This window comes from Callospermophilus lateralis, chromosome 11 (assembly GCF_048772815.1).
Source record: "Callospermophilus lateralis isolate mCalLat2 chromosome 11, mCalLat2.hap1, whole genome shotgun sequence".
Classification (NCBI taxonomy): domain Eukaryota; kingdom Metazoa; phylum Chordata; class Mammalia; order Rodentia; family Sciuridae; genus Callospermophilus; species Callospermophilus lateralis.
The window spans coordinates 3,096,065-3,225,972 of NC_135315.1; the positions used below are offsets into that span (position 1 = coordinate 3,096,065).

The following is a 129,908-nucleotide window of genomic DNA, read 5'->3' on the forward strand; positions in this document are numbered from 1 at the left end:
GGGGGAGGGCTGGGGGAGGGAGGGTGGCAGTGTGTATGCTGCAGGGACCACCAGGTCCCAGCTGGGGAGAACCAGGTCCCAGTCGGGGCTCTGGGAGGGTGGACCTGCAGATGTCCCTGGAGTGGGCCACCCCTGGCTCTAGACCCTCTGGGTGGCAGGAGGAAGGCCCAAGTCTCCACCTTGGGGCAAGAGGAAAGGGCTCCGCCCACAGCAGCAGGGACTTGGTTTTGACACGGGGAACTGTGGCCCCACCAGCACGAGGCCAGGGCTGTGTGCAGTCTGCAGGCCGACAGCCCTGGGTGGGCCATGGTGCCGTCCCCTCTGGAGGCAGAGGACGGGCTGCCACATGGTGGGTTCCAGCCCAGGTGCTCCATCTCTAAGGCTTCTGCTTGGTCATGGGAGGGCAGCGGGACTCTGGGACGTCAAGCCACGCAAGGTGGTGGGGACATGGGAGAGCCAAGCCTTGGAGAAAGGGTGGCAAGTATGGCCAATGGCAGACCTGGACAGGGGAGGGACATAACATGGACCCTCCCCAACTCCCCCTGCCATGGGGACTGCTCCTGCTGTTGGGAAGGGGCCCTTTGTAAGTGTGGGGGCTCGGGCCTCCCAGGAGCTTCCCGTGTGCCCAGACTGACCGCCTCCCTCCAAAAGACAGCCCTGGACCTTATGGGGACTGCTTGAGGCAGGGCGTCCCTGCTGGAGGAAAGGTGGCCTGAGACAGTGCTCACGTGGCCTGGTCCTTGCCCAGGGGTCCCACCACCACCTTCCTGCCTTCTCATAATCTCCACCCTCTGCCTGTCCCTGCTCCAAGCTGGACGCCCCTGTGCACCACCTCTGTGCCAGCTCAGTCTGCCCTGTGGCGTTCAGATACAAACAGGTCAAGGAACGGAACCTGCAGCCCCCTGCCAGGGGCCTGGATCCTAGGTCAGGTGGCACTACAAGGCAGTGGCCTCTCTTCCTCCTCTGGGCATGCCCAGTGCCCCGAACCTCACTGCCTACAGCATCAGATGGGCCACCTCTGTTACTCCCTGAGGAGGTGACTCAGGGACCTTCAGGGACCTTCAAGCTCTGCCTGACACTGGGGGTGCCCGGGGTTCCATTGCAGACTCAGAAGCAGCCTGTTCTTCCCCTGGACCCCTCTGCGAGGCCCACCCTCTTCTCTGGCACTGCTGATGGAAACGCTGGGCCCGCCATGCCCACAGTCACCTGGTGCTCCTGATCAAGTGTGCCCAGCCCAGGCCCTGGTCCTGTGCGTCAGCTCCTGCCTGCCCTGCAGTTGTTGGTTCATAGCACAGTGGCCTCAGCGGGGTCTGGGGTCCCCAGGGTCCAGGCCCTGCCCCCTGGGCATCTGTGATGTGTGAGCCTAGTTCTTGGGGGTCACAGGCTGTGTGGGCAGGGCAGGTTGTCGTTGGAGAATCGTGGTTTTGACAGTTCGGGGGGATGTGACGCTGTTGGTCCTGGGGCTGCACTCTGAGGAGCAGCAGCTGAGCTCACCACGTGACAGGACCTTCCTGTGTCCCAGCCCAGTGCTGAGAAGCCTGGATACTGCTGTGGAGATACTTGTGACAGGGCGTGAAGCCTCCTCCCAGAGACACCGTCTGGACCACCAACTCCAGCAGGTCCCTGGGAGAAAAGGGACCTTCAGGGCTTCGTCCCAAACGATGAATAGCTCCACGGTCCCGGAGCCCAACTCCGGCGGTGGCTGCTGGCGTGGGATGCGTTATGTAACCTTTGCTGCCAGGAAATTTACCTTCCTAATCGCATTTTGCAATTCTCATGTGAGGGTGTCTTCCCAGAGCTCACCGTCACCAGGAGGTGGCTGCGGGAAGCCTGAGGGCACCACAGAGGGAGAGGGAACGGTCTGGGCCTTTGGGGCTGCGGGGCGCAAACCGTGGGCTACACCAGGACTGGTCCTGCCTGCCCTGGTCACCCCACCCACCCGTCATGGCCACCCGCTCGCCCACCTCACGTCCTGGGCACCGTGCTTAATATCCTGTTCCATTTGCTAAATGAAGAGCACGGGCCATTAATAATGCTAATATTGCTTAATGTGTGTGCGGGAGCAGCTGGGATGCCACCGTGGCTGGCAGAGGGCTCATCCTGGGGTGCAGAATGAAAGAGGGGCCCAGGGGCCAAGTGGGTTCTCTGAATGGGCCCCCCCCTTGACAGCTGACCCTCAGCCTTAAGCTCACCAGGCCACCCTGAAGGGAGCTGTGGCCCAGATGACATTCTCCCTGTCCCTCAGTAGACCAGGTGGCTGCTGGTCATCCACCCCAGACCCTCTGCAGGATGCCGTGTATGCACGAGCCAGCTGCCCTATGGGTCATGGTGGCACCTCGAAGGAGGAGGGAGAGGACAAAGTGGAGATCACAGCCGGGGCGAGACGGCTTGGGGCTCCAGCGTGGGAGGAGGAGGGAGGCCGGGTCACTCGGGGGACCTGCAGAGCCTGACCAGGGCATGGCACCGCAGCAGGGGTTTCACCATGGTGTGGGGCCGCAGGCGGTTCTCAACAGCGCGAGCAGACGTGGGACAGCATGTGTCACGCGGAGCTGCTGGGGTGCCAGTGGCTGGATGGTTGAGACTGGGCCTGGGGCTGGGCCCTCGTTGGGGACCCTGCCCTCTGGCTTCTCATCCCTCTCCTCAAATGTTACTACCACCTCTGGTTTCTCTCACAGCCCCACCACTGGTGGCCCACGGTGACAGGGCGTGGCCTCCAGTTGCTGATGGAGGAGGGCCCCGGGGGTGGGAGGCCTTTGGTTACCCATGCACTGGGGTCTGTGGACCCCCGAGCCTGGGCTGCCCACCCTCCCAGCATGGCTCAGGCCAGGTGTTGAGCCCGGAGCTTCCCTGGGCAGGGGGGCAGGCCCCGTCACGAGAGCCACCATGGCCGGCACCCCATGTCCGCCGTGGTGAAGAGGGCCGTGCCCAGGCACTTCCTGGTGTTGGGGGTCCTCCCTTCCATGTCCATATGCCCCCTCCTTCCCTCCTGTGTCACCCTTTTCCAAGCTTTGTGCCCCCAGAGAGAAGGACAGTGAGCAGCCATGGTGCTGGCACTGCTTGGGGAAGGGTGGACACAACCCTCACCCCCAGTTCTGCCCCCAACAGCTCTGACGTTCCTGGCCATCTCACCAGTCAGACCAGCAACGGGCACCATGCCTGCTGACCAGGCCCCACCTGTCCCCAGAGAGGAGCTGACCCGTGCCTGGAACTGACTGCATGTGGTGCCGGCACATGTGCAGAGCCTCAGATTCAGACCTGGGCCGAGCCCAAGGGACAGGCATGGAATAGGGTCACAGGTCACAGGGGCCAGGGACTGGCCCAGCTCTCTTGCCATCCTCGCTGACCCCAGATGCACCACCTGTCTGCCCCCCTCAGGGACCCAACCCGTGCTCATGCCTGTGCTGGCCCCAGTCCCTGCTGGTCCAGCCCAGCCCAGCAGCCCATGTCATGTGGGTGTGGTCAGGTGGGACCTGCCGATGGCGTCCATCAGCTTGGTTGACAGTGGGGGTGAACCCCATTCCCAGGAGTGACAGCTCCTTGCTGGCTTCCCCAGTGGAATGGAGCGTTGGGGTGGAGGTGAGGCTGGTGGAAGACGGTTTATGGAACCCCGTTATTTATGACTGGTCTGCAGAGAGCTTAGAGGGAATTACTGCTTAATCGTGTGAAAATCCGCCGGCTCGCCTGGGGCTTTCCAGCTGAGAGCTGAGCCCGGCCTGAGCAGGACGGGACTGAGTCTGGGCTAAGGGCTGGGGTGGGCTGTGGACGGGTGGCAGGCTCCATTCTGGGTGTCTCTCGGGCACTAGAAGGGGGAGGTTCCGGGAGTCTGTGGGTCCAGTTTGCACCTGGTCTTGTGCCTTGAGCCCCTGGCCGCTGGTGGAGCACAGGACCCTTTCTCTGAATAACAGTCTTAAAAGCACAAGATAAAGCACCTGGGATGTGAAGGAAACCAGTGATATCGAAACTCAGCTGTCACAGCTGTGTGACGTCACAGGCTGCAGTTCTCAACTAACTCAACTAGCGCAGGAGTCTCCAGGCCTGGGGCTGGTCTGGCGGTGTCCAGGCTTGGCGGTGGGTGACGTGAAAGTTGGTAGGAAATGCAGTGGCAGAGTGGCCGTGCGGCAAGCTGGGAAGACGCTGAGGTCTCTGCTGCGGTCAGGGTCGGGGCTTGCAGCCAGACGTGGTGCAGATGGAGCACAGTCATCCTGAGTTCTCCCCAAGAGTCCACGGAGCACAGCATATAAAGTGCACGGACACCCTGTGCTCCTTGGGGCCACCTCGTTCTGGCGTGGTGGCCGACCTGGGTCGCGGCTATCGGCCTTCACCCTGCAGGTGAGGAAACTGAACCAGGAGCCAAAAGGTTTGAAGCAGCCCCACCTCTGGGCACAGAGGCTAGAGCTGGGGGTGGTGACCCCACCCCACGCCAAGCCTGGGCTGAGGCCAGGGCAGCTGACACTGTCCAGGGAGCAGCGCCCGAGGTCTAGCCCAGTGTTGGCTTAGTGGGGACCCAGGCTTGTCCACACTCAGGCCTCACATTTGCCAGGGCCCTGTGGCCCACCCCATGGCCTCCACACTGCTGTCGGCCCTCCTGCCTCTGTGGAGAGCCCTGGGCCCCAGGCCCTCCTGGAGGCTGGGCAGCTGTGGAGCAGAGGAAGAGAGAGGAGCTGGGAGAGGCGAGGCTCTGCACTGGGGGCTGGCCGCGACCCAGGACGCAGCTCGCACCTGCTCCTCGCTGCCAGCAGCTAGTGCAGAGCGTGGGGCTCGAGGCAGGTGGACTTGCTGAGTGGCCCTGGACTTCAGGCCTGCTCACTTATGTTGGGCCCTGCCGAGGTCAGCCCTGAAGGGCCTGTGGGTCCCGGGGGTACGAGAAGACTCTCATCCCGCCCAGGCCCTCTGGGATGTCCGGACAGCCTGGGTGCCAGGCCCTCACGGGAAGAGAGGAGAGGGGCCCAAGGGCCGGTGGCTGCGGAACTCGGAGACCTAATAGTCCCTGAATGAAGTAATATGCGGTGTGACGGGCCATCCGACAGCCCTAATTAATAGGAGATATTAGAGTGGCTGTCGGGACAGGACGGATTAGAGGGGGCGGGAGGAGCCAGTCACTCAGGTGGATTCCTGCCCCAGCCGTGCAGCCCCATGAGCCCGGCTTCAGCGGGCAGCACTGCCCAGCTGCCCTCTCCTGGCCCCCACAGAGGCCCAGTCTTGCTACCGCCCCCATGTCCAGGTTCCCCGTACCCCTCTGGGGGGCTGAGGAAGGTGCGCTGGGCCCCTGAAGCAGGTCCTCCCCACCCCTGGGTGCTGGAGTCCTGGGTACCAGCCCCGATTCTGCATCTCTCCCTGGCTGCAGCTGCGGTGACTTCAGGCCAGCAGCTTGAAATTGGCGATGCTGGAAGTGTTGACACCAAGGAAATGGCCATGCTGCAGAGCGGGCTCTCCCCTGGACCTCCCGGGTGGAGGTCAGGGAGGGACTGGTCAGCCCACACAGAGGCGGGGGCCTCCTGTGCTCACTGGGAAGTGCCCCGCACAGGTGAGGACCTGACCAGGGACTTGGGGACCCAGTCAGTCAGGTGCTGGGCCTGAGGTACCACTGCTGCAGTCCCTCCCTCCGGCCTGGGGAGGAGGGCACGCCCTGTTAACCCTCGCTGCACAACAGCCCACTCCTTGGGGCAGCATCAGGAGGGCCTGTCAGGCCTGGCTCCACTCCGTGGTCGGCCGCGTCCTGGCTGTGTGTCCTTGGGCAGGTTACTTTCCCGCTCAGTTTCTTTCCTGGTGTGGAGATGACAGTTCAGCGGGTTGTTTGATGATTAACAGAAACAAAGTGTTTTTATTGCTTGAATGAGTGGGGGGCACTTGGAAGCCCTCGGCCAACGGTGTCACCACAGTCATCCCGTCACCAGCATCACTTGGCAGGTCCGGAGCACCTGCCGTGTGCTGAGCCAGGTCAGTCTGTGATGGTTGGTGGTAGAGGCTCAAGCCTTGTGCTCAGGGTCTCCTCGTCCAGAGTTCTGGAATGTTCCGCTGGGGTCCCTGCACCTGGGCAGCAGCCTTGCTGCGCTGAGCCATTTGAGCAGCACCCCCTACTTAGACAGGGCCACTGCCGAGCCTCTGTCCTCAAAGCGCTGACCTGCAGGAGCAGTGCTTCCAGATGCCCCTGAGGAAGTCTTGGAAAGGAGGCACATTGTGTCCTGCAGTGGCCATTTGTCCTGGAGTAGGGACTTTCCACAGCTCACTCTCTGGAGCTGCTGGCTTCGAGGGACACATAGGGGCCTCCAGTGCAGAGGGGGTGGCCCTGCCTTCTGAGCCTCAGCAACTTGGCTTTCTAGGGTGCCTGGGCTGGCTGGGCGCTCTGTTCACCCTCCTTGCCCCTCCTGAACCCTGAAGTTGGGGTTCAGGAGCCCATGAGCCGTGAAGATGACCCGTTCCTGGGCTCAGGAAGCAACTGAGTCAGGGCAGCAGGCTGAAGAGGGAGAGCGAGCTGTGGCCAAACAGGGCCCTACCTCCCCTCCCGCTGGCTGCTCCAGCCTGCGGTGGCCCCAGCTGGACCCTGGACCCACGGAGCGCTGGGAATCCCACGTCTAGCTCCTCAGCGGGTCCTCCACACTCTCCTGTGTTGGTTAGTTCTGTGACCATGCACCTGGGAAAACAGCCCCCCTTCTGCATGCCGGGCCTCTGTGAGTCATGGAGCTGCGCTTGAGGCTAAGGCCAGAGCACCCCTCTGCCAGTGGGCCACCCAGGAAGGCCAAATGTTACCCAGACCCCGGCATGACAGGCTCATCGGCTGGCCCTGGACACCCGTGGGATCCTGCAGTAGTTAATGCTGGTGGGGCCTCTGCCAAGGTGACCACTCTCCAAGGACAGGCACTTGGCACCAAGTGGGCACATGGCACCTATTTGGTGAGCAAGCCCATGCACACCACTGCTCGCTCTCCAGCCAGCGCAGACACAGGACACAGGCCCTGCAGCACTCCCTGGCAGAGTGACCGAGAGCCGCTCCAGCTGCCCCTTCCTCTCCACAAAGTCCACAGACGGTGCCCTAAGCCCTTCCAGCTCGCACCTGCTGGAACGGGTGGCCACAGCTCTGAGAAGGGCCACCTCCACCCTCTGGGGATACTCAGACGGCCCCCGCTCACCCTGGCGGGTGCCAGTGATCCTGGCGGGGTGTCTCCCCCAGGGGTGGCAGCCTCTTCTGATGAGGGACAACGACCGACCGCCAGTGGATATCAGGCCTCTTCCCAAATGCCGTTTCCCAGCCTGATCTCCACTCCCAGCACCTCGCTCTCCTGGGATGTGCACGTTGGGAAGAGATGGGGACATCACCTCCAGGAAAACACAACCCAGGGTGTTCCCTGAGACCGTCTGCCGCTCCCCCTGTGCCCCCACCTGCTCCCCTCCATCACCTCCTGGACATGGATTCTCCTCTCCTTGATCCTGTTCACACACTGCCCCGGGCAGCCCCTTGCTCCCTGGAATTATCTCCATCTGCTCTAAAACCGGCCACCTGGGCAGCCTGGCCCAGAGCCATGCTCTCTGCAGGTGGGCATCAGGAAGACTCAGCCCTGGGGAAGGGACTGTGCCAGAGTGCAGGCACACGCCGCCACTGTCTAGTGACAGTGGTGCCAGTTCTGAAGGCCTGCCCGGGCTCAGACCCACCGAGCCTCTTACCCGAGTCTTCCCCTGTCAGTGGGGCGGGCATGGCCTACACTTCCTGGACGGGAAGAGCCAGAACAGTGAAGCCTTGTGGAGTCAGCCTGCCGAGGACCTGCCCATGGACCATACGTAGAGTTGGGTATCTGGTGGAAGTTTCCAGAAGGCAGGTTTCATCTCCACAAGTGGCACAGCTTTCTGGCAGAGCTCTTCTGAGACCAACCAAAGGAGCCTCCCTCCTCCTTGGTAATGACGGAGGGTACCTGTCAGGGACAGCATGGCAGGCTGGGTTGTCCCCTGCCCTCACCTCTATTCTAGGACTTGGGAACTGAAGGAGGATTTGGTTTGCTCAAACTTCAGCCAGTTGTGGCTGCAGAGTCCCCAGTACTCAGAGAGACAGGCCCAGCCCCACACATGCAACCCCCAGGGCCGGGGGGGGGGGGGGCAGGGGAAGGCCCATCCTGTCTGCAGGTTGGGGAGATCAGAGCACTGAGGTCACCTTAGTCATGGGGTCCTGGGGACTGAGCCCAGACTTCTAGTTATCCCCCAGGACAGCCGGCCTTCCCCAGACACTGGCCTCTGCAGAGGGTCAGGGAGGACCACCAGATGGACTAGGGAGGCTTAGAGCAGGCACCTCCCGTTCTGCAGGGATTGCTGCCTGCTACAGGGCTCTGGCCCGGCTCTGCCTGAGGCTTCGGAAGTTGACCTGCAGCCATCCTATCCAGGTCCCCGCCACAGGCAGGTGTGACTGACAGCCTGAGGATCCAGGCCAAGCCCCTCCTCCATCCGTCATCCCTCCGCATCCGTGTACCAACCACACCCACGTGGCAAGAGGGCAGGATGGAGGCAGGAAGACTTTGGAGCCCCTTGGACTTGGGGCTGGGGCTGGGGAGCTTTCCTACCCACTGACCCAGTAGGCCCTGGCCTCGGTGTCCACCTCCAGAGGTCGGGGGGAGATAGATGGGTAGGGGTGGCTGTGGGGGTGAGGTCCACTCCTGGGCAGGCTCAGATGCGGGTGGGTGGACTGCCTCTCAGGACAGACAGGCTGGTGTACACGCCAGGTGGTCACGGGGCTCCCACCCCCTGCTCCTCTCTCACTCCTGCCTCGAAGCCAGCTCTGCCCAGAGGTGGGGAGAAATGGCCCAGTGCCCGGCTTCCCACTGCAGCCTGGCCTGCAGACCTCGGGCACGCAGCGCCCTCTCTCCAGGGGTGAGGAGTCGGAGAGCAATTAGCTTAATTGGCCTGGAGGGCCTAGGAGTGGACGGCGCCAGGAAGGGACTGTGCAGAGGGAGGGAGGCCAGGCCGTGCAGGGAGGGCGCTGGCCGCTGCCAGGCTTCCAGAGCACTGTGTCCTGTCCAGCACCGCACACAGGCTGCAGGACACAGGCCGGACAAGGAGGCACCCTGCCAGCAGCGCGAGCAGAAGCCCTTCCCTCAGGCCTAGGTCTTGGGGATGATGGGCCCTGCCACCCAGCCTCTGCCTGCAGGTGGACAGCTCCCCGTCCCCATTCCACAGACTGGGTTGCTGAGGTCCAATAGGTGAAGGCCATGCCCAGGCTCACTCAGCAGTGGTGACGGTAGGCCAGTGCTTGGGGTCCAGGGACCAAGGGCAGTTCCACTCCAAGTGCAGGAGCCAAGGCCAGGCCAACTAGGCCATCAGCTGCAGGGGCCTGCCTGTCTCAGAGCCTCACTGCCCATTTCTCAGACCAGAGGAGCCCTTTCCTCCAGCATCGGGATGTCAGGACCCAGCAGGCAGCAGGGGGCTTGTCTAGAGTAATTTGAGGCAAGTTTGCTTCAAGACTATTTACAAAAGTGTCCAGAGGGCAGGTGGCGGGATCACCAGGGACAGCACAGGAGCCTGGAGCTGGTGGCAATGAAGATGTGCCCAGAACCCGTGATGGAGGGGAGTCAGAGCAGGGCCTCATTAGAGGAGGCCAGGCCCCCCTTGGTCCAGGATGGAGCTGGCCTGAGACGGCTTCCCCAGGCAGGGAACAAGCACCCCCAGATCATGCTTCCCTCCAGCCCCCGGAAGCCAGAGAGCATGGAGTCCAGTCTCAGCCTCTCAGAACAGGGACAGGGTGAAAGGTGGACAGAAGCCTACTGGGCAGATGCCAGACGCGAGGCAGTCTCCTGGAGCACTGGGCCCAGCCTCAGGGCCGGCACAGCCGCCCTCCCTCACTGACTTCCTTGCCCCCCACCTGAGCTGGTTCCAGATCTCTGTTCATGGCCCGGGTCCCCCTGCCAGGACGAACACCACCCTCCCGGGAGCTCGCTGCCTTCCAGCCACCATGCTGCCACCCAGGAGCAGCCCCACCAGACCAGAGCCTCCTCCTGGACACAGACTGCCTCAGTCCCCTTCCTGCGCACTCAGGGCCTCCGTGAGTGCTGCTGGAACCACACTTAGTATTCAAACTGAGCTCGTTGCAGACCACCTTGGTCAGTGCCCCAACATCAGGCCTGGGTCAGCCCAGGGGACAGCTGGGGTGTGGTCTGAAGGACCAGGCAGCAGGTGCTAGCGAATGTGACCTTCTCCTGGGACTGATCCAGGCCTGAGTCCACCTTCACTGACTGCTGTGGGGTCAACACTCCCGTGATCTGCTTCAGGCTGGGAAGGTGGGGTCACTAACCTGGAGTGACAGAGAAGCTCCCAGGTGGCTCCAGGGAGCTGGAACGTGCCCTCACCGACCCAGCCCCCTGGGGACACAGGCAGAGAGTGCATGCAGTAGGTCAGTCCTGTGGGCCTCAGGGCTCTGGGCTCACCTGCTCCGTGAGCCTGGCCAGGCACTTTAGCGCCTCAGTAGAACTGGTGATTGCGGGCTGGGCGGGGGCTCAGTGGCAGAGCGCTTGCCTAGCGTGTGAGGCACTGCATTCAATCCTCAGCACCACACGAAAATCAACAAATAAAAAAGGAATTCTGTCCATCTACAGCTACAAAAAAGTGGTGATCGGGATCCCTCCCACGTGGGGAATGGGTGGACAAACATGAGACAAGGAGGCACAGGGCAGGCCAGCGCAGCGGGGTTCTGGAGAGACCTGCTCAGTCTGAATCCCCCACCTGAGGGTGTTGGCCGACCTCCCCGGCCACAGGGCAGGAGCAGGGGGATTCGGCCCTGAGCCTCCTGTTCCTGACTGCGGAGCAGAGTGACACCCAGCCTGCCTTACTGGCGTGGTACGGGGACTCAGTGAGATGGCGTGTAGAGCTCAGTCGGTGACCGTGTCCACAGGTCTGTCCCTCTTTCTTCACATGCAGTCATTCCCCCCGCCCGGGGACATGTTTGTCACGTTCCTGCTGCACAGCACACTGCCTGCTGCCTCTGTACTGGCAGGTCCCCCCTGACTGTGCTCTTCAGCTCTGGGCTCAGCCCTGCAGGAACCACCACAGTGGGCTTGATTGGCAGCTATCACACAGTCCCAGTTGCAACCCAGGGAGGGGCCCTGGGGGGGAGGGAGGGATGGGTGGGGCGCCCATCCTTCCTCTGGCCTTGGAGGAGGGGGGAGCGGGGGAGCGGGGGAGATGGTGTAAGTTAGTGAAGGCGCTAATCAAATATTCATCAGTGAATCGATCTCCCCAGTGTCTGCCAAGGCCCACTGACAGGCCCGCGCCCTCCCGCGCCCTCCACACTCCCTGCTTCCTGTCCACCCTTTGGCCTTGCCCCTCCCCCTGGGCCATCCCAGGTGCTGGGTCCTCTCCCACTGCGCTGGACACTCCCTTGCCCCCACTTCCCAGACTGGACGCTAGTGTGCCAGCCAGCAGTGGGTGGCGTGGCCTCCCAGCCGCTTGGTAGCAGTAGGCAGGACCCTCCAGGCGCAGGCGTTGAGCGAGTGCCTGTGCCACCTGGTCTCTCCCTCAGAGGCCGTGCTTCCCCAGTTCCAGTGTCTGTGGAGGGAGGGCGGGACCAGGCGGCTTTGCTATGCAGAAAGAAGGGGGCAGGATTTCTGGCTGAAGCCCTCTCTTGGTGTGTCCTAGGGTGACAGAGAGGGGACAGCCGCCACTGCAGAGCCCAGCAGAGGTGACAGTGGGCACTAAGGGGAGCAGGGCAGCGCCGACTGTCCTCCCAGCTGGTGGTCAGACAGACACGGGCGGGGCCAGCACTGGGGAGCAGGACCCAGCCTCGGGCCCTGGCCTCGTTCACCACAGCCCCAGTGGCAGCCAGGCTCCTCAGGGTGCTCAGCTAATTTGGCATCAGGGCAGCTGTGGTGTGCATTTCCCTTCCTGCTGGACAAGCTGAGCCCGGTTCAGGTCTGACACACCCCAGATGCTGGAGAATCAGTGTGGGGGGAACGAGTAGTAACCTAGCGAGAGATATGACGGAGAACAAGGCCTGGCCACTCTCTGCGGGACACCCGTCCTGAGGTGAAGACAGACGAGACATTAAAGCACGTAGGGTGGGCCTGGGGGGGCACGGGGCACATGAAGGGTCCCCCTTGGCAGGCGAAGGCACTTGGCCTGCAACCCTAAGGCTGTGGCAGAGGGAGGTGGGGTGAGAGGACAGTGAAGAGCCAGGCCAAGGGGACCCTGCAGACGTGCAGGGAAGCAAAAGACCCTTCCACGGGGAGCCCAGGCCTGCTGGCACCCAGTGGGTGCGCACTGATGTCAGCAAATGAGGGACGCCTGTGGTCGCCGGCTGCCGGGGAGCGGCGGGTGCGAGGTGCCGGAGGCGGCTGCCCCGCTGCAGCCCTCCTCCTCCAGCAAAGCCAGCACAGCAGGGACTCGCGCTCGCGCCTGGTCCCTCCAGAGCTGGGCCAAACTGCCCTCAGCCACGTGCAGCCCTTCCCGTTGGGCTGTTCCAGCAGGAGATGGCACCTGTCCTTCCAGGAGATGGACTCCCACCACGCACGCCCCGGGTCCGTGCCTCTCTGCTCAGGGCGGGTCTGCAGTGGGGAGGAAGCAAAGCAGAGGCCCCCTCTCCTGCCTCCACTGGCCCTCACTCTGAGGGCGTGAAAGCCCAAGCTCTTCTCCGGGGCAGGGCTCCGCCAGGCTTCTTATAGGCCTCATTCAGTGGTTCTCACCAGCAGGAGCCGGGGTGGGGCCAAGGATCTGCTCCTGGGGGAACTGCTGTGCCGCGGCCCGCATGCCACTCCGAGGGCCTGCCCTGCCCCTCTGCCGGTGCTGGCCTAGGGCTACTAGAAGCCCCCACGAGGGCTAGGGCTGGCATTCAGGGAGTGCACGTCCCCTCCCCTGGCAGCAGGCCTTTACAAGGGCAGGGAGGGGTCTTCGGGACCTCCTTGAGGACCTGGAGATGGAGGCAGAAGCTTCTGGTTGGTGAGGCTCCCGCGTGATGGCCATCTCTGGGACTTGGACCGGCTCTGCCTCCAGGGATCCAGGCTGGCGGGAAGCTCTGCGGCTGGGAAAGCAGGGCTCAGCCCTGCAGGGAGGCCAGGCACGAGCGCCAGCCAGAGGACAGGAAGGGTCCTCGTGCTGCGGGACATTGCACATCTTGATCAAATCAATGGTATCTTAGTGGTGTTGGTCTTTCAGGCCACTGCTACTGGGGACACTGGGTCAAAAGCACACGGCGTCACTCTTAGTCTTACAACTGCATGTGAGTCTGTAGTCATCTCAACCTAAAGTGGTCTTTTTAAATTAGGAGGGTCGTCAAGGGGGAAGAAGCACCTAAGTGCGTCCTGAGGACTTCAAGCTGCCCGTGCTCAGGGGTGTCTCGTTCTGCACCTGGACTCCCGGTGCCCCCCAGTCCAGCACCACCTCCTGCTCTCAGCTGTGCCCCTGCTAGGGGACCAGGAAAATGCATCTGAAAGTGCTATGTGGCTACCACCAGGGCTTCTGGAAAGTCTCTGCTCAGCTGAAAGGCACCATCCCCATCCCCGAGGGCTCTGGGACAGGATAAGACTAAGCAGGCCTTCTCTCTCCTCCTGCAGGGTAATCAGGACGCCACGGCTCCGCCTGAAGCGATGGCCCAGCCCTACCCCCCTGCCCAGTACCCTCCTCCGCCGCAGAATGGTATCCCCGCTGAGTACGCCCCACCCCCACCGCACCCCACGCAGGACTACTCGGGCCAGACCCCGGTGCCCCCAGAGCATGGCATGACCCTGTACACACCAGCACAGACCCACCCAGAGCAGCCGGGCACAGAGGCCAGCACACAGCCCATCGCTGGGACCCAGACAGTGCCGGTAAGTGTCCTTCGCCACCCAGGGCCCAGCCCAGGAGTAGCAGGAGGGGTGCGCCCAGAAGAGGGTGGCTCAGGAGGGCCTGAGGCAAACGAGTGGGGTGTCTAGGAGGGGACGCTTGTCCGGGCCTTGTCCAGGGGTCCTGATCCCAGCAAAGATTCTCCCAGCCTGGACTTCACGATCATCAGCTGGCACCAGGAGGGGACAGTGGCCCCCCTGCCCACCTCCAGCTGTCTCTGGCTTCCACAAGCCTCTCAGCTCACCTGGGAGGTGGGAAGCCTATCCTCCGCTACCAGAGACCTGTTAATGGAAAGCGAGGGAGATGGCGGGGGCCAGAGGCCTGGCCGTGGGGTCTCAGGGGCACGCCAGCGTGGGTGAGGGGAGGCGGCGGGGCTGTCTGGCGCGCAGGCCCCTCCTATCATTTCTAATCACTTGTAATCTACCTGCTTGGCCGCCCGCCAATCAGATAGCTTCAATTATGTGGTTGTAATGCAGCTGGAGCAAAAGCGCTGATCCCTGCACTTCTCAGATTTCCTGATGGAGCAGGAGCTGGTGAGGAGCAGTCCCACCCCGTGGGCTCCCTGTCCAGGCAGCCCCTCCCGGAGGCCAGGCCCCCCAGGCCCCGCCTGCTCCATCCTTCACTGGCCTCTGGACAGCATTCTGCTCAGGGCTGTGGGTTCACCCGATGCCCCTGCTGGCTCCCTCCCAGCAGCTGGCCCTGTGAGCTGGCGGGGCCGGCCAGAGCAGGGCGGCACCGCCCTGGCGCCTCCAATGGCCCCCAGCTGCACTCCTCCGCCCTTCCCCCTCCTGGGCTGACTCCCAAGATGCTGTGCACATCCGGTGTCACCCTCTCCTGCCGGCGATGGCCTCCAGTGTCACCCAAGCTCTCCATGGAGAGAGCCCACGCAGCTGCCCCCTGGGCTGTCAGGCCTTTCTGTGCCTCCCTGGCATGTGGGTGCCAGATCCTCCCATAGACTCCCCAGACATAGAAGGCCAGACCCCTGGGCTCCTAGAACTGGGAGCCAGACCATACCTCCTGGGCACCCCGGCACTGATCCATCCAACCCACCCACCACCTACGTGGGCTCAGAGAGGTGGCCCCCGAGCCAGAGAGATCTACCAAGAGCAAGTCGTGGCCAGGTGGCCCAGCTTTCTTCTGATGGACCCGCAGACAAGGCCTACCTGGCTGAGTCGCCACTTCTTATGAACAAATGGAGCCTCTGGTGCTGAGCCTCAGCTCTGCCTGGAAGAAAGCAGGGGCTGAGCCAGGCGGGGTTACAGGTGACACCAAGTGAGGACTGACGGCTCACAGCTGAGAACAGTCAGGAGCCCTGCAGCCTTGGGACAGCCTGTGGCCACCACAGACACCACCACCAGGACCGACGTAAAGGCCTCTGTCATTGCTCATTCACCCAGACATTTGCTGAGCACCACTGTATGCCAGTCTCTGAATTAACTCTGGGGTACAGAGAAAAAATGACCAGCCCTGTCCTCTGGCCACCACCAGTCAAGGACAAAAACATCAGAAAGGGGCCTGGCTGCATGGGAGGACCCCAGAGCCAGCAACGATGGCCTACCAGGATCCTACTACACCCAGAGTGGTAGTCCAGCCAAAAAAGGCCAGCCTCGCTGCTCAGGGGTTGGAGTGCCTCCTGAGGAACACACTGGGCCAGAGGAGCCCAGATGAGCGGGCAGCCTTGGCCTTCCTTCCCTGGGGCTGGGTCTCTTCGGGTCCTCCAAAGGGGTCAGGGTGGAGATGCACGGGTCTTTCATGCTGGGATGCAAAGGAGAGAGTTGTTCTGTGACCTGGGGCCAAATGCAGGCTGCAGGTGGGAGGGACTGGACCACCCTAGGAAGGAGTTCTTGGAGACATCAGGGATACCCACAAAGACAGCGAGCCTCTGGGGGCCTGAGCCCTTGACCTTGGAGCACTCATGCAGGAGAAGCCTGCCACCTTGGGAGGGAGCCTGAGAGGGTGGCAGATGCCGTCTCTGGTGGCCCAGGGTTCGAGGAGCCGGCTCCCTCCCAGGGTGGCTGCCTGGTGCTGGCAGCATCTGCCTGCATCCTGTCCTTGCAGATGTGGGGACACTCTTTCAGCTCATCTGAGCCTCCTCTTGGCTTCCCCAAGCCTGATTTAGGGTGCAGGGCTACAGGGCTGGCCGCAGGGGCGGGTGCCAATCCTTGGCCTGAACCTCGTTTCTCCCACCAGGTCCCGCTTCCCTTGAGCTCCTGGGATGGGGCCACCCTGTGCCCTGGTCTCTTCTTTCCCTCCACTCAGTGCTCCCCGGGGTCCCCTCTTAGGTGCCTGCTCTCAGTGCCAGGTCAGGACACTCAGCCCCTGGCCCTGCCACGAGCCCAGATGTCGCAAAGGCACCAGGGCCTCCCTGCCCTTCCCTGGAAGCATGTCCTTCTGCTGGTGAGAGCGCCTTGCCTTGGGCTGTCCAGGGCCAGGAGGGAGGCGCCTTCTGAAGGGCTTCCGGGTACCCATCAGTCAGCCACCCAGAGCCCCTGAAAAGGTGGCCTCTGGAAGTCCGGACCTGCCCAGACCCAGGGTGGCGCAGTAGACCTATTGTGGCCCGAGACTGACGGGCGTGTGGGTACCGGGGCTCTCTCAGTGTGCAGTTCCTCTCCTGCCGTTCCCAGCCAGCACCCCGAGGATACCACAGGGCTGAGGCTCAGGGAAGGCTTTCCTAGGGTTTCTGGCCCCACCAGGGCTCCTCCTCCTCTTCTCTCAGGAGGCTTCCTGCTGGGAATTGGGGGATCCATGTTCCAGCCAACTCAAGGCCCTCCGGACACCTCCACCACCCAGGAGAGAGGCACAAAGACCCCAGTCTATTCCCATGGAGGGTGCAGAAGTCAGGAACCCCTCAGATGAGCAGTTGTGATTGCCAGCAGCCTTGGCTCCAAGGGTCCCCAGGGCAGAGCTTGTGCTGATTTCCAAAGTCTCAGTGGGCCCAACAGGTCCTTCCCTGTGACAGCTCCTCTTCTCTGCCAGGGGACCTCCGCCAGGGGACCTCCGCTCTGGCAGAGCCCCTCTTCTTCCTGTGGAGAAGGCCGTCTGTCTGGAAGACCCACACCCGGAGCTCCTGCGCCTGGGTCCGCATCTCACACTGTCATCCCCAGGACACTGCGGCACTCTGTGGACAGAGGGCAGCCCCGGGGTGCAGAGGGGTGCTGCAGGGGGACCTGGGGACCTTACCTTACTACTCTGCAGCACCCTAAGGGTCTAGATGGCAGGTGCCCCCAGGATCACTCATTCATTCACTCAAGGTCATGTGAGTGTGGCAGCCAGGGGGACCTAGAGGGGTCCCCCCATCTTTGTGCTTAAGGGCACCTCAGCATGTCAGAGAAACTGATGTGCAGATAGAACATGCTGGAAGAGTGCAGCTGCTCCAGAGGGCTGGGGCTCGCCGGGTGGAGGAAGGTGGAGGAAGGTGGACGATGGGCCGCTCCTCCAGGAGCCTCAGCCTCGGGTCCCTGCCTTCTCCACTCCAGGGCAGGGGTGGACGTTGGCAGGAGGGTGGTTGACAATGGCAGGAGGGAAGAGGAGTCGGCCTCACACCACCCCACGGTCGCTCAGCCACGAAGCCACTCTCCAGGCTGGAGCGGGCGGGGCAGGCGATGCGGCCACCACCACGATGCCACAAGTGCCGAGGCCAGCAGCGGTGCTGGGAAGAGGTGGTCGTTCAAAGGCCAAGCAGGAGCACCGGGCGCTGCCAGAGGAGGGGCTGCCCAGCTCCCTGTGCTGAAGAAGGCGCTCCTGGCCGACGGCTGGAGGCCATGTGCAGAGGGCCCTCCTCCTCAGCGACGGGGACCCACCAGGGAGAGCCAGGCCGTCCCCCGGAGCCGATGGCAGGGTCGTTGACAAGGGCCCAGGAGGTCCCTGGGGGAAAAGGGTGACAGAGATGGGGCTGCAGAGAAAGCTCTCCAAGAGCCGGTTCATCCTGTGCCACATCAGCAGAGCTTGGCTCTGTCCCCATGTAGGGCCGGGGTCCTGCGGGGTCCTGCCCAGGGCCTTCTTTCTCTGACTGCCTCTCTCTGTGCTGAGCTCAGTGAGGCCCAGGCCAAGGGGGTGCAGGCTCCTCAGAGTGTGGGAGATGCGCTGCACAGCGCCCAGACCCCAGCCCAGCCCACAGGAGCTGACTCCTGGCCTTGAGTGGGTGGAGGCCGGAGGGGGAGGCTCCATGATTGCTGGGAGGGGACCCAGTGAAGAGGCGACCCTGAAGCAGAGCCACCACACTCCCGGGGGCGGGGGATACTGCTGAGTCTCTGTTCTCCCTACGTTGGAGAACTGGAAGCACAGATTGCTTTAAAAACAAGAGGGGGAGCCCCTCAGAAAGCCGCGGGGAGGAGGCGGCTGAGCCGCTGTGATAAATGGTGGGCAGGCCTCCATCCCGCACAGGGGCAGGGGCGGCGTGCAGTTACGTCCGGGCTTCTCAGCACCCCTTACGGTTTACAGTCCCTGAGCCCATCCACCTGCCTGTCCACAGCCTAGCTAAGGGCGGGGCAGGCAGGGGGGCTCTTCCTGAGCCCTGGCCCCTCACGGCTCATACCATGTGCATGTCCCGCACCCCTTTTCTCCTGACCTGTGCCCCTTTAGAGCTTTTGAGGTTGGGGTGGTCTGGTCACCCCAACTTCATCAGCACCAGTCCCAGGCCCCCTCCCCACTGGCCTTCCCCGGAGAGGGCTTCCTCCATCCTCCTGGTAGCCACATGGCTGCGCTGACCAGTGCCCTCTGGTGGTCCAAAGCCAGCACTGCATGTCCCTATCCAGGCTGGATTCCCAAATCCAGGACATGGAATGCATGGGGAGGGGCGCACTCCATGACAGGCCCCTGTACAACACCTGCCGTGGCCACAGAGTGAGACTCAGACCTATGCAAGGCCCTGGCATGCTGGGGCAGTGCTGCTTCCTGGGCAAGGCCTGCGACGGCGGGGGCAGCAGCACCGGGAAGCTGGGTGTGGGCCTTCCAGGCCTTCAGGGGGAGCCCCATGTGCCCTCAGAGCCCATGTCTGCTGCCCTGCATTGCCCCACGGAAGTGGGGCTGTCACGCAGGCCGGGCTGGCAGTCTCCAGAGGCTTGTCCGCCCCCTCCCCCACCAATTCTTCCTGCCACGAAGCCGTCCATCCCACGTGCAGCCCCCATGGATGAGCTCCTGGGTTGACCTTTGGCCCAGCTTGCCAAAGCCCAAGGCCCTGCCCACTTCAAGAACCTGGCCACTCAGCCCCTCAGGGGCAGCAGTCCAGGTGACATGAGACCAGGGTATAAGCTGATGGCACTGGGGGTGGGGGGCGCCTGGCTGCAGCCGCCCTGACCTGTGTGTGTGCCGTGTGCTCATCTGCCAGCGCAGGAAGGCATTGTGTACAGGGGACCATGTGCTCCATACCCTGCAGGCTCCCAGCTCCTGTTGGGCTCCGGGGGCCATTACCAGGGCCCTCTGCAGCTTAGGAGGTGCAGGCTCCTGGTCACCTAAGGCCTCCTGCTGCCCTGAAGCCTGGTCAGAGGCCTCCTGTTGAGCTCAGGAGTGTGAGCGAGTGGCCCAACCTTCCAGAAAGGGGACAGAGAAAGCCAGATAGCCACTCGAGTCCATTGCCCCTTAGCTTCCGTGTGGCCTGAGGGGGGGCCCCACCTCCTGGGCTCCATTTCCCTGACTGAGGTGTAAGGCCTCAGCCCCACTCACCGTCCACTCCAGGCGACAGCCCTCCTGAAATGGCCTGAGCAAACCAGACGCTTCCTGGAGACCCTGGGGACTCCCAGAGAGGGTCCCCAGGGTCTCCACAGCAGCTCTTGGTACCCGTGTCTCTGGCCAGCTTTTCTCCTGCTCTGCCAGGCTGGCTGCCTCTGCTCCTAGGGCCACCCGGGAGACCATGGCCACCAGCTCCTCCACTTGTCCCAACTGCAGCACAGGCCTCCTGGCATCCTCTGTCTGTGCCCACAGAGGCCCAGGGTGGCTGGAGCCAGACACCCCCACCCAGTGCCATCAGCTGGTACCTGCCCCAGAAGCAAGTCAGAGATCCAAGTGCAAGCCATGTGTCTGGAGGGGGTCCCTCAAAATCGCAATGACCAGTAGGGAGTTGAGGCAGGAAGGGAACTGAGCCGACAAAGGGCAAGTCCTCAGCCTGCTGACCCCATGGCTGGGTGCCCACGCCCGACGTTGGCCACCACTGTGGACACTCCGCTGCAGTGCTGCCCACCACCTGAGCAGAGCAAGGTGCAAGGCTGGCTGGCTATCTGTGGCCTGGGGTGAGCGTGACTGGCAGGTGAGGCCTCAGACCTGGTGTCCAGGACCGGAGCTCACTCTCTGCCCTGGCTTTTGTGGATGCATCTGCACTGAGCCAGCTTGGAGGCCAGCCTCGTGTGAGCTCGTGGCCTGTCCACCAGATGCAGGCAAGGCCTCTTTCATGCTGCCTCAGGATGCCTGGGCTTCTAACTGGGAACTGTGAGGGGAGGGTTGGCGCATGGGCAGCTTGTTTTCTGAAACTCAGTCCCTTCAGAGCCCCTGTGCTGGCCAGCATTTGGACCTACATTAGGACCAACGGTATGGGACAGACTTTGCTGTCCTGAGTGGCAGTAGCAGGGCTAGAATAAGAAGGAACCTCTGCAGGAGCTCGCCATGAGAGGCATTTACAGATACACGTGCCCAGAGGCCTGGTTCTGAAGTCTATCTGGCCGTGACGACAGAAGGGTCTCTACACCCCCAAAACATCCTTGAGAGCAACAGTGCTCACTGGGACTGAGTGGCCATTGAGGTTTCACCTCTGTGGTCAGGCCTGAGCAGATGAGCTCACAGCAGACGGCCAAGGAGGTCTGATGCTGGGATGGCAGGAGGGAGCTGGCCTGTGAATCTGGGCAAAGTCTCAGAGGTGGGTCCTCGGACGTGGAGATGCCGAAGTGTGGGGACTCGGCCCAGATCCTCGGTCTGGGCCCAGGCACGGGACAGCCTGCTGCAGACGGGGTGAGCAGGCCCCTCCACAGCCAGGTCCTCTCCCCGCAGCAGGCAGATGAGGCGGCACAGACGGACAGCCAGCCACTCCACCCCTCCGACCCCACAGAGAAGCAGCAGCCCAAGCGGCTACACGTCTCCAACATCCCCTTCCGGTTCAGGGACCCCGACCTACGGCAAATGTTCGGGGTGAGTGTGCCAGGGCCCATCTATCCCTGCCAGCCTTCTCTCAGCCCGGGTGCCAAAGCAGCTTCCCGGTGCTGGTGGAGAGGTTCCAAGAGTCCTTCCTGCGTAGGTCCAGCTGGCTGGACCTGTGGGGCAGGGCAGGAAGAGGGTCTTTTGTGACTGTCCCTGTCCCCCACTGTCCCCGTTCCCCACCAGAAGTCCGCCTTCCACCCATACCACCTGTCTTCAGGAACTTGTGGAGTCCCCTGGTCCTGGCAGCGGGTTTGGTCATACTCTGCCATCTAACTCCTGTCCCCTAGCACCTGGCACCTGCAGGCCAGCCCGGCCTCTGGCCTCACACAGAGCAGCAGTCCCAAGCAAGACCTCCTCTGGGTGCCTGGGGACAAGGTGCGCCCTCTCTCTGAGCCTGTCAGGCAAACAGGAGGTGCCTCCCAGCAGCCCAGAGATGGTCAAATCCCAGTCCCCAGCCCAAGGTGACCATGGAAGTCCACTCCCTGCCTCCTTGACTTGGAGCCCAGACTTGCTGAGGGCTAAAATGATTCAGAATTGGGGGGTGTGGCCTTGGGGCCTAGGGCTCTTCTCCGAGCCTGTGCCTGGGTAGGGCCTCTGACAGTTCTGAGCTCTTCCCAGCCCAGGCCCTCGGCCAGCGTCTGCTTGCTGGGTCCCTTTAGTGCAGAGACAAAGTCCTGCACTTTTCAGAACCTGAGAGATTGGGGACTTGCTGCCCTGGCTCACTGGGCCTCCAAGGCTCTTGTCCGGCCCCTGGGTCTGCTCAAGAGGAAGGGGACCCCGTCAGTTGCCGGCACAGGCTACAGGTTGAGCCCCCGAGGACCTGGTGGGGTTATTCAGGGACCTGGCTCACAGGCCCATGGCCTCACATAGCAGTGAGAGACAGGCGCCCACAGGGACTTCAGCTGGTGATGGTGCAGGAAGGGGCAGCCAGAGTGTCCTGGCCTGACTGCAGTGTGTCCTACACAGGGGCCTGGGCTCTGGTCCCTGCTGCTGTGCACCTGACATAGCCCGGCCCACCCAGCGCAGGCAGTGCAGGGTCCTGCAAGGCCCCAGCGTGAGGCCCTGGACCCCCTCCCTGGTCCCTCTGCCCTCCTCTCCCCTCATCTTCCCCTCGTCAGCCTCCTCCTCCTCCCACCACCCCTCCTCTCCTCCTCCCCATCTCAGGGAAGCCTGAGGGTCCCTTTCCCAACCAAGGGTCCTGATGCTGTCACCCCACCCCCATTCCTAGCCCCAGCTCGTGCCACCCCCCTCCCCATCGCACCTGTGGAGAGGGGCCCTGGTGACCTTCACCCTTTATTACAGTGAGGAACAGCAGTGATGCCTTGAGCGTCCCTCCCCACGTGGCCATGTCCCAGAGGACCCTGGTGATACAGCACCCCCCATCCCCAGTCCAGCCTGCAGTGGGGCCAGTATCCTGCACTGCCCCTCAAGAGGAAGACCCAGGCCTCCGGGAGAGGGTGTGGGCGTCCCTGCCAGCCCTGCTGTGGACGGGGAGGGGCCCTGGGGCGTCTCTGGAGCGGAGTGGACGGGTGGTGTCCTAACCCTCTCTCCTGTGTCCCTGCCCTCCCCTCTGCTTCTGTCTCTGCAGCAATTCGGGAAAATTCTAGACGTGGAGATCATTTTTAACGAGCGGGGCTCCAAGGTGGGTGCCACGCAGAGGCCGCCACCATTACCGCGCCAGCTGTAGGTCCTGCCAGGCTAACTGTGAAATGTGCGTTTCCTTCTGGAGAGCTTCGCGCCCGAGGACCCCGGGCGACACGGGTGCTTGTCTCCCCGCGCTCCCACCCGCCCCCAGCTGTCTGTGTTGTTGCTGCCGCTGCTTTTTCTCTCTGAGCTGCCAGGACCCTTGCCTGCACCCCAGCGCCCCACCCTGGGCCTGGGTCCCCCCACCCCCCACTCACCCCCAGGGCCGCAGGCCTGCCCTTGGAGATGGCCTGGAGGCTGGGGGAAGGGGCTGCAGGGTGGGCAGGCTGGGAGGGTGCCCGGCAAAGACAAGCCCTGTCGCCCCTCCAGAAGGCGAGACCCCCACCCCAGGCTCCTAGGGCAGGGGTGGGTGGGGCTGCTTCCCCGTGTGTCCTGAAGCCCAGCCCTGGCCCCCGCCTGAGGAGGGGTTGGGGTGCAGGCCCGGCCCCTGGCCAGGTCAGCATCTCTTGTAGCTCTGGCCTCTCCCCTTGGAGGGGCAGGCGGTCAGCTCCAGTCGGGCTCAGGCCGGGCAGCAGCTGCCCCCGCTCAGGGCCCACACGCCCCGTGCATCCCGCGGTGGCACCACGCCTGTGGGCTGCCCGAGGCTCTCCGACTCTCCTGACTCGGCCCTCTCTCCCCCCCGCCCTCTCCCGTGCCCCCTCCCCACTCCTCTCTTCCCCCTTTTCTCATCCTGTCTTCTCTCCGTGTCTGTCCTCCTCTGCTCACAGGGTTTTGGGTTTGTAACTTTTGAAACTAGCTCAGATGCTGACCGAGCCCGGGAGAAGCTGAATGGGACGATCGTAGAGGGACGAAAAATTGAGGTGCTCAGATAAGTGTGCTGCGCCAGGGAGGTCGCTCTGGGGCCCCGCCAGCCCGCCGCTGGCCGCCCAGCAGAACCCCCCCAGGGTCCTCTGCGGCAGGAGCAAGGGCCACACTGAGGCCAGAGCCCCATGGCTGGCCTCTGGCTGAGCCCACTGCCTGGGCTTCAGGCTCCCCAAGGTCCCTCCCCTCCCCCTCCTTCCACTTCCCAGGAGAGCCCTGTCCCCAGCCAGACTCCAGGAAGCCCCAGAAACTGTGTTTGAGGCTTAGCAACTTGAAGCAGAGTGGCTGCCTGTCTGTCCCATTGGCAGGCGGCAGACTCCACCCAGGAGCTGACTCCAGGCCCTTCTCAGCAGGGAGCAGAGCTGCCCCTGCCCACCACCCCCCCACAGGCCCTGTACTGTGCCCTGGGTCCCTCCGCCTTCACTCCCAGCTCCTGCTGGATACCGGCAGAGGCAGCAGCAAGTGACCCGAAGGGCAGCCAGGGCCTCCCCACCCCACCCCTTGCTGCCCACTTCCCCTGCCTCGGTGGCTCTGGTGGTCCCCAGCTGGGTTCCAGACAGGCAGGGCCTCCAGGAGAGGCTGGAGGCCGGAGGCAGCTAAGGAGGAGCCCGCGGGCAAGAGGAGGGAGGTTTCAGAAGCCAAAGGTGTTCCGTGGGCTCTGAACCAGCAGTGCCCAGTGGGCTCCAGGGGACATAGCCCAGGCCCTGTGGGCTCACACCAAGGATGTGGGAGCAGGCCGTGTGGCCCGAATCCTTCCATGGGCACCGCCTGCCCTTTTCCCTACTCCTTTCCACACTGGCTCCTGTTCACTGTGTCCTCCTGGGCAGTCTGACAGGCCCCTGGGTGCCCTCCTGTCCAGAGCTCCCACCTGCCTTGCCCACCCCTAGCAGAAAACTCTGGGTGCCCAGACCAGATGAGGACCCTGACCCGAGGGGGAGGGGTGATCCTGGGGGCAGGGAGTGGCCATTGTACCTAGGAGAGCCTCAGCAGCTTCCAGGGAGAAAAGGTCTTGCAGGCCACGGGCGGCTGCTCCGGGGGCACTTGGGGAGCTGGCGGCGAGCTTCTCCTACAGTCCTGGGCTGCCAGAGAGGCCGGGCTCCTTACTGGAACAGCCCACGAAGAGCAGGAGGTGGCAGGTCTGGACCAGGGGCCTTGGGCCAGGCCAGGTGGCAGCCTGGGCACCCTGGGGCCTCCCTCCCAGCTTCCAGCCCCCTCCCCGGAAACCATGGGGAGGCAGGAGCAGCATGGGCAGGACTGGGGTGGACAGTGGGCCTGCGAGGAGGCTAATGCTCCCTTCCCTCCTCTCTCCCTCTCTGGCAGGTCAATAATGCCACAGCCCGAGTCATGACTAACAAGAAGACCGGGAATCCCTACACCAATGGTAAGGGGCCAGGCAGAGGCCCTAGGACTCTTGGTCCTAGAGAGCCAAGACTGCTGCAGGCCAGCCCTCCTAGGTGCTGTCCTCCACTGCTGGTGACCCAGCTCTCCTGCTTCTGTCCAGCTAGAAGGGGTAATCAACTGAGGCAAGAGTTCTGGGGTGACCACCTCCACCCATGCATCAGAATGGAGCCCCTGGTACCCCAGAGGCCATGTGCATAGTCTTTGGGCACCCTGGGATCGCCATGGCCTCCTGGGTGCTGGCATAGGTTCACCCAGGGGCTCACGTTGGAAGGGTTCTTGGTCAGACCTGCTGCCCTGACACAGTATGCACACGCTCAGGAAGAACTCGAAGCATGCTGGGTGATCTTGGACAAGCTTCTAGACCTCTCTGAGCTGCAGTCTCCCCATCTGCAAAGCAGGAATAGTGATATCCATTGCCCAGGGCTGTTAAAGGGCAAATAATGCTCTAAGTGCAGCCTAGGGCCCAGAGGCAGAAGTGCTCCGGATCAAGTGCGAAGCTGTGGAAGGAGCTGTTCCCCTTGGGCTTTAGAAGTGCTGAGGACGCTGTGAGCACCAGGTTGACCCCGCGGTCCCTGAGTTAACTGCCTAGTCACATGTGTGCACCTGACTGCAGCAGGGTGCAGGGTTTCCTTTAAGCACCTTTCCTTTGAACATCGGCCGATGTTAAGAGCTGGCCATGGAAACCCTTGGAGGGATGGCTGTGGCCGCTGCACACCTTAGTTCCACAAGGCCAGGGGGCTGCTTCAAACACTGCAGCCACACTCCAAGGCCTTTTCTAGATCCTGCTGCCTGTAGTCAGGACAGGTCTCTCTGCAAGCCACCTACCCCTGCATAGGGACAGGGTGCACCACATCACATCCAGCCACTCGTGTCCCCGAGTGATCTGCCCCACATGGAGTCAGGTGACCAACCAGCACAGAAGCCTGCCCGGGGCTTGGGCCAATCTGATGCCTGTGTCAGGTCCTAGAGGAGGAGAGGGGCTCTGGCCAGGCCCAATTAGAGTTGAATATCGTGTCCTTCCTCCCAGCTTTTTTGAAGACTCAAATTTCAAGTTCTTTCTAAAAACTGGCAGTACCCCAGCTTTGCAAGTGTCCCCAGTACATTATGGCTGAGACTTCTGTGATCTGGTGCTAGGCAGGAGAAGTAAAAGTGGTGACACTTTATCGGATGGACAGGAAGTAGGATTTACCCGTGGGCATGAGTGGGCAGCAGGGCCCATGACTGGGATAAGTTGCTTCTCAGCCACTACATTTCCAAATTCATCCACTTTAAACCTGGTAAAGCCCCACTTCATTGCAATGTGGCGATCAAAGAACTTGAGAGGATTTGAACTTGGCCCTGCATAGGGTGTCAATCACATGCTCCTTGTTCTGCAGTTGGTGCAGGTGGATGTGGCAATGGGCCAATGTCAGTGCGAGGCACTTACCTTAGGGCTTCCCAAAAGCACCCCAAATAACTGACTGAAGCTCAAACTGGGAGCACAGGGCAGTCAAGGGCATGCAGTGCTAATTCTGCCTCCAAGGTCCCTTAAGCCAGCCATCCAAGCAACAGCTGCATATATTACCAAGGAGGCTGCTGTTTGCAGCCATTGCAAACACTGGGCCCCCACAAGGAAAGGAGCGCCATTGACTTAATTGGCTGCAGAGAACGTAGACATGTCCACAGGGTTAGGCTGATCAGCAGGGTGCCGTGACACTACTGGAACACTGCCCACCCTCCACTCAAGAGCCTGCCACTGCTCTCTGGGCAGCACCCAAATGCTGACAGTGAGGAATGTCAAGGGGAACTCATCCCCAGCCAGCTGTGCGGTTCCTAAGGGTCTGTCACCAGTGCTGGCCAGATGTTGGGAACTGGAGAGTGGCAGAACCTTTGTGTACCTGGCTGCAAGAGCAGCCTCACTGAAATGCCTTCACAGAGCTGGGCAAGAATCACAGGGCTGCAGGGGGTTGCCTAGACCCCGGCAGGCTGGCCCAGAGTAGTCTGAGCACGCTGAACTTGAGGAAAGGGCAGAAGTTCCCTCTGAAGATGACAAACACACCAGCTTGACCAGGTGTTCCTATTTACAATAGAAACAGGGGCCACCCTGTGGGCCTCAGGCTGCCTCTGTGAGCTGTGGGGCTCCAGGCTAAAGTGGGGCCAGCAGGGAGAGGTGGAAGTACCTGGACAGCCAGAACTGACAGGGGCACCCAGGAAGCCAGAGTCCAGGTCCCAGGGCCCCTGAAGCCGACATTGACCTCAGAGTCTCCCTCATCTAGGGTGGCGCCTGGGGAAGGTGCACCTGGGATAGCCTCAGGGCTCACTCCATCACGGGGGTCTCACTAACAGCCCACTCTCCCTTTCTAAACTTTGGTTTTTGGAAGACTCCAGAGGCCCAGCCCTGACATCCAGTCTAGGTGGAGAGATGGTGGACTGGGCGTGGCAGGCGGCTCAGTCTCCTGGAGGGGTGGAGAGGGGTCCCTGGATGGCCCTCATCTACCTGCCCTGTGATGAGGCTGTTAGAATCTGGGTGAGGGGCTGTCACATGCAGTCCATGTGGAGAAGAGCCACCCTCTCCAGGATGTATCTCACCAGCTGGCTGGTAGGTTTAGGTCCCTCCTGTCCCTCCTCACAGTGCTGAGGTTGGGCCTGGCCCCATCCAGTGCCTGGCTGGTGCTGCTCAGAGCCAACTGGTCTCCACTCCCAGAGGCTCCAGGTGGAGTCAGGTCTTTGTGCATTGGTCCTCTGTGAGAGGACCGGCAGGACGGGCCCACCTGGGAATGGGAGGACTGGCATGCAGATTCCAGCTGGGGATCCTGGGAGAGGCCTCACACCTCCTTCATGGCCAGTCTTCCTGCACCTCCCTAAGCCTCCATATCTTCTACAAAGTGGGAAGGGTGTGCCATCCACCTCGTTGGTGGTAAGGACCCCATGGGCACCCGACATGGCAGGAATTGCAGACGTCGTCACCCTTGGTCTGGAGCCAGTGGCCCTTCCTCTCCCTCCTTCAGGGTCCTGCTGTGGACAGGAGGATAAGAGGGCAGAGCCCAAGACTTGGCACTGGGAAAGGGAGCTCCGGAGCAGAAGGGAGATTTGAGGACAGGAGGTGGGGAAAGAGCCCCAAGACAGAATCCCTCCTTGCAGCGGAGGCTGCGCTACACTCTCCCTGGAAGTGGAAACTGCTGGGGCTGGTGTCCTGGGCGCGGGTGTGCAATGTGGGAAAAACGTCCGGAGCGAAGTGGCCCCACTGTTCCAACGGCCTGTGGGTGCAGGGTCGGCAGAGCCGCACTGGGGGGTGTTGGGACTCCTCCACCCACCCTCGGGCAGAGCGAGGGACCCGGCCAGCCCTGGGACGTCCCCGCGACCCTGTCCTAAGGTGAGGCGGGACGGGCTTGGGAAGACAGTGACCGGCCCCTGTCTCTGTTCTAGGCTGGAAGCTCAACCCCGTGGTAGGTGCAGTCTATGGACCCGAATTCTATGCAGGTAAAGGCGGGGGAGAGGGGCGGGGCCGGGAGGCCTTGCTCGGGTGGGCGGGGCCGGGCGCGGGTGGGCGGGGCCGGGAGGCCTTGCTCGGGTGGGCGGGGCCGGGCGCAGGTGCGCCTTCCCGCGGCCACTCTTCTCTCGCGCCCCTTTCCTGCAGTGACCGGCTTCCCCTACCCCACCACGGGCACAGCCGTTGCCTACCGGGGCGCGCACCTACGGGGCCGGGGCAGGGCCGTGTATAACACGTTTCGGGCCGCGCCGCCTCCGCCCCCGATCCCGACTTACGGAGCGTGAGTACCCGGAGGGGGCGGAGGGGGCGGCGGGGGACGGAGGGGCGCGCGGGGGCGGCCTGTGCAGCGGGTGGGGGTCTACGCAGCCTTTACAGAACTGGGGATGCGGGGTGACGGGAGCCCCAGAGGGTAGCGCTGCAACCGCCCGCATCACCACTACCCCACCTCCCCCACGGGGATACCGCCAAGGGTCACTGGCATTTAGGGGTCGCTTAGCGCCGGAACCTGGTCCGGATGCTTTCGTGGGGGGGGGGGGGGGGTTGTGAGCCCTTGGGTCCAGCGAGGCACTTCTTCGAGCCCTCTCTGGTCCTTCCCCGTGGTCCAGTGTCCTCCCCGCTGAAGGACTGCCTGGGGGAGAGGGGAGGGCAAGCCTGACTGGGCCGATGGGCCCCTGGGTTTTTGGGAGAAAGGAGCTGACCAGCAAGGGTGTTACTCTATTGTTATACCAAACAGGGCACTGGAGCAAACGCTTGTTAAAATGCCAGTCCCGTGGGCGGGGCTGGCACCGTGCCCCCTCCCTCCTCAGCAGACACCGGAGCCGGCCTACCCCACCTCTCCAGCGTTCCCACCACTCTCTTGTCCGTTTGCTTCCAGGGTCGTGTATCAGGATGGATTTTATGGTGCTGAGATTTATGTAAGTGCAGCCCTGGAGGGGAGGGTGGTGTAGGCTGTTCTGTTTGTCTCTGGGAGCAGTGTGTCCCCTCTAGTGGCCCCCTCCCATCCTTGAGAGGGCGAGGGCACTGATCTGCAGGACCTGGCACCCCTGGGGAGTCCAGCCAGGCCCAGTCTGGGTTGTCAGTATGCATCGAGGGAGTGGTATTGGGTCTCCCAGCAGCCCTGTAAGCTAAAGGCATTTTGTCTGTTTGGCAAGGACTGTGATGGGGCAGTAGCAGCTCTTCCACTTCTAAGCACACTGTCCTCAGTGAGTGAGCCCCCAGGGACCCCCCTATCCAGTGTGGAGGCTCCAAAGAGGCCAGGAAGCAGGGCCACAAGTTGCCTTTGTTCTTGAGCCTATATCCCCTGGGGTCCTATGGCTTCTCTCTCCCTTCTTGGGGCTGCATGTACTGCTTCCTCTGGCTTGGAGCCCTCTCATCTGGCTCTGCCCCTGCCCTGAGCAGTCTTCCATTATTTCGTTACCTGCTCATCTGAGCCCAAGACGTCTCTGAATTAATGCCTTCCTGAACCTTTTGCCCTTGTCCATTCCCAATGTCCAGGTTAGCATCCAGAGCTCCCCAGGGTTCTCTTGTCTGCACCCAAGTCAGGAGGTGGCCTGTTGGCAGATCTATGGACACCTGAGGTGTGCCATAGGCCAGCACACGGCCAGAGGCAGGTACCCACTAGTGTACTGAATGCACTACCAGGTGCGAGAATGGATGGATGAATGGCATGAAAAAAGATAGCCCTGCTTCATCTGGAACCATCCACTTGACAATCCTCAGATCTCCATTAGACCAGAAGCCAGGTGCCCAGGCCAGGCACCACCTATGCTACCCCAGGCCAAGGTGGAACTTGAAAGGCTGGGGACTGAGGAGGTCCATAGCCCCGCCCTAGGGCCCAGCCCCACAGGGTGTGTGTCTGCCCCAGGAAAGGCCCTGGCTGGGCCTTTCCCTGGGTGAGCCTCACTAAGTACCTCTGCCATCTCTTCCTCCTTCCTCCCCGCAGGGAGGCTACGCAGCCTATAGATATGCTCAGCCAGCAGCAGCAGCAGCAGCCTACAGTGACAGGTGAGGCCTGGGGAGACGACAGTACAGGGTCCCGAAGGCTGGGCCCAGACACACAGGAAGCCTTGGTGCCACTCAGGGGCTGGGGTTCTTGTGCCTCATGGATGCAGGATAGCAGGAGAGCAGGTCCCAGTGTGGCTCAGAGACCCTGGAGCCAGTGAGCCCTTGACTTTAGTCGCTTCCTATTTGTACGACTGGGGAAATGGTGGAAACCCCCAGTTCTTAGGCAGCAGTTAACACCTCAGGTAGCAGATTCCCATCCCTGAGGTCTGACACCCCCTGCAGCTCTCAGGGCCCCAGTGAAGATAATTTGGAGCCTCAGATTGGCCCCTGGAGACAGCTCTGGTCTTCATTAGCACTTCTAGGGCTGACACCCTCTAGCTCAGAGAAGGGAAGGTGCCCAGCCCCCTCCCCCTGGAATGGGATGAGATCGGGTAGGCAGTGTGCACCCTCTGGGAGCAGCCAGCCCTCCACCCCTCAGTGAGCATGCCCAGGGAGAAGGCTGTAGACGCCAGGCTTGTTTCAGGGGCAGGGCCTCAAGTACTTCCCCCGAGGAGTGGCTGTGCCCAGGGCCTCCTCCCTTGGTCACTCGGCCTGGTGGACACAGAGTTCCTGTTGGGGCCATGCAGGAGCACTTCATCAAGGGCTGCTGTGGCTCTTGTCCACACACCCACCCTGACCTGGGGCGGCCTGGCCCTCCTTGCATCATGGCATACAGGGCCCCGTGGCCCAGCCTGTCCTGAAAGAAGCTAAGAAGTCACTACAGAAAAATGGAGTGAAGGGAGGTCATCTGGGGACACACTGCCACCTCCTTGGTGGCCGTGACTCTGGTTGCCCCAGGTCCCTCTCTCCTCTGGAACCTTTTCCCAGCACTTGGTTCCTGTTCTTTGGGGGGATGAGGTCTATTTTCCTTCCAGACAAGCTCAGTGAGGACTCTTTTCCCGCTCCAGGTAGCGCTACGTAGGACACGTTGCCTGTTGTCAGGTCAGCGTACCCTGGGTGTATTGAAAGGATGTCCTGTTGGGTTCCAGAAACTTCCTTCCAAACAGGGCCTTGTGGGAGAGGTGGGGGCCTGTGGCTGGGACCCACAGAAGGAGGTTCATTCAGTAACTGGTTTGGAGGCTATGGGAGGCCTGCTGCCCCTCACCTGCCCCTCCCCTGCCCCCTCCCTGCGGTGCCTTCCCCTAGTTACGGCAGAGTCTATGCAGCTGCTGACCCCTACCATCACACCATCGGCCCTGCGGCGACCTACAGCATCGGAACCATGGTAAGAAGTCTGGGTCCACCTGGCCCCTGGCACCAGTCATGGCAAGGAGGCCACATCAGTGTGGCCAGGCGGGTGGGGAAGGGCCCTTCTGAGAGGCCAAGACCTCCAGCCAGTGCCTCATCCTGTGACCTTGGAAGGACCGCAGCATGGACTCGAGTTGGGGTGGGAGAGGGCTTGCCCCTTGGCACCCTCTCCCCGTTGAGGGAGGCAGGTCTGACCAGATGGGAAGCACCCCACTGGACCTGTTTTCCTGAGCCCATGACCAAAGTCCTGTCAAGGCCCTTGTTTCCCACCACCAGGAAAGCCAAAGACCTGTCCACAGCCCCTGCCCTTCACAGAGGTTCCAGAGGTGGGGCTGCTTGCTGCTGAGGGGCAGACTGGCTTCCCCTGGGGGGTGTTTGAGCCTAGCCCCTCCTCCAGCTCATAGGGGAGGGACCAGAGACCACCCACTGTCCCTCACCAGGCCCCTCCTCCTGGACTTTCCAGGGCTGCAGGGCTTCTGAGGAAATGGCATCCGCTTCCCAGTGGCCTCATCCCTGAGGGGTGGAGAGGGCAGTGCAGGGTGGACACCTCTGCTACCAGAGGCGTGTGGCCAGTGTGTCTGTGTGTGTGTGTGTGTGTGTGTGGCCAGCTGTCCACGTGTGGTCCAGCTCCCTCTGTGCCCCAAATCTGCTTCCAGTGCACACCCACCTCCTGTGCCCCGGCCCCGGCAGGGTGCTGACGTGTCTGTAGCCAGCCTGGCAACCTGCATCAAAGATGAAAACATCCTGGGGGAGTCGGGAGGCGTCCAGGGGAAGGAGAGCTGGGCACCCCCTCCCTGGTTTTGATTACTCCCTCCCAGTTTTTGCTTTGCCTTTTTAAAATTTTAACAAACCTCAGACATCGGAGCAGCTGTGAGCAGCCAAGGAGGGCAGGCCCTGGAGAGGCTGCCATGGCCCCTGGACGAGGCCCTGACCGTGGCTGCAGCCCTGGGCTTCCGGCACAGGGGCCCTCAACGCAGCTGCTAGCTAAGAGTGTTCATTGATTCTCAGAGGGTTCCTCTTGTATTTTCACTTTTTACTTCTGAGATTTTTCTATTTCCCCCCCCCAGTTTTTCTTCTCTTGTATTTGCCATTTTCTTCCCTTTTCTGGCAAAACTGGTGGGGGTGGGGAGGCCCAGGAGAGCAAAGGCAGGAGCCCCCGAGACCAGACCTCCCTGGCAGGGCACAGCGCAGCCCAGCAAGCCCCCCGCACCATGTCCTTGCCAGTCCCCAGAGAGGCCCTCTGAAGCTGGGCCATCAGGAAACCCCGTCAGGAGCTGAGAAAGTGGGGCTCTCCTTGGGACCTCCCTCTGCCGGAAGACAAGGGGATGGTTCAGAAGCCTGTGAGTCAGGAGTGCCCCTCCCGGCCCCAGCCACTCCACATAAGGACCAGGCCCCTGCCCCCTGTTGCCATGACAACATGACATCCACTCTTCCCAAGGACAACTAAAAAGGGGAAAGAAAACGGGATTTAGCAATTTCTCTTTTTGTTTTTCCTTATTTTTTTTCTTTTTGCTTTTTCTCCCCTTACCCAAGGACGGTACTGATTGGCTGTTTTCCATCTTTGATGTTGCAGGCTAGCCTCTGCCGAGGAGGGTACAGCCGCTTCACCCCCTACTAGCAAGAGACCCGCCCCTAACAGCATTCACACTACTGCCTATTCCAAACCAAACCCTACAGCCCAAACACCAGGCACAGCCACCAGGAGGACAGTGCGCCCCTCCTGGTCAGCGACCGCGCCGCTGGCCCTCCGCGACTCTAAAGCCCATAGATTTTACCTCCAGCCAGCTGGGCTCCCCACCCCGCCCATGACGGTGTGTGTGTCTTTGACCTGGTTTTCCGTATGTCTGAACCTTGGTTCCTATCTTGACTTTGTTGATGTTGTGCTGCCCAAGCCACTGCAGGTACAGTATGCACACGGCGGGGGCCAGCTGGGGAGCACAGGCAGCCCCCAACACTAGCAGTAGCACCCAGAGGACGGCCTGCTCCACACAGCTCCAGAAACATTGGGTCAGGCCTCTCTCACAGCTGCCACAGCCAGCCCCCTGCACAGCCGGCCTCCCCCAGGGTCCACCTGGCTCTGCTGCACCCTCCCTGTCCCCACTCAGTTGAGGCTGATGTTTCTAATTAAATTTTTAATGATGACATGGTCACAAGCACAGTGCTCTGTGTGTAGGCTACTGACGCCACACCACTCCCGGGGACTCCTGGGTGCTGCCGTGAGGAAAGGAGGTGTAGACAGTACCCCAGGCCCAGGGCCTGACATGGGGCAGATCCTCCCCTGCTCCATAGGTGGCGCTTTAGCACTACAGTGGGCCCTGTCAGCCTGCCTCTGGGTATTTGTCCCTGAGCTGCAGCACCATCCTCACTGTCCCCAGGGTCCATCCAGAAGGGGAAAGTCCTCCACCAGAGGCAGGTGAGAGGAGCACAGGGTGCCCTTCCCCAGGTCTCCCATGGCCAGTCCAGCCTCCCTTGGACTGTGTGCACAGCTTTGTGGCCTGCAGGGACCCGCCTTGTCCCACTGCGGGCAGTCCTGGGGATGCAGGCTGGGCCTGAGGTCAGGCAGGGAGCCTAGGGAGCCGCCAAGGCAGGAAGGGCTGTTCCAGGTGCTGGCCCAGGGCACATGTGTCTGCACCTCCCCAGCTGGAAGGAGCGCCTCCCTCTGGACTACAGGGCTGCCAGGGCTGTGGGGCACACCTGTCCCACTCCGAAGTGGCACCCTGCCCCACCCCTCCTCCCACTCTGCCTTCTCACCCAGGGCCCCTGCTCAGCCTGTGCTGCCACCTCCCTCTCACGCCCTGCTGCTGCCCAGCCCCCTGCCTGGTGGCCAGACCTGGCCTCCGCTCTCCCCATCCCAGCTCCCAGGCAGCTCCTTCCAGCCAGGCTCTGCCCTCCCACAGCCCTGTCCTGGCCCCGCACACCCACCAGCAGCCTGACTGGCCCCAGGAGACAGGTCTGCTGAGGTCTAGCGTGCAGGAGGGTGGGGGCCGGCGGCCAGGGGCAGGGGCAGGTGCTGGGACCCCTAGCCTGGCTGCTCCTGAGAAACTGCAAGTGCCGCCTTTCTGTTTCTGTTGTAGTGAAACCTTCCACCGTTTCCTTCTCGGACCATGAAGGGCAAAAACAAAAAAACAAAAAAAATCACAAAACAAAAAACAAAACAAAAAAAAAGATGTTAAGATCCAAGCAACAAAAAAACCAACCAACCCAGAGGCATCCAACCGAGTCCAAGTCCGCGTCTGTCGCACACCGCACCGAGGAGCACCGCTCGCAGGGCACGTGGAGAGCGGCCCTGCCCAGCTGGCGGCGCTGTGGGGACGTGTCCTTCCCAGCGGGCGCAGTGGGAGAGTTTGAGGGGAAGGGCCTGATGTGGCCAGCAGGGGCTCCAGCCAGTCTGCCTTCCCCGGCTCCTGCTCCAGGCGTGGGGCTCAGCAGCGGAGCAGGCCTGGCCTGAGCCAGAAGAGCAGCCAGAAGGACACAATCTGTGCCAGCTGTGCCCTGAAGGGGCTGGGTGCGGGTGCAGGGAGGGCCGGTGGCTTGTCATCCCTGGGGCTCCAGCATGGCCCCATCACCTACGTTGCTCCCCGCAGGCCCTGCGGTGCCGTCCGTGTCCTTAGCTGTCCGACCAGCGGCCCTGGGGTCCAACTCCAACACAAGGGCTGATGTGGCTCCAGAACTCTGGGTGCCCCTCGCCCTCCGCCCCATGTGAGAGTGCCCCAGCGGCAGAGCAGAGCAGACGAAGCCCAGCCGGCGGGGGCCACTCCCGCTGAGGAGGGTGGACTGGTGGGCCCTGAGGCAGAGCACTTGCACCTAGTGGCCATCTCTGTCCCTTCTTGGAGGGGCCCTGGGTCCCATCTATGGGACTGAGGCCAACCTGTTGGAACCCAGCCCTCCCCACCCCTCCCCTGCCAGGGAGCTGAGGGGCCAGGGCGGGCCAGCACCCAGCTGTGTTGCCAGGTGGGGAGTCACGGTGCTAGGGTACAGACGAACAAGCCAGGGCAGGGCCCACAGAAGAGGGAGGGAGGCGGGAGGCCTGAGCTGGCCCCGCACAGGGAGGCCAGCTGGGCCACACCCCTCCACGCTCCTGGCAGGTGTGGGACATAGGCTGGAGGCCGGTGGTGCCGAGAGCAGGTGGCGGTGGCAGCGAGGAGCCCCGGCAAGGCAGGGATAGCTGGAGTAGGGAAGCAGCAAAGAACCACGCACGGGCTCCCCACACAGCTCCACTGTCTCATGAAACTTCAAAAATAAACGACACCTCACTTTCTATTCAGCGTCAGTACCGAAGCTCTGGGATGACCCTCCTTTTCTATTCCCCTTGTGCACAGCCCGCCCTCGGCTCCGCCCTCCGCAGAGCCCCCGCCCTCGGCTGTTCTGGACCCTTTTCTCGCAGCAGCTCAGACCCCTCGCCCCGGGCCCCCACCCCAGGACTGCAGCCGAGCCCCAGGCTTCCTTTCTTACCATTCTGTATGCTTCCAAGGTGTGACCATTCAAATTAACAGTATTATTATTATTAAGATTATTAATAAAGATTTCTTTCTGCAAGCCAGGACAGCTCTTTCTGATTTAGCAGCTCTGGGCACCGGGGGACACACAGGACTGGGGTGCAGGCTACACCCAGAACAGGCACCTTTTCCCCACCAGGAGGCAATGGGGAGGGAAAAGACCCTCTGGGCAAGAGATTTTAAAGTCCCAACCCTCTTCTCCAGGCTGGCCTTCTGCACCCTAATCGGGGACAGACTGAACCGGCAAAGGGAGGAGTGGCATGGTCTCCTCTCCAGGGCAGCGCGACCTCACTGGGGCAGAATGCAGCCTAGAGATGGGAGGGTCAGCCTGGGCACAGCCACAGCTGTGCTGGTCAGCTGATGCAGAGAGGGCACAGAGCTGGGGTGGACACGGCACATCTGTGGCTGACGACCCTCCAGGACTCCCAAAGACTCGGCCTCTCTGGCGTGGTCAGCCCTGAACTGTGACCCATGAGGAGCTGCCCCGCTTCTCCCACCTCCAGGTTCTGAGCCCTCGCTCCTCCAAGGGTGGACAGGGCCAGAGCAGAGCTGGGAGAGTGGCCAGAGGCAAGTGAGGATGGAGAATGGGAGAGAAAGCAGCAGAATCCAAACCAAGAGCTTAAGCGCCGTGGGCTGGGGCCAGGGAAGGAGCCAGATCTCTCACCAAGACACGAGCTCTCATTTTTCATCACATTGGATAATTTATTTCAGAGTGATTACACCCACCAGAGGGGCCCGGGTTTAAATGCTGGCAGATTAATTTTCTTGCATAGAAGTTTGTATTGCTGGGACTGGGGACCGTGCTCCTAGGGAGCGGGGTTGCATGGCTCTGCCACATGCCATGCTCCACTAAGCCCCCTCACTTCTAATTGCTTGCTCACCAGACTGTGAGAAAATAATCGCCACTATAAATTTTCCCTTCTTCTCTACATAAAATAGTTGGAGGAACCAGCACTTAAAAATAAATAAATAAATAAATCCAGGTCTCGGGAAACAGGGGAAATGGGGGGCACTGACTTGGCTGTTGGGTATCTGGCAGCCAGGGCCCCAAGGCCAGGTGGGCAGCCCGGCCAGCCCTGCACCCCAACGCCTCCTCTGGGCACCCGGGCTGAGAGCACTCCAGGTGCTCCGGGGAATGGCAAACTGGAGATCCAAATCAGAGCACACGGCAGGCCGGCAAGAGCGGCCATGGTCTCCCGGTCCCAGAACAGCCCGTCCAAGCTGTCTAGAACGCAGGAAGGCCAGCACTGGTGACCCCAGTTTTGGATTAGCCAGAGAGACATGGCTGGCTGGCACCATGTCATACCCCCAGCTGGGGAAGACATGGCCCTGCCCCATGCCCTGGGTCCTCACTTGTCCACCTGAGGGCTGGGTGGCCCTTGGGAGACATGGAAGAACATTCAGTCAGGAAGGAGCATGGAACTCCACTCCAGAGAGGACCAGGGAACACGGGGAGGAAGAGGGGCAGAGCTGAGCCTCTGCCCTCTAGGTTCCTGGCCTGGTCCAGCTGGTCAGTCCCCTACACTGGCCACCTGGTGGCCTCTTCCCTTACCACAGATCCCGCCCCAGGTAAGACCTCCAGCTGGGCTCAGAGTATCCCAGCCCCCAGCATAGAAAGAGGACAGGAGCAGAGAAGGTGAACCCCAACAGTGGCCCTATGTGGCCTGGGGGCAACACCCCTGCGAACCTCTGACCCTGTCCATGAGCACAGCAGACTCCACGCAGGCGCACGAAGGAGAGCAGGGGCCAGGCTGCACCACCGAGGCCGAAAGATGGTGTCAACGGGCCACAGCCGCCAGGGAGGGGGAAGGCAGAGAGCAGAGGGAAAGGGGCGGGCAGGCGCCCCGGCCACACTGCCTAAGTGGAAGCTCCCTGGAGCCTGTCACCTGGAGGAGACTCAGCAGAGGCCAAGGCCTGCTGGCTCCCGCAGTGGTCTGGTCAGTGGCAGCCCGCCTTCCCCAGCTGGGCGTATGACGCAGTGCAGCCAGCCCTGAGCTCCATCCCCCACGATGCACTGTGGAGAGGGGTCCCACAAACAGCAGAACCATCAGTCAGCAATCTGCTTCCTACAACCAATGCCCCACCAAAGGCCACAGCTGGAGCTGGGGAGCAACCCTCTAAAGACCTGACCCTCCTTAGTGGGACCTAGGGCAGCTTGCACAGCCACCAAAAAAACCTTGAGTCTTGAGTGAGGAGGAGTCTGCCTTGGGTTGGCTCACCGTGGGGAGGAATAGAGCAGGGCCGCCCTGCCCCACTCCGCCTGAGGCACCAGGAAGCCCTCCCTGGGGACAGGCTCCACCAGGAACTCCACACAGCCATCCTGGCCGGGTCCAGCAGCCTCCACCACCAAGTCCACCACCCGGTACTGGTTGGCAAAAGCCAGGCCCAGGAATGTGGGCTTCTCCGGCCCTGGAGGCTCTCTGCTGGGAGAGTCACTTCTAGTCCGTTCCCAGCAGTGGACTCGGAAGTACCGCACCTGGAGGAGGAGGTAGGACCAGTGCAGCAGGCAGCTGAGCCTGAGCTGGACCGGTCGGCCCTCCAGTTCAGGGGCGGGCTGCTGCCAGCGGACCTGGGAGACAGTGACATCCTGCACCTGGTGCAGAGGGGCCAGCAGGCTATCAGCATCCACCACCTGGCAGGAGAGAAGGCTCAGCCAGCTGGGCCCCAGGAAGGAGAGGCTGCCTGCCCACCTCCCTGCAGGACCAGGGAGAGCCCCAGGCAGCCCTCCCCAGGGCAGGAGACAGACATCTCGGCTGGAACCCTCCCGGATGTGCACCTGGATCTCGCCAAGGCGGCATGTGAAGCTCTCCTCCTTCCCGCTTCCCGGAGGCCGTGAGAAGTTCACGAAGAGGTCCTGCAGGAGGCACCCACGTAGGCTCACCTCATAGCAGCTGGGGGAGGTGCACGGGCTGGTCAGGCTGGCGCAGCGCAACGCTCCCAGGCCAGCTGGGCAGAGGCTCAAGCCACAAGGGGGAGAAGCACACAGGGTGTACTCCAGGTTGTGGGGACCCCAGAACTATGGCAGGTCCCTGCAATGACCTTGAGCAAGTGTCCTGGGCTTGTATCTTGGGGCTGCCCCAAACCCAGAGGAAAAGTCCAAGGTCTCCATACGAAAGTCCTGGATATTCTCACTGGGGATTATGACTCCACAAGTCCCCCAAATATGCAGCCACCCCCTCCTGTGGTCTTGCACAAAATAGAGGGACTTACCGCTGGATCCAGCCCCCGCTGAGCAGCTGGCCACAGCGGCCTGCCCATCTGGCCAGCTTGGTGGGGGGTACCTGGAGGGGTTGGAGGCTCTGCCTGGAACCTGTCTCTGCTAGAGAAGGAGGCATAGGCTTGAGAAAGAAGAATCCCTCCCAAATAATACAGGGTAGGGGAGACCAGAGGGAGTAAGACGTCCACTGGCAGGGGCCTTATCTTCCATAGGCCAGATAAGGCCCCTGGAGGTGCAGGCACTGGGGGACCACCAGGAAGGGCTTTGGAAAAGAACAAATGGGATGCAAGTCTGGGCTTGGCCAGTGTCGCCCATGCCAGCTTCTCCCAATGTGCCATCTCCCTGTCCCACTGACAGGCCCTCTCAGGGCCTCAGCCGGCAGGGGGCCCAAGTCCACCCAGCCAGGAACCTGCTGCTGCTCACTAAGGCTCAGGTTATGGCTAGGAAGTGAGTCCTCCTGTCCCAGCTGTCCTCACCACAGTGAAGGCAGGACTTGCCAACACCGTCCACCCCAGCTGCTCCCCACAGCCATGGCCTTTCTAGATGCCCGCCTCCTGGGATCTCCCCAGCAACTCACCATTCAGCACTGAGATGCTGCCAATGTGACAGCCGCCAGCATCCCCTGTAGTGAGCTCCAAAGCGACCCCGACATCCGAGGGCCCTTCGAGCTTATACACCAAGGACAGAAATATTCTGGGTGGCGCAGGGACCTGCAGGGAAAACAACCTGAGAGAGGAAGACCCTGTGAGAGGTGGCAGGGCGTTCTGTGGGGAGCTGGACGATCCCACGGCATCCACCAGGAAGAGGGAGGCCCGTCAGCAGGAGCCCTACACTCTGGTCCTGCCGCCTCTAGGGGACAGTCTTCCCCATGCCAGATTCTCTTGTGGTCTGAAAAGTCCTGGTTCTGAAATAGCTGACTCCACTGGCATGAGCTCAGGAGTCGCACACACAGGGGCAGAAAGAAGGGTGGCTTCCAGGGCTGCAGGGGGTGTGGGAGCCCCGCGGGGTGCTTCTGCAAGGTGGCAAAGCCTGGAGATCTCTTGCATGACAACGTGCACACAGCTTAAGGGAGCGGCTGAAGTGGTTTCACGCCATGGTCTCTGAACCGCAATCTGTGTGCATGTGGTACTGGGGCTAAACTCAGAGGTGCTCTACCACTGAGCTACTTCCCCAGGCCTTTTCATTTTTTATTTTGAGGCAGGGCCTCGCTAAGTTGTTGAGGCGAGCCTGAACTTGCAACCTCCTGCCTCAGCCTCCTGAGTTGCTGGCATCACATGTGTGCACCATCATACCCAGCTCAATTTTCATTTTGAGACAGATGCTCACCAAGTTGCCAAGGCGGCCTCACACCTGCAGTCTTCCTTCCTTAGCCTCCCAATTGACCCCAATTTTTTTAAAAAACAAACTAGGCCTGTCCACCATCCTCATTCTGGCCTCCGCTGCCCCACTATCATTTATTAGTCAACACAGAGAATGAAGCCGATAGCCACTCGCCTCACCCACCACTCACCCACCTCACAGCCACATTGCCAACTTCAGGCGGGATCACCCCCTGGAGCAGGAGGGAGCTGCCCCCATGCCAGGCATCCGCCAAGCAGCAGTGCATCTTCACCCAGCCCCCGCCATCCCCGGGCAGCTTGTGTTCCCCAAACAGGGGCTGTGTCTCCTGGGCACTCGGGTGGTACCAGGGCCCCACGGCCTGCTCCTGCATGAAAGGGAGAGGCGTGCACTCCTCCTCACATAAGCAGGAGGGTGCAGGTGCCGCAGGCGGCCGTCTCCACGCCCACCACCGCTCCCTCCTGCCCAGCTGAGCCAGGAGGCGGGGAGGAGGGCACCTTCCCCAGCACATGGCCCACATACCTGGCCATAGCAGACTCTCCGTGTCCCCATGCCCAGGCAGAAAGACGTGACGAAGGGCAGGGAACAGATGCTATGTGTGGGCAGGAAGCGTTGCAGCAAACTCCAGAACCTACAGAAACAGGGAGGGACAGCTCGGTCCACTTAAAAGGACCCTGCAACATCCCTGGGCCCATGGTCAAGCCTCGGGGTTCTCCCGCAAACTCCAAGACAGGCCTTCGAGAGCGACTGCCGCTCCCAGCTAAGGACAGGCCAGGGGGGCGCAGCTGCAGGAAGTGGCCACTCAGGCTCCCCATCTTTGGTCCCCCAGCCCAGCTGGTCCGAGCCCTCCAGGAGACAGCCAAGGTTGTCCCCTTGTCCTCCTGTAGCCACCCCAGAGCAGGACACCTGGAGAACACCTGGATGCCTCCCCCCTGCCAGCCCATGAGAAGCCCTGGGAGAGGGCTCACTTGTCCTGGTTCTGGAAGAAATCCGCCTTCTCTAGACACTCATACACCCAGCCAGGGGCAAACAGGGCTGCAGAGAAGCCATGCTTTCGGATCAGCTCCAGAGACTGAGGGGACAGAAGTCAGAGACGGGGATCTGAGAATCCAGATACACCTGCTGGGCACAGGTCACAGGGACAGTTCTCTAAGGCCACAGCCCTCCTTCCAACGCTGCCTGGGGGCTCTGGGGCTTCATCCTGTGGGTCCACAGGCTGACCAGGCGAGAGGAAGGTACAGAGGGTGCCTCTGGGGGCACTGTAGCTCGGTGCGCTGCCTCCTCCCTCCCACTCACACGGGTGGCCCTGAGACTAGAGCTGCACAGGGAGACTCCAGCTATGGGGTCCGTTCCCTTCAAGCTCACCTGACACCTGAGCATCCTATGGCCAGGCAGGGGCAGGACCGACAGGCCAAGGCCCCAGTGCCCGTCCCCTTGCCAGGAAATCACACTCGTTTTACACAGCTGCAGTCCTGGACCCCTGAGATGTCATGGGAAGCCTGCAGCCCTCCATGACCCTGAGTCTAACTGGGGAGGGGGTGGCTGGAGCAACGCTCTTCAGAGCATGCGATCCAGAAAGGACATCAGGGCTGGTGAGAGCCCAGACAAGCCTGGGACAGGAGGCTTCTGCTCACTGACACCCGAAACCAGGGACTGCTCCAGTTGGGACAGTTCAGTCCCAGGGAAGGCTGCTGCCATTCCTCAGTGCCCAGCTGCCCCCACTCTGGGAAGAATCAGCTGCCACTGTGCTCTCCCTTGAAGTACAGGTGGGGTCTGAAGGTCCACAGCAAGAGGAGGCCCAGGAAGGGCCTGCAAGCCTCCGGCCCCCTGGCACAAGGCCACCACCCACCTTGTCCGTGTCAAATCGGCCTCCGACCACATTCCCACGGGCAAACACGTCCACACCCACGTACACGTCGGCCAGGCGCTCCCCCGCCTGGCCCAGCATCCGCTCCAGGTGTTCTTCCCGCCAGTTGTAGTTGGTGAAGAAGCCGTCACAAGAATCAAAAAAGACCCTGGAGGTGGCAGGGACCTTCTGAGGCCTAGGCCCAAGGGACAGGCCCGTCGCACTCAGCCTGCTCCATACTGGTGGCCGCTCCTGGCTCAGGGGCTATCTATCCAGGCTGCCCTGGACAGAGTCTGCTCCCAAACAGCAGAGCCCAGCTACAAGTTGCCACCCGCAGCCCTCGCACAGCACCAGGGTAGCTGTGCACTGATTCCGCCTGCTGAGCATCAGGGCAATGCAGGACCCGGGCCCTCCCACTCTTTCTGCCCAAGCAGACCTATGTGGGATGCCCCATGGACAGGCCCGCGGCCTGCTCCTCTGGGCACTGCCCACGGGCTCACCTGTTGTGCTCATTGAGCTCATCCTGCCATTTGAGGCTCCCACTTTGCAGCACACTGTCATACCAGAGCACCAGGCTCCCTGGGACCTGACGGTGCAGCTGAGTGGTCAGGTATCGCAGGAATAGAGGTGTGTTCCTCACAGCGGCCAGCTGGGGAGACAGAGGGCAGACCCTTGGGCAGGCCAGGTGTGTTGGTCAGGAAAAGAACGCATGCCAGGGCAGACAGGAGCACAGAGGAGCAAAGATCATGCAAAAAAGGCAGGGTCCTGGGGCATGGTGGTGCAGGCCTCTGATCCCCACTACCCAGGAGGCTGAGGCAGGAGGACCACAAGTGAAGACCAGACATGGGCAGCTTAGCAAGACCCTGTCTGCAAATAGAAAATAAAAAGGGCTGGGGATGTCGCTCAGTGGTAAAGGTCCACTGAGTCCAGATGGCGGTACCAGAAAGAGAAAAGAAGAAAAAGCCACCGTCCCCAAATCCCCTCAACCTCACAGCCACCCAAGAGAAGGATCCAGCCAGATGTTCAACTCCTTTCTTGCTGGACAGGAAGGATATGGGTCAGAACTCAGGAAGAGACCAACACAAAGGAAGGGGAGGGCAGCCATGGAAGGGAAGCTCCACCCAGCCCAAGGCAGAGCAGGGCAGAGACAGGCCTGGCCACCCTGGGGGAGCGAGAGGGTGCAGCCAGCACACTCAAGGCTCCTGGGGAAGACCCATCCTGGTCCACGGTCACAGAGGTGGCACAGGTGGCAGAGCCAGCTCTTCCTGACAAAAAATGGCTTCTGCTGCTGTGACTGGGGTGGAGGGGTGGCAACACATGGGGCTGGTGGCAGAGGCCCAGGCCCAGGCTGTACTCACACTCAAAGGGTTTTCTATGTTGATCAGCCAGCCATCGAAATGAAAAAACTGAGCAATCTGGACCAGCCTGTCGGCCACCGCCTGGTACGAGCGCTCCTCCCCCGCCAGGAAGGCTTCGCAGAGTCGGGCCCCATCATTCCACTCCGTGATGAAAGTCCCTGTGGGAAAGCAGAGGAATGAGTCAGGCCTTCCTTCCACCCAGAGGGCTGCAACATGCTAGTATAAGCAGCACTAGAAAACCTGCTAGACCGTCAGATTCAGCTAGTGCCTGAGACACCCGGTGGGCCCAGCAGTGTGGTTACGTGCACACCAGTACCTGGATTCGGCTCCAACGTGAAGAGGAACTGCCTAAGGGGAGAGTCAGCCACCCTGCGCTTGCAAGCAAGGCAGCACTGGCCTGTTTGCCCATCTGTTGTGTACAGCGGCTTTCATGCTAGCCATTAGCAGTGACCAACTGCCCAGTGGAAACAGTTGACTGTCTGGTCGTCTCCAGAAGGGTGCAAATACCTGTCCTGGCCACTGAGCCAGCCCCGATCAGGAAGCAGACAAAGCCCCACCTCTAGTTGCTGGGTCACCCAGCATTGTGCCAATGAGCCTGGCTCTTACCCAGCACACAGACCCCGTGCCTGTGGGCAGCATTGGTCCAGCCCACGGGGGGAATGGTGACCGTGTGATGGCTGAAGTACACAAAGATGTCAATGTACTGCCAGTGGTAGAAGGAGTAGGGATTCTGCACCGCTGAGCCCTGAATAAACCTGGTGAAGAAACAGAACAAACTCAGGTCCCAGGAGACAGAATGAGGACACAGCGAGCTCAGGGGAACAGAGGCAGCCCTGAGCAAGGTCTCTCCTAGGCTCTCCTCGGTCAGCACTGGCGGACAGCCTGCTGTGGGCAGCCCACGCAGGGAGAGCCAGAAGCAGGAACAGGCTGCACTCCTGCTGTCAAGGCGGCCAGGAGAGAAGGGTCTCTGCGGGGTGTTCGGCACCTGCCACTCAATCTGTGTGGACTGGGCACTTCTGGCTGCTGTGAGCCGATGAACAAAGGAGAGGAAACAGGCTCTCCATGGGTGTGACCTCCTCTCTGCAGAGGTCAGCAGTGCCCTGGACAGCCTCCCTGGTGTGAAGGTGAGGCTTCGTGGCCTGCCTGTCAGGGTACAGGCTAGCTCTACTCGAGCCTCCTTCCCATCACCGCATCCAAGACTGTTTTATGGACCTATCAGATCTCGCCGGAATGGGATGGGCACAGCTGCGCACCAGAAGCCACAGCCAACAGACCCAGATCAGTACAGGGTGTGGGGAAGAGCTACAAGGACAAACCAAGTGGTCAGGCAGACAGAGGGCATCCCTACAGTGTCCCCTCAAGTCCACCAGGTTTCAAGGAACCAGATGACTCTGGAGCTGAGGAGAGGAGATCACCCACCCACACCTTCTCACGTCTTCTCACAGATGAGGGTCCCCTCACCGGCCTGTCCAGAGCCCGCCTCCCGACTGCAGTCCACCAGAGGATGACCAGCAGCAGGGTCAACTCAAGCTCGTCCTCACCTGTCTTCCAGGTACCCGCCCATCATGTCATGGCACAGAAGGGTCCGGGGCCTGCGGCTGCTCAGTGGGGGCTGACGACACCCCAAGGGCTCTAGGGCCACATTGAAGCCATCTTCCATGTGGGGCGTCCAAGCCAGGAGTTCCTCCAGCGAAGAAAAGTAAAAGCTGATAGGTTCTGTGGTGTCCTTGTCATAATATCTAACTGGTCCGAGGAGGAAGCAGTGAGGAATCAATGGAAAATTCTGGATAGTGGAAATGTTTTCATGATGACTGGGAGAACTTAAGAGGGTGGGGAGCCGCCCTCCAGAGTAAAGCAGAAGATTATTCAGAGCCCAGATCCTCTTACCTGGCAAAGGATCCGGAGTGAAACTGACCACTTCTCGAAAGACTGCTGCTGCTTCTTGGTCCTCTTTGATTCTAGGCAAAGAGTAAGTTTAAAAAAAAAATTTTTTTAAATAAAAGGGTAAAAAAAAATGCTTGGAAGTAAATGGTAGGTATTTAACACAAGCTATGGAAACAGGTGCTGAACCAGAGTAGTTAAGGAGCTGTCTGATCTTCCAGGTGACTGTATTAGCAACAGGACGGGCTTCCGCTTGGACACAGATGCCAAAGATCACTCCTGTGAATAAACACCTCACCCACCAGAACAGCTAGACACACGCCAAAGACCAAAGACGTTCTTCACAGGTCCACAGGGACGAGGGGTAAGGGCTACTCAAGGTACCAACAAAGTACTGTCTTAAGAGAGCAAGGGCCAGGCTTCCTGACCTATCCCCTCCTATCCTCCTTCCCCTAAGTGTATTCCACAGAACTAACTCTTTAGCCTTCATGGACAGATAACACAAGAAACAGTGCCTTTGGTACATTAAGACGGAAAGCTCTGATTCAATATAAATATATATACACACACACCTACACTTAAAAATATAAACTCATATGCTTAAAACATATATCATATTAAAAATATGATCCTAGGTATATGATTTTAAGAATAGTGAAAGAGATACTGCAGCAGCCATTTAGGACCACAGGAATCAGTGTCTGAATTCTCTAAATCTTTCAATGCCTGAGGCTGCCCCTCTGTCCACTGGGGTGTCACCTGCCAGCACTCCACTTCCGGGCAAAGGCCTATTGTCACTACTCCCTCTGCAGGACCCTGAGGCAGAGAACCTCTGAGAACTGCAAAAGTGTCTGAGGTGAAAGTGGAGGTGCCAAGGAAAATGCTTCTTTTCAAGTTTCATTCCCCCAAGTTCCTCTTCCAGAGCTCCCTTCCGGGCTGATTTGTCCACCCTTCAACTGCTCCCTAAAGGGCCTCTGGGAACATTCGTGCCTTTGTCACCTCTATCCCTCCAGGAGGAGGAAAGGGCATCCCAACTCTCCTCCTATCCAAAAAGCTTTCCCACCAGCCAACAGCCATTGGCTGCCCACCTCCAGTACACGCTCATCAGCCTCATAGCTTTAGCTTCGGGCTTGAAAACCAAGCGGGGGTCTGCCACCACGTGGTCCTAACTCCCCCCCCAGTGGCCTACTGACCAGGGGCTTCCAGGTGGGTAAATGGCCCCAGAGGGGGCCCTTTTTCTGATCTTTGACCTTTGTGCTGCTCCCTAAAGCCTCAGTTCAAGTGTCACCCCTTCAGAAAGCCAACCCCTTCCACCAGCTGCAACTGCGGGGCCATTGCAAATGCCTCGCGGGATGTGGGTAGCGGCCGTGGCACCCAGCTCTGAGGAGGGGAAGGGCCCTGCGGCTCGCTTGGGGGTCTGCCCCTCGCAGCAGCGGGCCGGGCGGTGGGACGCACCCGCAGCCCTGGTGGTCCGTGGGGACCTGGGCCCAGGTGCCGCCGCCGCCCCTCCGCCGGACCCCGCCGTGCCCACCTACGCCCCGGCCGCCGCTGCCGCCTGGGCAACCGATCCGGCTCCTTCTGCGCCATCGCCTCCGGGGCCGCCGGTCCCTGCCGCAGCCGCCGCACGGTGGCCCGGGTCAGCACCGTGGAAGCCTCCATGGTCTGGCGCTCTGGCTGCCGCGACACCGGCTCCGAGAGCCAATCACAGGCGCGGGCCCGCCCTCAGCCAATGGGAAGTGCGTAGCGCGGGAGCGCGCTGCGATTGGGCTCCGCGGGACTCCGCGCGCTGGGGCTCCAGGCCGCGGGGCAGGCGGGGAATAAGTAGTCCAAGAAGGGCTGGGGGCGTGGCCTGGCGGTGGGCGGGGCCTGTGGGGCGGGGCCTAGGAGGGTTCTGAGCCCCCTTGCAGGAGATTTGGAGGTTTCTCAGCGTCTTCGCGCGCTGTGTGCAAACCGAGGCTTTTCTGAGATAAATGGAATCTAGCAGAAGTCACAGGGTCAGCAAATGGTAGAAACGGGATTTTAATTCGGATCTCCCGGCCCCTATTAAAAGATAATTTTCAGAAAAAGGTAAAATCCTGATTCTCATTCGTGTATGAATATCAACCACTGCTAAAGATTGTGTTCTACTCGTTAATCAATAAAGGAATGAGGCAGAAACCTGTTCAGAAGCACCTGGAAAAGAGTCCAGTTGCAGTGAGGAATCTGGAAGGGAACAGGTAAGTGTGGAGAGCAGGCTGTGCCCTGCCCAGTGACTCTGACCTGCAGAGCCGCAGTTTTCAGGCTTGCCCAGCCTTCCGTTCTGCAAGGCAGGAGTTTGCCTTTTCCGCTCCCTTTTGAGTTCAGGTGCCAAGGTAGAACGACTCCACACCTTGTTTGCACAAGTTAACAACCACCATCTGCCCAGCACCACCATCAGGCACAAATTGATAAATAACTTATCCGTGCCAACTTGTCTAACTGAATCAGGGAGCATCTGCACATGAGGGCTTCCAGGTTCACACCAGAGACACCAGACACAAGAGCTTATCACCCTCACCAGGCGCAGCCCCTCACCTAAGACCTGTAGAAGAGAAGCCCCTTGAGACTGCACACGGCAGCGCCCTGGCCCCGTCATCTGGTCACTCATCACAAGCCTTGCCCAAGAAGATTGCTAGAGCAACGCACCTCTGATTTTCTGTCCCTTTAGGCTTCACACAGCGGTTTCTTCAGCCCATGATGACCGCACATGGCCCACTCCAAGCTGACACCTCAATCAGGCACTTCAAGCTGACACTCTGAAACCTCCTGTCTGCCTGCCTTGACAGCTCTGCAGAACTGGCTCGTTGAAATCCTTATCTAATCAGCTACGGTAACTCTGATGACTACTTCATATTTCTGCCTGGGCTCTTGGAACAGCATCTTGTAAACCCAAAGATACCAGCTACCTTAACTCTTTTTTTTTTTTTTTTTTCGAGAGAGAGAGAGAGAGAGAATTTTTTAATATTTATTTTTTAGTTTTTGGCGGACACAACATCTTTGTTTGTATGTGGTGCTGAGGATCGAACCTGGGCCGCACGCATGCCAGGTGAGCGCGCTACCACTTGAGCCACATCCCCAGCCCAACCTTAACTCTTTTTTAGTCTTTCTGTGAATATATAACATTATGTGTATATATATATATATAATAACCATATATACACGTATATATACACACACACATATATATATATCATTGTGTGAAGTATGGTGTATAACTTGAGTATTATAGATATTAGAAATTAAGATTGGAGGGGGTAAGAGAACTTGTGATTGTCTGACTTATGACTGTCAGGTGGCCCAAGAGTATTTAGTGACTTGTCAACACTGAGAGGGGTACAGCTTGTGATTTTATTATTTAATAATTCCGACACTGTGGAGAGACACGGGCATGTGAGGTCTGTGTTACTGGCATGGCCCCTCACGTCAGGAAGTGGAGACAGAAGAGTGCTCTCAGGGGCAGGGTGGCCTACGGGACAAGACGGTTTGCTTTTCTCAGTTCCTACAACTTAAAGGGAGCTGTGGAAAAGACAGTGGGGTGGAAAGGCTGGAGTCCGGTCTCGGCAGGGTTTCTAGATGTAGAGCACTGACCAAGTTGAACCCCAAGGCAGGGCTCTCCACACCCACTATCCCTGCAGGACCCAGAGAGGGCATCTGCCAAAGGGCCCTCATCAGGGTCCCAGGCACAGAAGCTCACCGGGTGAGGGCTCTGAGCGGGGGAGAAGGGGCCAGTGTGAGGACAAGGCCTCCCTCTGCGCCTGGAGCGTCCAGGGTCAGGCCTGAAGCTGCTGCCCAGCCAAGTTAACTGGGCCTGTTTATTATCGTTGCAAACTTTGAGCTTTATGAGGCCCCAAGCTTCCATAAATGCCGAGGGTGGAGACAGTGACTAAGGTCGTTGAATATGGGCCTCGATCGTGGGGCCGGCCAAGGCTGGAGGTGCCGGTGTCTGCCGGGAGCTTGTGTTGGCTTCCTTCAAGGCTCCAGACTCCTCTGAGGCCTGGATGGGCCCTCTGAACCCCTAACCTTACAAGGTTTCCAGATAAAATACAGAGTGCCCAATTAAATTTGAATTCCAAATAAATGATGAATGGGACGTGGGACATGCTTGTACTAAAAAAATCACGCCTTGTTTATCTGAAATTGTTTATCTGAAACTCAGATCAAGCTGGGATCCTGCGTGTTTGTTTGGCAAGTCCGGCAGCTGGCTTTGAATTTACACTTTTCTGCCTTGCCACAGAGGCACCTGGCTGTGCTGTGCACCCCTCTGACATTCCTGGTGGGCTCTCAACTGCCACGGGCTCTGTCCACACTAGAACAGGAAGCTGGTGGGTTTGGTCAGCTGGGCCTCAGGAACTGCCCTGCCTGACCCTCCTGGGCCATCCACTTCGTGGAGCAGGTGGCCTTTTGCCAGCCACGTTGGCCACCACAGTTGCCCCTCTTCTGAGCCCAGAGTGGGAGAACTGGGCTTCTGTCTGTGTGCATTCTCTCCTGCTCCCTCTCCCTGACCCCTCCTGCAGTCCCCGGGAAGAGAGCCCCCCAGTCTTGGCCGCCAGCGTGCAGAGGAGTATGGAAGGAGCTGCTGATGGTTCCCAGCACCCCTTCTCCCTTGTCCTGTAGGACCAGGAGCCTGCGTCTCAGCCAGCTGCCGGACTGCCAGCGTCAGCCCAGCCTTCCCGACGCCATGAGAGTAAGTCCAGGTGACAAGGGCAGGGGCCAGGCTCACTCTGGTTGTGCCTGCAAAACAAAGGCAAGCCCTCCCCCCCACTCCCTGCTTCCTGCCAGCTGCCAGGCAGGGGTGCCCATGTATGTGGGCACTGCACCAGCCATCTAAGACAGATGGATCCACACTCAGGGCATACCAAGCAGAAGGACAGAAGTGGCCTGGGGACCCAACAGCCCAGACCAGTGTCTTCCTGGAGTGCTCGATCCAGGTGTTATAGGCGAGAAGTAAGATCTGTGTGGTTTAGCCAGCCCGTTTCAGTATGTATTACAGGGGCTGAATCTCACGAAGGTGAGGCTAGATACAGGTACTCCCCCACTACAATCGCTTTTCATCCTGATGAAACCACAGCAAGTCACAGTCGTCAAGGCTGAGCCCGGCCTCCTTCAAATATGCTCCGAACACCCAGCCTGGCATCACTGGGCAAAGCCATTTAGCTCAGAGTCTGTTTTACAATAAAGCGTTCAAGTAGCTCTTGTAATCTGTTGAACCCTGCACAGAATGATTGTGCGGATGAGCTTTCACACCGCCCTAATGCTAAAGAACATGAAGTCCATCCACCGTAAGTCGGGGACTGACTGCCCAGGAAGTTAGGAAATTCAGAGCAGCCTGCCGCTGGAGGCTGCCGGGTCTCCTGTGAATCCCATGACCTTGTTAGTCCTCCTTGTCCTCCTTCTGTCCACTCAGGGTGACGCCTCACAACTGCTGGGGCAAAAGCAACGAGCATCTTAAACACTTTCAAAATGTCGCTTCCCTCCTAGAGTCCCCCTAGCTGCTCAGAAAAGGCTTCATGAATGACCACCTGGGGCTGACCTCAGGCCCCAGCTGCCCTGCCCAGCCTCACACCCACCAGAGCCTGGCCTGCCCATCACCTGCCCCCACGCCTCCACCTGTGACACCATTCCACTGCTCCACAACAGGAGGCCACCACCTGGGACGCTGCCCTGCCACTCCCCCTGTTTTATTGCAACCACAGGAGCATTTGTGGAACAAAATGATAGGATGCCATCGTCGGGGGGGCCTGGACCCCAACAGACCTCTCCAATCCAGAATGGAGTCACTCACGATAAGTGCTACAGAAGCAATCTGAAACTTTTAAGGAAGCAGGCAAATCCCCAGACAGGCCAGTTTCCCAAAAAATAAAAAATAAAAAAAAACAACCCAGGTATTCCAGCCCACCAGAGTCAACGTAGGAGGAAGGGCACCTGAAGCTGCCTGATGTCAACCAGCCGGCTCTCTCCCACCTTCCTAAACCACCGTCAGGCCACCGTGCAGCAGGGCTCTCGCTCCACGCTGTGCAGTGCAGGACGCTCTAATTCTTGAGAGAGTGAAAGGCAATGCAAGGGGCTGGGGCGGGGTGCAGGCCTAGTGCACACAAGGTCGTGGACTCAGTCCCCAGCACTGCTAAAGCGAAGCACCAAGCCCATTCAACCTGTGACTGAGTTTGTTGTCATTCTGTCTTTTGACACATCACATTCTTTTAGAGCACTGAGGATAGAAGTGAAGTTCTCTTTCCTCCACTTCCCCTCTCCTCCAAAGACCCCTCAATGTTTCGCCAATATTATCAGTTTGGCCTCTGTTCTTCCAGACATTTAAAAAGACTTTTCCATGCATTCGTACATGTTAAAAGCATGCATGTGGGCTGGGGATGTGGCTCAAGCGGTAGCGCGCTCGTCTGGCATGCGCAGGGCACTGGGTCGATCCTCAGCACCACATAAAAATAAAGATGTTGTGTCCACCGAAAGCTAAAAAATAAATATTAAAAAATTCTCTCTCTCTCTCTCAAAAAAAAATACATGTTTCAAAATACAGGTACCTGCATGATATTGTTTATGTTTTATAAAAATGAGTATTGTAAAAAGTATTCTGCACTCAGAATAATTATTTTTCACCCAGCAATGTTTTTGAAATCAAGGAATACTGGTTTCTAGAACTCTGATTTGTCATTTTGACTGCTACTTAATACACTATAATTCTAAGACATCCTGATCTACCCACACATCCACCTATCACTGGACACTTAAATAGCAAACATCTGCCTGCTGTCATTTATTTTATTTTATTGGGGGGGGGGCAGGTACTGGGGATTGAACTCAGGGGCACTCGACCACTGAGCCACACCCCCAGCCCTATTTTGTATTTTACTTAGACACAGGGTCTCACTGATTTGCTTAGGACCTTGCTGTTGCCGAGGCTAGCTTTGAACTCGGGATCCTCCTGCCTCAGCCTCCCGAGTTGCTAGGATGACAGGCGTGTGCCATGGCACCCAGCTTGTCTGCTATTATTTTTTTAAAGTTAAAATGAAAATCTTTGCATAAACCTTCTTAGGAGCACAAATAGTTTTTTCTGCCTATGATAAAAACATTCCAGAAAACTTGCCAATGGTAGAAGGTGCATGGTTTCTGTTTTATCACTCACTACCAAGTTGCCGTCCACAGTGGCTCTGCCTGTGGTGTTCTCCCCAGCGAGGGACAGGACGGGTCGCCCCATGGCCTCTCCAGCACTAGGTTCAGCCTAAGACCTTTTGCTCACAGGATGGGTGCACCATGGGTTTCACTGCTGGTTTAGCTTGTAATGCCAAAGGGCCTGGTGGGCACTTCTGTCTTCTATGTTGATGGCCAGGTCCTCTGTTCTTCCATGGATATGTCTTTCCTCACTGGTGTGCCAAGCTGGTGTGTCATGGATGCCACCCTTGTGCCTCCTCTGCACACAGTGGAGCACAGGAGTCTTTGGACTCCTGGTGGGGCTTTGACGTCTCACTATGGGCGACAAGTCTTGATATTGTCCCTAAGATTTCCCGTTTTTCTCCGTGTGGCCGTGTCCCTACTTCAGGGTCACGCATGTCGTCTCCTGCATCTTGAGCGTCCACTTGGCTGCCCGGCTGTCTTCAGAGGCCACTTGGGAGGTAACCTTCATCTTCCTGCTTGGCTGTTCACCGCTTCTGATTTTTCTCTTTCTTTCTGGGCCAATTTTGCTAATAAGTGTTTTCTTAGAAAAGTGCCTGTTTCATCCAGATCCTCAGTTTGGGGGCACTAGGTTGTCCCCACGTTGCTGTGTCCTCTCCTTCCTTCTCCGTGCATCTCACCAAGTGGCTCCACTGTCCACCTTTTCAAAAACCATCTCTGCTTTGTCCCACTTTGTCTTCGGTTGGCTCGTTTCTGATTTTGTTCTCTTTTCTGCTGTTTTCTTTGGCTTATTTGTTCTCTCTCTGGTCTGAGCGGTGGGCGGCTTGGTGGGAAGCTTGGTGCCCCCCGTCAGTCTCTCTCTGGTTCTCAGGCGCTGAGTGAGGGGCCCTCACCCCGAGATCTGCTCTCCGCGTTCCCAAGTGTGGCGCTTTCCCTTCACCGGCCCTGAGGCCTGGCGATGCCCACTCTGGCCCCACCTCCCAGGCAGCCCTCACCTCCCTGCAGTGGAAGCCCTGGGGCTTTTCTGTCAGGATCTCTCCTTCCTGGTCTCTCTACGCTCCTCCCTAACAGAGGCGTGAACACCTGGCGGCCCGTCCCTGTCCCCAACAGGGGAACTTCTTGCCTTCCACCTTCAAACCCACAGCTCAGAGGAGGCGTCCTTTTATTTTTTACTCCACTGTTTTATTTTATTTTTACTTTTGGGGGCTGGGGTGGAGCCTGCCAGGCAAGTACTCCACCCCTGAGCTGCACCTCGCTCTGCAAGGGTCTTTGGTTCTTAAGTGAAAGGAGGGGTTGTTTGAACTTCTTTCTGACTGTCGCTCATCCCCAGAGGCTTTGAAACAGCTGTCCTTCCCCTGTGGCTCTAGAGTGCTCCCTTCTGGAAAATCACATGTCTGCACATGCCTGAGTCTCTGGGGGTTCTCTTTTTGATTCCATTCCTCTGTGCGTTCATCTCTGTGCAAATCCCACAATCTTCATGTTGTAGCTTCCAAATAAACCTTGAGGTTCAGTAGAACAAGTCCTCCTGCTTTGATCCTCTCCACGATTCTTGGGGCTATTCTTGGTCTTTCATATGACATTTAGAATTAGACTGTCAACTTCTGGTGGAGTTCTGGAGTTCTGTTGATGTCACTGGAGTTGCAGCCTGGGAAAATGACATCCTTACATGATTGGGGTTTTGCATTTGTGTGCACATGATGCTCGGATTGAACCCGGGGGAGCTCTACGACTGAGTTACATGCACAGCCCGTTTTAATTTTATCTTATTTTGAGACAGGGTCTCACTAAGTCACCCAGGTTGGCCTAGCACCTGTGCTCCTTCTGCCTGGGCCTCCCTGGTAGCTGGGACCACAGGTATGCACAGTGGGCTTTACAGCCGGGGGTCTGCTGTGTTCTCCTGGGAGGGCGTGAAGCCTCACCCTTGTGACCTCCTGCTAGTTCCAGCTGGGGATCCAGTGCAAAGGCTGCTGAGCCTGCGCTTCCCTAGGCTGCGCCAGCCCCTGGCTGAGCTAGGGGCTACCTTTGGGAGGCCTTGAGCCCCCTGGGCTGCCCTGCAGGCAGCCTGACCAGACCTCCCTGGGAGAGTCCCTGGAGCCCAGGTCAGAGGCCGACTGGGGATCCAACCAACCACCGCTCACTTCAAACACCAGGCAGAAAAGGCCCTGGTGAACGGCACAGAGGAACCTCAATCAGGGCAGCTACGCTGGGAAGACGAGGGCACCCGCGTCCTTAGCCCTATGACCTTGAGGTCTTATAGAAAGGGGACAGCGAGCAAGGGCTGTGGATTGGCAAAGCTGGAGATCTCGATCAGGTGTGGTCTGCCCAGCATTATCTCAGGATGGGCAGGAGGGCCCTCATCCCAGATAAGAAGGTCACTGTCGCCTGGGGAGGTGTCCACTCATCACGAGATGTTCGTCAGATCAGGCCTTTTCCCTGGAATCCACAGCGACTCAGAGCAAAGAAGATGGACAGGAAATGGAGGCTGAGATGCCAAGTCTTTAATCTTGCCTTTAACCACCCACTTGTCGGCAAAAACCAAGAGTCCAAGTCCTTGCTACAGGAGCTGTGGGGCAGTCAGTCTGCACCCCATCCTGCCTCCTTCCCACTCCCCAGGCCTCCGATCCGTGTTCGTGGCTCACTGTTCCAGCTGGGGGCTGGAGTCACCTCACTGCCCTGCACACACCAGCCTGGTCCCTGGGCTGCCTTGACTGGAAGCCACGCTGGGCTGTCCCCTGGAGCACGGGCTTCCCCGGGGGGGTTCCTCGCTTCCTCCCAACTTGGGGGCTGGGTTGCAAGAGCAGTGTCCCAAGAAACAGTGGAAGCTTTGCTGCCCCCACGCCCTGACTTTGGAAGTCACACAGCACCCCCCTCTGCACCCGGAGGCACTCAGGCTCAAGACGGGACACAGAGGCCACCTGTCCATGGGACAGGTGTCAGAATCACACTGTAAGAGGAACACGCCAAGAGGGAGACATCTTTGTGGCCACCTATAGAAAACACAGTCTGCCACGTGCTCCTCCAGCTCAGGAACTACATCAGAGTTGCTGTGGATGTGCAACACACACACACACACACACACACAGGGTTTTAAACTAAAACAACCAGCTCCTATTTGAATATATTTTCTGGGATAATCAACAGGTACAGGCTTTCCATGCTGTTTTAGATGAGAAGGTTTATAAGCGCGCCTCCCCGCAAAGCCTCAGTAGAATTCAAAACACAACGGCGCTCCTGGCGGGGCCAGCAATCACTCACTTCTGCCCCTCCCTCCTGTGCTATTTTCTTGAAATGTTTATTGTGGTAAAATACACATAAAATGTCCCACCTTCACCCCTCGGGGGTGTGACTCTCTTCTAATTTGCCTCTCTTCCTCTCTCTGGAACGTGACTCTGACCTAGCCCTGCCCCGGTGGGGCTCCAGGGGAGGTGGCAGATTGCTCGCCTAGCATGTGCGAAGCCCTGGGTTCCATCCTCAGCACCACATAAAAATAAATAAAATAAAGGTATTGTGTCCAACTACCACTAAAAAATAATTTTAAAAAATGGACCCTCTCTGGGGGTCCTGCCTGGGAGGAGAGGCAGGCTAGGGCTCATGGTCAGGGGAGACCCCAGAAGGTGACAGGACATCACAGGAAGTAGCAGAAGCAGGTGACCCCTGCAGATCCCAGAGAGGAGGGGTGCCCGGGAGGGCTGGCGGAAGCCCAGGACAGCAGGGTGCTCGGCCAGCAGGAACCAGAGAGAGGCCCTATGGACAGAGCCTCTGAGGCCCCAGGGCTGCTCCCTTGTCCTCCAGCGGGGCTGTGGGTGGCGGTTTAAAAGCACACACAGGGGACTCCGCTCCTGACCCTGTGGTTTCACCACACGGCGGTGGTTGAGATTTGGAACAGTGGGATGAGGAACAACAGGTTCTGTCAAACAACCACATGGGGAAGGGAAGTTTCAACCAGGCCAAAGGGGACGGGGTAGGACTGGGCCTGGGACAACTTGCGTCAGGCGGCAGCTACATTCACAAATGCGCACCAGCGGGCATTGATCCCACTGGAGCACTGGGCGCCCTCACCGCCCTTCAAAACCCTTTCCCTCCTGTGCCCGCAGCCTTAGTGGGACTGTGCCATTCTGACCCACACTGTGGCTTCCCTCTCTCAGCAGAGTGTCCTCCCACTCCCTGAGCTGTGCGCACTGCAGCAGCCCCTTCCTTCTCCAGCTGACCGGCTCCCTGCACGGAGAGGCCAGGGCTGGCTTATCATTCAGCTGCTGCGAATGGTGCTGGCGTGAACCAGGGTGCACACGTATCCCTTGGAGACCCTGCTTGGGTCACGTGGTAATCATGTGTCACTTTCTGAGGATCCCACGCTGTGCACCCCCCCCCACCCCCGCCGACAGGGACTCCAGTGTCTCTGCCGGTGCTTGTGACCCCTGGGTCAGTTTGGTCTTCTTCCTGGGTCCTGTGTGTCGGTGCTGCCGGGAATCCTGGCCTCCAGCCGGCTGCCAGTGACCCTCTTTTTTTCCATGGGGTTGGGGGGCAGGTTCCCGTTTCACCTCTGACTCCAGCATCTGGAATCTTCCACCTTTGTCCTTAGTCCGTCCAGGAAAGCGTTCTGCGGACCTTTTCCAAGAGCCGACTTGGGTCCTGCTGATTTCCCCGCTGTCCCCCTCCTCTGCGTGGCCTGTGGCCGGCGTCTCTGTCATTGTGGTCGAGGGCACCCTGCTCTGGCTCCTCCCGTTGTCAAATCAGTGCTCTGGTCTGCACTGGAAATGTCCCCCAAGGTCCCTGTGCTCAAGCCATGGTGGCCCCCGCCCCTGACTGTGCTGGGAGATGGAGGGGGCCCAGCGGGAGGCCCTCAGGTCACCGGTGTACCCTAGAAGGGAACAGAGGGGTCCCGGCCCCACCCCCCTCCTGCTGCCCTGGCCCGAACGCTATGGAGACAACAATCACAGAGGACACCTCCAAAACTGGGGCCGAACAAACCCTTCCTCTTTATAACTCCATGGCCTCAGGTTCTGGCTATGGTCAGGGGAAGCTGAATGACACGGTGGTGGCTGGTCTGCAACCTTTCCTGAGCAGGCCATTTTGTCCCCAGCGTCAGGGGTGGAACCCAGGGCCCCCCACTTGCTAGGTAAGCTCTCTACCCCGGAGTTCCATCTCCGGCCCATCTTCGCTGGTTGCGTTTGTTTGTTTGTTTTTCACATAAACATTTATATGAATTTCCCTACTGGCACCCAGGTTTGCTGCATTCTGTATGTTTGAGTGTATTGTGTTTTTATTTGCATTTGTCTCTGGGTACTTTACAGTTTCTCTTCTGTGATCCATGGGTTGTTAAGTGTTGTTAAATTTCCACCTTTGTGACATACCCAGTCTTAACTTCTGTTAGTGATTCCTACCTTCATCCTGTGGCAGCCATCTTTTTAAGCCTATTTAGACTTCATTGTGGCCTGATGCGAGATCTGTCCTGGAGAAGCCCTTGCCCACTGGAGAGGAGAAGGTGTGTGCTGGAGTTTGGGGTGTGCTGTGTGCTGTGTGCTCTCGGACCTCCGTGGTCTGCTGCCCGGGTCCCCGCCTCCTTGCTCACCTCCTCTCTGGCTCCTCTTCCACTATCAGCAGGAGGGTGTCGCGTCTCCAGGTCTCCCCAGTGCTCTAGGTTCTGCCCCAGGTATTGTGGCGGCCTATTTCTGGGTGTGTGAATGTTCGTCATGGGCCTACCCTTTTGCTGTATCGACCTTTTATAATCCATCATGTCTTTCTCTGTGCCTCATAAACTCTTTTCTTTAAAGTCTATTTTTCTGGTATTAGGACGGCCACCCTGCCCTCTTTTGGTTTCTATTTTCAAGGAATATCTTTTTGCACTCTTTCCCTTTCAACCACTAGTGTCCTTGGATCTCAAGTGAGTCTCCTGTGCCCAGCACGGGCTTGGATCGCAGGTTTTATTCTTCTTGCTAATCACTGTCTTTTGGAGACTTTAATCCATTTATATTCAAAGTAATTATCCGAAAGGCGGGATCTGCTTCCCTTCTGACTTACTACTGCTTTGTACCTCATCTCCCCCAACTCCACCTTCTTTTTGTGTTTCGTTGGATATTTGTTGAGAAAGGAATTTAAATTCCTTTCTCATCTTCTTTTGGGGATATTCTATAGCTGTTTTCTTTATGGTCAAGGGGATTACATATAAAATACTAAAGTCGCAACACTCTAATTTGAATTTATGGCAGTTTAACTTGAATAGCATATAAAAACTTAGCCTTTTCACATCTCTGTCCCTACCCCTTTCAGTTGTTGATGTCACAAAACTGCATGCTTATACAGTGTGTGCCCCAAAACATAGACTTATAATTCTTTCAGGTGCATTGGTGTCTTAGATTATGTGAGAAGTAAGGTGTGGAGTTACCAAAGTTATAATCTTGCTAACTTTTAAGCTAGTGATTATTTAAAAAAATGTATGAATACCTTATTTCCTATTTACCTTTTAAAAATTATAAATATATGTATATATATCACCCAAGGCCTTGTACATGCGGGGCAAGCACTCTACCATGAGCCTCCTCCCCAGCCCTATTTGGTATTCTATTTAGAGACAGGGTCTCACTGAGTTGCTTAGCACCTCACCCTTGCTGAGGCTGGCTATGAACTCACAGTCCTCCTGCCTCAGCCTCCCAAGCTCTGGGATTACAGGAGGGCCACTGTGCCTGGCAACACAGTTGTTTTAAAGTCTGTAACTAGTAGAACCACAATCAGGTGTTTTTCATTTTTGTTTTTATTTTCAAAAGCAGCGTCAGTTGATTTCTTTCCCCCTTCGACATGCCATACTTTGTCTGTTTCTCCCTATGCCTTGTGATTTTCGTTTAAAATGGGACACATGAGTCCAATAGTGTGGTGACCCTGGGAATCTGATTCTTCCCCTTCTGCAAGGTTGTGGGGTTTGTTGTTATTGTTGTTTTAATAAAGTGCTAATAAGTATCAGCTCTGTGCTGGGCAGGCTGAGGTGTAAACTCGGGGACTTCTCGGACGTCTTCTGAGCCTGTGCCTTCCTTGGGCATGTGTGACCACTTTGTCATTTTCCCTGGGTATGCAGCTGCTTTTGAGTGGCCACTCTTGAGTGGCCTCTGTTCCCAAGAGGGAAAATGGAGGAAGGGGTAAAGGCCCTCTGAGTTCCCTGGAAGTCCTTCAGCAAGGAGAGGGCTTGAGACAGTGCACGAGGTACAGGGAGGCCACTGCCTCTGTTCTGTACTCTGTGACCAGAGCAGCGACCAGCGGTCAGAGCACAGATGGCTGATATTGGGAGGGCAAGGTCCTCTGCCCACCCTGGCCACACGCAGTCTGTTGCAGGAGCTTGTGCACTGCGGCCTGTCATAGAGATGGGAGTAGGGGTGGGTAGCCGCTGCTGCGCTCAGACCTGAAATAGACCCCAGTTAACCACAACTTCCGCCCAAGCCTCCCCTGGAGCCCTCCACACGGTGGCCTCAGACAGACTCTGCCAGGGCAGTGACAAAGTGCGGGGGCAGAGCCCAGGTGCTTCTCACCAGGCCGACTTGCCAGAATCCTCTACTGTGTCTATTCTAACCCCCAGAGTCATTATTTTTATGCAATTATTGAGATACAATCTACATAAAATATATTTTATCCAGATGAAGTGCACAGTTCGGTGGGTGTGTATAGCCACGAAGTTGTGTGACTATGAGCACAACCAGAAAAGAAGCTACTAGTAGCCACTCCGCGTCTGTCCCCTCCAACCCACCCAGCCCCCACCCCCGGTGCAACCTCCCATCGACTTCCTGTCCCTGTCCCTGTCCCTGTGGGTCTGCCTATTTGGACATTCTGCATGCACGAAATCATACCATACATGGTGTCCTGTGACGGGCCTCCTTCACCAGCTTCGTGCCTGTGGCTCATCTGAGCAGCATCGTGACTGAATGAGTCATGACCCTTGTACAGGCACTTCTACCTGATTCAGAGTGTCCACTGAGGGACACGTGTGGTGTTTCCAGCTCTTCACTCTTACGGATGCCGTGGCTGGGGACGCTGTGTACAGGTTCTTGTGGGGGGCAGGTTTGTGTTTCTCTCGGGTATGTCCCCGGGAGCGGGTTTCCTGAGTCGTGGGAACTCTATATTTAACTGAGGAACTTCCAAACTGCTTTCCAAGACTATCACTGGGAAGACCCCACGTCGACTGCTTTTGTGGCTTCTCGTTCGTTCCTGTGTCTCTGACCTTCCCTCTGGGATCAATTTCTCTTCGTGAGAAATCCCTCCACTTTTTGCTGGTTTGCAAATGTCTTTATGTTTCAGTTGGGAGCAGAACTGTAGACGGTGGCTGTTATTCTTCAGCCTTTCAATCTGCCATCCCTCCCTCTCTTGGCTCTGTCCCTCCTGTCGAGGGTCCATGGTCATACTTGTCATAGACCCCTTGAAAAGAAAGAGTCCCCCCGTTTTGTTCTTAAGAACCAGAGCCTGTTTTTGTCTGTGATCTTGACGGTCCCACCTGGGTCACACCCAGGCCACGCTGAGTGTGAACTTGCTTTTATTCATCCTGCTTGGGGTTCTCTGGGCTCCTGGAACCTGTCCCTTGGTGAGTTTGTTCCATGTGAGGAACTTGTCGGCTGTTTATCTTCAAATGTTGTTTCTGTTGCCTTTTCTCTCGGTTTTCTCCACTCCCACAAGTTTTGGACTCTGTGATTGACATTTGTGGGCATCCACCTTGACCCTGACCCCAGTCACCTTGGTTATGGCCGCCATTTTGCCAGCCAGGTGACTGTGGCACACGTCCCAAACCCCACAAGGGAACTGAATGGTTAAGACGGTCAGCCCAGTGTGATGCCCCACCTGTCTCTGGCTGACATTGGGCTGGCTGGTTTTTGAGAAAGGCCAGGTGCCTTCTGGCTGGCCGAAGTCCCCCTTGGTCTAGCTTAGCATATAAACGCTTTCCTCCAGCTTTGGGGTGCTGCTGCTCCCGAGGTGCTCCCCTCCCTGAGTTCCCGTCCCCTGCCCTCGGCGCGGTCCTGGGCGCAGTCCTGGGCGCAGTCCTGAGTCCGCCGGCCTCTTCCTCGGTCTCCGGTGCCTCTGGCCTTGGTGTCGGCCCCCTCACACCAGCCTGGTTTCCCTGCATGACTTGGGCTCAGATGGGTCCCCTGTTCTGTGTTCTCCAGCCTTTCCTTCCTCCACACATCTTTCCCGGTATTTTCTTCGGATCCTCTTCTAATTCACTGATTTTTCTCTGCAGCTCTGTATGATCAGCGGCCACACTCACCCACCGGGTTCTTAGTTTCATCTGTTAATTTCTCACTCCTAGCGTTCTCCACTCGGTTCTTTATCCTCTGCCACGATTCTCGGGCTTCTGTTCTCTGATCTCTCGTCAGGAGCGTGGCCCTTTGAGTGGGTGGTGGTTCCTCTCCTGTGAGCTCTTCCCTCGTGGAGCGCTGGCACGCTCTTGCTGGGTGTCTTTAGTAAGCAGATCTCGAGCCGCGTGCACAGCTGACCTAGTGGCCTCTCGACTGAACACCTGGAGGACACTGTCGAGGCAGGAAGCATATGGACTTCTCACGCTGTTTGTAGCGGTCTCTAAAGTGGAAACTCTTGTGCGTATGGGCTGGGCTCCCCCTGCCCCGGGAGGGCTGGATTCTGACGCCTGGGGAGGCAGGGGGCACTCGAGGTCACCGTGCCTCTCCCAGCTGTGTAAGGGTTGGGGAGAGAAAGGCGTGGTTCCCGTTACTCCTTCCTTCTGGAATGTTCCCCTGGCACCGCGGTCAGCCTCTTGCACTTGAGTGATCTCACCCATCAGTTGACTCAAAACGATTGTTCAACGAGGTTCTTGGAAGAACTGGCCCTGACTCTCCCTTTCTACCTCAGGGGTCCCTGCCCTCCGGCCGGTCCCCAGCCAAGGCCTGAGTCATGGGACTGACACTGCAGGGTCTAACCCGGGAACGCCAGGACTTCCCAGACTCAGTGGAGAAGGGTGGGGTGACCCGATGTTTTGTTCCTCTTCTTATGTGGGGTTTTGTTGTTTTGTGTTTATAACCATTTTCACGTATTGTACAACTATCCGAGGGTTTTTAGTATAATCACAGAGTTGTGCAACCACTATTATGATCAATTTCAGCACACTTCATCATTCCAAAAAGAAACCACCAATCACTAGCTCACTCCCCACTCCTCCCCTTCTCCCCACCCCCAGCTCCAGGGGCCTCCTAATCCACCTCCTGTGTCCACAGATTTGCCTCTGCTGAGTGTGCTGGGTAAGTGGGACCACACAGGAGGTGGCCTTCTGCGTCTGGCTTCTTTCCCTCCAGATAATGTTTCAGCAGGATAGGCACGTCACTCCTCTTTATTGCTGAGTAATACTTTTTTCGTAGATGTAGCGCATCTGGTTTATCCATTCCCGAGCTAGGGAACACTGGGTCAGATCCACTTTTTTCTTATTACAAACAGCACTACTTGGAACATCCATCTACAGGTTTTTACGCGGACATGTTTTACTTTTGGGGGGTATGTAGCTAGAAGCAGAATTGCTGGGTCAACTGGAACCCCCGTTGAACTTTGAGGCACTTCACGACTCTCTTCCCTTGTGGCAGCAGTGGACCAGGGTTCCAATCTCCCCAGCCTCGTCAGCGCTTGTTAACATCTGCTCCTTGGCCGCAGCCACCCTCTTGGTGGTGGACTTACGGCTCACACTGTGGCTCCTCGGTGTCCCCAAGGGCTGCTCACGCTCACTGCAAACTTCCCTGGAGAAATGTTCCCTCGGATCTTTGCCCATTTCTAACTGGATCATGTCTCTCCATTACTGAGTGGCAAGAGTTCCTTGTGTACCTACATGTAAGTCTCTGATCAGATGTGACTTGAAAGCACTCGCCACCGTCCGCGGTCTGTCCTCACTTTCTTGATGGAACCCTTTGAAACAGCCGCGTTCACAATTTGGATGACATGCGGTTCATCTTTTTTCTTCTTTTCTCTGTGCGTTTGGAGTCATGTCTGAGAGACGACTGCCTAACCCGAGGTCATGAAGAGTGATTGGAACCTGGGTTCAGGCCTAAGGACGTTAGCGCTCAGGATTTAGCTCTCATGTGTAGGCCTTGGTTCATTTTGACGTGACTTTTGTACGTGGGGTGAGGCAGAGGCCCAGCTCCGTTCTTTGCACGTAGAGACTTCTGCCCTGATGTATGATTTTCTGTAACGTCCTGGGTTATCTCCCTCCACCATGGTCTGGGGGAAAAATAGCTCGCTTTATCCAGCCTCCCATCATTCAGCGTGTTGTCGAGGTGAACCCACAGAGAATCACCCCCGCGGCCCAGCCCTGGCTGCCAAGACCCAGGGAAGTCCTCCTGTCGGCAGCTCTTTCTTCTGCCCACTCCTCAGTCTAAGTCCTTTCACTAAAACACTAATATTTGTATTGCGCCTGGGTTATCAGGTCTTCTGCAGAAATGGTGAGCCAGTTTCTCACTGGCTGGTGACAGGAAATGGGGACAGGGCCCTGTCAAAGTAAATTGCCTAGGAAGGGTGTTGGAACTGAGTATGCAATTCTGAGAAGGTTGGCCTCTGTGTCCCACGATAGTCGCAACCCTGGGCAAGTCCTCCGGAAGGCAAGGACCATACCTTATTTGTCCTTATGTCCCCAGTGCCTAGCACACAGGGTGCCCCAAAGCAGGAGAGCGGGAGGACCAACAGAAGCACCAGATAAGTAAAGGACTGGGGTGGGGTGAAGGAGGAGGGGCCAGAAGAGGCCTAAGGTGGGCTCGGGACAGACGCCACCTCCTTTCCCATGGAAACCAGGCCAGCGTGGAACACGTGTGCATGGGCCCGTGACTGTCCCTGGCAAGGGTGAAGGTGGTCAGTGGCCCCTGGACAGAGCTGACTCATCCCTTCCAGGCACTCAGCCCCCACTCCCAGCTTCACAGAAAGGACGTCTCTGCCAAGTGGCCTCGGCTCTGTAGAGGTGGGGCCTGCCCTTTGTCCCACAGAGAGCAGGATTGCAGTGTCTGCCTGCTCCCTTCTGGCCACAGCCCAAGGCTGGGCATGACCACGTGGCCTCACGCAGGACCGAGCACAGGCGGGAGGCCAGCCTTTTGCCAGCCGGCTGGCTCCAGCCTCTGCACTGGCCACTGGCAGTTGGGGAAGGGCCTGGCCGCTCACCCATTTGGCCAGCGATGAAAAGAAGAAGGAGAAGCCTCTGTCCTCCACTGCTCGGGTACCACAGGGCTATGGGGGGCTGTTGAGGGGCGTGTCGAGCCCGTAGGCTGCTGCAGAGCGTAGCACTGCATCCCCATAGAGGTACACACAAGTCCCAATCTCTGGCACCTTGAAGGTGCCCTCGTGGGAAACAGGTTTTGTAGATATAATTAACTTAAAGATGTCAAGGGAAGATCATCCGGGATTTCGGGTGGGCCCTGAATCCAGCAGTGATGTGTCTCACAGGGTGGAGGGGAGAAGAGTGGAGACTCAGGAAAGGGGCCGATGCTGCCAGCCAAGGGATGCCTGGGGCCACCAGAAGCCGAAGAGGCAGGAGGGAGCCTCCCCTAGAGCCCCTGAAGGAGGCAGACCTGCAGCCCCTTGATCTTGGACTTCCAGCCGGCCTCAGGAACTGAGGGATCACATTCCCGTTCTCTCCAGCCACCCAGTTTGTGCTCTTGTGTTTCCACAGCCCCAGGACAGATGTAGGGTTGTCCAGGTTGTAGCCATGGTCAGGGGACACCTCCCTGTCTTCTGCTTTTTCTAGGACACTGCCCCAGTCAGGAAGAGCAGCCCATGCCTCTGGCCACCTCACACAAGTCCCCCGAGCTGCCCACACTCTGGGGATTGCTCTGGGGCCCACCTGTGGGGACCACATCTCCCTGCAAAGAACAAGGCCATCTGGGGTGTGGCAGGCCCCAGGTGCAAAGCCGAGGACCCCAGTCCTGCAACAGGCCGGAGGTGGACCTGGGGTGGGGAAAATAGGAGGGGGATTTGGTGCATCGAGCAAATGCAGGAGGCAGGGTGCTGAAAAACAGGGTTCCAAGTTTAATGGTTGATGGTCTGAGAGCTGCGGGGCAAGGCCAGGCGGCCCTTGACCCGCCACACCCTCAGCAATGCACCTTGTGGACTCTGACTAGCACAAGTCCTTCCAAAGCAGGCACTTGCAGACCCTGGACACCAGCAGACAGGCTCCAGGGGAAAGAAGGATGGTTCACAACCAAGAAGCACCCGTGGTGGGAGGAAGGCCTGGTCAGCAAATCAGGGCTAAAGCAGGCAGAGAGAGTGCAGGGGCTGGGGGTCAATGGGACGTGAGCAGGGAGGACTGACGGGTTCCCCGAGGTCAGAGAATGCAACCCTGCAGCCAGGACGCAGGGCCAACGTCAAGGACTTCCAGAGCACCCATGGAGGCAGCTGCCCTACTCCAGGTGGTCCCAGAGAGCTGCAGGGGCTCCTGCCTCAGGGGACCTCCCACCTTCCAGGGTGTGAGTCTGAGCCCCATGGTTGGTCCAGGGGTTCTCTTCTATCCTGGTCTCAAGACTGACCTAATGGAGCTCCGGAAGCAGGTGGGGGCAGCCCTCCAGCCCCTTCCCGCTCTCCCCTGCTCTGGGGCTCAGAGGACGCCCCTCCCACGTTGCCTCAGGCTGCAGGTCAAAGAGGCCTTGGTATGGACAGGTCTAGATGGACCATCAGCCTGGCCTCATAGTGGATGCTGGATAGGATCCTGGACCCGGGAGGAGACAGGACTCTGAGGTGGTACAAGATGGTTTGATGGGGACAAACCAAAGGCCTGGTACTTCCCACAGCTGATCCATCTGGGAGCAGGGACAGGAAGCAGTGTCAGCGCAGGGGATGGAGATCCCAGCAGGGCGCAGAGTGGCCTGGGGGAAGGGAGTGGTGCCTGGATATACCTGGGCTTCACAGCAACATCTGCAGGTCTAGGGGTCCCTGAGGTCCCCAGCCACTGTCAGGAGCCCAAGCCGTCAGCTTCTACCAGCCCAGAGACAACAGAAGAGGGCGTGGCTGCCCCTCTGGGGAGCTGAGGTGCGCCGCCCTGGTCCTCACCGCTGTGGCTCAGGAGGTCCCCTTGAGCCCTCGGGCAAGGCTACAGCAATGTTAGCAAGACATGGAGGTCAGTCCCGCTGTCCCCCAGGAAGGTTCATTGGTGACCTAGTGGAATGAAGCCAGGTGTGGCCTCCCGACCCCCGGCCTAGTCCCTGCTCTCCACCCTTGCTCCTCCGTTAGCTCTGCTCCCTGGGTCTCAGGTCGTTCTCCCTGGGTCTCAAGGGGAGCCAGCCTGCTGGAAAGGCTGCCATGGCAGAGCTGGCCTTCCCCTCCAGGGCCTGCTGCGCTCCCCTGGCGACTCAAGCATTTGCTCAGTCACTTCCCGGAACAGGAGCAGGGTGCTGTGGTCTTGGACAGTGCACCTCGGGTCACTTAAGGCTGAGTGCAGAGGAGAACTGGAGGCCCCCAGTTCCAGCAGGCGCCCCACCCTGTGATCTCATCCGCGGCAGACCTCCTCCGACAGAGGCGGCCACGTGGTGCTGGCTTCCCACCCGTCAAGGGCGCCTTGTTGAGGGCCAAAGCCAGGGAGCAGAAGCCAAGGAAGCAGGGACTGGGGCGAGAGGCCATGGGGTCAGACCAGGGGCCTGCAGGGCGCGGAGCAGGGCGGGAGGGAAGGAGGCTGGAGGTCTCCCCGGGGTGGCCACTAGGGCTCGGAGGCGTGCTTGACCAGGTAGCCGCTGAAGGTGATGTAGGTGTCGAACTCGTCGCTGAAGATGGCGTTCTCGCGCTCGCCCTTGAAGAGGCGCACCCACACCTCGTCCTGCTCCTGCAGCTCCAGCATCAGGCTCTGGCTCTGCATGATGCTGCGGTCGCTCACCTGGGCGTACAGGATCACCACCTCCTCCGCGTTCCGCATGATGTGCAGGTAGGTCTCCTTCTGGTTCCAGGTGTGCACGTTGAGGCTGAAGAAGTAGATGCCGGGCACGTAGCAGTAGAACCTGCCCGTGAACATGTTGAAGTGGCCGTAGAGGTTCACAAACTCCGTGTCGAAGACCACCGTCTGGTAGTAGTCGCTGCTGTGCAGGGGCTTCTTCCGGCCCACCGAGAAGGCCGCGTAGTGGTTCTTGCACCGGTCCCCGGGGGCGCCCACGGAGCCCTTCTGCCCTTTGGGACCCATGTGGCCCCTGGCGCCCACGGAGCCTGTTTTGCCATATTTCCCCTGTAGGCCACGATCACCTCGGTCACCCTTCTCTCCTGAAAGGGACAGGAAGACATGGGGTATCAAGGAAGCCACTCCACTGTGGGCCTGCACCTCAGCTTGGGGCGCCATCCTGATTGGACCTCACACCCTGACCCGAGGACTTCGCTCCTGCCCCACCCGGTGAGGCCTGGTCCTCCCATCTGGGGGGCTTCGATTCTCAGACCAGTTAGACCAACAGGCACCATTTCAAGGGTTGCTCTATTTTAATCCAGAAGCAATATTTTTTTTCCTTCTGGAAAGCCCTGGCACGGATAAAGGAACATATGGGTTTGTCCACAAGCAACAGGCTCCGGGGCCAGGCCCAGGCTCGCTCTGAGCAAATGAACTGCAGATGTCAGGGCTCAGCTCAGAACCCAGTTGCAAGTGTTCCCAGCCACGGTGCAAGGTCATGGGGGAGGAGGGTGGACAGAATTTCAGAAAGCAGGCTGGGGACACCAAGCCTCAAAACAGAGTCTGGAAGCCTGCAGTCCGTGCAGGTGCCGGGGCCCCAGCAGCCTGAGGCTCCCTCTCCTGGTCTTGGTCCTGCCAGCTCCTCTTGGAAACAAGCCAGACCCTCAAAACTAAGATGTCTTCCTGTCCCTGCCGATGACAACCCTCCTCCGCTTCTGTCCCAGGGACCGTTCTGCTCCCGCCCAGCCCCGACTAATGACCCCACAGTCTTCCTCCCTCTCTGCCCGCGGCAGCCCCCAGGAGATGCCCTGTCTCTGCAGCCCTGACCTTTCAGGATGGTGATGTTGATCTGGGGCGCGGGGATTGCCTGGTACACGGGGGTCCCAGGGTCGCAGCAGCGGAAGCACCTGGAGGCTGGGGGCTCCCCGCCTTGGCTGGGGCTATATTTTTCATGTTTCTCTTCATTCCTGTGGGAACAAAGCATCAGGGTGAGAGTCATGAACTCAGGGCTGGGCACTGGCCTCTCTCCTGCTGTCAGGGGTCTGGGGGCCTGGACCTGCCCTGCCCCTCCCTCACTTGGATGTTCAAGTCTTGGGGGTCCCAGCAGCACAGGGTGGATTCTGGGATCCCGGATTGAACTCCAGAGAGAGCCCCACCCCTTGCTGGCAGAGGTCATGGGAGCAGCAGTGACACATCAATAACTTCAGGGCTACACACAGACGGGGCTGGACCAGAGAACTCCACACCTGCAGGACACGGTCCTCCAGTGACGCAGGCCCACTCTAGGAGTCCTTGTCACATATCTACGATTGAAGAAGATAATCTGCCTGCATTTGTAAGCAAGAGGGTTCACCTTGATGCTTAGGATGACCCTGGGCAGCAGCAGCCGAGGTGCGGTTTCCCTCCTGACCTCGGTAAGGACCTGCTGGGCTGCTGGTGAGTGGTGGTGGCTCCATGCTGCCACCTTGTGGCACCTCTGGCACTGCACTGTGCTCTGGCTCCCGCTCCGTTGGCCCAGGCTGAGCCATCTCTGGGGCAGCACAGTGCCTCTGAACAGCCAGCTTCTGTCTAACTCTGCTCCCACCTTGAACCCCAGATAATGTGAGAAGTGGGTCCACAGGCCCTCAGTTCAGAACCCACCCAGAATCCAGAAAGGCCCGAAGACTCCATCCAGAGATGGCCAAGACTGAAGCCCCTGACTGTGTCCCTCTGCCCTGGAACTCTTTATTCCCAAATTCTGTTTCCAGCACATCACCAGGGGCTTAAGGTGGAGGCCTCAGCCCCCCAGGCGGCCCCTGGCTGCACCATCACACTCGGCCCCAGCCCCAGTGCCCAGGGCTGGGGCTGGGGTCTCCTGCACCAGCACCACGTGGACAGGTCTCCTGGAACTGTCCCTCCAGCAGCCAGCCATCGTCCTGATACCTCCTCCACACGCCTTCTGGAACCCAGTCCTATGCAGACCTCCCCGCGAGCCCTACTCCCTATAGGATGAAGTTCAGGTGAGACCCTTCCCCACAGACTCCGCGACCCGGGTTCGCCCCTTTCCCATCCTCTCCCGGGCCCCAGCGCCCCCCACCTGCCTGTCTCCCCTGCCAGTCACACGTTGGTACCTACCCTGCAGGCTGCGGGACAGCTCCTCCCTCCTGCACCTGGGAGGCCCCGTGTCCTTTGAGACCGCATTCCACCTCTGCTTGGGCTTCCTGAGTCTCACCCTTCCCTTCTGCCCTCTCCCCAGTGCTGTAGACACACCGCTGCTCCACGGCCTGCCCGTGGCACTGTTACCCTGGGCCTCTGTCTCCCCACACCCTTAGAGTCCCTGGAGGCCAGGGTTCACGACTTCCACAGACCTGAGGACGGCCTGACGGCAGCAGGCAATAAGTATTTGTTGAATGAAAAAAATAGCAAAGGAAGAAGAAAGGAACTAGGCTCCTTGTCCCCAGATCCTGCCCAGTAAAGACAGCCCGGGTACTCAGGGTAACAAAGAAGCCCAGCGCCAGCATGGCGCCATGCCCAGGCCTCTGGGACCTCGGGCTCGATGGGAGGCCGTCTAGGAGCAATCCTAAGCATTGGTGAGTTCTCTAAAACCCTCCGCAGTGACCTGGAGTCTGTGTGTTGCTGAGGGTCGCAGACATGAGAGCAAAGCGCTCACGGCCTGCAGAAAGCCAGTGCCTGACCTGCGGGTGCTCGCCAGCCGGCTGCCATCTTGCAACTGGACAAGACGTCAGGGTCACAGGACCTGCTCTTGGTCCCTCGCTCTCTGCTGGGGCCTCCTGCCTCCAAGCAGTACCTGGACTCCAGCACACATCCTCAGGGCCAAGCAAGAAGGACACGACCCACTTAGGGGCCAGGCCAGGCCTGGCTTGCTCTTAATCTAAGGATGCGGCTCCAAAACTCCAAACCCTTCAGAGCTGGACTGTGACCTCGCCTCCAGACAGAGCCCGAGCCACTGGAGACAAACGGCCTGTCTATCTTCCAGGTCCGGCCTCCCCAGGAGCCACTCCTCAGCCTCAGCGTTCACCCTTCCTATATCCCAGAGAGGCCGGGCTTGCTCAGCCAGAGCTGGACCTCCTGCAATGGCTTCTGGGCCACAGTCCCTCACCTCTTGTCATGGTCCAGCGGGGGCAGCAGCTCCTGGGCCTCTTCCTGCTCCTGCTGCTCCTGCTGCTCCCGCTGGTCACGTGGCACGTGGCTCAGGACCAGGCCACAGGTGAAGGCCAGAAGCAGGCAGCATCCCAGCACAAGTCCCTGTCCATGGGAGCCCATCTTCCTGCTGACCCTGGTGGGAAGAGACACATGGGGACGGCACCAGGTTAGGAAGGTGCTCCACAAAAGGAGAGCTCAGAAACCTGAGGCTCCCCAGCCCCACGTCACCAGGAACACTGTGCTCCTCTGGGCAGGTGCACACACACACACTCATGTGCTTATACTAACTCACGCACACTCGCATGTGCACACACACACACACGGGGACACTCACAGGCACACGGGCGCTCTGCCACTGGAGCCTCAGCCCAGCGGGCTGGGGTTGAAACAGCACTGTGCACTGTGGTGTCCGTACCAGCCCAGCCTCAGGAACCAGAGTCCTTCAGCCACTGGCCCACGGAGATGGTTGTAATTTACCACCTGTTGGGCCAGTGGACGGAATCCCAAAACAGGTTTTTCTGATCACCATGCAACAACAGCCACCCAGGTCCTCTTGCGTGGGCATGTGGTAGGCAGAGGGCTGCAGGCTTCCTCCTGACCAACAGGGGTGCTCAGTGGGTGTCCTCCAGCATTCAGTTCAGGGGACATGGAGTCACAGCTCATCCAAGGCCATGGTGCTTTTGGCAAAGGCTTGGGGCAGGACCGTTCCCCTCCAGTACTGAGAGAGTCCTCTGGGAAGGGGGCCCACAGGGGCAGAGCCTCTCTGCTTTGGCTGTCAGCAGCGTCACCCCTCACCTTCTCAGGGAGCTGGGGTCCATGTGCCTGGAATCAGGAGTCACCCCGCTTGGCTGTTCCTGGTGGGCGGGAAACCTCCCGCTGTGGCACCCGAATGTGGTCCACTCTAACCCTCTTCTGTTCACCCGAACATGAGGTCTGACGCCTCCCAGGACCATGAGGGCACCTAATTCAACCCTCTCAGCTGCCCAGGAAGAAGCAAGCCCAGCGGGCCCGAGATCCCCCGCCCTACCTTCCATTCCTCTCTTGTGTTTAAGGAAAATTAAAATCTGAGACAGTTTCTCTTTGTTAGTAATCACAGACCAGATGAAAGCTGCCTTTGACTCCTCTTGGGAAGCTGCGACCTTCTTTCCAACATCCCTTGGCTCGGCTTTGTCGCCTGGGAAGGGCACACCCCTGCCCCAGGGCGAGACTCCTTGGCCCCAAGAGTGGGCTCACTGAGGAGCTCTGAAGAGAGTGCTTCAACAGCTGTCCCCGCTGGCGCCCAGGCCACGTCTGTGAGGGCGCCGGTCACTGCAGCTGGAGCTCCGGCCCAGAAAGACCCAGAGTCCGGCTCCCCTGTGTCACCGCAGAGAGGAGCGAGATGAGAGGACACCAGCCTCCCCCCAGCCTCCCGCTGCCCCATTGCAACAACCAGGCTGCTCTCCCGCCTCCAAGTCCCTACTAACCAGCCAGGGAGCCTCAGGGCCCAGAGACCCCAGTGACCAGCAGGCTGCTTGGACCCGCCCCCGCTTGCCAAAGAAAGTGTGTATGTGAACCTCTAAACATGCACTAGGATTCTCACCTACCCCTCCTGCTCCTCACTGTCTCTCTGGGCTCTCACGCAGAACATGCACGTCTCCCCCATCGCCCCAACTGGTCACTGCAGACACCTCATCCTGTGGTCTTACCCGCCCACGTGCACACCTAGGGACTCTGTTCCAGTGCAGCTTCTGCTGCATGAAACCCCGGGCAGGGCCTTGAGGGCTCAGCATTTTCCATACGCCTCGAGGAGCGGCCGGTCTGAGTTCCCTGACCTCCCGCCACTGTCCACCGTGGGCGCTCTTCTTCCTTGACCAGAGTGCCCTTGTCTTCCTCTCTCCTGCTCACCAGCGCTGTGCTGAGAGTCCATGATGATTTAATTGATGCCTCAGGCCCTACAGGTTGGTCTGAGAAGGCTTCCTCGTGGATCATCTCGACCCCACCCAGACCTTGTGTGCACCCACAGCACCCTCTAAGGAGACAATGCTCACGCGTTGTCACCCCACAGTCGTAGGTGAGCAAACAGACCTGGGGAAGTCAGCTGTCTGCACTGCAACTCGGACTGCCAACCGCGGGTGACCCCAAGTCCCCTGCCCTGCCAGCCCCCACCCTGAGCGCCTCATGTTCCTCCTGAAGCCTCCCCAGACCCCTCCTGGGAAAGCCCCCACCCTTCCTCATTTGTCCTTCACATTGTCTTGGACTGCAGAGAGCTTTACCTGGCCTGTGAGATCCTGCCCAGCAGGCCAATGTGTCCCCCTCCTGGCCTGGGATGTCCCCTTGTCCCCTCAACCAGCCAAGCACCCTGCAGCGCCCTGGACTTCACTGGTGCTCCACAAACATTGGTCAAATTGAGTTCTCTAAATCTGTTTATTTCTCTATTTCTGTGTTTCCTGTTTTTCCCTGGTCCCTCAAGTCTTCACTCTTTTTTTTTTTTTTATTTTCTTAAGTGGTAAGCTTGCATCAGTTAAAAGGAAGTTTTCCTTTCTTTAAACTCTTTTATTTTCTGAATCCAAAATAATATGTCTGCATTTCGGAAAAGTTCTAGAGTAACAACCGGAGGTGCATGGCCCCCTTGGCTCACCCTCAGCCTGGGCACTGTGAGCTGGACAGTTCCCTGTCCCTAGGAGTCCTCTGTGTCTCCTGGGATGTTGGCAGCGCCCCAGGCGACTCACTCCAGGCTGTCAGTCCTCTTGGTGGCTGTGACAATCAGAAATTCCAGCCATTGCCCTATGTCTGTCTCCTGGGGGGCAAAATTGCCCCCAGCTGAGTACCAGTGCCAAGCCCCGGGGGGAAGCACCCCTGTGACTGTTGGTACGTCTCCTTCTAGCCTCAAAAGGGTGTTTTCTACACCTGGGCCAGAAGAGATGGGGCCCAAGATATGGCTGGGTTAGGGATAATGGCATTGGTGGCCTGGGACAGGTGACAGCCCTGAAGGCAGGCAGAGGCCCGGGCTGATGGCTGAGGGCAGGGAGGCTGCTGTAGGGCTGTCTTTGCTGACCTCCTCTTTAGAGTCAATGCACACCCAGATTGAACCCTCTCCCTCTTCCACAAGATCTCAACCATTTCACCGAATCCCACAGCAAAGTCAGGGTCACGACATCACCATCATCTTAGTCACTTTAGGGCAGAAACATGATTGCCCAACATCAAGCCACACTTGGCTCCGGGATCACTGCTAGAGATTCCCAGCCCAAGGAAGGCTCCCTGCTTGGCCCCCCGAGAGGCTACGCGGAGAAGGCAAGTCCAGGGTGGTGGCCCCATGGCGTCTGGACTGAGTGGGGACCCACACAGCCCTGTCTCCAGGCTGAGCTGTGGTCAGAGCCACTGGAGACCTCAAGCTCTTCACTGTCCAGGAGCCAGTGGATCAGAGCCAGTTCCATGTACCTCCGCTCCCGTTTGTCCACCACATCTCCCAGCCTCCCACTCCATACACCCTATTCACCTCCCCGACAAGCAGGAGCCCCCTTACAGGAGGAAGGAGGAGGGAGGGAGACATGGAGCCACTCACAGGACCGGGAGGAGGTCTGATGCGTTGACCCTTCCAGACCCGTGATGGACCCTTTAAGGAGGCAACACCATCCACAGGTTCAAGTTTCCCTGTATTTGTTTAAAACTGGTCCCTGTTGGTCTTGGCCCCACGTCCACGTACTGATGTTGACTCCTGGCGCTCAGAGGCCGCCTGCCTGGATCTTGCCTTGATGCTCCACCCTGCCCAGTGCCATCAAAAAAACCCTTTTGTAAACACTGTTTCTTTCTTTAATCCTCATTGGTAAGCAGCTGTTCCAAGAGGCAGAAAGCCTATAATCTCCTTGGATTGAAAGGAGCCTTGGAAGGCAAGTCCGAGCCGCCCTCCCGGTGGGCAGCCAAACCCAGGCCTGGTGGACTGGATGCCGTGATCTGCAGGGCATGGTGCGAGAGGGAGAGGGAGCACTGCAGCCATAAATCAAGTCCGTTCCCTGACTTCAGGAATATTACAGTCCAGAGAGGAAAGCAGACAAGCACCCAGCTACAGCTCAGAGCCAAACGGTGAGCGGGCGACAAGCCAGACCTGGGCTAAACGGCGGGGTGGTCGTTAGCCTTGTGTAGCTATCTAAATTAAGACAAAACAAAAGTTAGGGCTGGGGACACAGCTCAGTGGTACAGCACTTACTTAGCATGTGTGAGGCCCTGGGTTCCATCCCCAGCACACAGACACAAAATAACTCAAGGTTCCGCTCCCTAGCCACACCAGCCCCATTCTGGGCTCTGGACAGCCACCTGTGGCTAGTGGCCACCATATTGGAAAGTGCAGAAGAGAACACTCTGGCCACTTGATCAGGTTCTATCAGATAGGTCTGTTTTAGACTGAAATGAAGTCGTGGGGGAGGGAGGAGGAGCTAGGAACAGAGCACAGGCCAGAGATTGAGGGGTCACTGAACACCTTACTCGCGTGCACCCGGTAAGCTCCCAGGCCTCCGTGGGAGCGCCTGCAGCTCTGCTCTCCTCTCTCCATCCGCCTGCCTCAGGTACTCTCCGGGGCGTCTGGCTGTCTCCCAGACCTTGGCCCAGCCGAGGCAATCGTCTCTGGCTTTTCCAGGGCCTGGACCCCACCCTAAAGTTTTCCGTGCACCTTCTGGGTAAAGGATTTTAACCTACACTGCATGGGTTCTAGGTCAAGAATGCGGTAGTCAGCCTCGGGTCAACGGGAACGTGGTCCCCGCACCACTCCTCACCCACCTGCCCCACCGCCTTTGCCTCCTCCACATCCTCCTGACACCGAGGCCTGCTGACGCCTGGCACAGCCTCCCGGGGAGAAGCTTGGCACCCTCCAGTCCCTGCAGTGGGATTCAGACATGGGGGCCAGGAAAGAGAAAGTGCCATATCGGGGTGTTCCTCCCACCCCAGGGACCATCAGGGTTTCCCAATATGTGACATCTGCTCTTGGTCCTTTCCTTCCCCCAGAAGTCCTTTGTCACATTAACTGTCCATTTCTCAGACTCCAAAACCTGCCATGGGCAGGAGGAGGCTGAGTGACCTCCAGTTGACAAGTAGACAGAAGCCCCTTTACCACCTAATGTCCCTGTGTGACCGGCAGCCCCAGCTGGCCTGGGAATCTCTCCCTTCTAACCACACAGGGGAGGCGGCAGGCCTCACTGGGGGAACCCTGAGGGCCCAGCTCCTCTTGGAATTGCCCTCTTTCCCTCTCTGAGAACTGCTCCCTGTCTCGGTTGTTTGAAAGTCTGGGGGTTTATGGGGTTGCCTCCACAGCCTGAGTCCAGGAGTGAAGAGGTGGTTCTTCCAGGGCTACTTGCTAGTTCCTAACAAAGGTTCCCTTTGGATGGAAGTGAGGCTTCGTTTGGGACTTAACAGTGAGGAGAGGAGAGACCAAGAACGTGCCCATCCTAAAGCATCTCCCTCCTCTCCAGGGCAATGCATCTTGGCCAAGAAAACTCACCTGGAGCAGAGAGCCGGACTCTAAGTTTCTGCCAGGCTGTGCAGATACGACCGCCCCGTGGGCTGCTGGGCCTGGGCCCTGGGGGCACCTGGCCAGCCCAGCCGCAGAGCTGCTGCCGCAACCCAGTGGGAACAAAGACTGCCTTGAGCAGAGCTGCTGACCTCAGGTCCCCTCCCAGCCGGGACAACTGGGGCAGGGCTCATCCTGCTTTGAGAACCGCGAGAGGGGAAAGGCCCCAGTGGCTCAGTTGGGAGCTTGCTCTGCAGGTGGCCTGGCTGGAGCCACCACCCCAGCACCAGCACAGCGCCACCCTTGCCACCAGTGGCTCCCGAGGAGGGAAGAACCTGCGAATTCTGTGGCCTGAGCCCCACCGCAGTCCACCCTTTACCGGCGGCACAAACCGCGCCTGTCTGGCTGCCTTGGCTGGGGCACCAGGACACCTCACAGGCACCTCCTGGGGAAGCCTGGCAGGAGACAGACCGTGGCCCAAACCGAGTGGCTCCTCCGTCAGAAATGCGATCTGGCTCAGCACCCGTGGGTCTGTCTCCTGCCCGTCCAGCCTGGGCCACTCTTGCCAAGATCACCTGTGACCCTGGCTCTATTCTGCGGTCCTGCTGTGGGAGCTTTAAACCTTCTGCCCCACCTCCCGCCCCAGGCACCGCTGCCCCCTCTGGGGTTATCCTTGGTCTTCCCCACACACAGTTGCTTTCCAGGTCTGCAGGGCCTCTTGCCCCAAACCCTCCTCTGCTGCCTTGGCCCACGTCATGCCTTCCACCCAGGACACCAAGGGGCGCCAGGCCTGTTCTCCAACACACCAGCACATGGGCTGTTCCGATCTGTTAAGACTAAACAAAATAAAGGGGCCACTTTCTAAGCACTCACGTGGCTAGCGGCTACCACAGCGGGCAACACTGCTGATAGAACATTTCCACGTGGCTGGACACTCCCCTGGACAGACTGGCCTGCACTGTGTCTCCAGCTGTCTGCTGGATCCCTCTCTGCCCAGCCATGAGACGCGAACACCCAATTAACTCACCCTCCTCACTGCCGCCCGCCCTCCCTTCTCCTCCTGGGCTGGCGGCTCTGTGAAAGACAGCACCGTTCACAGGTGCTAGTACCCAGGCCACAAGTGGGAGCCACTAACACGAGTACCTTCCATGCCCCCATCACATCAAACCCATCGCCAAGCTCCCCCAGGTCTCCCCAACACCACCAACTGTGCCCAGCTCTCCTTGGGCCTCCCTGCTTCCTTCTGGCTCCTACACTGACTCCTTAAGAGGCTACTTTTTAAAAATGAAAATCAGTGCTGCCCTTCGCTCAAGGGCATCCAGAGACAAAGAAAGGGGTTCAACCCTCCATCCCCACTAGGCTCCTGCCTCCCCTGCCTGTCACCCAGCCTCTTACCTGTCATCTGGCCTCCGCCTGTCAACCAGCCTCCACCTGTCATCCACGCATACGATTCCTTCACTCCAGCCACATGCTGCCTCCCTCAGTCCCTAACACAAGTCACACTTCAGGATGCCCCTTGTCCTGCCACCTCTCCATCCGTGCATCTTCAGAGCTGGCCTGATGCTGTCTCCTGCAGCAAGTATTCCAGGCCCCTTCCCCTGCTGTGGCCCGCCCCTCCCCCAGCGTCTACTACACAGAGGTCTGTGATCACTGGGGGCTCATCTGTTCCTCTGGACTTTTCCCAGCTCCTCCAGCAGCCAGCGTCTCACATCCAGTGTGGCATGAACCCCTCCCTCACCCTTCAGTCAATCCCAAGTAGCAAAGCCACCATCCAAACAGGACTGGTTACAGACTGGAGCTGCTCAAACCTGTCCGACACAGAGTGGGGAGGGAGGGAGCCAGGGGACACTATGACGTGTCTCCGGAATGCTGACCGCCCTGCAGCCTGGGAGCTATCCTCGCTAGCTATTCCTCCATCTGCACCCAGAGCACCTCCGCCTCCCAAAGACCAGCAAACCCCGCTGCCTCCTTAGCCAAGGCTACAAGCCACATGAGCGTCCAGCAAGACCATAGGAAAAGACCATCCAGGAAAAGACCAAAGACAAAACACAACGCCCAGGTGCTGGAGGTGACCTCAGCAGTGGGGAGAAGTTGGGAGGTGATGGACCAGGAGACCCGGAAGCTGCCTACAATTAGTGACCGCTGCAAACCATGAACACTTACTGCCATGGAAAGACGTTCTGAGGGAAAGTGCAGGCTGAAAGCGCACGTGGACACACATACAAGTGGACACACAACTGCAGCATGCAAAGGCCACCACCTGGCCGCTGATGGCAACTGTCCAGGCATGATGAGAACATGGCTTTCTCACATTGTCTTATTTGTGCTTTCTTTTATTTGTGCTTTGTTTTTGTTCCCCCTAAAACAGTCTCATGTTTTTTCACAGTAAATACACACTATTTTCCACTTAGGAAAAATGACAAATAAGCCCCACCCTGGAGACTAAGGGAGCATTTTGCTTATTCCAGGGAACTTGACTATGCATGGAAAAGTAGATAATGGGGGTGCGGCTGGCGATGCCGGGCAGAATCTATGGCTCAGGCAGAGCTGTGTGGAGGATGAACTGGCTGACACTGAAGTCTCAGCTGTGGACTGGAATACGAAGATACAGCCTTCCCTGGGTAGCAGCTGCTCCGGCACACGGGGCTCAGGTTTGGGGTGTGCGCTGGATTAGCTGCCGTCATAGACCTGTCAGCAGCAGCCACCTTTGGCTCTAAGGGAATGCCACCAGCTAAGCCTACATCCCGGCATTCAATAGGGACTTATGCAGCGTGCCTCTGCTGCATGCCAGGCACCCTCTGAGGCGTCTTCCCCGCAGCGTGCTGAGATCTCCAAGTGCCAGGCTGCTGGCATCTTAACCTGCGCCCCCTCCCCCGCTGGAGTCCAAATCCTTTGGGTTCGGCACCGAGCAGCCAGCCCCCTCCCACAGCTTCCATATGAGGTGCCCACCGCTGGGCCTCCTGCGGTGCCTGCTCGGGGTCTTGCTCTGGCAGGGAGGAGGGAGACCAGCAGGTTGGTAAGCTCCGAGGGAAGAGGGAAGGCCAGGACACACAAGGCGGGATGCAGATGGCCACCTCCCACCTCCAGCGCCCTGATGAGCAGAAACAGACCTGAGTGCCCCCTGCAAAGGAGGGAGGCTGAGTACCACCTCAGGAGGGAGTGGGAGAAGAGGCCATGCTGGCCAGAGGAGGGGGCTGCACGCATGCTTGGCCTGCCCTTTCCTTGGGAGGCTGCCCAGGGTCGGATATGAGTGGGCACCACTGGAGGTGCCTTTGGGAGGAACACGCAGGATGGAACAGAAAGGAGAGTGGGGAAAGGGAGGGTAGACATCAGGCTCAAGCCTCCCTGCCTCCCTGCAGCCCCACCTGGCTCAGCAGCCTCCATTCCCAGGGTTGCCTCAATCCAGTACGTTCAGCCAGTCAGCGCACAGGACTTACAGGCCCACCACCTTGCCTGCTAGACAGAACTTCAGGGGGCCCTGGGAGGGGGATGAATGCCACCCTGAACCCGTCCAGGAGCCCCATGGCCACCTGAACCATCCAGATCCCTGTCCCCATATCTCACCAGAACCCAGCACACATGGTGCAAAACTCTACCCAGTGAGCTGTATCCCCAGCCTGGTCCCCAGTTTTGAGGGCCTATCCCAGAAGCTTGCAGGGCAGAGTCATGGGGCCCAGCCTAGCTTCTAGCCTACACCTGCCTAACCCCCTCTTCACCACCACCAGGAGAGTTCCCCTCTTTCCCCCGTCCCAAGGGTAGAGAGTAGCTGGTAATCAGACGTCCCAAGGGTGGCAGGGAGCAGCCCCAGAGTGTGGGCTGTCCAGCATGTGTGGCTCTAGCAGCAGCCAGGAGTATGTCTGACCCGTCCCTGGGCACCAAGGACTTGGCTTCCCTATCCCTGTCTCGCCTGGCTGCCTCTCTTCTTGGCCTTGCATGGGCTCCTGCCTCCCTGTCTGCTGTCTCATTTCAAGGAAAATTTCTACAGGAGCCAGGAAGATGGTCAGACACTGAGGCCAGGCCAGCCTGTGGACATCCAGACAACCGTCCTGGGCCAGGCGGTGCCCAAGAAGGGGCTTGCTGATCTGCAGGAGACTCAGAGACAGGCAGGGATGCCCCCTACCCCCAGTGGATGGTGAGGGGGCCTCAGGTGCCCCTATCTATACCTGGTTTGGAAATTGATCACAGGCAAGGAGGGGTGGATTGAGGGGATGCCAATGTACCCATACCCCCCCACACACACACACACTCAAGCACCAAAATGGCACAGTTGCAACTTGACTAGGATCCAGAGACCAAGAGTCCTCCCAAAGGCTCAGAGGCCCACGCTGCCCCCAGCACTGCCCCTCCCCCAGGGTGAGCTCTGCAGAACCCTGCACTGGGGCAGGCGGAGGAGGAAGGGGCGGGCCTGGTTTGGCAGGTCTCCGTGTCTGTGTTAAGCTCAGCACCGGCACCTCCAGGACATGGACAGGGCCAGGGCTGAGGTTCAGGGCTGGAGAGGCTGGCTCGCTGGGCAGCCCCAGTGCAGAGGAAACCCATGTGGAGCTTTGGGTCCTCTGGCAGACTGCTCTCCGAGGCGGGCAGGCCATCTCCCACACCACATAAGGGGTCAGGGGGTGGCAGAGTCCTGTCGGCAGAGCCGCCTTGTGTCACTTGACAATAGCAGAAGGCAGATTTCATGCGTAAAACGGGAGAAAACAACACAGTAGTTAAGCTACCAGGATGAAGCTCCCCAGGGGCCACCGCCCAACTTGGGCGTCTCTGGGGCTCTGGGGCAGGGAGCCCAGGCAGCTTCCCTTTCTCTCCAGGGAGGGTGGATTGTCAGGAAGAGTCGGCCTTGGGCAGCCAGCAGCAGGGGACTGCAACAGAATGTCTCCTTCTTCCTGCCTTTCGGGCCAGTGCTGTCCCCCACACCCTCCCTGAAGCGCTGGGGCCTCCGCCACCCCGCCTCAGGAACTGAGACCCACAAAAGGGCCCGACCCCTGAGGACAGGGCGCAGGGAGGCTGGTGTCCGGTGAGGACACCCTGTGGCACAGATTTCTATGAAATTCTTTTCATCTTTGTTTTGATGGGTGAAGTTCAATGCCAGAATATTTGGCTTATGAGTCATGCTAATTACAGCTGGGGGAGGCACGGGAGAACTGCAGAAGGGAGCACGTTCAGAAAAACTGAAGGCTGCCCTGATGCCCCCGCCGGGAGGTATATCCCAGGACGGGAGGCAGCTGCCTGCACCCTCCAACAGCCTGGGCTTCCCAGGCTCCTGCTTGGGGGCACCTTAGTGTTGGGCAATGGTGTCCTGTGGCTGAACAGGGCCCACCCAAGACCCCTGGCCACATATCTGTCCCCTGCTGCTGCACCTTCCTTGGGGTCATGGGGGACTCCAGATGGTTGGAGAAGGAAAGGAAGGAAGAAAGTGGGTCCCTGGGAAGCAGCCCTGCTGCCTGCGTCCTGCCCTGGGCTTTCTCTGTCAGCGGAGAGAAGGGGACACTTGAGAAGCTCAGATCCCGCCTCACTGTGCAGTGCTGTGCTCAGTGTCCCCAGCCTGCATGGAGTGTACTGAACACAGTCTCAGGGCATGAGGACCTAGGACAGGGTCTGAGGTCCTCTGTCCACTGGCTTGGGCAAGCCACAAGCCCCTCTGAGCTTTTCACAGGGGAGTCCCTTGATAGAGTTGAAGAACCAACAAATTGGCGGCTGCCATTGTTCTTACCGGGTTGCTGGGTCATCTCTAAGTCCTCTCTGGCTCTACAGGTCTAAGAGGGAGACGGGGGCAGCTGCCCCTGTCCTCAGCCTCTGCCCACCTGCTCCTGTTGCCGCTCCTCTCTGGTTAGCAGGGACCCTGGGCAGGCCTTGTGGAGCAGACAAGCACATGTATCTGTGACAGTGCGTGTGGGCTGCACGGCCGGGCGCACGTGTGTGCTTTCTACACTATAAAAAGCAGAGGCCAAGCAGTCTTTAAGGACATCACGCTCCTGGGGTCCAGGAAGTCATTTCTTAAGACAGGTCTCATTTTCAAAGTTCAGGAAAGCCTGCCCCGTGGCCTCCGTCCCTAGACACTAGGTGAGATGGAAGAGGCGAGATCCATGGCAGAGAGGCAGCTCCCTCCACCCTTCCAAGCCAGGATGGGAAAGGACTGCCAGGCGTGCTGGGAGCACACAGAGGCTCCTGGCTCTCCAGGACTGGAAGCAGCCAGGGCAGCCGGGGATTGGCAGAATAGAGACCACACCCGTACCTGTGGAGGTGCCCTGGAGAGTTGGGGGGTGGCTGGTGGGTGGACATGCACCAACCAGAGACACCACAGTGGCTCAGCAACTGCAGTCCCAGAGCAGGGCCACTCTCAGTGGATCCTTCCAAGGAGGATCCCCAGGGATGTGACATTGTTTTTTCCTGCCCAAGCTGGATACCCTCCAGGAACACCAAGGTTGTGAGATGAGGGGGCCAAAGTCCACATTTCCTGTCCTGTGCAGGGCCCAAGTGGGCCACAGGGAGCATGGGAGAGACCTGGATCACAGGTGGTCCAGGTGACATTGGGGGATCTCTGCCAGGTGCAGAGGTGGGCACGGGTACCATTCTTTTTTCTCCCACACTCTCAGAAAAGCACCAAGCGAAGAGTGAAGCAAGATAAACACCCCACAGAACATGGGAGAAGGTACTGTTGCTCCCAACAGCTTCTGTCTGCAAAAGAGCCCGCCTCCTCCCCGTCAGAGGGCGCTGGCCCCAGGGCTCTCTGCAGAACCAACCGGCCTGTGCCGGGGAGTTAGCAAGAGCAGGCAGAGTGCTTCCCAGAACTTCTGCTCTCTGCCCCTTGGCCACAGCTGCCCACCCTGCCCCTCCACCTCACCCATGGTCCCCCTGGCAAGGCTCTGCCCTGTCCTGCCCAGTCCTGCTCCAGCAAACAGGCTGAAGCCAGGAAGACAGGAGCGGGCGGTACTGAGTCCCTCCGCACTCTGACCTGCCTGCCCCAGGCCACCTACCTCCCTCGGAACCGAGCAGGGCTGCACCAGCTGCGTCTTCCCGCCGCCTCTCTGGGGTTCTCACGGCACCGCCTCTTAAAGCATCTCCCAGCGGCAAAGCCTCCTCAGAGCCCGATCTCGGGAAGCACAGACTTGTCGAAGGAGACAGGGAAAGAAGTCCCCTGGGAAGGAGGCTCAGAACGGGAGGGGGCAGGTTGGAGCAGCAGCAGCCCTGACCCAGCACCTTTATCTTCTCCGCAGGCTCCAAGGACTCCTTGGGCAGAAGCGGAAACGTGGTTTCTCGAAAGTAAAGAAGAGAGGAAGAAAGCAGGACAAACACGTAAAGAGCAAACCCAGCCAGATGTGAGCTGCAGAGGAGCCTAGATCGCTCCCAGCGCATTTTAGCCAAACAGCAGCCGCCGAGGATTAACTGTGTGTGTGCCCTGCCGGCTCCCTCCTCCTGGCCACGCAGGGCAGCCAGCCCAGCTGGGGTGCAGGTGGCCTCTTCTGTGCACCTGGGGCCTGTCCAGATGCAGAGGTATCTGGGAATCCAGGACGAGGATGCCCTGCACAGGGCAGGGGCACCCAGCAGGGCTGAGAACCCAAGTTACTTAGTGGCAGGGGGATGGGCTCAGGCACCCGCTATATCCCGCCCCATGTCCAAACTGTGGCAGAGTTAAGACACACCACAGATGGGGGTCTGAGGACCAGGACCAGGTTTGGGAGAATCTACAAACCCTCTCTAACAGCTCTCGGGGTCTGGGCATGCATGTGCACACGTGTGCATGTTTGGAAGGTGATGGTTTATTGGTTTCCATGCTCAGAGGTGAGGGGCAATCCCTGCTCAGAATGCTTAGAATCCCCAGGGAGCCCCTCCCGTGGGTTCAGTGGTGGGGCCAGAGGGGACAGGGGTCTGCTTGGTCTCTTCCAGGTCTCTCATTCCTGGAGGTGGAAAACAGACATTTTCTTATTCTTATGTAAATGCTCTTCCTGAACAAGTCCCCAGGCAGACCGCAGCACAGGCTTCTCCAGTGCTGTCCCTCCATTCCCCAGCCCCAGCTCTGAGTCACCCAGGCTTGTTCTGGAACCCTACCACGGCTCGAGAAGAGGAAGGGTCTGGCCAGAGGAGTGAAGCTGCCCTGGCAGTGATAACAGTGTGCCTTCTTCTTTTCTGCTTCTCCCCCGGTTCTCCTCTGGGTCCCTCCCCTCTGCTCCTGGCCTGGGTGCTGTACCTCCGCTCTGCTGTCACTCCAGCGATGGCATCTCTCCTCTCTGGCTACATCTGGACAGGAGATGTAGAAAGAAGGATGCTGGTTCGGGATGTTAGGAGCAAAACAGAAAGGCTGCGCTTCACTATTCCTGGCCTTGGAATTTCCTCCCTGGGCCACACTGACATCTGGAAAGGCTTCGAGAACAGAAAGGGAGGAGGAGGAGGAGGAGGAGGAGGAGTGTGTGAGCAGGATGCCACCAGGCACATGCTCTTGCCCCGGGGCTGGGCCCAGGCCAACATCTGGGCAGAGCTGAGAATGGGTGGAGATGCAATAGAAGCAGGAGGGCTTGGGATGGGGGTGGCAGCTTGTGAGGATGGGGTTGCCACTCCAGAGACCCCCACCTCCAGAGCCAATCCCCTATGAGGAGGAGAAGTGAAGGAGAAATGCTGCCTAGCCCCTGGAGCCCAGAGAGCAATGGAGGAGCTTGGTGAGATCAAGTAACCCGCCTCCATTAGAGACATGGCCTCCACTGCCCTGGCAGACCGGGGACAGCTCATGTTCTTTGGCATACATGTCTGAGGCTTGGCAAAACCTACATCCTCCATTGCTTATCAATCCAGGAAAATGCAGAGATAAGCTCATCTTCATTCCTGTAAGTAACATGAGGAAGTTTCCCATCCAGGCACGTAGACTGACCTCCCCCATTTACTGTCCCCAAATAGCCTGTGCGGTCGTGATACTCTGGAAAGCAGCAAGCAAAGCAGAGGAGGCAAGCAGGCAGCATCTTATGCAGCCCCAGGAGACCGCTGCCCAGACTGAGAGCCCCCTGGGTCTCTGGTGGGCTGGGAACTCCCTGCGTGCAATGGGAGAGCTCCTTGTTGCCCTTCCCTGGAGCCTCCACTTAGTGAAGACCTGGGCCAACACCAAAATCCACAAAGCTGGGTGCACAGTTCAGAAAAGATGCAGAAGATGGAAGAGTTGCTCCTTCTCTTTCTTCCACGCAAGATGGCTCTGGCATTGACCAACTGAAAGAAACTTACCTGAAACATAATTCTAAGGCAAGGAGTTGGAGTCCCCCACCCCCACCCCACCGTGGAACTCAGAAACACAGCAGAGGATGATGCCCGTCTGCAGCAGGCTCACCTGGACAAGGGCACTGAGTCCCAGAGCTGTGCGGAGTCCCAGAGCTGGGTCAGCTTACCCTGACCCAGCCAGGGATACAGAGAATCTGGGGGGTCTCCTTGCTCCTTCCCTACCAGGCAGAGATGGGCCCAGGGTTTCTGATCTGGAACCAGCTGAGCCACTTGTGTTCAGAGTAAGCCGCAAAGGTCACAGAGCTCCTCACACCAGGGGGCTTTGGGCAGCACTCTTCCAAGACATTTGGACTATTCTGTGGTAAAATAAATGAAGGCCATTTATAGTCTCACAATGGTTCAAGTCACATTGTGGCATTAAATTTGTGGCACATTTAGAGGAAAAATCAACTTTTGAGAGCTTTTTGTATTGGGGGGTTTTGGAGAAGCAATTAGGAACCTGTAGTTGCTCTCACAATTAATAAAAAGGTGGGTGAGACAGACACAAAGTGCTACAATGTTCATGGTAATTATCATTGTTATCAATATAATCTTCTTTTCCTCCTTTGGGATGAGTCCCCACATTTCCCAAGAGACTAGAAAAGGAATTACTCATTTTACTGGAGGCGGGGCGGGGGGGGGGAGTGCAGCATGATATTAAATACAGCAAAATGAGCCTGGGGCTTCCCAGGGTATTTGTGAGACAGAAGGCTCAGAGGCGTGGGAAATTCCAAGAGCAGGGACCCAGGTTGAAAATATCACTGTGGCCCACAGCCTAAGCCAACAGGCAAACGGGCAGAGACAAGGCCGGCTCCCAAAGAACACAGCCAAGGCTCAGCGAGGGAAGTCAATGGTGTTACCACACCAGACAGCTGCCCTTGTCACCAGCTCCGTTTCTGCCTTAAGATTGTTAGGAGGAAAGGCAGCAAATTTGGCAAACGTGCATGCTCTTGCAGACGACCTGATTTTCTTTCACCCCTAGCCGTGAAGGCCCTGAGCAATTAGAACCAGAATGTTCTCAGTGTAGCCAACACCTTCCTGTGGGTGCTAGGACAAGAATCAGAGAAACAAAAACAGAACAAACCAAAACCCAATCCAGCAGCAGCGGTGCGGGGGCAGACTGCATCAGCCCTGGGACGCTGGGTCAGAAGTCAAAGCCAACCACAAACACCCAGCCCCCTCCGAGACCTCCTTGGGCCCCCAAATGAGCAGTGCACCAAGCACATGCTGGAATTCCTGGGAGCTGCATCTACACGCATGTGTGGGCCAAGGCCCTACAGCTTCCTGGATGTTCCCAAGCAGCCCCCCCTTTCTCAGACCAGGGTTGTTTGTGGGATGAGGCCGGAGACTCCCAGAGGAACATTCCCTGGAACCCTGTGGAGCAGGCAGCACACTCTGTGCCCTCCCCTACTTGGCAGTTTGTCCCCCCTCCCAGGCCATGTCATCAGAACTTGCTGTGTCTGTTTTCCCATTGCTGGAAAAAGCTACGTTGAGGGCTGTGAGACACTGGGTTCCCGATAAGCACAAGGCGTCATTAGTGGTATTGTGATTTTTCCCACTGCAGCCCTCACATCCTGCCCTTCCAGCTATTTTGGGCCAGGCTGCCCAGTTACCCCACAAAGGCAGAGACTGGTATTATAAACTTTTGAATTCCATTCCCAAGGGCTCGAGTTGGTGGTGACCCACTGCCAAGGGGTAGGGGTGGGGAGAGGCTCCGTGGAGACTTGGAGAAGTTGCTGAGATAGAAAAGTGGAAACTTGGCAGCCGCAGAGCCTCCTGGCCACTGGCCCGAGCTCATGGCTCCTGGACAGCACTTCCCCTATTCTGGGAGGCTCCGGCAGGTGGAGATGAGGATTGACAGCTGCAAGGACAGGCCAGGTTAATCTGCTTCTTTATGGGGCTCCTACCTGGAGGAAACCACAAGCTAGAGGGCCTTCCTTCCCAGAGGGCTCCAGGAGGTGGGTGGTGAGAAACTACCCTTGCAGTCTTGCTTTTGTCATTTACATGCCTCTCAACTTTAATCAAACCACTTCATTTCCCTCAACCTCAGTTTCTCTGTCTCTAACCCTTTACTCCCCTATTTTGGTAATGAATGCTTTCAGTTAGACTAGGCTTAGACAGAACAATGATGCAACAGTCCACTCCATGAGATGAAATGAGAGGGCCCCCTGGCGGCCAGCACAGCCCTAAGCACTAGATTGTGGAAGAATGAATGCCTGTGAAGAAACGTGCCTCGGAAACCAAAGGAGAGAAGGGCCCAAGGTTTGGGGCCCAGAACACGAAGCCACAGATAAGGTGCTGTGCGCCTTGCCTGCTTCGCAGGAGACGCAAAGCCTTGGCAGCGACCTGGACACAGCCTCTCTCAGGCCTTCAGCTCCTCTCTGCCCGGAGACAGGAAGATAGAATCCCTCTGCCCCAAAGCCAGCCATAAAGCCTAGAACCTTTACTCTGAAGCAGGCCATAAAGAATTTCTCTGATCTACCTTGTCTGATGGTAGGTTATATGACCTTCATTCCAGAAAGTGTCCTGCCCGACTCTCAGGAGGAAGGAGCTGGACAAACAGGCGTAGCTGGGTTCCCCTCCCCGGTCTGATCCCTCTAGGTTATCCCCCTTTTGTCCCATCACATTTCCAAGTCTGTTCGCCCATCAAATCTGGGTCTTTGGGTCTTTGTTTTACGAAGACCCAAAACATAATTTGTCATGCTTTACTCTTGCTACTGTCTTCTGTTCCAGGAGCCTGGGCCATGACCCCCATGCTAGGCAAGGAGTATTATGCCTTTTTGCCCCAACAGAAGCCATGGTAAATTCTCTAATGACATATAGACAATAATGAAAATCGAATGGAAACCTAATTGTGAGGCTGTTGACCTCAAGGGCAGCAATTTCACAACACAATCTCTGTGGAGTGTATGTTCACTCCTAGTATGCAAATACCACTTTAAACCCAGGACAACTGTGTTTGAATCACACAGGGACAACCCCCAAGCACTGCTGTCCTATAGAAAAGATCACAGGTATCCTGAAAGAACTCTTGGGGGCCTGATAAAGTAAATTACAACACAGTCACACAGCAGAATGCCATGCAACTGATTAGAGAATGAAACGTCTCTCTCAACGGTGAGCTGGAACCATCCCAAGCTATAATGAGAAGCGAAAAACCAAACTGCACTGAAAAACAGCAAAGAGCTGAATTAAGTGGAAAGGCAAATTGGTCTTGGGCAGAAAATTCCACATCATAAAAACCTCAGATTTCTCTCAACTAATCTATAGACTCAAAACAATTCCACTCAACATGCCAAATAGTTGAGGATGGGGGGACATGTTCTACAACATTTAAAGACTAATATAATGAGACAATAATGAAGTGGCATCAGAGCAGATCTGAAATATCAATACAAAGTAAGAGTCCCCGCATAGATCCATGTGTGCACTGAAACTTGGTGTATGACAAAACTGGCATTACCTGCCTATTAATAGGGAAAAGGATGAATTATTTCCTAAAAATAGCACTGAGATGTTAGGGCATCCACAGAAGAATAAATGGTCCAAACTCTCCAAGTTATCAGGCAGGGAGAAGACATTTAACGGCAGCAGATCAGCAAAACTTAAATGCCTGATAGTATTCATGGAACAACTGCATCTGTCATCCAATGCATAGTTTCATGTTGTTTTTAAAGGTTAAAATAGGTAGAACTAAACAATATAGTTTCACATCTATATGCAAAAACCATAAAGTAAGGCAAGAAAATGATCAACAGTAACATTCTGGATCATGGCTAGCTCTGGAGGGTAGAAAGGGGTTGGGAATGGGAAGGGTTTGGAGAGCTTTAAAGATACCAGGAACAATGTCATTTCCATTATGGGATGCATATGTAGATATCATAGTAATTAAAAGATTTGGATAATTTACAATAACAACCCATAGAATGTGTTGGGACTCCGTTTAGCAAGACATCCATGAATTCAAGAATTTATAGGGCTTGGGTTGTGGCTTAGTGGTAGAATGCTTGCCTTGCATGTGTGAGGCACTGGGTTCGATTCTCAGCAACGGAAATAATTAAAATAAAGGTCCATCAATAGCTACAAAAATTAAAAAGGAAAACAAAAAAAGATCTGTAGCTTCTCTCAGCAAAGACAGTGGGTTCAGCACACTTTCTGTCCTTTTCTTCTTCTTTCTTTAAAGGAAGTTTACCTGGCTGGGGGTGCAGCTCTGTAGTAGAGCCCTTTCCTAGAATGCATTAGGCCCTGGGTTCAATCCAAGACCAGGGGGGTAGAGGTCGCTGTCACTTGAAAAATACAGTTTTAAACAGGTAATTTAGTGTTATGTGTTCAGGACTTTGTATCATCAAGCTTCTGCCAGAGGAACCACGTGAAACTAGCAGCAGCCCTCGCCTCGGGGCAGGGAAGGTAGGAGAGCAGAGCTCGCAGGGACACCGCCCAGGACCCGCTCCTGGGGGCCTCCCGGGCGCTGGCGGCGGGAGCTGCACTGTGGCAGAGGGCCTCCCTGAAGCGCCTGCAGAGAACGGCCGGGAGGACCTGGGCCAGGGCCCCTCAAGGGGCTGGGGACCGACGGCCCCGGATTCTTGGCCTCCCCACCTGCAGGCCAGCTTCGAGGTATTGGGCCAGCCTGGCGCGCGGGCGCGCAGCCGGAAACACGTGAGCGGGTGGGGCGGGGCCGCCGGGAGCGCGCGGCCGAACCATGTGGCGCAGGCGCAGAACAGAGGCTGCCGGGAACGCGCGTCCGGGCGGAAGTGGTGGCCCGCGCGTCCGGCCCTGCGCAGCGAGGCGGCCGCCGCAGGGCACCGGAGCCAGGCCAGCAGCGGGTGAGTGACGGCGCGCCCGCGGGCCGGCGCCCTCGATCGCTGCGGCCCCGAGCCTGCCGCCGCCCCCACCCAGCCGCGGCTCGGCCCTGGCCCTGCGGGCGAGCGGGGCCCTGACCCGCAGCCTGCGGGCGGACGCCTCCTTTCGCGTCTAGTGCGGGTCCCGTTCCCCGCCGACTGCAGCGCAATGCCCTCCCGTCGGCCTGGTGGGAGGCCCGCCCGGCTCTCACGGGACCCTGCGCCGGGGACGTCTCCTTCCCTCCTCGCCACCCGGAACCCAGGCCTGCTCCCGCCTTTGCCGCGCCGTTCCCCGACTGACGGGCGACGCCCCTTCCCGCCCCTTCCCACCTGTCACGCCGCATCCCGCTCCGCCCCAGTTCTTGCTCGCTCTGCCTTACCCAGGACCCCGTAGCCAAGACCCAGCCTTCCTCTAGGCAGCACATCTCATTCCATCTTTTACTCGCAAACTGTCCTCCCTCCCCGCCGATTCTACCCCTCCAGTCTAGCCCGAGTCTCCCATCCCTGGGGACTAGCACCCCTTTCCCATTCTTGTGGCTTGGTGCCTTTGCTTCTCGTTTCCCTCTGTTCCTAGGTCTGGCCCAGGGCCACCGTGATCTCTCTTCCATGTACCTCCAGCAAACTCTTTTTCCCCCAGGCATCTTCTCTCCTTCAGAAAAACTGGTCCCTTAGCATGCCAGCTCCATTTCTCTTTCCCTTCTGGGGTTTGCTTGGCATCGTCTTCCACCATGTTCTCAACACTGCACAGGATTGGAACCCGAGTCTGCTAGTGTCAAGGGGATCTGACTGGCCAAAACTTGAGAAAAGCACCAGATCTCAGAAGGACCTGTGTGACAAGGGAGCATGTGCTGCAGCCTTGAAGGAGCTGAATTGGCAGCTCCTTCCTGTTGTGAGCATGTTGGCTGAGAACTGTCCTCCTGGTCTGGGGTGCAGACCCTTCTTCTAGCCCCTCCTTAGGTCTCAGCATAACAGTTCAGCTGGAGCCTGTTGGCATAGTGGTCTCCCTGGGGCCTCTACCCACTGCCCTCAGTGAGCCTTCTCTGTGTGCCCAAAAACCCTGTAGAAAGCCGATTGGAGGAGCCAGCCTGCTCTCTGGATGAGGCAAGGGTTTCCTGTCGCATGTGGCCCAGTGTGTCCTCAGGAAGAGAACTCAAGTGAAGCACAGATTTGTCTAGGCATTGTCACAAGGCCACCACAACAGTCTAGGAACAATACTCTAGGTCTGTCACTTTTTTCTTGTCCAAATTGACCTGATCCCCAAAGCTTATGTTACATCCAAAGAGGTGGACAAAATCATAATCTTGCAACTGAATGGGCCCAATGGGTGTGACCGTGTTTTCGCAGCCCAGAACAACTTAGTGAGTGTGTGGGCTTAAACTTTTGGTACAGGAGAACATGCTTGCCCATCTGTCACCTGTGTGCCTGACATGTCGTGCCGCCCTGAGCACAGGAGTGGTGAGGAGAGTCCTGGGGTGCAGTGGAAGCAGTTGTCCTTGCTCTGTGCATGTGGCCCCACATACAGGTTCCCAAGAATACACACGGGCGGTCACTTCTGTTTGAGAAGGTCCTCCACAGTGAGGATGGCCCTCCCATAGCTGCATGGGGTGGGCATGCAGATGCTCTAGCATGTGCTGTGAGCTGGGATCTGCAGCTGGGTCCAGAGTGTAAAGTGGGTCATTGCCACTGGGAGGTCATCTATCTGTGGAATGGTACCAGGATGTGGGGGGACAGTGCCCTCTGCGGATTGAGATTTCCCCCAGAAGCTTGTGTCAAATGCCAAGATTAAGGGAATTTAAAACTTTTGTATTGATTTTTAAGAACATTTATGTTGCTTTTCCTTTTCATTGAGCCAAGGTATTGGTTAGGAAAAAGCAATCTTGATACTAGAGAAAACTGGGAAGTTGTTTATTTTCCTCTTTCGGTCCACACTTTTTTAATCTTCATTATTTCTCTATAATAAGTCCCGGAGTTGAGTGGGCAGGGGAAGATGCTGTGGGAAGTCAGAAGGAGCTGACATCTGGCTTCACACTGAGCAGGGTGACTGAGCTCTGAGCATGTAGTGCCGGTGCGTGGCTCCAGGGGTCTACTTCCCGCCTGTCCCAGGAGCCCACACTGAGGGAAGCATGAAGGTGCGACTGAACTGTCTGGAATGAGCCCTGATTGGGTCCATCAGGAACTGTTGAAACCCTGTATTCTCAGGCATTCTGGGAAAGTGGAGGATAGGGTTGTTTGGGATATCTCAGCAGGGTTTGGGTAATGCTTGAAGTGATATAAATTAAGCAAAAACAGAAATTCAAACTGTAGAGGTGTGAAGCTGTGTGGCCCGACCCATTGAAAGGCTTGGTGTGAATAGTCAAGCCCCCAAGAGGGCCAGGCCCCATCCTCTTCCCCACCTGTGAATAGCTAGGTTACAGGCCAAGGGAATTCAGGTTGCTGATCTCCTGCCAGAAACAGGGTTGGTCTCTTGCATTTTCTCTCAGGCCCCACATGAACATGGAGTCCTTAAAGTGGAAGAGAGAGGTAGAAGAGTGAGAGGGAAGTGACAGCAGAAAGGCACCAGGAATGCCATGTGGCTGACGTCAGAGGGGGAGGAAGGAGCCACAAGGCAAGGAACAGGCAGCCTCTGGAAGCTGGAAGAGGCCAGGAAGTGGATTCTCCCCAAGAGACTGGAAAAGGAACCAGCCAGTTCTTGATTATAGCCCAGTGAGACCCTTGTCAGACTTCTGTCCTACAGGACTGAAATAAATAGTTTTGTGATGTTTAAATTGCTGAGTCTGTAGAAATTAGTTAAAACAGCAGTGGAAACTAACACCCTGCTCATAAGTAGTTGACTTAAAAAATAAAAACCCAGCCAGGTGTAGTGGTGCACACTTGTAATCCCACCAATTTAGGAGGTTGGGGCAGGAGGATCCTGAGTTCAAAATCAGCCTCAGCAATTGAGCGAGACCCTAAACAACTTAGTGAGACCCTATCTCTAAATAAAACATACAAAAAGGGCTGGGGATGTGACTCAGTGGTTCAGTGCCCTTGTGTTCAATCCCCAGTACTAAAAACAAAAAGCTGAAAACAAGTCATTTTTTAAGAGAGAGAGAGAGAATTTTTTGATATTTATTTTTCAGGTTTTGGTGGACACAACATCTTTATTTTATTTTATTTTTTTGTGGTGCTGAGGATCGAACTCAGTGCCCCGCGAATGCCAGGCGAGCACGTTACCACTTGAGCCACATCCCCAGCCCCCCAAACAAGTCATTTTGAAGTGACAAGTTGGTGCCAAGAGCAGCTGCGAGTGCCTTTCCCTGCAGGACCCTGCGTGGGTGGGTGGAGGTGCTGAGTTCGAGGACCCTGAGCTAGGGGCCTTGGGGGGCAGGCGGCCTCAGCAGTCCCTGGCACAGGCATTGCTTTCTTACTTCCCTGAGCTGCCCACCTGTCCAGATTTGGAATGGGCTCAAGGGCAGTAGCGCGGGTAAGCAAGCGTCCCTTTCTGTGAGACTTGCTGTCGCGCATTCTCTCGGGTGCAGGAGTGAGGGACTGGGAGACCCAGCACCGAGAGCTGTCCTGCCCTGCCTGGATCCTGAAAGGGAGGAGTCTGCTCTGACAGTGCCTTAAACCTGTTTGCTCTGCCACCTGCCTTATTGCACTTCTTAAGGAAGTAGGAGAGACCCGTAGACTGGCCGGCTGTCTGCTGTGTAGGCACCCCTGATCCCTCTGCTTGCGGTGGAGAGTGGGTGCACGCCTGGGGTTTCCATGGAGGTAGGTGTCTTCTGAGTCACGGCTCTTCCTAACAGTGGAGGAGCTACTCACTCCCAGGATAGGGACACAGCCTGGGTGGCCTCCTGGGTGTGCATAGAGAAAAACACCCTGTTTCCTCGCTGCTCCCATGCTACCTAAAAAACGTCCTTTGGAGTGGGCAGACATCTGTGTCTGCCACTGCTGAGCTTTGCTGTTTCTGGCTTTTTAGTAAAGGAATCCGAAATGCCTGAAGGTCTGTGATCCTTTCTCAGTGCCTGCCTAGAAAAGGGGTAGAGGAATCGGGAGCCAGAGCCTCTAAGGTAGCTGGTGCTCTGGTTGCTCTTTTCAGGGAGCACTAACAACATGGGAAGAAGCCGGCTAGCAGGGTACGGGCCTGGAAGGCTTCTGAGCCTGGGCCACACTTGTTTGCAGGCCCCCTGCCAGGTGCTTGGCTGCCCAGGAACCTGGTCTTTTCACTGCAGCCTTGGTACTTTTTTTCCTTATGAAAACTTCATGCTGCAGGTGGGGGTGACAAGCTTCTTTCACCTTTGAGGGTGCAAGGGTGTGAGGGGGACAGGCTCAGCTCCTTTCTTCTGGGACCAGCCCCTGTCCATTTGTCTTTCATCGGCCCTGGCTTCTGTTGCTGGTGGCTGTGTGTCTTTTAAATGAAGCTTCCAGAAGCCCTGGAAGCCCTGGCTTGATGGCCTGGGCAGCCAAGGCGGCCAGAGTCAGCCTGGGGCAGAACCCGGTGTGGGGCCATGGAGAACAAAGGCAAGGGAGACTTCTGCAAAACACAGCAACTCCCAGTGCTAAAGGAGAGAAGGAAGGTACTCTGGAAGGCCAGACCTCCCGTCTTGTGGCCGCGGAGGTCCTGTGCTGAGGCAGAGCCTCCCTCCAGGAGCTCACCTGGCCAGGCTGGGCTGTGTGGTGTGCTGGTGCACAGAGGACGCTGTTGGGAGGGTCTTCCTCTCCTAGGGTGCCCTAGCAGGTGACACACTTGGTGGCTTAAGGAAGCACACGCTTTTTCTCTCGAGGTTATGGATATTGAATAGCCAGAGAACTTGAAACCAGTATCAATCCACTAGGTCAAAACCAAGGTGTCCCCAGGGCTGCACCCCCTCCGAAGGCTCTAAAGGAGGATCCATTCCTTGTCCTTCCAGTTTTAGGGGCCCCAGGTGTTCCTTGGATTGTGGCCATGTCACCTACCTCTTCCTCTGAGGTCACTTGGCCTTCTCTTCTGTCTCCATCGATCTCCTGCCTCCCCTTTATAAAAAGATACTGAGCTTGCATTTAGGGCCTCCGGACAGCCTTCCCAACTCAGAATCCTTAACCACATCTCCAAAGTTCACATTGCCATACAAGGTCACTCTCCTAGGTTCTTCTTCCTATTTTTTTTTTTTAATAATGGCAATTGTTTGTTTATTTATTTTTATGTGGTGCTGAGGATCGAACCCAGTGCCTCACACATGCTAGGCAAGTGCTCTACCACTGAGCCATAACCCCAGCCCCAGTTCTTGGGTATCTTGGGGCCAGGATCAGCTTCCTCCAGGAGGGAGGCTTGCTGCGGATGGGGCATGTGGAGGAGTACTCACCTCAGACATAAGGCAGGAGAGGAGGGAGCAGGAGCAGGGCTGTCCTGGCACTTCCAGGGAGTTGTGGTGGTTCCTGTGGGCAGAGAAGACCAGCATCCCCGGTGGAGATCCCCGGTGGAGGAACCACCCTGAGTAGGGTCTAGACACCTGGAGTCTAGAATTGTGAGTGACCCTGTGTCGTGCCGGTGGAGCACTCCAGGGAGGCTGGGCCTGAAGACTCTGGCCTTCTCTACAGGCTGAAGTAGGTAAAAGTGCTTTTCAGAGGAAAGACAGCAGTCAGGCCGGGGCAGCCCTCTCCCTTCAGTGTGGCACCAGGGAGGAAACTGAGGCTGAGAAAGGGAAGTCCCTTGTCTGAGGTCTGAAAACTAGAAATGGCAAGTTTTGACCTGCAAGTTCTAGGTCATTAGGAGCCCTCGGACGTTATCAGGTTGAGAGGACTAGGCAGGATGCGGGGACGGGCAGTGTAAGTGGCCTGGTGCCTGCCTGGGTGTATGGAAACCAGAAAGCTGTTACTGCTCCAGGTGACTCGCGAGGTTGGGCCCATCCTTAGCCAGGAGAGTAAATTCCTATAGAGGAATCTGTTTAGTGCCCAGGGGCCTGGAATGTGGCTGCTCAACTGGCCTGCAGTTCAGGGGGTGTAGGCCACAGAGGCGCAGGGCCTTCCTAGCAGACGTCAAGCCATGGGAGAGCTAGAGGATGAGGTAGTGACTGAGCTTGTACACTGGCAGAGAGGGAAGCCAGCCCCAGGGGCCAGCAGAGAGGCCCCCTGGTTTTAGGAGGGACAGAGCACTGAGAGGCACAGAGAACATGCAGGAAGTTCAGATCCAGGCTGTGCAGCGGCTCAAGGAGAGGGGGACCAGTGAGTGTGGGTGCTCTTCTGAGATGGTGACACAGGTGCCAGGGCTCAGGAAGGACTTGTCCCCCTTCATGGGTTCACAGATCTGCTGTCCACAAACCAAAGTTCAGTACTTGCCGTGTCCCATGAATAGTCTGAAGAGTGAGTGAGGTGAGCCAGAGGAGGCAGCAGCACCCAGCCTGCTGGGGACCCCGAGCTGAGTGGCAGAGGGAAACCCTTTCCCTGACACAAAGTGTAGGGGTGTGGCCACACCCAGGCCTCAGCTGCTGCAAGAGGGGCTGCTGGGAGCAGTGGGCAGGAATTTTGACAAGAATGGTGGAGATGTGGTTGGTGACAGAGGGATGTCGAGACTGCTGAGCAGCAATACCTGCAGGGGCTCCAGGGCCAGGGAGGACAGCAGCAGTGTGTGTGACAGCAGGTGCCATCTTCCCTGGACCTGCAGCTCAGATGTGCAGCTAAACGGGTCACATGTCAGGGACTTGATCTCAGGCTGTGAGTTTGATGACTAGGTTGGGGGCACAGAGGAGACAGGGTATTGAGGGGCAGTTGAATAATGGCCAACTACGACATTTATTTTTCATTCCTCTGGCAAATGTGCACCAAGTTTCTACCAGCTGCCCAGTGGTAAGCTGAGTGTGAGGGACAGCAGAGCAAGTCCCCGCACAGAATTCAAGGCAGAGCAAGAACAGTGCATAAGGCTACAGATGGTGGAGAGCAGGAGGGACGCGGTCTTTCCAAGGAGTGGACATTCAGAAAATCCTGAAGATGGAAGCGAACTAGCCATGCAAAGAGCAGGACCACAGTGTCCCAGGCAAGGGAACAGAAGCTGTGCCCTGGGGATGAGGGCTGTGGTAGCCAGGACCAAAGGGGACCAGCATGGCTGGGGCTGGCAAGCAGAGGAGGTGGTGGAGAGTGGGGAGGGCTGCACTGGAGGCTGCAGGACTGTGTTCCTGGAACGAGAAGCCTGAAGGTCGCATACGCTGTGGTGCAGGCTGCTGGTGGCAATGGGTTGCCAGGGAGGACAGTGGCTGCAGAGGGACTGAGGGAGGCTGCTGGCGTGGTATAGTGAGGGCTGAGCCTAGAAATGGACGGGAGCCAGGGATAGGAGGCCAGTTTTGAATGGTTAGCTCTGCCAGTGGACTTTGGGAATGAAAAGGGAGGGATAGGTCACTCTGAGGACTTCTGTGGTGGTTGGTATCTTTTCGTTGAAGTGTAACACCCACTCAGAAAGGTGCATCTCCTAGGTTCCGGTGAGAGTCTCTGCTTGGCAGCTGTGCATATGGCAGCCTCCTCACCATGCCATTTGGGGGAAGATGGGGTGAGGGGCTTGAGGGGAGGGGGCCTAGGACTTATGTTTTGAAACATCATGTTTAAATTGCATGTTGGAAATGCAGGCAGCATTTTGCATAGGAGGTGAGATGGAGGAATTCAGAGCTCAGTGGTCACATCCAGGCGAAGGATAAACCACTGGGACTCTTGGGCCTTGCCAGTGTTTGAAGCTCTAGGGTTGAAAAAGGGACAGGGAGAAACAGAACCCATCAGGGAAAAGTTCTCCAGGCAGGAAGGCCACAGTGACCACCTGTGGCCATTGCCAAGAAGCAGCCCTTGCCCAAGAGACCCACCCTGTGAGGTGGTTGCCATAGCCCCTTAGGGGCCTGGAAATCTTCTCCCACTCTTGCTCAGAATAGCAGACCTCATGCACACCCTTCACCCTTGAACCTGACCCTTCTGGCTAAAACCCGACTGTCCAAGGAGAGGGCGTGAGATGCAGGCTTCCATGTGGGGCATTGCCCTGTAAACGGCCTGCAGCCTGGATGTGGGTGCCTCGTGGTCAGGTGCACGAGGGCCCAAGGTTCACACACAGCTGCTGGGGTGCCCAGACCGTTCCCAGATGCTGCCTGGCAGTGAGAGCAGCAGCTGCCCATGAAGTCACATGTGTTTTGTTCCCTGTTTTCTTGAGGTGGCAGACATGCTCCATTGATCCAGAAGGGAGGTACTGAACTGCTTTAAGTTGAAGGTGGAAGGGCCAGGAGCAGTGGCCAGCTGTGTCCCCAGCAGAGCCAGGAGCAGCTTCTCGATGGCCCTGGGCAACTGTCCTGGAGACAGGCAGCTCCCCACTCCAGGGAGGGGGGCAATGCTGATGCTGGCCTGGCACCTCTGTGGTCCCCCTGAACCATCGCTCTCTGCCTAGAAGCAAGCAAGGAGGGTGTGGAAAAGAGCCGCCACTCCTGCCCACCACCTCCAGCGCCCAACCCTGAACTTGCCTGGGGTGTGGCCTGAGAGGGGCCCAGGGCTTGGCCAAGGCCTTGGGTGAGCCAGCAGTCCTCTGGAGCCTGTGTACACACAGGCTGGGCCCCCAGCAGCAGGAGTGGCTCGGACTCTGTCCCTGCAGTCGTGGAAGTTAGTAGAAGGCGCCAGGGAGGAGTCGCTTCCAGCCGCATATCAAGTCGGTGGAAGTCTTCTGCCGGCTCCCACCTGCTTTATTTCTCATTTCATGGGCTTGGCCCAGGAAGTAAAGCCTCATTCACCTACTAAGCCCCTGTCCAGTCTGTGCTGGGCACTGACTGGGAGCTGGGGGTGCGGAGGTGGAGGCAGAAATTAACAGTCCCGCTGTGCAACACGGGGAGGGCTTATAGGAGGTGACATTTGGGTCTATGCCCCCTCTGTTGCCCTGCTCCCTTCCCCACTTGACTCCCCTGTTTGTTCCCCTTTAGAGTCTGTAAGACACCAGCCCACCCCAAACCCCTCATTCTTGCTCATCTTTGCCAGCTGGGACAGGGACAGGGGATAATTTTTCTTCTAAAAAGATGTTTTCTTGCTGAATAAGAGTAAATAAAATTGCGGGGTGAGGTTTTGACAAAGCCATGAAAGCCCTTTCTTCTGGATAAGCCTGACTGTAGCCCCGACACTCTGCTGAGACCATGTGCTTCCTGCTTGCTGACCACTCTCCTCTCTCCTTGGGGTGCAGGTTCTGCCCGGTGCTCAGTCTGATGCCCATCCAGCCCTCTGACCACCTGGAATGGAATGAGCCTATGCACTCCCTCCGGATAAGTGTGGGGGGACTTCCTGTGCTGGCGTCCATGACCAAGGCCGCAGACCCCCGCTTCCGTCCCCGCTGGAGGGTGATCCTGACATCCTTCGTGGGTGCAGCCCTCTTCTGGCTGCTGTACTCCCACCGCCCAGCCCCGGGCAGGACTCTTGCTCACAATGCACACAACTGGAGACTTGGCCAGACGCCTGCTGCCCATTACAATGACACCTACCCCCTCTCGGCCCCCCAGAGGACACCAGGTGGACTTCGGTACCGAATTGCAGTCATTGCTGACCTGGACACAGAGTCTAAGGCCCAGGAGGAAAACACCTGGTTCAGTTACCTGAAGAAGGGCTATCTGACCCTGTCAGACAGTGGGGATAAAGTGACCATTGAGTGGGACAAAGACCATGGGATCCTAGAGTCCCACCTGGCAGAAAAGGGAAGGGGCATGGAGCTCTCTGATCTGGTCGTCTTTAATGGGAAACTCTACTCTGTGGATGACCGCACGGGGGTCATCTACCAGATCGAAGGCACAAAGGCTGTGCCCTGGGTGATTCTGTCTGATGGTGATGGGACCGTGGAGAAAGGTAAATGGAGCCACCTTCTGTTTTCACCTGTTTTTGATGTGCTGGGGAAGCTGACCCAGGGCCATATGCATGCCAGGCAGATGCTCTACCCCGAGCCAGGTCCCAGCCCCTAAAGGGCGCCACTTCTGGCAAGTTCTCATCAGGGCCTGTGCTGGGGGACCCCAGGCCAGCTGGCTGTAGTTGGGTTTGCAGTTGAAAAGTAACCCTGGTGCCGGGTGAAGACTTCATACACCTACTCAGCCCTGCACCCCCACCATGAACAGGAGCCACCATCCATCACACCCAGCTGTTTCTAGAAGTCAAAGCTTATCACTAGAGCCCACCAGAGAGTGGGACATTTCTTCCAGAATGAGTTTTAGGACCATGTCACTTCTGCTTTTACTCCCTTCAGAACCATGTCCCTTTGTGTATCTTCATAGGCATCTTAGGATTGGGCTGGGGTCCACCCCCAAGTACCTTACCTTGAAACCATGGTGGCCGGTGGTTCTGTTTGAGCGAGACTTTGATCTCAGCTTCTGGAACTGGGAAGCCACTGCTGCCACCCTGAGCCTACAGAAAAGGTCTCCTGAACCATCATGCTCTGCCTGGAAGCAAGCAGGGCAGGGCAGTGGTAAGGAGCCACCATTCCTGCCCACCACTGGCACCCAACCCTGAGCTTGGGTTTGCCAGAAAGGAGTTACTGCGTCTGCAGGGCAGGGATGAGCTGCCAGAGCTATCACATGGAGAGAGAGCCCAGCGCCCAGGGCATTGGCCAGGTTGGCGCATCATTCCCCGTTTGAGCTCTTTGGGGACCTGCCCCTTTTAGAAAGCTAAATGCACCTGGAGGCTCTTTCAGGTCAAAGAAGGAATTGCTCTAACTGGGCTCCCATGGCAGCCTCTCAGGCCGTCTCCCGGGGATGAAATCCAGCATTGCCCCCAGCTGGGTTGTTGGAGGGACACTTTTCCATGTGGGAATCAGAGAAGATGTTGGTTGCCCAACTTCCTGCTTCATGTCCATCAGGGCTTTAGGCTATCATTGTGTGGTTTCGTTCTTTCTCTTGGACAAGGAAGAAAGCAGGGTCACAGGGCCTTTGGGACTGGCTTGTGCTCAGGGCATCCAGAAGGGACTGAAGACCTAGTAAATGGAGCATCTTATCACAGATGTGGCTCGGGTGACTAATGAGGTCACTGGGGCTGCCAGAATTCAGCAGGACCCCCAGAGCCACCTGCAGAGAAGTCTTCCAGGAGCTGCTGTCCTCAGTGCAGGGAGGGGCTGGAGCTCCAGCTCCTTGGAGCTGAGAAGCTTGCAGGATATTTCGGAAAACAACCACAAGTTAGCATCCAGGGGTTAGAACAGGTCAGAATGTGCTAGAAGAACAAAGACCCCCCAGCCTGAACTGTGCTGCAGCCTTCTAAGGTTGGCTCATAGTAAATAAGTCAGCTAAGAAAAAAACAGAGGTAGTTCCTGAATAAATACATCAAAATGAAGATGCATCTGAACACCAGGCCTCCTGGGCAGTCCCGCCGCAGACCACAGGGCTGTCAGGCCTGCGCTGCTCCAGCATCTGAGAGTGGTCTTGGGGATGGGGGGCAGCTTGAGGGGTTGGGGGCAGAGGGGAGGGGAGGGTGGAGCTGCAGTGCTGGAGGGACTCAAGCCACTCACAGAGACTTCCTGCTAGGGTTGCCAAAGGAAGATGGGGTCTTCCTCAGAGGGCAGTAAGCGGGGAGGGAGATACTGCCGTCTCTGGGACTCCTGGGTGTGGGGCTCTGCATAGGCTCCTGCCCCTGGCTCCTGCCCCTGCCCAGTGAAATGCCTTGACTTCTGATGTGCAAAGCTGCTGCGCTGCCAGGGCCACGTGACCTGACTGGCTGCAGCTCCTGCAGGCCCCGGCGTGGGGGGAGGCGTGGCGTAAGGGGGGCAGCGAGCGCAGGCACTTTCCTTCTCTCTCCTCTCCTCGCCTCAGGCTTCAAAGCTGAGTGGCTGGCTGTGAAGGACGAGCACCTGTACGTGGGCGGCCTGGGCAAGGAGTGGACCACCACCACCGGGGAGGTGATGAATGAGAACCCCGAGTGGGTGAAGGTGGTGGGCCACAGGGGCAGCGTGGACCACGAGAACTGGGTGTCCAGCTACAATGCCCTGAGGGCCGCCGCTGGGATCCGACCCCCAGGTAAGAGGCCCAAGAGGCCGGCTCCGGCCCAGCCCCCACAGTCACCCCACAGGTGTTAGGTCTGAGCCCCAGGCACAGTGACAGTCCCCTCATGCTCAGTGGTCGTCTCTCTGTGGTTGCTGCCCTCCGGCCAGGGATTCCAGGGCTCAGGAGCCATTTTCTCTTTGTCCCTGCCTGGTCCTGACAGTACCTCTACCGCACCCCGTGGTCCACACAGGAGCAGCCCCAGTGTGGGCTGTCTGTGTTCCAGAGGTTAGGGCCATGGTCCCTCTCAGCACCAGAGGAGGAGGTGGGCAGTTCTGGCCGCCTTCCTCAACCCTTGTCCAGGGGTGTGTGCTTCTCTGGAGGCTGGGGCAGCTCCCGGTGCAGGAGGAAGTGCCTGATCTGAGCTCCTCCTGCGGGTGCTCCTGTCCTGGAAGGGAGGGGCAGGCCTCCTCTGCCTCAGGCTGCCTCCCCTCTGGTGGCTCTTCCCACAGGTCAGACTTGCCTGTTTATTTTGTCCCCTCTCTGGGCCCTTTCTAATGCCCCTTCGTTAGCACCAAGGAAACAAAAATAGAGACAGAATGCCTGGCTCATGGGCACCTGGGTCAGCAGCAGGAGCCAGGCTACCAAAGGCTTAGAGCAGCATTTGCTGTCTGCTGTGCCTGCCTGTGCTGTCACCAGCCACAGGAAGGTCAGTGAGGGCCCTCGGTTCCTGCTGCCCACACGTCCTGAGTCCCTGCTCCCTGCCACTGCAGCGAGGGCCAGCATACCTGATGGGAGGGGGAGGACGGGCTGGGGCATCCCGCCGAATGTGCTTGGTGACCTGTTTGTCCTGTGTCCTAAGGCTACCTCATTCACGAATCCGCCTGCTGGAGCGACACCCTGCAGCGCTGGTTCTTCCTGCCTCGCAGGGCCAGCCAGGAGCGCTACAGTGAGAAGGAAGATGAGCACAAGGGCACCAACCTCCTCCTGAGCGCGGCCCAGGACTTCGGGGACATCTCCGTCCGCCGTGTTGGGGAGCTGGTCCCCACACACGGCTTCTCATCCTTCAAGTTCATCCCCAACACTGACGACCAGATAATCGTGGCCCTCAAGTCCGAAGAGGACACTGGCATCATTGCCAGCTACATCATGGCCTTCACGCTTGATGGGCGCGTCCTCCTCCCAGAGACCAAGATAGGAAGTGTGAAGTATGAAGGAATAGAGTTCATATAGATTAAAATGCTCCCAACGCCAGTAAGGCTGAGTAGGGCCTCTGGTTCTGTAAAGCCCAGGGGACTCACTTCTGTTGTCTTCTCTTTGTAACCATGAGGTATGTGTCTGGCTTCGTCCCCAGAGCAGGGAGTTCAGTCCCTGGAGTGGAGCAGCCCGAGGCTGTGAGCGGCAGGGAGGCCGCCCGGCCCTGCCAGCTCCCAGCTCTGCACTGCCAGACGGCTGCAGAGACGGACCGCTGCAGGCATCTTGATCGGGGCCGCCGGCCGCCCGCCAGGTTCTGCCCCCCTCTGGCCTAGCTGGCCTCCTGGTCTTGCCTTTCCCTGTGCTCTCTGTGTGGTCAGTGCTTCAGGAGCACCTAGGGCACTGAAGCAGGTGCCCTGTCTTGGAAGCCACAGGGAGTGGAGGCAGGCCTGCCGTGAGGAGCTCCCAGCGACCCCATCTTCCTCTCAAACCCGGGCATCCATTCCATGTGCCCCCAGACTCTTGGAAAGTAAATGTTTACACTGCAGGATGCATGGAGCATGGTGGCCTCTGGGGACACCTGCCCACTGCTGACTGGCACCCTGCAAGGTTGCTCCCAGCCACCCCACAGCCAAGGACCCTGCTTCCTCCCTTTGGGAATGTTCTGTGGCTGTGTAGCACTGTGAGTGAGGTTTTAATTATTAACTTATTTTTACTAAAGTAGTTTCCTCTCTTATCAAACGGAATCACCAAATCTCACCCCACAGAGCAAAGTCACAGTGAATAAATTTGCCACCAGCGGCAGGAAGTTGTCACTAAGCAGCCACAGGTGGCAAAGCCAGTTTACAGTGGTGTCTGAGTACTTGGCTCGCAGCCATTCCCTGGCAGCTTTCAGAAGGCGCCTTGCCCTTCAGGACTCTCACGGATGACTTGAATGTCTCGTTCCCTGACCCAGGAGGCACCCTAGGTTCTGGCCGGCCAGCAGCTGACCCTTGACCAGGGCGGCTTTGTTCTGGAGGTTGTCCTGCCACCTCCTGGGTTTCTCTCCATGGCCTTCCTCCTCCCTGTGGGAGTTTTGCAGCCTCCTCTCTGTGGAAGCTTCGCACAGACTTGGCTCCTTGTTGGTCCCTGTTGTCTCTTCCCAGTGCTGGGGAGGTGGGGGTGGTTGGGGACAGAGGTAAGGCAGGACTAAGCCAAGAAGGGATGAGTCCATTCATCATGGCATCCCTGCCTGGCTGCCCCCCCTGCGACAGAAGCTTGGTGGTGGTGGGAGGGACTCTTGGCTGCACCTGGCCCTGTGCTGACCCTTGCAGACCTCTTCTCCTTGGAACTGGGACAGTCCCCTGCCAGGCTCTGGTGAGACGTCCTGCACAGCTTGGTCCTCCTGCTGTAGGAGAAGCAGCAGAGCAAAGACACTCGACTGAACGTGATGTTTCTCCAAGCCGGGCTTCCTCGGGCGCAGCCACGACCCCGCTCTCCTGCCTTTGCCTGGCGGGCTTCTGAGCTGCCACCCCCTGAGCGTCGATGCCATCAGAGCTGTTCTTTAAAACAGAATCAAGACATCCAGAGGCCGGGCAGTCGCTGGCTTGAGGCGCTCTTGATGTGTTCTGGGGCCCCTGAGCCACAGGCCAGGTGTGTGACTGAGTGACTTCCAGAGACCTGGAAGCCAGCCTTCCCTGCCTCTGTGTTCGCTGCTGTCGGCATGATGATTGTTTCCTTCCCTTTGTTCATTTGTTTCATAAACAATAAAGCGCAGGGGAACGTGAGTGCTCGTCTCCTGCTCTGTGCTGGCCAGGCCAAGTCCCCCCCAGGGCACCCTTCTCTCAGGAGCACGGAAAAGCCGGGCAGGAGAGCCCTTGGACACGCCCGGGGGCAGTGGGACAGGCACCCCCTGGCCCGGGACACCTCTTGGGAAGCCGTGGTGTCCTGTCCAGCTTCCACGGTCTGCACAGGCTCCTCAGCCCTGCTGCCCTTGCTGTGTGTCCAGGACACATTCCCTGACTTCCCTCCCCTGGTGTCCTGGCCATGTGGATAGTGAGTGAATGTGCGTAAGGGCTCTGAGTGGCCACATGCAGGTACCCGTGTTGTTGCACATCCCGGTGGGTACACCTCGGAGCCCCGGTGAGGAGGTGGTGCTCAGGTGAGAGGTCTGGGCCCTCCCAGAAGTCTGCCCTCCCAAGGATCATAGAATCCTCATGCAAAGACCGTGGCACCTCAAAATAGGAGGGAAGAACAAGACGGAGGAGCAGCCAGAGAGAAAGGGGAGCTGGTGGTGGCAGCAAGCTTGTCCGTCATCCCCCCTGTCCCTCCTTGCCAGGAGATCTTGTGGGTGACTGGGAGGAGTTTGACTCCCCAGGGCTTTGCCTAGTCCTGTCTAGGCCCAGTGACCACCATCCTGGCAGCCTGAGGTGCTGACAGTGCCACTGCACAGCCACAGATATCGCGTGGCCCCTTCCCCCTGTTACCCCTTTGCAGAGAGTCCCTGTGCTGCAGCCTCCCAAGATCATCTTAATCAGGCAGGGAACTTGTACAGCCAGGGAGGGAGACCTCGAAAGGACATAAGGACCCCCCAGGAAGGGGACCTCAAGAAGGACCCAGAAAGTAGGGTCACGCAAGCCAAAATCCAGAGTGTCCGTGACTGAGCACCAAGGGCCTGGGCAGGGATGGAGGAGAAGCAGCTAGGATGAGGAGCTGCCAACCCAGGAGGAGGGAGCAGTCGGTCTTGGCTGGCTCTTAGAGGAGCAACTCCAGGAGCCACAGGCGGGAGCTGGGCTGCTGGGCCTTGGGGGTGCACTCCTGTCCCCCTGCCACGCCCGGGGAGGATGAGGAACAGCTGTCGGGGTCTGTGTGGACCAGCCCTGGGGGCCTCCACCCGAGGAGGCTGTAAGTTGCCTCGTCCGCAGTCTCCCTGGGTCTTCACAGCTCCTCTGGGACCTGGGTAGCCGGGACACGTGGTCACGACTCCCTGACACCTGCACTTGCAAGCTGGGCTCTCAGCTTTCGGGGAAGCAGAGCTGGCCACTCAGTGGAGCCACTGGGGGCTTTTAAAGTGCCCATGCCTGTCCCCACCTTAGCGAGGTGACAGTGCACTGGAAATTAGTTCTGGGTGATTCTCCTCCAGCCCAGTTTGGAAACCCTGATGGGAGAGCCCTGGGCACATTCAGGAGTACACCCCGCTCTAGGACCTCAGCATGCCAGTGGTGTCACAGCAGAGGGCCTGCTGGGCCCAGAGGCCAGGCCTGGCCCTGACCTGGGCCAGCCAGGCTGTAGCTGCACTCTCCGACATCTCTGCCCCCGTTTTGGCATTCTCAGCCCAGACAATTCTCCCTAAGCCCAGAGCCAGCTCCTGCTGGGACAGCGGGGCTCCTGGGCCCCTTCCGAAGCCATCCATGTGGCTGAGGGGCTGTGGGCTCTCGCCGCCGCCAGGCCCAGCTCAGACTGGGGAGCCTGAAGCCCTCTGGAATCACATGAGCTGCTCCCCCAGAGGAAGTCAAGGCACCGGGGCTTTCCATGGGAGGAAGGGGAAGGGGTGTGAGCCCAGCAGGCCATTGTGCTGCAGAGACTGCCCTGCCCCCAGGGATGTCAGGAGGTGGTGGCGCAGAGCACAGGCTGTGGGGTCAGTTGCTGTGTCAGGGTCGGGCTCATCCACTCACTGGCTTCACCCCAAAACACACTGTCTCCCAGGTCTCAGGGCCTCCCTGCCCCTGGCCAGGGTCAGTGCATGGAGCCTCCAAGGGTGTGGCCCGCTGTGTGCAGCGTGCCAAAAGCTCAAGCAATGGATTTGTGCATAATCACCACCACACAGGCTGCCCAGCCAATGAGTGCCAGGCCCAGACAAGCTGGTAGCTTGCCAGACACAGCTACAAGCCCTCTGGCCCAGAGCCCCTGTAGCTCCACCCAGCAGCCCTGCCTCCCCCTCCCCCCACCCCAACACTTCCCACCCCCTCAAGAGTGTTTCCACATCCACTGGGCTGCTGGCCTTACCAGGTCAGACAGTGCTTGGTGCTGTTGCCACCCCACTAGGCAGAGGGGGATGAAGGGCACTGTGAGGGGTCTTCAGCAGCCAATCCCAGAGCAGACCTTGGTCAGGTGGTTTCTGGAAATCGAAACCAGACTTGGTTTTCTGAGCATTTCCTGGGACCGATCTGGCCTGCTCTGCCCTAGGAGGGTTGGGGACCAAGGACCCATCTGCAGAGGGCTCAACAACTGCAGGAGGGGGACCAGCACAGCCTTCAGTCGCTGCCTCAACAGGTAAGCTCCCGCTCTTGCTCTCAGGCCAGTGCTTTCCTCTCTCTACACTGAGCCACCAAGAGATGGTGAAGCCTCCCACTGGCATCTGGGCCTGGAGCTGGGGGACCGGTGCTCCTGAGCCCAGGACCCATCTTTCCTGCTCCCAGACCTGCAGGGCCTCTTTGTACAGTTGGGTAGGTTGTTCCTTGCACAAGGTCACCAGCTGCGAGGGTAAGAATTCGGCCCTCAGCCCCTGTGCATTCTGCACCTTCCTGAAAGAAGGGTGACTTTCCTTCATTTGCATGGAGGACCAAAAGACCACATGAGCCAGCACAGGCGGCCTTGTCCCAATTCTCCAGGCAAACAGCGCTGCCACCCAGAGTCAGCCACGTTCACCTGCCACGCACCATCTCTGGGTGCATGCATCTCTGTTCCCAAGGCCCTGAATTCTTGTCCCATGTGAACAAGTAAAGAGGGAGACCAGCCGCCTCAATGTGCTTGGGATAGAGGTTTCCTGGGCACGGTGCTAAGACTGGGGTGGTGCCAGGTCAGGGAGGTGGGTGCCCCATCCTTCAGGCCCTACAGAGACCCCTGTGGAAGAGAGGGGCACCACAGACCCTGCCTGAGGCTTGCCAGCCATGTGACCTGGAATCAGCCAAGCTCTCCAGGCTTTGGCTCATTCGATTGGACAGGGGATGGGGAGGGATTGTGGAGGCATTTCCAGGGTCCTGGGAGGGGGTGTGAGTGGTGGGGGCACATCCTGCAGAGGGCAAACTCCTCACTTGCCAGTGGGCCTGGGGCCCCCCAGCTTGTTAATGCAGGTCCCAGTGTAGAGGGGTGCACCTCCTGCCACCCTGGGGATGTCACTACTGCCACCCACCAGACCCCCCAGAGAACCAGGCCCAGCCTCAAGGTTACCGGCCCAGAGCACAGCCAGCACCCTGCTGGAGGGACTGTGGAGAGTAGACTGGGTGGCACAGGGCTGTCCCCTGGCTCTGCTCCTACCTGTGCATCAAGTACGTAGCGGCCAGGCGTAGTGGTGCTTGCCTGTAATCCCGGCTGCTCTAGAGGCCAGCCTCAGCAACATAGTGACGTCCTCCACAACTTAGTGAGACCTGTCTCAAAATCTGAAAAATCTTAAGAATTGCTGGGGATGTAGCTCGGTGGTGAAGTGCACCAGGATCAAATGCCCAATGCCTAAAATAAATAAATAAAATAAAAAGAGAATTACATACAGCACAGAGCTCTAGCCCCAAAGCAGAAGCCCTGAGACCTCCCATGCCCAGCCTGGCCCTTGGCCTTGATGGCCCCCAGTCTCTGAGCCTCAGTACCTTGAGTCTCAGTCATGACCCCACTCCCACCTGGCGCACATGCGCTGGGCCTCCGCCTGGAGCCCTTCTCTCCACCGTCCCCAGCCCACACTCCTCTCTCAGCTACCAGTCTCTGTCACTCTGGGCCTGGTCCTGCGGCCTCCTCCTAATCGGTTCCCTGTCCCCACTCGGTCCTCTCCCTCCCACTCTCCACCTTTGCCGCCAACCTCTGTGGCACACCCCACGGGGGTCTGCTGCCTGTAGATAAGCCCCCGCCCTACCAGGCTCCCCACACCCTCCCCCTCACCTCCACTGCCCGCAGACACCCCAGCCCACCCTCTTCATCCGACACAGCCTCACTCACCCGTCAAGGCCCGGCCTGCAGACCAGGTGAGCGCCACGCTCAGGGCGTGCATCACACCTGCCAATGGGCTTTCAGGAGAGGGCTGCCTGCCACCCTGGGCCCCCAGGTTGGAAGAAGGTGGTGGAAGAAACAGTCCTGCTCTCACTCTGCCACTTCCCTCCACTGCAGGGCCATGGCTCTCCCTTGCCTCCTCTGGGTGTGGCTGCTGGTCCCCGGGATTCAAGGTGAGTTGAGCCACTGGAAAACCCCAAAGCAAAGCCTGTCGGCTGCTGGGCCCTTGCTCTGTGGATCAAGCCCCTCCTTAGGGAGGTGTCCTGCTGGTGCCTGGTCCCAGGGATTAATGGGGGTCTTCTCTCCTGCATGGAGGAGCCCTGGTCACCCCCAGTGATGGTGGCTTGTAGATTCTGGGGAAACTGGGGCTCCCTTGGGCGCAGATGAGATGCAGGTGATTGAAATACTGAGGAATACCCACCCCCATGGGAGCCAGCAGAGCCAAGCAGGTTGCCAATCAAACCAGCAGCCACTGGGGCTGTGCTGAGGCCAAGTTTCACAGGGCCCTGGACACTCGTCCCTGTGTTATAGTTAAAGCTTCATCCCAGAGTTTCATAAACTGACTTCCAGACCACTCACATATAATCGAATCAAGCCTTTATTGAAGCACACCGGTAGTGACTGACCAGAATATAAAGCTTTCCCCTGATCAGCCCCAAACAATTGCAAGGCACTCCTTATAAGCCTGAAAACCACAAAAGGAACATTTGTGGGTCCAGCCAATGCAAACAAGCCAGGTTACAGAAGCGGGAGAGTGCAGTCAGGCGGAGGGACACTTAACCAGTTAGTCAGCCCAGTCACCCCAGTTATAGAAACAGAGCCCGTTACCCTAGTAACAGAAACAGTGCCCCATTAGGCAGTTCCGTGTTCTTAAAGTTTTCTATGGCAAAAGGAAGGGAACAACTTGCCCTGGCCATGACCCTTCTAGTTGGCATGGTTGTTTTACAGAATGGAGTCACAAAACAAGATGGACTCACTTGGCTTCACTGTCACACCTGCACTCTTGACATTGTGGGTCTTGCAGTCCCTGTCCTGTCCTGGTGGCCCCACATAGACCTGACACACCCCCTGGTCACCGCCCTTCAGTGTGGGTGACCCCAGTTCAGGCACCCAGCTTCTGCTAGACTGTCGGCACCAGCAGGGTCAAGGGGTGCCAGTGGGCTGAGCCTCGGGAGGACGAGTGAGGGGCAGGAGCCCAGTTTCCTCTCTGGGCTTGAAGTACAGACGGACTTGGAATTTTCTAACTTTACAATGGTACAAAGGCCATAGGAATCTAGTAGAAACCAATTTGAATCTTTTAAAAAATATGGTTTTAGGCATATTTAAATGATATGCACACTCGTATACACACACACAAGTGTACACCCATATTTAAATCGACTTCCCCCAAATTATTTTGTGTGGCTTACAAAAAAGTACTTACATACAATAAAATTAAGTAAATGGACCGTCAAGGCCACCAGGAGGAGGAACGTGCTAATTAGTGGGGCCAATGCATGATTGACAACCAGCTGTGAAAACAAGAAAGGAGAAATGGCGACCCTTTTTTATGTCATTTTAGCAAATTTTGTGAAGGCAATGATGTTTTCCTGGCCATATTTTTAATTCCAATGGTACTCACCATTGGAATTTAAAATTCTTGATACTTATTTTCAAATGAAATAGTTAAATTTTTTAAAGTGTTTGCAAAAGGACTGATGCCAAAGAGCATAAGAGAGCACCTGAGGCAGCTCCTCTGTAAACCCCAAAGTCAGCTTGTACATTACAGTCAGCTGCAGGCAGTTCCCCTCAGTCTTGATGCCCCCGGATCATGTAGAAGACTGGAATTCTGTCCCTTCTCCTAGGAGAAGGCAGTTTTCCTTCCCTGTTCCAGGCGTTCACAAGTGACCCAGAGCCCACCCAGTGTGTGTTCTTCTGGAGACACTGAACAGCCCACAGTGCAAAATGATGCTCAGCACAGACGTGCCACCAACAGGCAAGATGGATGTTTTAACCTTCATTTTCCCAGTTCTAAAGGCGCTGGGCCCACCAGTTTTTGGCTTTTTAATTTTTTTTTTTTTTTTTAGTTATAGTTGGACACGATACCTTTATTTTTATTTATTTATTTTTATGTGGTGCTGAGGATGGAACCCGGTGCTTCACATGTTCTAGGCTCTACTGCTGAGGGCTCTATTGCTGAGCCCCAGCCCAGCCCTGGACCCACTGGTTTTCTAGAAGCAGATCAATGACTTGGAAGAGTTACGGAAGGAGTTGCCTTAGTGTACTTTCTTATGCACCTTGTACTATCCGAGCCTCCAAAGGAGAACACAAAATCATGGCCCCATGTGCTACATCATGGGAGTCTACACTCAGACTATGGAAAGCATTAAAACTCTGAGTTTATTTTTTATCTGCTGCATGCTTTTTAATTTTCTTTTTGTGTGTTATATGTTTATAACAATAAGTAATATACCCATGCAGTGGTACTTTTTTTTTTTTTTGGTGGTGGTGCTGGTGGTTGAATCCAGGGCCTTATGCATGCAAGACAAGCCCTCGACCAAGTGAGCTGTATCCCCAGCCCCATTTTTTAATGTGTGCATAAATATACTGAAGCTATATGCTTATTTTACTGATAGCAGTGCATGATCTGAAAGCTTGAAGACTGTAGCTCTAAATAATTCTTTATTTTTCATTAAATAAACAAACATGCAAATCACTTTATCCAGCCATTAAATAAAACAATTCCTGTTGGGTTTCTCTTCCAAAAGGCACAGTGAGGTCTGGGGATGTGGCTCAAGCGGTAGCGCGCTCGCCTGGCATGCGTGCGGCCCTGGTTCAATCCTCAACACCACATACAAAGATGTTGTGTCCGCCGAAAACTAAAAAATAAAATATTAAAATTTCTCTCTCTCCTCCCTCTCTCTCTCTCTCTCTCTCTCTCTCTCTCTTTAAAAAAAAAAAAGGCACAGTGAATTCCAAAGAAAGTTTTTTCTCCTTCTGCCTTTTATCCATGAAGTTCATCATTTGGGAGGAAAAGATGTCAAGTTACTCAAAACCTGTGCTGGGTATTAAAAGTCCTGGGTTAAAGTTCCTTTTTCATTGGCATTCTGTGTAATATCGAACAGTCTTATCTAATTTGTCCCTGCCTCATTTCTCTTAGCGGCAAAATAGAGATAATAACACTTAGCATTGAACTTAGAACAGTGCAACTTGGATCAAGATCACATTTTTCCTTTTGTCAACTAAATGCAGAGGATCGTTAATATAACCTTTAATATAATCACTATAAAATACTGTGACTTTATATACTTTTCCCTTTAAAATGACTTTCCTTTACAAAAATAACATATCACATTTCTAAATACCCCTTTGTTTTCTAAACCTCATAAACTCAAGTTTTTTCTGTTTCTCTTCACACTCTTACATCAATACACACACACACATAGTCATTTGATAGCTTTATAAATGAAAGAAAGCCTTAAAGATGGCATCCAGGAAAAAAGAAGGACTTGAAATAACTTCTTATTCAGGTTGTTTATAAGTTTTAAAGCTATGCATTAGGCGATAAAATCAATTGCTTATTTAATCCTTAAAATGTTTGTCAAAGAATAACACACAGATTCTCAAATCAGAGGAACCTCAGGAAAACATTGATGGCCTCGCACAATGCCTGCCACATGGGAGAAGCTGAATAAACTTTTAATGAAGGGAATCTGGGAAAAGCTTCTTACTTTAATCTTAAAAACGAAACTCAGCATTGATCATCACAGCTAGTAACTTGCTTAAGATTGCTCAACTAGTTAAAGAGTTAAATCTAGGATTTATTCCTCCTAATTTCCAGCTCTAGCTTTCCCCCAGACATCTGTTGACTTGTTTATTCCAGACTTAAATACAACCTGCCAAAGGTGCATCACAGACTTAAAAAAAAAAAAAAAAATTGAGACCAGCTCTCAGGTTCACCATCTCCCAGTCACTGAACACTCGATATTCACATATGATGGGAAATACGTAAAACAGAAGTCATACGTCTACATGTATACACTATAAAAACACAAGTCTTGCATATTTTGAATCTAAAGGCCTATTTTTAAGGCAAGGGGTCAGTAAGCCGTCTTCCATGACTTACTCTACATTAGAGCACAGTTGCCTGTCCACACGGGCCTTTGCAGTCCTCCACCAGCTAAAGCAGGTTGGCCATTGTTTCAGTCACCTTTTTCGCTGCTGTGACTACAGGATCTGACCAGAACAACTGTAAGGAGGCAACGTTTATTTGAGGGCTCACGGTTCAGAGGCCTTAGTCCATAGAAGGCCGGTTCCTCTCCTGGGGGCTGAGGGGAGGCTGAGCATCATGGCGGGAGAGTGTGGCAGAGGGAAGTGGCTCACACCAGGAAGCAGAGGGAGCCATGCTTTGAACCTTGACTTCTGATTCTTCCCTGGACTGGAAACACCGGGTCTATGCTCTCTTGCGATATTGCGCGGCGACCAGAGCTGCTGTTCCTGCTCCAGCTCAGACCCGTGGCCTGGAGGCTGGGGGCCGGCCGGCTGACTGCACCTGGATGTGCTGCTGAGCTGGGGTGTGCTGGAGCTGAGCTGGACCCAGCACACCTTCAACTTCCCATAATTTCAATGACAGTGGGTTCCCCAGGACCCCATGGTGAGTCACAGGGCATTTTTCCTGCCTGAGTGTCCAGGCTCCCTGGCCTACTGCCCCACAGGCTGGCCCCAGAGCCACAGGCGGGCCTCCTTCCCTTCCCATCTTTCCCTGGGGGCCTCACCACCTCTGCGCTGAGGCGCTAGAGCACAAGGACCTGGTGTCCCTTTTCTGGGGAGCCAAGAGCTCAGGGCTTGAAGACAAGGAAAGGAAACTTAACCTCCGGTGCTCCATGTGGCCATTCCCTCCTCCCAGTGGACCCTCACCCCCGGCTGGGCAGCGAGGGAGGGTGGTGCTGTGGGGGCCAGACCCGCTCCCAGCTGACCTTGGCTTTCCCCGCAGGTGTGAAGGATGGGGACATGCGGCTGGCCAACGGGGCTGCAGCTAACGAGGGCCGCGTGGAGATCTTCCACGGAGGGCAGTGGGGCACAGTGTGCGACAACCTCTGGGACCTCACTGATGCCAGCGTCGTCTGCCGGGCCCTGGGGTTTGAGAACGCCACAGAGGCACTGGGTGGAGCCGCCTTCGGGCCAGGTGGGGCCTGTTCTGTCCCCCAAAACTGAGGAGAGTAAGAATCCCCCAAGATGCGGCTGTCAGGCTGCAGGGACGAGCAGACTCTTCCTACTAGTGCCGTATAAGCAAACCCTCAGGGGCCCCAAGCCCTGCAGAAGGCCCCCAGGGGCGGTTCCTTCAGGCTTGGCTGGGGTGACAGAAGGTGCTGGGCGAGTGGCTCCAGGGCCTCACCGTGTGCCCTCTCCAGCCCCCGAGCTCTGCTCCCGGGAATCTGCCCCCTGGGACAACCCAGAGGTCTCCATTGTCTGTAGCAGCCCTGGCCCTGTTGGCAGGGCCTCCCCCAGCCAGCCTTGTCCTCCCTGCTGTGTTCAGGAACAGGACCTGTCATGCTGGATGAGGTCGAGTGCACAGGGTCAGAGCCCTCCCTGGCCGACTGCAAATCCCTGGGCTGGCTGAAGAGCAACTGCAGGCACAAGCAGGACGCCAGCGTGGTCTGCTCCAACGGTGAGTGGCTCCAGTGGCCCCAGCGTCATGTGTCGGGGTCCCGTGGGACCAGGAGCGGGGACTGTGCTCACATCTCTGCCCCCCACACCACCTTCGGAGTTGGGGTGTTGTCCGCCCACTCTCCACGAGAGGCCAGAAGTCTGCAGAGCCCACTCCCTCCCAGGAGGAGCCCCTCGTGGAGCCCCGTCCGAAGTACCTCACTAACCTGACTGCCCAGGGCCAGGCGAGCAGCCCCGCCCAGTGCCCGTGAGGCCCGAGCGTTGGAGGCTGGTCTCTCCAAACAGCAGGGTTGCACTGTGGAACCCAGCGCACGGCTCTCCTGGCCCAGGCCACAGACCACAGGCAGGGGTGGAGGCTTCCCGATGAGGGGAATGCCAGGGCGCCCCCGGCCCTGCCCAGGCCCTGACTCCTTCCCCACTGGGAAGGGCCCAGCCTGCTCTGCAAGCCAGATGCCTGGTGGGAGCCCCTCGCTCTCTGCCAGGGCAGCTCTTCCTGGGCTGGCACACACGGGGCCTGGGTGCTGTCCACCCTGAGCTGGGGCCCCCAAGACCTGGGGTGTCAAATCCCACCTGTCTGGACAAGCTGGGGACCAAGGCTGGCTGGGGTGGCGGCTCACACTGAGGAGACACTGGAGGCATAACTGGGCCATGAGGGCTGGGAGTCAGGGGAGGAGCCAGGGGCTGCCCCACCTGGTCTAAATGCTGGCCTCCATTCGGAGCTGCCCATCGCAGAGAGGACCTGTTCTAACACGGAGCAGGCTTTGGGAGGGCAGAAGAGGGGCTGCCCAGGCCTCCCTCCTCCTCCTCCAGGATCCCTGAGGTCTGACCTAGGTTTGCCCCAGGGCCCTAACTGCTCAAGCCACCCAAGCAGGGCCCAGAGCGGGGCAGAGGCCACCTGCAGGCCCGGAGGGTCGGCAGGGTCCCGCCTGACCCAGGGCAGCTGCCCGCTCCCGGCAGGCTCGGCATGAACCCAGGCCTCTTCCTGGAGCCTTTCTTGCAGGTCCTGGGCAGCAGCACCTTCAGCAGGCCACAAAACTGACTCCTGGGGGCGGGGGTGGGCTGGGGTCACAGAGCAAGTGAGCACCTCCCTCGCCCTCTAGCGACCAGGAGCGCCCACACCCTCGACCTCTCCCAGGAGCTCTCCTTCGCGCTCGGCCAGGTCTTCGACAACCAGAGGGACTGTGACCTCTTCATCCACGTGGTGGGACAGGGGCCGGAGGAGCTGGACCTCTGTGCCCACACACTGATCCTGACCGCCAACCCCGAGGCGCAGGCCCTGTCGGGGGCGCCGGGCAGCAACATCACCATGAGCGTGGACTCCGAGTGTATGCCCGTGGTCAGGGACTTTATCAGGTGAGTCGCCTCGTTCTCGGGGACTCCAGCAGTGCCCTGGGCTGGGTCCCTCTTTCAGAGACCCTTGGGGGTGAGGGCGACAGCACCAGCACAGCGGGACTGTTGTGACCCACTGTGCACACAAGCAACTCACACCCTCACACAAGCATTTGCACAATTGTGCGCATGCACACGCCCGTGCTCCCACAGATCCACGTTCACCAATTCTCACACGCACTTGCTGCAGGCACGCTTGTGCCCTCAGACAGGGACAGACTCACGCATCTGACCCTCTGCGCACACGGCCCAGGCCCCCTCACTCGTGTGCTCACCCACACTCTCACTTGCACACTCGACTGGGCCCAGGTGTTGTCCCCCGTGCCCACACCCGCATACACATAAATACATCCGTTTTCCTGACGCACATGTGAACGTCTCCCTGAGTCACCACGTGCCATAGACAACGTCTCTGAGCGCTCTGTGGGTGGATCAGGAATTTTACTTGGGCAGCAGAGCCCAGCTTGTTGTGGGGTGGCCGGGCGGGCAGGTGCAGGAGGAGCTGGGAAGGGGTGCTGGGCATGCCCCCTGGTCAGGAGAAATCTCCCACGGAGGCAGAAAAAGCCAAAATGGCTCGGACTTCCGGTGAGGCGCAGCAGTGGCTAGACAGGGTGAATGTGCCTCTCAGCAGGCCCGGGTCAGTCACCCTTGGGCTCAGCCAGGGCTCAGTTCCCTTTCACAGACGGGGAAAGGGAGAGTTCTGGCCTGCATCACGGCAGAGGCCAGGCCCTGCTCCTGAGCCCCAGGCCCTCCGCCAGGCCTCCCAGCCAGCCTGGGTGTGCAGCTCGAGTGCCCGCTGCCTCCTGGGGCTTGTGCTTGGAAAGCAGCAATGTTTTAAACACCACGTCTATTAAAATTCATTCTCTCATTCTATAACCCAAAGCTTTCTATGGCAGAAAATGGCATTTAAGTGTGAGTGACATTGGCGATTAGAAACAGACTAACGAGTTTCCTTCCAGCCTCGTATAAAACTTGGTGAGTGGTCTGTGCCACAGGAAGGCGGGCTCCGTTTCTACAGCATGTCAGAGAAGGGGGCAGGCGCCCATCCCGGCCTTCCTGGCCAGCCAGCGCCACTGCCCTGGGTCGGAGGTCAGCGACCCATGCCCTCCCCTGGCCTCCCCGCCTCTGTCCCTCTCTTCCCCAGGCAGGCAGAGGAGCTGCAGTGAGCTCCCAAGACCTCAGAAGGCCACCCATTCTCCTTCCCTCTGCCCCTCACTCCCAAGGCCACCGTGGACCAAGAGGGGTGTCCTGGCGCTTAGCCAGCCCTCTGCCAGTCTCCCTGGGTCTCTGGGGCCACTAGTTCCCCTTTTCCTCCCTCACAATGAGCTCTCTTCCCCGAGAGACCAGCAGGACCGGGACACCCTCCTGATCCCTGTCTCTGCCTCCCCGTGGCGACGGGGCACCCTGAGAGGTGCCTGCCTGAGGCTGGGCCCTGGATGGGGTAGGGGGTCGGAGGCATGATAAACCCAAAGTGGCCCTGACCTCTGCCTGGAGAACCTGGCATGGCGGCCAGCCGGCTGGAGCCTCTGCGCCTCTGTGGATGCAGTAGGGACTCAGCCGCCCAGGGACCATTCTGGCACAAGATGACATTTAAAAGCTAGTGACAGCTGGGTGCAGTGGCGCATGCCTGTAATCCCATCTACCCAGGAGTCTGAGGCAGGAGGATCACAAATTCAAGGTCAGCCTCAGCCTCAGCAATTTAGCAAGACCAAGAAAAAAAAAAAAAGAAAAAAGCCAATAACGACCCCTTCTTTGGTGGCCTTCCTAAGTTGTCTGTGCCATCTGAGCGGCCATCAACAGCCTGCCGCCTGGCACCCTCCCTGTGAGAGGCCTGCATGCTTCAGGATGGGTCAGTGAATGTCTGTCCTGGGTGGGCTGTGGCCAGAGAAGTCAGCTGCCCAGTTCAGCCTCCAAGTTGGCTGTGACGAGGACAGCAGGGAGTGGGCTGTCTGGGATCACCTCTGAGCACACCACGCCCGCTGCCCTCGTGGGCTCTTGGTCACAGGGAGAGCAGACAGGAAGCCACAGGGGGCCGATCACAGGACGTGAATAGGTGCTGGGCAGAGATGCCCATGAGAACCAGGTAGGGACTGAAGGGTCAGTCGGGGCACGGCTGCAGGACAGGAGGCCAATGCCCAGGGTGCCTGAGGTCCAGCCCAGACCCACCACGAAGGTGCCCATGATGACAGCAGGGGAGATGGGGAGGGGGGCCTCATCACCGGGAGGGAGGACGAGGATGTCCCCTCCACAGTCCCTCGCCCATGGTCCCATACCCTGAAGTGGCTCTCAGCCGGCGTGTGGTTTGGGGCCTGGAGAGGGGGGAGGCAGCGCCCCCTGTCGGGGCCAGTGAGAAGGTGTAAGAGATGGCTGTGTCCCCAGGTACTTCTACTCCCGGAGGATAGAGGTCTCCCTGCCGTCAGTCAAGTGCTTCCACAAGCTGGCCTCGGCCTACGGGGCCCAGCAGCTGCAGGCCTACTGCGGGCGCCTCTTCGCCACACTGCTCCCCCAGGACCCCTCCTTCCGTGCACCCCTGGACCTCTACGCCTATGCACTGGCCACTGAAGATGCGCTGCTGGAGGAGCTGTGCGTGCAGTTCCTGGCCTGGAACTTTGAGGCCCTGACGCAGGTGGAGGACTGGCTGAGTGTCCCCACAACCCTGCTCCAGGTGCTGCTTCCCAGGACTGAGTTGGCTGTGTCCAGCGAGCTGGCCCTGCTCCAGGCCTTGGACATCTGGAGCAGGGGGACGGGCGCCTCCCACGGGGAGGTGGAGGACCTGGTCCAGCACGTCCGCTTCCCCATGATGCTGCCCGAGGACCTCTTTGAGCTGCAGTTCAACCTGTCCCTGTACCGGGCTCACGAGGCCCTGTTCCAGAAGAAGATCATGCAGGCCCTGGAGTTCCACACGGTGCCCTTCCCGCTGCTGGCCCAGTACCGAGGCCTGAACCTCACTGAGGACACCTACATGCCCCGGATGTACACCTCAGCCACCTGGAGCGCTATGGTGACAAGGGACTCCAGGAACCGTCGGAACCAGAGGCGGTGGTCTGGGTCCCGGTCACAGTTTGCATTCTCATACACTCCAGAACCTTATGGCAGCAGATATGGGCCCTACCAGTCCTTCCAGACCCCGCAACACCCCAGCTTCCTCTTCAGGGGCAAGATGACCTCCTGGACTCTGCTCTACCTCCCCACCATGCAGAGCTGCTGGAACTACGGGCTGTCCTGCTCCCCTGGCGAGCTCCCCGTGCTGGGCCTCACCATGTCTGGCTACCGGGATCCCACCATCGGCTACGAGAACAAAGCCCTGATCCTCTGCGAAGGGCGCTTTGTGGCGGATGTCACTGACTTTGAGGGCTTAAAGGCTATGATCCCTAGTGCCGCGGCCACCAACAGTTCCAGGAGAGCTTCCGCCTTCCCCTGCACCTCAGGGGCCTTCAGCGGCTTCCGAGTGACGATTCGCCCCTTCTATCTGACCAATGCCACCAGCCTGGATTAGACTGCGTGGCCCCGAGGCCGGGGGTGAGGCGAGGGCAACACAGGAAGGCGGGCATGCCCCAGATGCTCACACCGAGGGCTCCTTCCTTCACCTCCATCCTCTCTGCAGCCACCTCCAGCAACTGGCCACCAGATGTCCCCCTGCCTCCACCAGGCTCTGAGCTTATAGAAATTGCTGGAAGGTTTTGCCATGGATGCTGGGAGCTCCCAGGACGCCCACTGCCTGCGGGCTCGCGGGTGGCAACAGGGCGGGACCAGGGTGGCTGGGGGCTTCCTGTGTCCCTGCTGTGGCTCAGGCCACGCTCACTGCTCTGACGACATTAATCACACTTTGCTTCCTGCAGGAATGTTGTGGGTCTGTAACGCGCAGACAGCTGGTGAGAAGGGCTCTGGGGACAGTGAGGAGGCAGAGGCTCTGTCCTCCCAAAGCTGGGCCAGCCGGCAGGGGAGGCGGGCAATAGCGAGTGAACGTCCCAGTGCGTTGGGCCAAGAAGCCGTGTAGGACGGGACCTCAGGGTGCAGGGCCATCACGTGCGGGGCTGGGCCCGCCTGGAGCCAGGGGCCCTCTGTGAGGGAATGAGAACCAGGCAGGGACGTGGAGACGGGCAGCAGCTTGAGGAAGACGGGAGAGGGAGGAGCAGTGGTCGGAAACTTCCTCCTAAGTCCTGTGAGGGTGGATGGGACAAGGGACAGGAACCACATCTCAGTGTTGTCAGAACAAAAATTGGAAATGACCTAATGACCTACAAAGAAGAGACGCATTTGTGGGGTTGGGTCAGGCAGGAGAGCAGTGTGTCGGGAGGAGCACAGGACCCCGGGGTAGTGGGAGCGGGTGGGAGCAGCCGTGATGCCCTGGGACGTCCTGAGGGAAGGCCCGGGCCTGGGCCCTGGGTGTCCAGCACCAGCAGGAGTCCTACGTGTCCCCACTTCACTGTGACACGCACACAGCTGGATCTTGCCAAGCTCAGATACAAGCCAGCCCTCTGGCCAGGTCTGAGAACATGCCTCTAGAGCCAGAGGTGGCACCAAGGCCATCACCGGGACACCCTCCGTCCCATGCATTTCCAGCAGCAAAAGCAGATCCCAAAGCCTCTGTCCAGCCGAAGACAGCTTCTTCCCTTCCACTGGGCGCCCACCACTCAGGAGTGAGGCAGGAGGGTCGCAAGTCCAAGGCCAGTGAGTGGGCAGCCTGGGCGACTCAGCAAGACCCTGCCTCTAAGTAAAAAATACAGGGGTGTCTCCCAGGGGTCCAGTGGCCTTGGGTTCAACCCTAGCCCTGCAACAACAGCAACCAGATCTGAGGACCAGTCCCACCACTGACACCTCCAAGCCCCGGCTGAGGGCCGTACCCAGGGGGTGAGGGAGGAGCAACGTACAGACAGGCCCAGCCAAGCAGGGGGACTAGTGCCCAGGGTCCAGTGACACCCAGGTCCACAGTGACACCCAGGGTCCAGTGACACCCAGGGTCCACAGTGACACCCAGGTCCACAAGGACACCCAGGGTCCATAGTGACACCCAGGTCCACAGTGACACCCAGGCCCACAGTGACACCCAGGGCCCACAGTGACACCCAGGGCCCACAGTGACACCCAGGTCCACAAGGACACCCAGGGTCCATAGTGACACCCATGTCCACAGTGACACCCTTGTCCACAGTGACACCCAGGGTCCAGTGACACCCAGGCCCACAGTGACACCCAGGGTCCAGTGACACCCAGGTCCACAAGGACACCCAGGGTCCAGTGACACCCAGGGCCCACAGTGACACCCAGGGTCCACAGTGACACCCAGGTCCACAAGGACACCCAGGGTCCATAGTGACACCCAGGTCCACAGTGACACCCAGGCCCACAGTGACACCCTTGTCCACAGTGACACCCAGGGTCCAGTGACACCCAGGCCCACAGTGACACCCTCATCCACAGTGACACCCAGGGTCCAGTGACACCCAGGCCCACAGTGACACCCTCATCCACAGTGACACCCAGGGTCCACAGTGACACCCAGGGTCCAGTGACACCCAGAGTCCACAGTGACACCCAGGCCCACAGTGACACCCACGTCCACAGTGACACCCAGGTCCACAGTGACACCCACGTCCACAGTGACACCCACGTCCACAGTGACACCCAGGCCCACAGTGACACCCACGTCCACAGTGACACCCACGTCCACAGTGACACCCAGGCCCACAGTGACACCCACGTCCACAGTGACACCCACGTCCACAGTGACACCCAGGTCCACAGTGACACCCACGTCCACAGTGACACCCTCATCAACAGTGACACCCAGGGTCCAGTGACACCCAGGTCCATAGTGACATCCAGAGTCCACAGTGACACCCAGGTCCACAGTGACACCCAGGTCCACAGTGACACCCAGGGCCCACAGTGACACCCAGGTCCACAAGGACACCCAGGGTCCATAGTGACACCCAGGTCCACAAGGACACCCAGGGCCCACAGTGACACCCAGGTCCACAGTGACTCCCAGGTCCACAGTGACACCCAGGGTCCATAGTGACACCCATGTCCACAGTGACACCCAGGGTCCATAGTGACACCCACGTCCACAGAGACACCCAGGGTCCACAGTGACACCCAGGTCCACAAGGACACCCACGTCCACAGTGACACCCAGGGTCCACAGTGACACCCAGGCTACGGCACCCCGATGGCTCTGGGTCCCTCGCAGGCCAGGGAGGCCACCAGCACCCTCTTCCAGCGGGCTAGAGACCTGTGGGTCCCAGAGGAAGGAGGCCATGCCCTGCAGTGGCCCTGGCTGCAGTGATCTGAGGACACAGCCCTAGGGATCTCGGAGTTCACCGCACCCCTGTCCTCCAGGGCAGCCTCCCTGTCCCTGGCCGACCTTGGGGCAGCCCCCAGCCAGCCCCGCTGCCTTCCCCTTCCATCCTCTGCCCCAGCGCCTGGGCAGCCCCAGAGGCCAGAGGCCGGACTCTGCTGCCGACTCCAGGAAGGCAGACGAAGCGTGCTCCCTCGGGTGGCTCCTGGAAACCAGCAGAACCCACAGCTCTCGGGCCAGTTCCTGGCACGGGCCTGCTGACCAGGAAGAGCCTCGCGGGCTGCAGGAGCCACGTCATGTGTGATGGCCACACTCGTGACAGTGCTTAGTTAGCCCCAGGTCCACCTGCGTGACCTGTGGTGGCCACCAAGGTGTAAAGCGTCCCATGGAGCAGGGCTGGGAACCCTGAGGGCACAGTGATGGCCAGGCCCACGCGGACCTGGAGGCCCGACTTCCCTCGAGGTGAAAGGCCCCCCGCAGTCTCTGGGGGCCCTGAGGTGCCAGGTGAGCCTCCGGCTGCCTGGGACCCGCCTAGGTGACAAGGCCAAGGGAGCCCTGTGGAGCTGCCCTCCTCCCTGTGGCCACTCTGGAAGGAAGAGCCAGCCGCAGTGGGGGCTTCAGTGGAGCGTCACGAGACCCCGTCGCTCCTGCCCACAGGGCCGCCCCACGAGTCTGCCCTCGTCCTCTCCCCAAAACTCACTGTCACTCCTCCCACTACCTCCCTCCTTCCACCCCAGACTGACCAAACGCTGAGCCACGTGGGCAGGTCCGTGGCGCTGGCCCTCTGTCTCCGTCCCCAGAGAAGGGGACCGAGATGTGCTGCCGGGCATCCTGCCCAGGGAGGCCCTGCCCTGAGGCCACCAGCCTCTCCACAGGTGTTAACCTGTGGTGACACCTGGAGCCCGGGGACATGGCTCCCTCCTCTCCCCAGACTCGGGACACCCACGAGGCTCCCACTGAGGCCCCGGTGGCCTGGTGCCTGGAAGCAGTGCAAGCCTCGTGGGTCTCTTGGCTCAAGATGGGCGCAGCCTGGGAGGAGAGGCTGTCTGGGAAGAGGGCGACTCCCACGCCATCCCCGGTCCTCCCAGCCCTGGCCCCGCTGCGTCCCCGGCATTTCCAGCTGCCTCTCCCTGGGTGGCCAGAGCCTGCAGCCCCGTGCGCAGCGCCTGCCCCAGCAGAGGGGCACCACTGAGCATCCAGTAAAGGTGTGCCCTTTATTAAGTGACCAGGGACACACAGGCCAGCCCTGACCCAGGGTGATGACACAGCATGATGAGATGGCAGGAGGTGGACACAGGAGAGCTGGGTGCTCCCGAGGCAGGACAGGCGCAGACACGTAGGAGGGTGAGGAAGAGAGACTCCACAGGGGGAGTGCCCTCAGCAATGCTCCAACCAGGCCACAGGGGACACAGCCAAAGCCCCCCGCGTCTCCACCTGGGGCCATGGGATGATCTGCCAGGTGGCCCACGAGGGCCGCGGGTGGCTCAGAGGCAGAGCACGTGCGAGGCCCCGCCTGGCACTCCCCAGCCCTGTCAGAGCCTCCCCCCCCCCAGCTCAGGGCTCAGTGGGTGGCCAAGGGCCGGTGGGGAGCAGGGAGCAGGGAGCGGCTCCCAGAGCTGGGCACACTAGCCCTTTCTCAGAGATGTGCCCACCTTTCCTTCCAAGGGGCTCTGGGTGGCCGGGACGGGAGTCAGGTGAGGGCTGGACTCTTGGGTCGCCTCTGCTCACCGGGCCTGAATTTTCCCAATGATCAGATCACTAAGTGTTTTTTGAGCTGCCACCTGTTTGGTCCCAAGCACCACACAGTCAGCTGGTGACCTCCTCCTGGTGCAGTGGGAAGTTCTGACCCACAGACACTAACCACAGGGCACTCTGAGGGCCTGGGGTGTCTTCCCCAGGCACTGGGGGGACAGCTGTCCGGGTCTGTCCAGAGGAGGGCTGGGACGGATGGCACTGGGTACACACCTCACTCAGGCCTGCTGGATTCCTTGGATTCCCTTCTCTGCATCATCCTGGGGAACTCACGGGCCACCAGTGAGTCTAGTTTCTGTCAGACGGTTGAGGCGATGACGCAGCACTCCCAGCGGCCAGGCGAGGGCACAAAGCCAGGATCGCCCATGGATGCACCTGTGCTAGGTAATTTTAGCTGTAGCTTCATGTAATGAAAACTCAAAATAGCAGTGGCTTATGTGAAATTTTTCATTCTTCTCTCTGAAACCCAAGAGAGAAGGTGGTCTCTCTAGAGATAGGCTCCTTCTCTCTTTACACTACCTTGGTGCGTGACTGTCATCGTCCTCAGGATTACCTCGCGTGGCCCAGAGGACTACTGGGATTCCAGCCATCACTTCTGTCTTTCAGGCAGCAGGATGCAGTACAAAGGGCATTCCCCGCTGTGTATCCCCTAAGCCTGAGTGTCTCTTTAAGCTTTGCATTTAAGTCACCCTACCTGCTTCCTCCTAGTGCCACCCTACCCTGGCCAGCCTACGTGGCTTTCAGCCTTCTTAGTGCTGCGGTTACATAAGAGATCTAGCGGCATGTCCCCCGGTCCCTATGCTGCAGTCCATGACTTAGGATCTGAGCTTGTCCTCTGATCTCCCCAGGCCCACTCCAATGGCTGGATGTCCTTGGTCTTCCCCTGACCCCAGGGCTGCAGCGTGTCCTCCACGCTCATGTCCAGCGGGAGCTTTATCCCGGGTACCAGAGGCTCTAGCAGCCCTTGGGCAACGACAGACCTCCGGGAAGCAGTGGGGTTTTTAAAAACTGTTTGTGGGTATCACGTGGGCTGTGTTGCGGAGACAATTAATTTCTACCTTACTTTCTTTTTTTTTGCAGAACAGGGTATTGAACACAGGTGCACTCAACCACTGAGCCAAATCCCCAGCCCTTTCTGAAATATTTCCATTTTGAGACAGGTTCTCACTAAGTTACCCAGACAGGCCTTGAACTTGAGATCCTCCTGCCTCGGCCTCCTGAGTTGATGTGCCACCCTGCCCAGCTTCCACCTTACATTCAGACACCCACCCACACGAATGGAGATGTCCAGATGGAAATGCTGGACAGTCTCCCCAACCCCGAAGGCCCCCGTCTTGTGGTCTCCCAACCACTACTCTGACTTCAGTCACTGTAGATGAGTCTTTCCTGTCCTTGATGATACAAAGGAAACCTGTGGCGCATACTAATTAGCAACACTCTCTTTGTTGCCTGTCACACTGTGAGAGTGATGCGTGTAGCTCTACACAGCTGAAGTTGAACTGCGTGGTCGGACTCTGCCGGCATTTCCAACCTGCAGTGGGAGACCACTCGGGCTGTTCCCAGCAGTCTTGGAATTTTGAATACAGTTTCTCTGAACAGTTTTTAAATGGACATTTATTGAATTAGTGCTGTATGCCAAGAGATTCGGTAGATGCTCCTGTGTGGGTTGTTGTTGTCCAGAGTTCCTGGGCCCTAAGACGTGATGGGGGGACCTAGACCATCTCGGGGGTGCATAACAGAGCCTGCCTTCTTCACGTGTTTGAGTGCGCCGCCCAGCTCGCCCAGCTTCCCAGGACGAAGCTCTGTCTCCCGTCCACACCACTTGCTGTGCCCGGCCCCCCACACCTGGCCCCCATCCGCTTTCTGTCTCTAGGAACGGGGCCACTCTCGGGCCCCATGTGAGTGGAGTCGAGCCGTGGTTGAGCTGTGGTTGGGGCTCGTTCCTGCCATGGCGCGTGTGTGCACCACAGCCACGTGTCCACCACGGAGGGGACCCTCGGTGGCTTCTGCCTTTTGCTGTGGCCAGCAGTGCTGCAGGAGCAGGGTGAACGGGCGCCTGCTTGGCTGTCTTCGCGGTGCAGACACAGGAGTGCTGCCCGAGCGCTGGTCCTACGCCTCGCTCTCCGGGGAAGTGCTGTGTGCTTCCTACAGGATGTCCACGACACTCCCAGGCGTGAAGTGTGGTCCAGCTGATTTTCCCGTTCTTTGTGCCGGCCATCCTGTCAGACGTGGCGTCTCGTGTTTTGGTGATCTGGCTATGTTTTGTGCTGGGGATTGGATCCAGGGCTGCTCTACCTCCGAGCTGCACCCCGGCCCCTTTTTATTTTTTATTTTGTGACAGGGTCCAGGAACAGGACCTTAGACCTAAGAACACTCCCGTGCCTACCCTCGTGGGTGTGCTCCTCACCCGGGGCAGGAGCTCAGCTTTCCTAGGGACCCGCAGCACCCCACGACCGTCCAGCCCTCTGTCCAGCGGGAGTCCCCGTTGGTCCTGCCTTCACCCACACTTCCTGTTGTCCAGGTCTCACAACTGGCCTTTCTAGAGGGTGTGTTCGCAGGGGTTCTCTCTGCGCTCAGTCCACCTCTTAGAGGGTCTCTGACTTAGAATCCACTTCAGGACCAGACCCTGCTGGCCAGGCAGGAAGGGGCTGATGGGAGGACGGGGACGCTCCCAGGACTGACAGGAAGAGCCAGAAGTGGGCTAAGGATCGAGCAGGAATCAAGGTCACGACGGCCCACTCTCCTCGATGACACACAGCTCCAAACGCAGCAACTCATGACGGCCACCGCTCATTCTCACCTGGTCCCACTGGTGGTGACGGGCCTGGGCTCGGCCGGGGTGGCCCATCCTGGCTCACATGCTGTTGGGGGGCTGCTCTTGCCGAGGGAGCCAGTCGGCAGGGCCCTCGTCTCCAGACGGTCCCTCCTCCTGCTGGACACCAACCTAGCCTTGGTCATTGGTGGCAGTTTTTCCAAGACATGACACTCAAGGCCTCTTAAGGCCCAGTCTCACATCCCGTCTCAAAGCCAGGAGAGACCCAAAGGCAGGAGATAGATTCCACCTCCGATGGCATGTGCCACAGAGAATCTGTGGCCATCTGTAGCCGGACATAACCAGCATTAAACATTACAGGACGCCACTTTTGGACAAGGCTCCTGCACTGGGTCCCAACAGACCAGGCTGAAAACCACATGGAGTCACCCACGCTGAAGTTGTGTGTCAGCAACAGCTGTTTCCCTGACCTTCCAAGAAACCAGGAGAGAAAGAGCCAAATTTCTCAAACAGGCCAGTTTCAGTGAGCAACAACAGAAGCCACCTCCAGCTACCCTAGGCAGGATACAGGGTCACCTCTTCCCTAATCCGTAATGTAAAACGTGACCCAGGGAGGCCAGGGCGGCGACCTGTTGTTTTTCTCTTGTTCCGGCCCTGCCTTCCAAGTGACTTTGAGGTGACCGGTCTCTGGTCCTCATTCCTGCTCTGCCCAGCCCTTCCTGTCTGTAAACCAACCGCCCATGCTCAGCCCACGGGCACGCCGACTCTGTTTATGCAGGGGGGTGATGCAGAATTCTGGAAGCACAGAATAAAGCCGATGAGGATCCTTAAATTAAATTGTTGTGAGTTTGTCATTTGGCACCAGGAAGCTGAGGACCTCTGGACCCAGGATGGTCAAGTTAGAACTGAGCCCACTGCCCCCCCATACAAGACAATATACCGTCCCTGTGGGCCCCCAGACTCCACCACATTGGAGCTGCCCCTGCCCCATGGAGCCACAGGCGCGGGGCCCCCAGAGGCCATCTGCCAGCTGCAACCTGGCCCTTCCAGCTCACAGGGTGGCAGGCTTCCCACTCGCAAGACGGAGTGGGAACTTAAAATATGTGCTAACTTAAAACATGTGCCAGACACAATATCAAGTCAAAAATTAAAAAAGGAATGGCATTTTGAGCCGTGCACGGTGGCACACACCTATAATCCCTGTGGCTCAGGAGGCTGAGGCAGGAGGATCACAAGTTCAAAGCCAGCCTCAGCAACAGCGAGGTGCTAAGCAGCTCAGTGAGACCCTGTCTCTAATAAAATACAAAAAATCGGGCTGGCTCCGCGGTCCAGTGCCCGAGTTCAATCCCTGATACAAAAAAAAAAAAAAAGAAAGGCACTTTTCAGGACAATCCCTTGGACAGTCAGGGGTCGCTAGGTCTCCACTCCTCCACACTCCTCTGAGGAACACCTCTGCCCCAGGGCTGCCCTGGGGACCCCGCGAGGACACAGGATCCCTCTCTGCCTTTTCCTGGTCTGGAAAGGCTGGTTGGAGAGGGGAGCATGCCACCTGTGTGGGCTCCTAGGGTGGGCTTCCTGGACGACCCTCTGTCACCTGGAAACCACTCCTGTATCTCCCCGGGGCAGGCTCCTCACCGTGTGAGCCTTCACACCCAGGGCTGGGCCGCGGCCTCACACACACAGGCTCCTGACCTGCAAAGGCTGGGGCCCGTGGGCCTGCTGCTGCCCGCCCCTGCAGCCCGGGGAAGGTGGCCGGCCTGGGCCTCGGTGAGGGCTGGACAGAGAAGGTTTGATGTGGCAGCAGCTGATCTTCTGAAAGAATGTCAATGGGGGGAGCCGCGGTGGGGGGGTGGGGGCAGGAGCTAGAGCCAAGAATGTGGAAGTTGCACAACAGCAGAGCTGGCCACCTCACATCTGTCACAGCGGCTGTGTGGGGCCGTCCCAAGTACACCTCCCGAGACCAGCGCCCAGAGTCCAGGGCAGAGCACGGGGCACCAGCAGGGGGGCTGGGCTCCATCTGGAAGGTGCTCAGTCGGACCGTGACATTGTCACAAAGCAAGCACACAGGTACCTCGGTCCCTGTCTGGCAGAGAGCTGCCAGAATTTCAGATTTCCTGAGTGACAGGGCAAGAGGAGCGAGTTTGGATTTTCGAAATAAGCTGCTCTCGATGTGGCCCGAGCTCACGCTGATGAAGGGAACGGGGGCCGTGGCAGGGGACCCAGCCCCACCGCAGGAGAGCCGGCCCCCGACCTGCAGGCTGGGGAGAAGGCCGCCCGCAGTGGCCCATGGCCAGGACCGAGGCCATCATGCCGGCATGGTGGGACCCTCTGTGAGGTCCTGGGGAGCTCCCAGGTTGGTG

At 58.2% G+C, this 129,908-nt stretch overlaps 5 protein-coding genes and 1 non-coding gene across 18 annotated transcripts; 3 read left to right on the top strand and 3 right to left on the bottom strand.

Annotated features, from left to right (window-relative positions):
- The first annotated feature begins 13,511 nt into the window (after positions 1–13,511).
- Positions 13,512–33,194, top strand: Rbfox3 (RNA binding fox-1 homolog 3). 5 transcript variants are annotated; one of them, XM_077110608.1, is made up of 11 exons: positions 13,512–13,766; positions 20,764–20,901; positions 22,499–22,552; positions 23,322–23,414; positions 24,736–24,796; positions 28,222–28,278; positions 28,349–28,565; positions 29,160–29,199; positions 30,228–30,289; positions 31,475–31,553; positions 33,150–33,194. In XM_077110608.1, the coding sequence occupies exons 1-11, from the start codon at positions 13,551–13,553 to the stop codon at positions 33,192–33,194; spliced, it is 1,062 nt and encodes a 353-aa protein (XP_076966723.1). In that variant the 5' UTR covers positions 13,512–13,550. The 5 variants fall into 5 exon arrangements, with proteins under 5 accessions (XP_076966723.1, XP_076727374.1, XP_076727377.1 ...); XM_076871259.2 differs by having other exon boundaries at positions 13,551–13,772; positions 28,222–28,275; positions 28,433–28,565; positions 29,019–29,199; XM_076871262.2 differs by having other exon boundaries at positions 13,551–13,772; positions 28,222–28,275; positions 28,433–28,565.
- Positions 26,326–26,460, bottom strand: LOC143411069 (small nucleolar RNA SNORA70). Its single transcript, XR_013092789.1, has one exon. It is a non-coding gene; the product is annotated as a small nucleolar RNA SNORA70 (small nucleolar RNA).
- Positions 33,195–36,750: 3,556 nt separating the features above from the next.
- Positions 36,751–47,490, bottom strand: Engase (endo-beta-N-acetylglucosaminidase). Of its 4 annotated transcripts, XM_076869803.1 has the most exons (15): positions 47,244–47,490; positions 45,719–45,789; positions 45,373–45,574; positions 44,438–44,586; positions 43,832–43,989; positions 42,974–43,122; positions 42,477–42,642; positions 41,596–41,699; positions 41,150–41,258; positions 40,804–40,994; positions 39,867–40,015; positions 39,283–39,391; positions 38,849–38,963; positions 38,642–38,704; positions 36,751–38,548 (listed from the first exon to the last, which is right to left on the bottom strand). In XM_076869803.1, the coding sequence occupies exons 1-15, from the start codon at positions 47,369–47,371 to the stop codon at positions 38,288–38,290; spliced, it is 2,124 nt and encodes a 707-aa protein (XP_076725918.1). In that variant the 5' UTR covers positions 47,372–47,490; the 3' UTR covers positions 36,751–38,287. The 4 variants fall into 4 exon arrangements, with proteins under 4 accessions (XP_076725918.1, XP_076725917.1, XP_076725915.1 ...); XM_076869802.1 differs by having other exon boundaries at positions 36,751–38,704; positions 39,283–39,388; XM_076869800.1 differs by having other exon boundaries at positions 36,751–38,704.
- An 18,317-nt stretch (positions 47,491–65,807) lies between these two features.
- C1qtnf1 (C1q and TNF related 1) lies at positions 65,808–84,903 on the bottom strand. 6 transcript variants are annotated; one of them, XM_076870876.2, is made up of 5 exons: positions 84,740–84,903; positions 83,529–83,781; positions 71,035–71,211; positions 68,763–68,902; positions 65,808–68,038 (listed from the first exon to the last, which is right to left on the bottom strand). In XM_076870876.2, the coding sequence occupies exons 3-5, from the start codon at positions 71,196–71,198 to the stop codon at positions 67,488–67,490; spliced, it is 855 nt and encodes a 284-aa protein (XP_076726991.1). In that variant the 5' UTR covers positions 71,199–71,211; positions 83,529–83,781; positions 84,740–84,903; the 3' UTR covers positions 65,808–67,487. The 6 variants fall into 6 exon arrangements, with proteins under 6 accessions (XP_076726991.1, XP_076726989.1, XP_076726992.1 ...); XM_076870874.2 differs by having other exon boundaries at positions 83,529–83,807; XM_076870877.2 differs by lacking the exon at positions 83,529–83,781.
- Positions 84,904–90,525: 5,622 nt separating this feature from the next.
- Cant1 (calcium activated nucleotidase 1) lies at positions 90,526–105,456 on the top strand. The gene is made up of 4 exons (XM_076870880.1): positions 90,526–90,614; positions 99,775–100,427; positions 102,371–102,574; positions 103,401–105,456. The coding sequence occupies exons 2-4, from the start codon at positions 99,797–99,799 to the stop codon at positions 103,769–103,771; spliced, it is 1,206 nt and encodes a 401-aa protein (XP_076726995.1). The 5' UTR covers positions 90,526–90,614; positions 99,775–99,796; the 3' UTR covers positions 103,772–105,456.
- A 2,256-nt stretch (positions 105,457–107,712) lies between these two features.
- On the top strand, positions 107,713–120,545 carry Lgals3bp (galectin 3 binding protein). The gene is made up of 6 exons (XM_076871580.2): positions 107,713–107,983; positions 109,805–109,860; positions 114,660–114,851; positions 115,203–115,334; positions 116,434–116,686; positions 119,102–120,545. The coding sequence occupies exons 1-6, from the start codon at positions 107,766–107,768 to the stop codon at positions 120,216–120,218; spliced, it is 1,968 nt and encodes a 655-aa protein (XP_076727695.1). The 5' UTR covers positions 107,713–107,765; the 3' UTR covers positions 120,219–120,545.
- Positions 120,546–129,908: the final 9,363 nt, after the last annotated feature.

Excerpts from the sequence above, each read along its gene's own strand:
- Lgals3bp (XM_076871580.2), top strand. The coding sequence starts at position 107,766 with ATGAAGGGCACTGTGAGGGGTCTTCAGCAGCCAATCCCAGAGCAGACC. Across the intron at positions 107,984-109,804 it reads TTCAGTCGCTGCCTCAACAG|GGCCATGGCTCTCCCTTGCC; the intron begins GTAAGCTCCCGC and ends CCTCCACTGCAG. Across the intron at positions 109,861-114,659 it reads GCTGGTCCCCGGGATTCAAG|GTGTGAAGGATGGGGACATG; the intron begins GTGAGTTGAGCC and ends CTTTCCCCGCAG.
- Rbfox3 (XM_076871259.2), top strand. The coding sequence starts at position 13,551 with ATGGCCCAGCCCTACCCCCCTGCCCAGTACCCTCCTCCGCCGCAGAAT. Across the intron at positions 30,290-31,474 it reads GCAGCAGCCTACAGTGACAG|TTACGGCAGAGTCTATGCAG; the intron begins GTGAGGCCTGGG and ends GCCTTCCCCTAG. Across the intron at positions 31,554-33,149 it reads CCTACAGCATCGGAACCATG|GCTAGCCTCTGCCGAGGAGG; the intron begins GTAAGAAGTCTG and ends TTGATGTTGCAG.
- Cant1 (XM_076870880.1), top strand. The coding sequence starts at position 99,797 with ATGCCCATCCAGCCCTCTGACCACCTGGAATGGAATGAGCCTATGCAC. Across the intron at positions 100,428-102,370 it reads TGATGGGACCGTGGAGAAAG|GCTTCAAAGCTGAGTGGCTG; the intron begins GTAAATGGAGCC and ends TCCTCGCCTCAG. Across the intron at positions 102,575-103,400 it reads CGCTGGGATCCGACCCCCAG|GCTACCTCATTCACGAATCC; the intron begins GTAAGAGGCCCA and ends CTGTGTCCTAAG.
- C1qtnf1 (XM_076870873.2), bottom strand. The coding sequence starts at position 82,833 with ATGTCCACCCACCAGCCACCCCCCAACTCTCCAGGGCACCTCCACAG. Across the intron at positions 71,212-82,786 it reads TCTCCAGGGCACCTCCACAG|GGTCAGCAGGAAGATGGGCT; the intron begins GTACGGGTGTGG and ends TCTTCCCACCAG. Across the intron at positions 68,039-68,762 it reads CAACATCACCATCCTGAAAG|GAGAGAAGGGTGACCGAGGT; the intron begins GTCAGGGCTGCA and ends TGTCCCTTTCAG.
- Engase (XM_076869800.1), bottom strand. The coding sequence starts at position 47,371 with ATGGAGGCTTCCACGGTGCTGACCCGGGCCACCGTGCGGCGGCTGCGG. Across the intron at positions 45,790-47,243 it reads CAGCGGCGGCCGGGGCGTAG|AATCAAAGAGGACCAAGAAG; the intron begins GTGGGCACGGCG and ends CTCTTTGCCTAG. Across the intron at positions 38,705-38,848 it reads GCCGCCTTGGCGAGATCCAG|GTGGTGGATGCTGATAGCCT; the intron begins GTGCACATCCGG and ends CTCTCCTGCCAG.